Genomic DNA, 139,376 nt, shown 5'->3' on the forward strand with positions numbered 1-139,376 from the left:
GAAATGAAATGCTTCCTGATATCTGGACAGAACCAGTCAGTTGGAACATTGTTCTGATTCGTGCCAATGAAGAATAATAACGTACTGAAGCTATGATGCACATCTTCTGTCTTTCTTGCAATCTATTTGCTTTATTTCTTCTCAGCTGAAGGTGGGTTTTGTTCATTTGTTTGGTTAGTTGGTTGGTTGGATTGGTTTGTTTGAAGGAAAAGTACTTCACAAGAGCGAGGAGGAGCGCTGTGCAGAAGAGCGAGCTCTGCTGGGGTGGTTCCAGCCTGTGCAACAATTTCCTGCAAGCACCGAGGGCCATTACGCACCTTGTCACCAGCTGGAAGGGCTTCCTCTGCTCGGTTTACTTTATTGCCTGAAGAGCAGAGGAATATTTTTTTTATTAAAAGCTAGTCCACCAATGCACTCTGCTGAATGCTGTTTCTGTCCTCGAGAAACAAACAGAAAAAGAACAAATCCCAAGCCACAGATGTTCATATTTATTCTTTAACCTTGGCCTCAGCCTGTAAGTGTTTGAAATTCCAGCCTGGCATAGGCACCCGATTCCTCTCTCTAGGGGCTTGCAGTGTTTGCAGACCCTGTGCATCTGTGGCACCATGTCCACTGACTGCTAGCACCACCCAAACCAGGGCATGAAGCCCTGCAGCTCTAGGAGAGGGGAAAAGATCCCAGGAGATTTATTACCTGTCACTTCTGATACATTTTGGATTCTGCTATATTACAAGGAAGATACATGTGGGCTTGCATTATTGGTGTTTTAGAAAAGAAGGGTAAAATGTAAGCAAATGCACTAAGTAGATATTTCTTGTACTGTATATTTCATCTGGATTAAAAACAAAACAAAACAACAACAACAAAACAAACTACAACAACAAAAAACACACCTCTTGCTATAACTAGACTTATTTTTTTTATGTTAAATATAATGGTATTGTTTTGATGCAATGTGGACATGTAGAAATAACTGGGTGAATGCATAATACAGTTCACAATTGCATACAATTACCATAGTAAATTAGTAATCCATTTTTTTAGAATATAGATTATGCACACTTCATTTTGTGTGTGATTTCATGGAAAATGCGAGGCCTTCATGTCTCATTTCTCATTGTTCACATCATCTTGGCAGTAAAACATTATCAAAGGTACTTATGTTATATGGTAGTTATACCACTCAGTTGTTGACCAACAGATAATCTGAAGATGAAACAGAGCAATATGTACTTTTTATCTTTATTACAGAAGTGCTAGGCTAGATTAAACATAAATTAAGCAATAGAAGCTTTATTGCTGGAAATAAAGTAGTTGTTTTGTTTATTTTAACACAATCTGGATGTCATGATATCCAGATGTTACTACAGGTAAATCTTTAACCATCATATAACCATCACATGAATATAACATCTGGTATTAAACACTTATCTATTTGTAAATCTCCTTTTTAAAAACTAAGAATTAATTATAATGTGCATGCTGTTGGTCATTCATGACTTTGGTAAGAGCTTGGGCCTCTGTGAATAGGATATTCCCCAGGCATAGCCTTAGGTTTCTGAATTTCTGCCATTTGGTGCTGGAAGTCAGCTTTACCTCCACATACTGTGCTGAGTATAGGCTGAAGGACATCTGGCTATCTGGTATTTTGGAAAGCAGATTGCGATAGAGAAGCAGGACACAACTGCAGAATTCAGTTATAATTTCATGCTGGTCATACATTTGTTCTCCTCACTGAGCGTATTTGTGTGGTTTCTTTCTCACCTTTTACACATCTTTATAGACAGTCTTTCTCTCCTTTTTTAGTAGAAATGCCCTTTGCCTTTTTGGATGGCTGTGGAATTACTTATTTTGTCAGGATGGCAGAAGTATTTGTTGCAGTTACTAGTCATATTGGGAAGGAGGTGGAACTGTTCAGTTCAGAACTAGCTGTGATCAGCCCAGCTGAACCGAATTCATTAAACTGTTACCCTAAATTAAAGACTGGGTGGGATGTACTAGGAAGTTGGCTAAACTGTATATGCAAAATTATGCATTAATCTTTTAAGGCACTGTTGATGTAACAGGAGATAAACTTCATGGGAACACTATTCTGTTTAACTTTTCTTTTTTTTTTTTTTTTTTTAACAGAAATATCAATTGTGTTCCCATGAAGTTTTTATTTTCCAATGAAATTTTATGGGATTATGGTTTAATGGATCATTTTACAAATCATTTCCTTCTCTGGAGGAAATAAGAAAAGATTGTTTCAGACTCATCCTCCTTCTGCAAGCTGCTGCTAACCTTACCAAACTTCTGCTGTTTTATCAGGTATTAGACCAAGTCTGTTCAACAAGCACCAGGCAATATTCGAGGCAGATTTACATGCCTGTCTGTCTTGATTCAGTGCCTAGTAAAATTAGAAAGAGGATTATTTTGGGAAATATTGAAACACACTTGAAAGACGTACAGACTGGGGGATGAGAGGCTGGCAAGCAGCAAGTTGGATGCAAGCCAAGTGTGCAGTGACAGCCAGAAGGGCCAGCCGTGTCCTGGGGTGCATCAGGCATGGCTTGGCTAGCTGGGCAAGGGAGGGATTGTCCCTCTCTGATCTGCACTGGTGCAGCCTCACCTCGAGTGCTGTGTGTGGCTTTGGGCATCACAACATAAGAAGGACATACAACTATTTGAGAGTGTCCAAAGGAGGGCTACAAAGATGGTGAAGGGTCTAGAGGGCAAGACGTACGAGGAGTGGCTGAGGTCCCTTGGTTTGCTCAGCCCAGAGCAGAGCAGGCTGAGGGGAGGCCTCATGGCGGCCTGCAGCTCCCTCACGAGGGGAGCGGAGGGGCAGGCGCTGAGCTCTGCTCTCTGGGGACAGCAACAGGACTTTTTTCTCTTGTTTGCAAATTGTCAGATGTAGCACTGCCACTCATATGTGTTTGTTCCTAAATAGTCACTGAGAAATGACCATTACTGGAGCAAGTAGAGCAGAGGGGTTGCCAGGAGGCCTCTGTGCAAGGAAGGAGGTCAGTATTCCCATGTCCAAGCTGCACAGCTGGCTCCAGTTGTTGACTGAATCTTTTAATTTTCACTGTTTCACGTGCTATTTTCATTAAGCAATGAAACTAGTCCAGCCTTGAAATTAGCTTTGAGAAAACTCGTGTAAACAAAGCTTTGGACAGAGGTGCAAGGACAGTGAACAAATGAAGAGGAGAGAAGACAGGGACCAGGAGAAGGCATGGGCCATGGAGGCTATCTCAGCTTTGGCTAAGTGACTGTTGGGTGCCTTGCTGCGTCCCAGGTGAAGGACATCACTGCTGCTGTAACAGGATGAAAAGCAATGGAAATTCAAGTATCAATTGAATTTAAATGAATTTGTGGGAACTAGTAATAATAATAATAAAAAAGCTTGAACAGCTTGTATCCTTTCTCCCACCCAAAAGACAAACATTTCATTGTTTCTTTCAAGTTGACTTTGAAAGTGAGCGTGGATCTGAAGCTGATGAGTTCATCAAGTTCCAGTTCTGGGGAAATGAACCAAGAGTCAGTAAACAACCCCCCACCCTGTATGTTGTCCTACCCGGTGTGAAGAAAGGCAGCTTTGTGCAAAATACAGGTCAATATCAGAGGACTACTTTTGGTATTGGCTCTTTGGATTTTTTTTTCTGCAGTATCAGGGACTATGCAGAATCGTAGTCATAGAATGTAGTGACCATTGGAAATGAAAACACTCATTTAATAAAATATTTGATTTATTACTGATAATAGTTTAGAATAATAAAGCAAATACGTAACTGTTGAATATATAATTATATTCCTTTCCTTCAAGTATATTCCATTAAATCAAGAAAAACCAAAAACAAATAAAAACACAAGGAAAACAAAGGAAATGCAATCCAGTACAGGATCAATGCTGTCATTGTTTTGATTGTGCATGTTGGGAAAATGTTTGTAACATCTTAAAAGGGTAAATAAATGGTGGTGTTACAACAGATATTCCTTAAATGAATAAATATTCCTTAAACGGAAGCACCTCTGTGTTTTTTTTTTTTCTGTTGACAGCAGGTGACTGGCTGCAGGGTCAATACCTTTGGGAGGAGAAGAAGCCGGGGCTGCCCCGCTGGAGGTGCATCTGGGAGAGCAGATGTAAGCAAGGGCAAAACACTACCTGGCATTGAGGGCTGAGAGGAAAAAAGAGAGAACCAGCCCTGTGAACACCAAGATCAGATAAGATAGAGGGTGAGGTGCCAGGATCAGATATCCACACAGCAGGTATCCACAGGGACAGCCCCATGCCAGAGCAGGGGGAAATGGGGAGGAGCGGGAAGCAGGTGTTGTTTTAATTAGTCTTCTGTTTTTCACTATCAAAATCAATTTTAAATGGCCATAAATTAAATTATTTTTCCCCAAGCTGAGTCTGTTTTCCCCTTGACAATGTCTGATAAGTGATTTCCCTCTTCTTAGCTTGATCCAAGAGCTTTTCCACCTTGTTCTCTACATATGATGGATCCCAGACCCTGAGCAGTATTTCTCTTTAGATACTTGCCACTGCAACCTCTTGAGGCTTTTGTGGATCAGCCACTCACAGAAATCACAGAATGTTAGGGATCGGAAGGAACCTTGAAAGATCATCTGGTCCTATCTCCCCACTCTGAGCTTGCCGAAGGCTTAATCTTTGGAGTTATTTCACATGTTCTCCTTCTCCGTTGAACTATTAACAACATTTGTTGACTTTTCAATGTTTTTAATCTGGCTTTGCTTTTTTTTAAAAAAATAAATATTTATTTTACCAGCTCTTCAGGTATATGCAGCAGCTGTCCCAGCTTATTTAACAAGCCACCTCCCTTAATTTCATCAGTTCTTCTGAAGTAATTATTTCTTCCATCTGGCTTGCAAAACCATAATAAGAAACTTCCTATATTTACAGAGTCAATGGACTGTTTGCATATCTAACAAAGTAACTTTTTACGTGTATTTCTCCTTTCTGCTGTGACATTTGTTCTTCCTTTCTCCCTTTGATGTTCTTTTGACTCTTCTCTGCTATATCAGGTTGGGTGTTGGATGTTCTATGCCTGGACATTTATGTTATGGGTTTCATGAAACATGAGAAACGTTTCTGAGTTCTTGAGGCGTAATATGTCTGCCAGTCAGTGATGACACCAAACCTATGTAAAACTAGCAACAGAAACAAGCATGTCACATCTTTATTTACATTATTGTTGTTATTAACAACAATAATAATAAATAATAATAATAACGCACACTTTCTCTAAATAAAATTGCAGATTTTTTTTATTAAAAGAATAACTAAGGCCCCGAGCCACTTGATGACCACTGAAGATAGCCCTGCTTTGACTTGGGGGTTGGACCTCCAGAGACCTCTTCCAGACCAAATCTTTCTAAGTTTTTGGAGTTTTATATACTGATCAAACATTGTCAAATTTAGCAGTGCTGAGCAAAGGCAGTTTCTTCAGTGGGTACTCAGGTCAAGGGAAGAATCATCCATGGCCTGAAAAACAGCTTCTCTTCATAAAAATCCATTATAGGGTTCCACTGGATCCCATTATTTATTTGTTTTCTTAAATACGTTCCAAATTCTAGTGTGAGGTCTATGTAAAGGAGTCTGTAAAGTCTTAAGAGCTTCAGAGACAGAGAATGAGGAATGAATTTTCAGTTATTTTCTATGCTTACCTCTATCCTTGGACTTAAATCTTTCCACAGAACCAGGAGTTCGTGCAGTTTAACAATAATCAGTGTCTGCCAGAGAATTTTGTCTTGAGTTTGTGACAAAATTCAAAAGATGACTTTGGTGGTTTGCAATTTTCAGTAGATGACTTGCAAAGCTTAAATGTACTGTCTTAGTCTCACTACCCTAGTGAAGATACAGCCCAACAGAGCATGAACAGGGGAGACCAGAAAGAGATAAAATGACTTTCTACTGAATTTCTATATGACATCTACTAGGACAAAAATACTCACAAAAGTAGTCTAGAGGGAATTCAAAGCAACTCAGTACCCTGGTTCCAAACTCTTCAGTCTCCCCAAAGTTAACCAACATGTGACTAATATTTGGGAAAGATGTGATGCGTAATTTGCGTGATTTGACTCAGTCCCTGAAACTTTAGATTCACAACGAATTTAAGGAATTAGAGATGTGATGGTTGTCTCAGCAGCAGGTGGGTATGTCTCCCCAAGGGAGGCCAGGCCAGTCAGAAAGGTCTCCATAAGCCCCTCCACTGCTTCTTACTGTGCTCTTCCACTTCTGCATATGCAGTAAAAAAAAGGAAGGAAAACCACTCCGATCCACTAAACACACTTAAAGAATAACTTTGGCTCAGATACCATCCAAAACCAAGAATGTTACATCAGTGACAGAGGGATGGGATGGAAAGATAGCAGCAATTGGAAACACTTTTCATCTCTACCTTCTCTGAGGAAGGTGTCAGGTGTTGCCATCTTGCAGAACCAGGAAGCTATAAAAAAGTTGGGTAACAAATCAAGCATATCATCATGTGTTAAGGAAGTACAAGTAGCAAGGGAATGTATTTGATATTGATTTAGTGAGGGGACAGGTTGGGCTGCTACACCCCTTTAGAGTCTCTGTCTATAAATTCTGGTTCCTGCTTTTACCAGGAGCTCCAAGATGGCTACTACCATGATCTTGTCTTGGATGGTAATGATGGGTCTTCATATGCAGCTGGATGCAGGTAAAGAGTCCCACTTCTCATCAACTTCATGGCTATATTTTACATCAAGCTAATGTTGAGATTTAAAGGGAAAAGAGGATTAAATTTAGTAGCGCGGCTTAGCTCAGTTGAAAACTGAGAGCAGATCAAACCTGTCAGGTGAGAAAATCAATAGTTATGTCCATTATTTTAACAGTTTCTTACTGGAACTGCTTAGTGAATTTCAACTTGTCTTCTCACCCATTTTTTTCTAAAGAGGTTAGTAAAGGAAATTCAGATAAATACATGGTAAAGCAAGTGATAAAATTTTCTTAATCTTTGTATTTGAGTAATGAATTTAAATATGCATTTTCTTGGTGAAATGCATGTTTATTTTAAAGGATGTGAGGTGCTCTTTGAACCATGCATTTTGTATTTGATTAAGTTTGTTGGTATCAATTACACATTGGTAGTGGTGTTTAATAACTGTGCTCTAGACAAACATATAGTGCAGGTTCCTGTTATTATTATTACTGTAATTATTAGAATATAATAGGAATTACTGTAATTGTATGTTATTCTAATTTTCTATAGTCTAATTCCTGCTATTAATGTGATTTGATTTGGTTGCAGAAGCAATGATCTGCACGGCCATTTTCATCCTTTGGGGATCCATACAAATATCAGTGGGTCTCATGGGAGGGAGGATGGTTGTCCCAAAATCACTTGCACTTCCTTTTCCATGTGAGGCTTCCCTGGCTTAGCAGAGTGCCAGGATGCTGCTGTGAGAAACAGGCTGTTCCTTTTCAAGCAGCTGCTGTTGCATTCTTTGTGCGGGAGGAGGGAACAGAAACAGATCAAAAGCCTTTGCAACAGCTGCTATTTTTCCATCCATTCCTCTTTCAGTTGCAAAGTTCTGTCTTTAATTTGACTTTTTGACTTTTTTGACTAATTCGACTTTGGACTGATTAACTGAAAGCAAAAACTTATTTTCCTTTTCTGTGTTACCCCCCAACTCTACACAGTGGAAGGAAATAGTTATTCAGTGCTGGTTCCAGGTTCAGTTCTTTACTTAATTCCTCCATAAATATTTGAGGTGCATTGAATGACACTGAAAAGTGAACTGGAATATTGATGTTCACCTCGAAAATGCTGAGTTGTTGTTTAATCCTTTTATTATCATACAATTCATTTAGATTTAAAGCCTTGCATGTGTGAGGAGCAGTGTGGTGAGAAATTCAGAAAGTTCCCCACTCGCTGGATAAATTACATATCTCCCTGTCAGGATCTTCCTTTACATCCTGTAATCACTTTACGTAAACTGTGTGTTTAAGGGCCAGTGTTACAGGTCTTGTTGTACACGGTATTAGTCGGTGATTTCCAACTATCAGGCTGTCCTGGAGCGGGATTTTTATCCTTGATGGTAGCTGGACCTAATCTTTATAAATCAGCATATCCCTCTGTCAGTGTCACTAGGGTATCCTGTGCATGCAAACTTTCTATGTACATTAATTACCTTAATTCACGTATTGTTCTTTCAACCTTTTTTTTTTTTTTTTTTTTTGGCTGCTTGCAAATCTGCGGTTTGGACACCAGCATCAATACGTCCAACAACAGGTAACTTAAAAGTAATACAAAAATGCACAATGTTCATAGAGTTGACCTTGCTAAATATTCTCTCCAAGCTGATGCTTACATTTGAATGCCTTGCTAATCCATTTGTAGCAAACATAGTCACCCTACCAGTATAGGCAGGTGCCCTTCAGACTGGGCTCCCAGACAATGAAATGTACTCATACAGAATCAGCGTATGCATGCACTTCAGTTTCAGCATATAACTGTATATATACATCACTCTTCTCCAAGAAAGAATGCAAGTAATTGCTAGTTACCTTAAATAAATCAGTGTTTGATCTAAAACCTTAAGATAATAAATGACGTGAAAAACAGCCTGTACAAAGGTATCTGAATGTGTAGAGAAAAGTTATCCAGAGTTTGAACAGACAGATATTTTCACTGACTACAGGTCTGTACACTGGTTTATGGTGACTTGAACTCAGACTGAGCAGGACCTCACTACCGCTGTGAAATTAATTTTGATTGTAGGATTGTTACTGTCTCCTGATCCTATAGCCTATTTTTTTTCTTGCTCTGCTGTGCTGTCATCTTACCAGACTCATCAGCTCAGTATTTTTTTAAAACTGCAGTTTTTACAAAGTAATGTAGTGACAATATGATTAAGGCAATCAGTTTTGTTTCAGGAACTGAAAGTAATAATTAAGTTGACAATTATTAAATTACAAGTATTAAAATGAGTCAAACGTTAAAACAAATATATTCATTTGGTTATATTCATAACCATTTTTAAAGAGCCACACTCACCTGTTTTAAAGCTTTTAAACGTTTCTCTGTTAATTATGCTTTTTCTAAAGGTGAGATTTTAATCTAATATGCAAATCATGCACAAAAAATAGAAAAATTTACTCTGTAATGGGTACTTGCTGAGTTTATTGGTGTTGGCTCGATGAGTTTAATTCCAGATGCATTTTTGGAAATGTTTGTTGATTTTCACTGGTATGCATACCAGTGAGATGAGTAATAATAATAGTATCCAGCCATGTAGATTTTAATAATTAATAATCTGAATTATTTATTAATTAGTTTATCATTAGTAAGTGTTTGAGCTTTCCAAGCTTAAAAATTTCTGCGTTGATTAGCAACAGGTACATAGACATTTTTAGCGCTTAGAGAACTGCATTTTGTGGAGGACTTTCCCAGTTACCCCTGAGTTGTTTCTAAACAGTTGCCAGCAGAAGCCTACACCTTTCTGGAATACACTGCTAAATATTCCTGTACATAAAATGCATGTTCACTTTAACAAGACTATAGAATTATCTAAGACTGTAGCTTAATTTGAATGAAGTGATTTTTGAAAAAAAATAAAATCACTATTCTCCAAGGATGTTTGGAGAGGTGTCAGCTGTGATGCAGGAAGGATAGTGGTGGTCTACGTGCTGTCCCTCTCACAGGGTTTCAGTAACCCCATAAAGCCCTGCCTCAGAACAGCTGAGCTCTCTAGGTCACGTTAAAGGAAGCACTGGAAGGAGATAGCCTGTTAGCCTGTCAGTCCCCTTTCCCACAGGTTGTCCTCGATCTATTGGTGCCACCTGGAGGATTTTCCATAAGGTGTGTTGTGCAAAACCCTGATTGGGGACTGATGCACTGACCTAGAGTTTATGTCACCAGCTGTAGTGAGATATGGATGAAACCAGAAAAGATGCTGGAAGGAGGTGTTTTTTTTTTTTTTTTCTTGCTATGGAGAAAAAGAATTTTTCATAGTCTATTCCCACAAAAGAAGCAGAGCCATCAACTTCTGATCATATCAAGTGAAAAACAGCAGATATCTCAGAGAGGTCCTTTCACTTAACATGCATATGGAACTCTCCAGGCCAGTTGCATGTGAGAAATTTGTGTGGAGTCACAAAGAAATTTGATAATTAATGGGGAAAAAAAAAGTCCTGAAGTCTACAAAATATATATATTAAGAAAAATAATAAATGTTCTGGAGCTTTCTCAGTTTCTCAGACAGAAGTTTCTAGAGACTGGGGACGTATATTACAGAACTTTCAAATTATACTTGCTTTCTTAACCACCCCATAGGGCATCACGTATGTTTCTTTCTTCTCTAGAAGAAACAACAAATACAACTTTCCCATCAGTGGGCTGTTGGGACCATAAGTGTTTCAGCTAGGTCCATGCTGACTGGGGGTTGCTGGTTTCTGTGTAAAGGGGCTGTTCCCTTTCTGAGGGCTTCTGGTAATGGGGTGCTGATTCTGGGATAGCATTTTGGAGAAGTTTTCAATTATGTTTGCTTTTTAAAGCAACCCATAGAGTAACGTTTGTTTTTTCCTTCTCCAAAATTAGGAATAGATACAACTGTTCCAACAACAGTCCAGCCCATTGGAAGTAAGTATCATGTATAGGATGTATCTCTTTTTTTTTTTTTTTTTTTTTTTGGTAATGATAGTAATCACTTTAGATTTTTCTAGTCCTCTTTGTTGTTGAGCAGTAATTTATCTGATGAAGAGGCTTGTGTGCTTGCTGTTTGTTGGAGCTGGGGAGGTGTGAGTGCGCGTAGTTATGTGGAGGGCCTTTATCATAGAACCATTAGGGTTGGAAAAACCCTCCAAGATCCTCTGGTCCAACCACCCCCTAGCACCACTATCACCCACTGAACCCTGTCCCCACGCACCGCGTCCAACCTCTCCTGGAGCACCCCCATGGACGGTGCCACCACCACCTCCCTGGGCAACCCGTCCCAATGCCTGGCTGCTCGTCCTGAGGAGAAATTGCTCCTTGTTCCCAACCTGAGCCTCCCCAGGCACAACCTGAGCCCATTCCCTCTGGTCCTATCACAGTTATCTGTGAGAAGAGGCCGACCCCCAGCTCCCCACACCTTCCTTTCAGGGAGCTGTAGAGAGCAATGAGGTCTCCCCTGAGCGTCCTCTTCTCCGGACTAAACAACCCCAGTGCCCTCAGCCGAACCTCACAGGACCTGTGCAGGGTCATAGAGCAGGCATTGAGCCAGAGCTTCCCCTGCAAGATCCGTTTTGACTGGGGATTATCTGGGGTCTCTTGGGAAAGAGCACAGTGTGCTGACAACTCGCAAGGGATTCATCCTAATTTTGTTCTTCTCTCTTTTTTTCCCTACTGCTGCTGCTGCTTCTCCCCATGTGCAGTCATAGCTGATGGTGAGTCTGCCTGACAGGGCGCTGTGGCCCCATGCACTGCAAAGCACAGGCTCGGAGCTGCCCCAGCCTCGTCACCCACCAGCAGGGAGGCCGGGACGGGGCAGCCAGCCCTATGTGGTGCTGCGGGTGGCTCCCACACACACCTAACGCAGCATCTCGTTACCTTTCCAAGAGCTGGAGCTGAGTCTGACCGACGGGCCCGACCGCTGTGCAGGCAATGTGGAAATCGACTATTTTGGAATGAGCGCAAAAGTGTGTGGCTTCCAGTGGGACATGAACGATGCTCAGGTTGTGTGCAGGCAGCTTGGCTGCGGCTCACCTGTCAGCGTGATGGAGTATTTCTCCTCGAGCGATTCATATCCATGGTACCAGAGGACCGCGGTGGCTTGTGACGGCTCTGAAACCTCTTTGCTGTTTTGCCCTTCTGACTACGTGTCCTCCGAATGCCAACACGGGACTGCTTCTGTCATCTGCTCAGGTAGGATGTTAAGCTGTGGTGGCATTTTCCTGAAGGGACCTGGTGTGGTGTTTGTCTGAGGTTAGTCAAAGCTGGCCAGCCCTTGCTGTGTGCTGTGCGTTTGGTTTGGCGTGTGTGTCCCTGGGGTGAACCCATAATTGCTAACTACTAGTGCCTCACACCCTCTGTTTTTCTCCTTTCAGATTCGGGATTCCGAGTGCAAAATGGTAAGCAGAGATTTCTCTTTGTATCCATGTTATTGGGGGGGTGCTCTGTGTCCATCAAAGCAAAAGACTCAGGTGTGGGCTGCAGTTAAAGAAACCGGGTAACTTCCTTGGTATTCAGAGAGACGTGGCCACTGCCAGTGATCTTTTGGGATGTAACAGCTGCTTAATGTGTCAGAGAAATTGTGTGCTGGTCCACTGTGTAGCCTGGTGGCCATACTCTTGAGCAAGTCCTGGGGCTGTTGGGACCATATTTATTTCACTCAGTCCAGCTTGGTCACAGCTCTGTCTGGGGGTTTCTGGTTTCTGTGTCCCAGAGGCCTTTTGGGGAGGTGTTGACTCGCAGCGAGCTGTTCCTCCTAGTCAAAATGCTCCTCGTTCACCTGCTGCTTTTGTCTGCAGTGCCAGATAGCCCCAGCTCAACTCACATTCTTCTTTTGGTGTTGGGCACATCTGGAGGGGCTGGGGCTGCACAGCTCCTGTTGATGCTTCCCGCTGGTGGTGAGGCCGCAGTGAGGGAGTTTTTCTGTGCAGCTTTCACAGAACTTCTGTGAAAAGGGGTTGTTCCCTTTTATGAAGGCTTCTGGTAATGGGGATGCTAACTGGGACAGCGTTTTGGGGAAGTTTTGAATTATGTTTGCCTTCTCAAGTAACTCATAGAGTATCACGTATGTTTTCTCCTTCTCCAAAATAAGAAATACCTGTTCCAACAGCAATCGAGCCCTATAAAAGTAAGTAGCACATATAAGATTTTTTTTTTTTTTATAATGATACCAATGGCTTTAGATTGCTCTAGTCCTATTTGTTGTTGGGCAGTAATTTGTCTGATGAAGAAGCTCGTGTGCTCACTGTTTGTTGGGACTGGGTATGTGTGAGCGTGTAGTTATTCAGAGGGCCTTTAGCAGAGCCACAGAGCAGGCGGTGACCTGGGGCATCCTTGGTGGCCGCGCTGAGCCAGCTCTGGGGTATGTCCAGGGCCAGTTCCTTGCCAGGCTGGGGGAGATTCCCCCACAGAGCCCAGCAGGACAGCCCAGAGCTCTGCCGTGGTGGATGCACTGGTCTAACAGCCTGCAGGGTCAGATTTGGCAGAGCACAGGATCCAGTGGGGGATTTTTTGGGACTGAAGCTGGCTGGGCTCGGAAAGATTATGCCCATCTCTGCCAGGAGTTCGGGGGCTGCTTGGACACCTCAGGCAGCGTGCATCACTGCCAGAAGGAAAGGGAACTTCTTCCACTCGTGCTGTTGACTGGGGATTGCCTGGGCTCACTTAGGGGAGAGAAAAGTGTGCAGACAACTTCCAAGGGACTTATCCTAATTTTGTTCTTCTCTCTGTTTTTTCCCTGCTGCTGTTGCTGCTTCTCCCCATGTGCAGTCATCGCCGATGGTGAGTCTGCCTGACAGGGCGCTGTGGCCCTGTGCATTGGGATGTGCATACCCACTGCTGCCCCAGGCTTGTCACCCACCAGCAGAGAGCCTGGGAAGGGGCAGCTGGCCCTACGTGGTGCTGTGGGTGGCTTCTGATGCAGTTCGGGGCCGGGTGTGCTTGGGGTGCAGGTGGGAGGGAACCTGTGCCCTCTAGTTCCTCTGGTGGGAATCTGAGAGCTGGAGCTGGAGAGCACAGGCCCATTTGGCCAGTGGTGGGGTCCTGGCCCTCCTTGGCTGTTCCAGGGCATGTGGAAGCCAGGGCTTGTGGAAAAGGATCTCTGGGCTCCTCTAGACCACAGGCACCATTTGCTTTCTCGTGCACGAGGAGGCAGAGGTCTCTGCCTGGAACGAGAGTCCCACACACCTAATGCAGCATCTCGTTGCCTTTCCAAGAGCTGGAGGTGCGTCTGACCGACGGGCCCAACCGCTGTGCAGGCAACGTGGAAATCGACTATTTTGGAATGAACACAAAAGTGTGTGGCTTCCAGTGGGACATGAACGATGCTCAGGTTGTGTGCAGGCAGCTTGGCTGTGGCTCACCTGTCAACGTGATGGAGCATTTCCCCTCGAGAGATTCGTACCCCTGGTACCAGAGGACCGCGGTGGCTTGTGACGGCTCTGAAACCTCTTTGCTGTTTTGCCCTTATGACTACATGTCCTCTGACTGCGATCACGGGGCTGCTTCTGTCATCTGCTCAGGTAGGATGTTACACTGTGGTGGTGTTTTCCTGAAGGGACCTCATGTGGTGTTTTTCTGAGGTTAGTCAGAGCTGGCCAGCCCTTGCTGTTTGCTGTGCATTTGTCGTGTGTGTCCCTGTGGTGAACCTATAATTTCAAGTGCCTCACACTCTCATGTTCTCTATTTTCAGTCCCATGACTAACAGAGCCCCCAGTGAAAGGTAAGCAGAATTTTCTGTTTGTATCCATCTTATCAGCGATGTACCCTGTGTCCTGGCTTCAGGTCTGGGTTGCAGTTAAAGAAACCGGGTAACTTCCTTGGTATTCAGAGAGACGTGGCCACTGCCAGTGATCTTTTGGGATGTAACAGCTGCTTAATGTGTCAGAGAAATTGTGTGCTGGTCCACTGTGTAGCCTGGTGGCCATACTCTTGAGCAAGTCCTGGGGCTGTTGGGACCATATTCATTTCACTCAGTCCAGCTTGGTCAGAACTCTGACTGGGGTTTTCTGGTTTCTTTGCTCTGGAAGCCCCTTTGAGGATGTGTTGACACCCAAAGGGTTATTTCTCTTAGACAAAATGTTCCTCGTTCACCTGCTGCTTTATTCTGCAGTGCCAGATAGCCCCAGCTCGACTCCCACTGTGCCTCAACTTCAGGTACGTTTGGAGGGTTTGGATGCTCTGATTATCTCCTGCCTCTGCTCAGGGTCACAGGCTCACAGAATGGTCATGTATTTGGAAGGGATTTCTAAAGATCATCTTATCTACCCCCCTTGCTAAGGCAAGTTTCCTATAGCTGGTTTCTGAGGACTATGCCTTGGCCTCTTGACTATCTCCAACAACGGAGACTCCAACATCTCTCTTGGCAACCTGTGCCACTGCTCAGTCACCCTCACAGTGCTGTGTTTCCTTGTGTTCTGATGGAACATATACACAGCATCAAAGGCAGTGCCCCGATGGAACGTCTCAAGTTTGTTTTGGGGTGTGTATGGATGAGAGTAGGCAGAGGAACTGCTTGGTCATGACTGTAGTCAATGAGGAGAATGCTACTGCTCACAATTTTAGGGCATATTCTTCTTCATTTAATAATGAAGAAACAACTAGATTACTCCAAAAAAAACTCAGATTATTCCAAAATAATAGTGCAGGTGAGTTCTCATCCAGTGTAGTTAAATGTGTCTGTAGTTGAGCAACAGTTATGCAATTTCTTATCAGTTATTGTTTTCTACCATTTCATGTGCACGGTTATTCTACTAATCATTATTTCAGTTGATCATTTTAGTATAATATTTTAGGATGGCCCATATTTCAAATGATTATTTCTTCACATAGTTAATATTAGATCAATTAAGTGAGACAAAGGTTCTTCATGTTTGCTGGAAGCTGAAATTAAAACTTGAAGATCTGTTTAGAATACATCTATTCTAGACGTATTTGGAATATAATTCAAAAGATTTACACATTTATATTTTCTCTGAATAGCTTCAGCCTGTACTGAAAAAAAATTCCTAGAAATCTATGTTTATTTTCCCCCTAAACTTTCTTAGCTCTTGATTATTCATCTGTTAGGACGCAAGTGATCTATATATAAATACTGTGTTCAGTTTTGGCTTCCCCACTACAAGAAGGATATTGAGTTGCTCAAGTGTGTGCAGACTCTAGCAACAAAGCTGATGAAGGGACTACAGAACAAGACTTATGAGGAGCAACTGAGGGAATTGTGTTGTTTATTCTGGAGGACAGAAGGCTGAGGGGAGACCCAAAAGAAGTTTTCAGTGAGGAGAGTGTCAGTCTCTTTTCTTAGGTGACAAGTGATGGGCTGTGAGGAAATGGCCTCAAGTTGTGCCAGGGGAGGTTTAGGTTGGATATTTGGAAGGATTTTGTCATGGAGAGGGTGACTGAGCATTGGAACATGTTGCCCAGGGAAGTGGTTAATGTACCTTGGATGTATCAGAGTGCAATAAATAGATTAATATTTAAATGACACCTAGAATGCCATTTTCTCCCCATTTTTTATGTGTTGGAAATAACAAGATGAGGAATCAAATGTAACCAGGACCTCTCATCCTTCCTAGAACCGGACTCTTTTGGCATCCTGGAGAACATGAATTCAGCTCCTGCTCCAATTGGTATCTCTCATACTCCATTTATTACTGCTGTCATGGCCCTGACAGCTGCTGTTCCCACTCTTGTTGGTTTCTTTTGAAACACAGTGAAGAAATCAATTCCATATCAGATCACATGAGATTTGGTAAACACCTGCAGGTGATCACATTGGTTGAGTAATTTGATGGATTGAGTAAAGTCCTTGCATTGAGTAATCTTGACAATTCAAGATTAAAGGCTTTCTGTGGTGATGGATAACCTCATGGGAAGAGATGGGCTTGACATAACTCAGCACTGAATGAAGCCGGAAGACCAGCAAAGGTTTGCAGCCAAGTAACAACCTTCAAATTAGTCAGTTGCCACCTACAATATTAGGCTGTTAAATATTAACACTCCATCTTAATCAGCTTCCTCCTCTCAAGATGGATATCTGGCCTCTGCCAGTGAAAAATATAGCCTGGGTTGTGGGGAACCCACATGGCCAGTTCTTGCTCCACACCAAACAAGAGTTTGTTTCTAGTTTCCTCAGATGTAAATTAAGATCAATAGCCCTTCCTTTCCACAGGGGAGTTGTGAGTCCATCAGACAATGCGTGCTGCATGATAACCAGTAACAGGACCTACCTAAGTACCTCTGAACGGCAACAGATGTCAGAAAGGCTCCACAATAAATCATGATGTGATGTGTGTATTTCAATTTACCTTTCAGGCAAGGGTAGGACTATTGAAGCTTCCCTGCAATGTTTTCTGTTGCTACTACAGTCAGTGCTAGTAGGCAAAATATTTGAATACAAGTACTGCTTTAATACTTTGGTAAGATTCCTTTTAAGTCCTGTTCTATCACTTCAGATTTTCTGAGGTGGAGATGAAATTTTGCATGGCATAATCAAATGTTCCAGATGGATAAAATTTTATGCAGCTAAAATACCTAGACAAGCATACATGACTGAAAAAAAAAAAAAAAAAAAGAGAGAGAGAAATGATTCTTCCAATTGCGTATGGATCCTGATATATAATGTCTGGATGTTTTATGACTAGTTCTTCAGGAAGATTCTTGTTGAGAAAATGTAGATTTGAGCTACTTTCAATTATGGCTGATTTTCAATATAAAATATGTAATCACCAAATCAGGAAGGCAGTGTTTCTAGTGTGATATTTCTGTTTTCATTCCTGCAACCATCTTTGCATTTGAACTCAGAAGTTTTCCTGTTTCAATGAGCATCATGTAAAATAAAGAATTTTTTCCAAGCAACATGCTGTGTATATATGGGATTCTTCTGTAAAAACACAGGCACATGACATACCTGGGTTCTGGAAAAATCCAGGAAGACCTTATTTGTCTCCCTGGTCTAGAACTTTATTTGTCACTGGCCCAGATCTTCTGTGAGATAAGCCCTGCGTAACGTCGTGTGTCTGTGACTTACCAGCTAACACAAGTACATCTGTAAAACCCATACAAATCCTTAACATGCTACTACCACAATGGGATAATTATAGCCTAGCACTTCACTCTCAACCAAAGGCAATTCTGGAAACCAACTTGAAAGTCCTTCATTTATTTTTCTTTGTCAATGGATAAGGTCAAATGAAGTCAGTATAACTTTTTTAGGTAACAGCATAGCTGTGCCATATGCAACGGTGGCGATTCATCTGCTGGAAGGAAAGGCAATTAGCAGGTGCAACAAATGAGCATCATTAGGGCTTAATGGGGCTTAATGACCTTCCCAGAATGCAGTGTGGAACAAACGTTTTGGCCATCACAAGAGAGCAAACAGAGCGTTGGTCCAAGAGTGCCAGTTAAGGCGTCTCCTCCTCCTGTTTTCCCAAGCAGCAATAAATTTTGTGGATGGTACACGTTGGACCGAGATACCAGGAGTTCTTTCTCTGCTAGCCCATCAGGGGGCAGCTTCAGAGAATATCTTTGGAGAAAGTGACTCTAAGAAGTGCTGTACTTCCTTGTTCCTTGCCTGCAGGTGCCTGCATGAGCTGGACTGTGCCTCTAGAGACTTTGGCACAAAATAGGATGTGTCAGAGGCAGAGCACAATGCTATTGGCAGTGAGGAGCACCTCATTGGATCCCTTATTGCTGGGCAGCTTTGGTTTGATGCCTCTGGAACATGCGTTTTTGTCTTTTATCACTGCGTCGCATGTGTTTGAGGCTGGCTCTGGGCCATGGCCAAGGCAGATAGAACCAGCCTTTAATGGCTGCTGTTAGGGCAGTCCCTTTTGGGTCGATCGACCTTTGGTACCTTTATTGCAACATTCAGATGCTTAGGAAAGTGAAGAGAGCAAAGCCCTGCCTTTTATTATTCCTAAGGTTAACCTGCTTATGTGTATCTGGGGGAGGAACCTGTACATGGCCAAACTGAGCTTCTGTTACGGCTTTGGAGCGTGTTCAAAACTTCCCTGAGGAAGACACCTAGATCAGCATTCAATGTCTTTTGGCTCACCGCTGAAATAGAGTAATTGCGTGCTGCAGGGGATTTTTTTCCATGGAAGGTTTCTGATGGAGAAGGAGATTGAAAAGGTGGAACTTAGACTGTGAACTGGACTGGTTGAAAATTTGATGATTCACGTGTACTTAATGCTTAGGACCAAAGAATATGGAGTAGATAGAGAGCTATAATAAATTTTTGGTTTTGTTAAGATACAAACCAAGTTGCCCCCATAATTTCCTCCTCTATTAAATACTGCTGGATGAATGGAAAAGATATGAGCATCACTACAGCCTTATTTACACTGACTTATTTGCACTAGGATCTGAAGTTTTCCTCACCATTTCTTAGTTATGTGTTGTTAAGTCTCATAGTAATGTCTTGTGCATCTACATACCAAATCTCAAATTTTAGGTGAAGGGTATAGTTGTTAAAGCTCTCTTAGTAAATACAAATAATGGTTGGTAATAGTTAACATCTACTCTTACACTCTTTTAAATCATTCTTTCATGTCCTGCTAATGCTTATTTGAAAAGGCTTGTGTTAATGTTTATTTGTCTTTCAAAGCTTTTTGTCAGTTCAAGGAAAACTTATTACTGTTCTTAGCTCAGGTTCTTGGTTCAAAACTTCACTAATTTTACTACAAAATGGGGTGGCAGCTACAAAGCGTACAATGGAATAAGTCAGTGGCTCTTGTATTTTTCCCTTTTTGAAAGGATGATTCATGCATCCATATGACAAGACAGAGTGGATTTATAATATTATTGTATTCACACAAACCAGGCAACACCAAAGGCTGCTGCGGCACAATGAAATCCTCAGGATAGAAATATAGACCTTACAGGGGGTGAGATGTATGAGATTCTTGCAAAACCTAACTTGCAAACACAAAGTATAATCCTTTTAGGATATTTGTTTTAAACAATTCTATAGATCTTCACTGTTTTTGGACCACATCTGTTGAGTTTGCAATCAATCTAATAAAACTGAATGTCAATGAAAACCATAACATATTTTAATCGCTTCATTTTAGGGTGCATACCTCACCTTTCCCTGCCTTCTGATTTTTTTTTAGAAAAATAAAGCAATACAAAATTCTTATCTAACAAGGATGTACTTGCAAGGCTCAAGGTGACTGGGTTAGAAAGCTAAAGTCCTATCATCAGGTTGTGAGCATGTGGGCCAGTGAGCGTAACTCAGCTGAGGAATTGCAGTTGGCCGGTGCTTGGCCCTGCGTTACTCTATGGCCAGCTTCTAGGCTCTCTTCTTTAAACTAATGCTTGGCTGCTATTTAGGTAATGCCAAGCACAGGCTGGAGCCCATTAGACCCCATTGCTTGTTCTAACTACCTGAGAGCACTCATGTTTTGTCTTCATACTAACGTACAAAACCTACTGCTTGACATTGGTATGGTCATGCTGAAGTTGTGCTGGGCTTTGTAGAAAGGCATTTAATAGGCTGGCTTGGCCTTTGGAAGTTTTCCAGTGTAGGATCTTGAAGCATGGTGCCCTCCGTATGCACCATCATTGTGAAAAGTATGAACTGAGGGCATCACCTGAGCCACAAGCATTTCAGCAAACATCTTCATAATGGATTTTGAGAAGTATCTTGGAGGTCTGGTTTTGCAGAGAGGTAGGCAAACACTTAACTATGCTCAGAACTTCCAAAACTCTCAGGCGACTATTCATAGCAAAAAAGTTATGCACATAAACAACTGCGAAGTTTTGTTGCTAATTTTAATGTTTAATTTTAATGACCTACGTTGGCTACCAGTTAAACTGTGATTATATAGTGCAACGTATAATGCATCGTTAAGTGTGTAAAATTGACTTCATGGGGTGTGGTGAAATTCGTTAACTTCCTTTCCTTGTCTACAAATTTTTATATAATGCATAGTAATGGGGAGGCAGGGGAGAGGAACAGGTGTATTTATACCTTTAATTTAGTAAGTACAATGCTCCTGTTGCTTCACAGAGTATCACATGTGAGGCACCTACCATATTATAAAAAACACATTTCCACACTGGCAGAAATGACCCGCACAGTTAGGTGTGAAAAAAGAAAGAAAGAAAAAAAGAAGTTGAGCATACTGCACTTTGCGCTCCATCCTGATACAGTGGAAAATAAGAAATAGATACAGCTCGGAAAGCAGGGTCATATTGGACTAAGTATTAGATTGGAGATATGAAGAAAAAAATTTGATTTACTTTTTTTTTCCCGTTGGTGACGATTTTAACTATTAAAAATACACATTCCTAAGTCAAACTTCCACAAGAAGTAAAACCAAACATTTAGGGAAATGTTATTTTGGCACTCGACTTTGATTTGTCATTTAAAGTGGAATTATATTATTGTTAATCTTGCAAAAGATACGCAGTCATATTCAGTTGTCATATTTCTTAACACAATATTTTTCATTGCATTTCTTCATTACACTTATCAAAGTTCAGAACAGATCTAGTTTTCTAACAAGAATTATTTTACTAGATATTGATTTAAAGAATTTATCGTTGTTGGTGGTTGACAGATACGCCCCAGAGCTGAACAAGTGCTTTGGGTCGATATGTTTTTTAGTTTCAGTTCCATTTCCTGCAACAGACGTACCTAATTCTTCCTCATGCAAAGGGTTTATAAGTGACTTATTATAGAATGTGTTAATAAATTCTATTGTTAAAAAGTATTACCAGACGTTAAACTTCCTACAGTCTGTACCAGTCACCTTATCAGCATAGCACCAGGTTTGATTATCTTTCTTGAAGTCTGAAAGACAATGCCTTGGCCATGCAAGTGGTCTTCCTAGCCTTGCAAGGCTCCGTTAACAAGGTCAGGAATTGTGCAAGCTCTTCTTTGGAAGAAATGGATGTTTTGGAGAAGTTAAATTTTGAAAAGATGTTATTGAGAATAGAGCTGTGGAAAATTTAAATAATCATTCTTCTGTTGGGATAAGTCTGTAAATCACCAAGAATTTCACAGCAGGTGATATTGCTGCTTTGGTGACATGAACATAAGAAATCTGCTTATTGATTAGCGATAGCTATAAACAACCTCCTCACATTTCAGTCAGCACTTACCAGAAATGCTAATTGCATGGATTGTGTAAGAAGAGAAATGTTAGCAAGGAGTTTATGTTTTGGCTCAGCCTTACCTCAAGAGACTTTTTTTTTCCTTTTTAATTGAACTTCCCATTGTCCATGATGACCAGCTTTTCTGGTTTGTTTTGGGGATTTTCTAATACACCTCTGTCTATATAGGTGGTAGGGCTTGTTACCCTGGCAAAAATCCAGTTGCCCTGCTGAAGTTCAGTATGTGCAAGGATGAGAGCCTCCCCTGTTCTTCTTCCAGAGTTTGTCTGAAAGCTTTTAAATGCTTGGGTCCTTCAGCTGAGAAAATCAAAACCCAGTAATCTGGACTTTTCCATTATGACCCTTGCTTTTTTTCTGCTTTTTAACCTCTGAAACAAGATAAAATCCACGAGATACAGCTCTGGGCAGCACAATGTAGATATCTGCTGTGCAAGCTACAAGTTAGGAAATCTTGGGGAACACCTACATAAGTTGGGCTGATAATGAAAACCAGCACTGGCCATCACTGTAAACTTATCTCTGGGAATCAAGACTGTTAGTCCTGTTGGCTTCTGTAGGGTCAAAAGAGTTAAGTATTTGTAATTTTTTTTTTTTTCCCCACTAAGAACTACAGGTGTTCCTCCCCACATCTGTATACTTGAAACAGAGATATGATGAGACATGGGACTGAAATTTAGTATGACAAATAACAAAAAGGACTGCTTACTCTATTAGCTTTCGAATTTCCTCAAATACCACATGTAAAAAAAAAAAAAGCACACTTTTTTTTTTTATCCAATAATATTTTCTGCAAATAAAATGTATTATTTTTAAGTAGCTTAATTCATCTTTTTCTTTGCATTTTTATGTTTAATCACAGGATAATTTTTAGATGGTGACAAGTTCTGGCAGGTATATAGGATGAAGGGAATGTCCTTGACAAAGATATCACTTTGTGGTGAGATTATTAGTTTTAAAGAGTTTTTCCAAGTTCTCAAAGTCATTGAAAGTCTTTAGAAGTAAGCTATTGTCATGTTTTGAAAACAAAGGGAAAAATCTGTCTAGTTAAAACAAGACATGGGAACATGGTCTTGAAAGGAGCTGGAATGGTTAAAATCTTCTAGACAAAATGATTTATGTGGGTTAATTTCAGCTTTCTCTAGGAGTTTGCTGCTTAACAGTTTGAATACGCTGTAAAGTAGCATAAAAGTTGAATAACCTGCTGTAGGTGAGTTGGTGCTGGGAAGTAATCACTGTGCAACTACTAAATGAGTGAGGAGTCATTTCACAGGAGAGTTCCTGCTGTGATTTTGGTATGTGCACTATAAAGTAGAGGTACTAAGGGATTATTTTGTACAGAGGATGCTGGCATTCTAGCAGACGTAAATCAAAGCTACCTGTTATTAAATCTGAAGATACAAGTCCTAAGCTAACTTAAAAATGTTGACTGGAAATGTCAGACATTTGCTCTTAGGCTGGAATAGGGTGAGGCCTGGCAAGAACTCTGAAAGCCTAGTTTGTAATAAAGAGCTGTGCTTGCAGATTTAATGTGGATAAATTAAACCACTCCACCTCTAGTCCTCTTCTGTTCTTGAACCTCCTTGACATCATCCATAAATTTTCTATTCATGGTACCACGGAACAGCTGAGGCTGACTGGCACCTCTGGAGATCATCTGGTCCACCTTCCTTCTCTAGGTGGGGTCACCAAAAGCAGGTTGCTCAGGACTGTGCCCAGTCAGATTTGACTATCTGTAAGGATGGAGGAATCCACAGCCTTGCTGGGCAACCTGTGCCAATTGTTGACCCCATGGCACGGAGTCGTGTAGGGAGCAGTTCTTGAAGAGCTGCTGCCTGTGGGCAGCCCCTGCAGGCTCAGTTTGGGAAGGATGGCATCCTGTGGGAGGGACCCCATGGGGAGTAGGGACCATGACAGCATGGCGGAGACAAAGGGTCAGGGACTGACCACAGCCCCCATTCCCCTGCACTGCTCATGAGGAGGTAGGGGAGGGTGGATGGAGGGTAAGGTGTTTTTTGTTCACTTTTAGATCTCACTGTTCTAGTCTGTTAGTAGTAAGCGAAAACTGACATTAATTTCCCTCATGTTGAGTCTGTTTTGCCCATGATGGTAACTGGTGAGTAATCTCCCTGTCACTATCTCACCCCATGAGTTTTTTTTTTCCTTTTTTTTTCATATTTTCTCCACCTGTTCTGTGTAGGAGGGGGAGTAAGAGAGCGGTGTGGTGGAGCTGAGTTAGCCACCGGTGTGAAACAAGCATGGTCACCAGTGCTGAGTGCAGGGGACAATGGATCACCTCTCTCAGCTGGTGGCAACGCTTCTGAATGTGGCACCAACATGCCATTGGCCATCTTTGCTGCAAGGGCACATTGTGGGGTCATGGTCAATTTGCTCCCCAGGACCCCCAGGTTCCTTGCCTGCAAAACCGCTTTCCAGCTGGTTGAGCACCTCGGCCTGTACAAAAATGTTATTTTTCAAGAATTTAGAGGAAGGAAAATGACCCTACAGCCCCTTCCGAATCATGATGTGTGATCACTCCACTGAGCACATGGTATTGTTTTTCCTTTTGTCAGGAACAGCAGAGCTGTGAATAGCAATGTTCATGCTTCCATTTCTTCATTACATGAATACAATCAGTTGTATTTACCATTGTGCTCCAGTTTGTTTGCTCTTCTCAGTGACTGCTTTGACAACTTCTGATTCTGTTTCTGGACCCTGGTCTTTTGTCCTTTCTTCCTCTATTCTAGTGCTGTTAAGCTTTTCAGAAAGAGAATTCCTTATTCCCTTTGTTTCTAGACCCAAGCTGTGCCTTGCTGCAGGAGGAAGGTTGGAGTCTACCATCAGGAATCATGAATTATGTCAGCTATGCGGCTTGATTGGTGTTTGTGTCATAGCCAAAATGGACAGATAAGTATAGCCTGAATGAAGTGCAATGAACAGAATATTAGAGCAACAAATGTCTTATTTTTAGCTGGCCTGTGTTTCTTCTCATCACATGAGGAGAAACTTTTGAAGTGAAATATAGTGACTCCAGCTAACAAATTAGCAGGACAGGCTGTTGTTCCCTAAGCATTCTAAAACTACATGAAGACTTCTCACAAACCAAGCAATGAAACCAGTTCAACAGAACTTTTGGTTTTTCTTCAACCCATATTTCTTTCTCTTTTGATAAACTTCATGATTCAAAAGGTTGAAGGAAGTTTTATTGTCAAATTCAGTTAAGGAGCATAGTGGTAGATTGAGGGAAGACATTGCTAAACCAGAGCAAGCTCAACAGAGGTCCCTGGTTAGGCTTAGTAAGGGTATTTAACAAATAACTGGCATTCATTTATTTTTGATATAAGACTCAATCGCATGTATTATGTGCTCTTTGTTGACAAGCAACAGAGAAGCAAGCATGTAATTTCAAGAGGAAACCATCAGAAATATAAACATATATGAGACCAGAATTCTTTCTTGAAGGATTCATCAGAAAGCCTGGTACGAATTTGATGCCTCACCTTGCAATGCATTACAGTCTGCTTAATTAAGCCATTAGCTACAAGCAGCAAATAAATAAAATTGGAATGGTAGGTGCAAAGAAACACATAGGTTCACCAGTCTGGTTCCAAAGGTAATGCTGTGCCTGTACAAATGTCAAATATATAGTTAAGATAATTTGTATTAGTGACGACAGCACAAATTTTACAGGAACTGGAAACTTTGTTCTACATAGGTTATCTTTCTGTAAAGATCAGGTAGTCATAAAAATATTGGATAAGAAATCAGACATAACTTGGACCATGACTGTTAAACTATATTTCATAATCACCTATTGTTTGGACAGACTGGCCTTGGAAGCCTCACCCTTTCACAGGTGTAGAAGTATAAATTCTGATGCTCTGTGTTATTGGCACCTCTTGGCAAGATGGGTACCAACAAGATCTTGCTTTTCCTCTTAAGTACAGCTCTTCTGGATGCCACCGCAGGTAAACCACTTAAAATTTTTAAAACCAGTATTTTAAAAAAAAAAGTAGAAAAAAGGGGATGTCTTACGCTTCTGCAGTGGTTCCATACATGTAACTCATGTGCTAATATTATCAACTTTGTGCAAAGATTGGATGTAAAATGGGCTACAATTTGATAGCATCATGTTGTCTTATTAAAAATATGATCCATCTAACATTGTGATTAATTATTATTTATATTTAAGTAAATTTATTACAATGAAACCAATATCGTTCCAACTTTTATAGTAGTGTCCTGTAGCATAGATTAAACCAAATTTAGAAAAAAATAAACTACCTTGAAAGTACTAATAAAAGATTTCGCATAAATCTGTGTTCTTCAATATGAAATCAAGAAGAAATGTCATTGGCTATAATGTATACTTGCTTTAAAATAATTCAAGGTTAACCTTCTAGATGCTTATGGATTCACCCAATACTTATTTAACTTTATATAACTTAATCGAAGCACAATAGTAAGACACAGTTGCTATCATGCATGGCATCATGTAGTACCAGGGACATGAATTTTCCTCCCAGTTATGCCACTGAGATGGTCATGCACACAGATGGAAAACCTGGAGACTGTAAAAACCCAGCCTTGCACATTTCCACAACCAAATCATAACACTGATAGTGTTCAGGTAGGTTGTGCTTTCTCAGAAACCAACATTTAGTATCACCAAGGACTTTCTAAATACTATTGATATTTCACAAGGGTGATATCTGGGACTTGCCATTCTCAGCAGACACCTCCTGAGCAGTATTATGCCTGTTAGCATCATGGTTTGCATTAACAAGGGGACTTCAGGCACATTTGCTTCTAATACAGAGGCACAAAAAAAAAAAAAAAAAAAGTGTTATACTCCTTTTAGGGAAACCTGTCTGTTTGCTGAAACCTATCTGTTGTTCTCTGCAGCTATGAATAAAAAAACGTCCTTTGCATCCTTCCAGTATTTAAAACATATTGGTGGGAAAAATATACAGCAGACCCTTTTCCTAAAACACATTTTCAGCAACTCTCCCTCACACCTCTCCTGTCTGTCTTGTCAGAAGATGCATCAGTGTGCTGTTGTAACAGTCGTTGCATGGATTGAGTATGTCTCAGAAAAAAGTTTGTCCAGCTACTTTGTTTTCCTATTGTAAACCCATTGTCTCAACTGAAATTTATAGCCCTAGAAAAAGTAATCTGCATAGTTTTTATTGATTTATTTTAAATTGCTTACAAATTGTATTTCTGTCAGTTTCTACATTAGATTGGACAACTAAATCCCTATCCAAGGCATTAGATTGCACAACCAAATACACAATTATTTATCTGAGAAGTAGATAAAAATGAAAAAGGAGGAATTCTGGAGAAATTCTCTCTTTTGGAAAGAATTCCATGTCCAAATACAAGATCATGTCTCACAGTCTGGAAACTATGAAAGCACATCGATGAATAAGCCAGTACTGGGAACAAGCTTCGTAATGCTCATTCCTCCCAAAGTCTCTAACTTAATTATTGCTTTTCCTTAATCCACAGGAACTACTACCAGCTCTCTGGACACAAATACATTTCCAGGTACGTCTACACTGTGCACTCTTCTCGGGCTGCACTGGTTAGCAGCTCAAGCAGCTTGGCCACACGCATCAGGCTAGTGCATGGTGCTGCCCCTAGGGCTGTCGTGTGCCTTGCCTGCAGGCATGGAGAGTGCAGAGATCCTGGAGAGATTGCACTGCATCGTTATGGATGAGGGATATTCATGGAAAATATTCCTCACTTGAAGTTGTTTCTCCCCAGTGTGGACAAATGTAACCACTCTTTAAACATGGCATTTCTAACAAGAAATTCAGCTTGGTTTATGAGAAAGAGTGATGGTTCATTTGCCGTTTCTATTTTACTCTGTCCCCACACTGAATGCTCATGCTGAGACCTCTACACTCTGCATAGCCAGTGTGACTGGACAGCAGCAATATCTGAGCAAATATCTGGGAGCAAACCCAGACAGTCTCCTTCCTCCCATAGCCCCTCACTTGCTTCTTTCTCTTCCTCCCTTAGCAGACAAAACAGCCACACTGACCCCAGATCCCACAGCTCCAGGTACGTCTGCATCTCCCGTGGCTCCTTTCTGTGCATTCTTCTCGGGTGGCACTGGTTAGCAGCCCAAAAAACTTGGCTGTCTGATGCTGCCCAGTGTCAGGTTTGGATGGGCAGGAGGTGGTGCTGGGTTCTGCATGCACCAGGGCAGGGCATGGTGCTGCCCCTGGGGCTGTTGTGGTCCTCCTTGCCTGCAGGCATGGAGAGCGCAGAGCTCAGGGATGCACCGTGCCCTGTCCCGATTGCTCCTTCATCCAGAAGTGCCTCACTTGCTTCTCTCTCTTCCTCCCTCAACAGGTCGGACAGACAGAATGTCAGTTGGCTTCCAAGGAACTGTTCCTCCAGGTACGTCTGCATTTTCACAGTGTTTTCTGTGCACTCCCTTTGGGTTTGATCAGTTGCTGAGTGCCAGGGTGGGCTTTGACTCTTCCATAGAGTCCCAGAACCATAGCTGGGAGCTGGGGACAGTGTGTCAGCAGCTTTTCCCACATTTTCCTTCTCCCCTGCTTTCCCAGGTGTCTCCCTGAGCTTGGTGAATGGCAGGAACCGGTGTGAGGGGCGCATTGAGCTCTACCAGTATGGGAACCGGGGCACGGTGTGTGATGACGGCTGGGACCTCAGTGATGCCCAAGTTGTGTGCAGGCAGCTGGGATGTGGCTACGCTGTTTCTGCAGTGGGAAGTACCTATTTTGGACAAGGCAGTGGCAGCATTTACCTGGACGATGTGCAGTGCACGGGGAGTGAGTCCTCCCTGTTTGAGTGCAGGAGCTCTGGCTGGGGCGTCCACAACTGTGGGCACAGTGAAGACGCGGGTGTTATCTGCTCAGGTAGTGTTGGTTTTCCTCCATCAATTATAGTGTGGTTTCATAAACTGCCCGTAATTTTCCTGTTGTGGAGAAGGTTCAGAGCCACATTTCCCATTTCTGTTTTGCTCTGTTGCCATGCTGGATGCCCGTGCTGAGATCCCCACGCTCTACACCGCCAGTGTGACAGGGCAGCAGCGACATCCCCAGTGCTGGCAGCAAACTTGGTCACGCGCCTTCCTCCCATAGTCCCTCACTTGATCCTTTCTCTTCTTTCCACTGCAGCTGCAATAAGCATGACGAGACCATATCCCACCACAACTCCAGGTACGTCTGAATCTCCCGTGGCTCCTTTCTGTGCATTCTCAGGCAGCACTGGTTAGCAGCCCAAGCAGCTTGGCTGTCTGACGCTGTCCAGTGCCAGGTTTAAATGGGCAGGAGGTGGTGCTGGGTTCTGCATGCACCAGGGCAGGGCATGGTGCTGCCCCTGGGGCTGTTGTGGACCTCCTTGCCTGCAGGCATGGAGAGCGCAGAGCTCAGGGATGCACCGTGCCCTGTCCCGATTGCTCCTTCATCCAGAAGTGCCTCACTTGCTTCTCTCTCTTCCTCCCTCAACAGGTCGGACAGACGGAATCACAGATGGCTTCCAAGGAACTGTTCCTCCAGGTACGTCTGTGTTTTTGCAGTGTTTTGTGTGCACTCTCTTTGGGTTTCATCAGTTGCTGAGTGCCAGGGTGGGTTTTAACTCTTCCACGGAGTCCCAGTCCCATAGAATATGCAGAGCTGGGAGCGAATAACAAAGCCCATCGAGTCCATCTCCAGCACGTGTGTAGGAGCATTGTGGAAATGCTTCTTCGGCACTCAAAGGCCTGGGGCCATGACCACTTGCCAGGGAGCCTGCAGCAGTGCCTGGCCTGCCTCTCAGCGAAGACCCTGTTCCTAATGTCCAAGCTGAGCCTTCCCTGAGGCAGGTTTCAGGCCTTTCCTCCTGTACTGTCACTGGATGGAAGAGATCAGTGCCTCCCTCACCATTCCCCATCGAGGGGAAGGCATACGCAGCAGCGAGCTCACCCCTCAGGCTCCTCTTTTCTAATCTGAACCAAACAAGTGGCCTCGGCCTCTCCTGGAAATTTCAAGCTCTCTATCCCTTTCCCGATCGCGGTGGTTCTCCTTTAGTATGTGTGCAATCTATTTATATCCTTCTTCTGTCATGGAGCTGCACAGAACTGAGCACAGGACTCGAGGTGCAGCTGCAGCTGTGCTGAGTAGGCTGGGGCAAGCACTCCTTCCAACTGGCTAGCTCAGTGGTGCTTTGTGCACCCCACATGAGGGCTGGGCCTGTGGGCAACCAGGGCCTGTTGCTGGCTTGCATGGAGCTCGTGTCCACCAAAGTCCCCCAATCCCTTTCAAAGAAGCACCAGAGTCACAGAATTGAAGGATGGGAGAGCAGAAAGAGGGAAAGTCAGAGCATAATACCATGGAGGCTGGTGATCCCAGTGGCCTGAAAGTGGTGCAGTGATGAAATGCAATGGTGAGGGCAGGTGCCCGTGTGCCAGCAGCTTTTGTCAGCAGCTTTTCCAACATTTTCCTTCTACCCTGCTTTCCCAGGTGTCTCGCTGAGCTTGGTGAATGGCAGGAACCGGTGTGAGGGGCGCATTGAGCTCTACCAGTATGGGAACCGGGGCACGGTGTGTGACGACGGCTGGGACCTCAGTGATGCCCAGGTTGTGTGCAGGCAGCTGGGATGCGGCTACGCTGTTTCTGCATTTGGAAGTGCCTATTTTGGACAAGGCAGTGGCAACATTTACCTGGACGATGTGCAGTGCACCGGGAGTGAGTCCTCCCTGTTTCAGTGCAGGAGCTCTGGCTGGGGCGTCCACAACTGTGGGCACAGTGAAGACGCAGGTGTTGTCTGCTCAGGTACTGTTGGTTTTCCTCCATCAATTATAGTGTGGTTTCATAAATTGCCCGTAATTTTCCTGTTGTGGAGAAGGTTCAGAGCTACATTTCCCATTTCTGTTTTGCTCTGTTCCCATGCTGGATGCCCATGCTGAGATCCCCACACTCTGCATCGCCACTTGAACCGGGCAGCAGCGACATCCCTAGTTCCAGGAGCAAACCTGGTCACGCTCCTTCCTCCCCAAGTCCCTCACTTGCTTCTTTCTCTTCTTTCCACTGCAGCTGCAATAAGCATGACGAGACCATATCCCACCACAACTCCAGGTACGTCTGCATCTCCTGTGGCTCCTTTCTGTGCATTCTTCTCGGGTGGCACTGGTTAGCAGCCCAAAAAACTTGGCTGTCTGACGCTGCCCAATGTCAGGTTTGGATGGGCAGGAGGTGGTGCTGGGTTCTGCATGCACCAGGGCAGGGCATGGTGCTGCCCCTGGGGCTGTTGTGGTCCTCCTTGCCTGCAGGCATGGAGAGCGCAGAGCTCAGGGATGCACTGTGCCCTGTCCCGATTGCTCCTTCATCCAGAAGTGCCTCACTTGCTTCTCTCTCTTCCTCCCTCAACAGGTCGGACAGACGAAATCACAGTTGGCTTCCAAGGAACTGTTCCTCCAGGTACGTCTGCATTTTCGCAGTGTTTTCTGTGCACTCTTGGGTTTCATCAGTTGCTGAGTGCCAGGGTGGGTTTTTACTCTTCCACGGAGTCCCAGTCCCATAGAATATCCATAGTTGGGAGCGAATAACAAAGCCCATCGAGTCCATCTCCAGCACGTGTGAAGGAGCATTGTGGAAATGCTTCTTCGGTACTCAAAGGCCTGGGGCCATGACCACTTGCCAGGGAGCCTGCAGCAGTGCCTGGCCTGCCTCTCAGCGGAGACCCTGTTCCTAACGTCCAAGCTGAGCCTTCCCTGAGGCAGGTTTCAGGCCTTTCCTCGTGTCCTGTCACTGGATGGAAGAGATCAGTGCCTCCCTCACCATTCCCCATCGAGGGGAAGGCATATGCAGCAGCGGGCTCACCCCTCAGGCTCCTCTTTTCTAATCTGAACCAAACAAGTGGCCTCGGCCTCTCCTGGAAATTTCAAGCTCTCTATCCCTTTCCCGATCGCGGTGGTTCTCCTTTAGTATGTGTGCAATCTATTTATATCCTTCTTCGGTCATGGAGCTGCACAGAACTGAGCACAGGACTCGAGGTGCAGCCACAGCTGTGCTGAGTAGGCTGGGGCAAGCACTCCTTCCAACTGGCTAGCTCAGTGGTGCTTTGTGCACCCCACATGAGGGCTGGGCCTGTGGGCAACCAGGGCCTGTTGCTGGCTTGCATGGAGCTCGTGTCCACCAAAGTCCCCCAATCCCTTTCAAAGAAGCACCAGAGTCACAGAATTGAAGGATGGGAGAGCAGAAAGAGGGAAAGTCAGAGCATAATACTATGGAGGGTGGTGATCCCAGTGGCCTGAAAGTGGTGCAGTGATGAAATGCAATGGTGAGGGCAGGTGCCCATGTGCCAGCAGCTTTTGTCAGCAGCTTTTCCCACATTTTCCTTCTCCCCTGCTTTCCCAGGTGTCTCCCTGAGCTTGGTGAATGGCAGGAACCGGTGTGAGGGGCGCATTGAGCTCTACCAGTATGGGAACCGGGGCACGGTGTGTGACGACGACTGGGACCTCAGTGATGCCCAAGTTGTGTGCAGGCAGCTGGGATGCGGCTACGCTGTTTCTGCAGTGGGAAGTGCCTATTTTGGACAAGGCAGTGGCAGCATTTACCTGGACAATGTGCAGTGCACAGGGAGTGAGTCCTCCCTGTTTCAGTGCAGGAGCTCTGGCTGGGGCGTCCACAACTGTGGCCACAGTGAAGACGCAGGTGTTGTCTGCTCAGGTACTGTTGGTTTTCCTTCATCAGTTATAGTGTGGTTTCATAAATTGCCCGTAATTTTCCTGTTGTGGAGAAGGTTCAGAGCTACATTTCCCATTTCTGTTTTGCTCTGTTGCCATGCTGGATGCCCGTGCTGAGATCCCCACGCTCTACATCACCACTTGAACCAGGCAGCAGCAACACCCGTAGTTCTGGGAGCAAACCTGGTCAGTCTCCTTCCTCCCACAGTCCCTCACTTGATCCTTTCTCTTCTTTCCACTGCAGCTGCAATAAGCATGACGAGACCATATCCCACCACAACTCCAGGTACGTCTGCATCTCCCGTGGCTCCTTTCTGTGCATTCTTCTCGGGCGGCACTGGTTAGCAGCCCAAGCAGCTTGGCTGTCTGACGCTGCCCAGTGTCAGGTTTGGATGGGCAGGAGGTGGTGCTGGGTTCTGCATGCACCAGGGCAGGACATGGTGCTGCCCCTGGGGCTGTTGTGGTCCTCCTTGCCTGCAGGCATGGAGAGCGCAGAGCTCAGGGATGCACCGTGCCCTGTCCCGATTGCTCCTTCATCCAGAAGTGCCTCACTTGCTTCTCTCTCTTCCTCCCTCAACAGGTCGGACAGACGGAATGTCAGTTGGCTTCCAAGGAACTGTTCCTCCAGGTACGTCTGCATTTTCGCAGTGTTTTGTGTGCACTACCTTTGGGTTTCATCAGTTGCTGAGTGCCAGGGTGGGTTTTTACTCTTCCACGGAGTCCCAGTCCTATAGAATATGCAGAGCTGGGAGGGAGTCGCAAGGGCTATCGAGTCCATCTCCAGCACGTGTGAAGGAGCATTGTGGAAATGCTTCTTCGGCACTCAAAGGCCTGGGGCCATGACCACTTGCCAGGGAGCCTGTAGCAGTGCCTGGCCTGCCTCTCAGTGAAAACCCTGTTCCTAACGTCCAAGCTGAGCCTCCGCTGAGGCAGGTTTCAGGCCTTTCCTCGTGTCCTGTCACTGGATGGAAGAGGGAATGGTCTCTCCCTCACCATTCCCCATCGAGGGGAAGGCATACGCAGCAGTGGGCTCACCCCTCAGGATGCTCTTCTCTAAGCTGAAAAAATGAAGTGTTCAAGGCAAGGCTGGATGGGGCTTTGGGGTCTGGTGAAAGGTGTCCCTGGCCATGGCGTGGGAGTTGTAACAAGATGGTCTTTGAGATCCCTTCCAAACCAATCATTTTTGTGATTCTCCCATTCTACAAAAAGCACAGCCCTAATAGCTTGAGGGTGGTGATCCCAGTGGCCTGAAAGTGCTGTAGTGATGAAATGCAATGGTGAGGGCAGGTGCCCGTGTGCCAGCAGCTTTTGTCAGCAGCTTTTCCAACATTTTCCTTCTCCCCTGCTTTCCCAGGTGTCTCGCTGAGCTTGGTGAATGGCAGGAACCGGTGTGAGGGGCGCATTGAGATCTACCAGTATGGGAACCGGGGCACGGTGTGTGACGACGGCTGGGACCTCAGTGATGCCCAGGTTGTGTGCAGGCAGCTGGGATGCGGCTACGCTGTTTCTGCATTTGGAAGTGCCTATTTTGGACAAGGCAGTGGCAGCATTTACCTGGATGATGTGCAGTGCACAGGGAGTGAGTCCTCCCTGTTTGAGTGCAGGAGCTCTGGCTGGGGCGTCCACAACTGTGCGCACAGTGAAGACGCAGGTGTTGTCTGCTCAGGTAGTGTTGGTTTTCCTCCATCAATTATAGTGTGGTTTCATAAATTGCCCGTAATTGTCCTGTTGTGGAGAAGGTTCAGAGCTACATTTCCCATTTCTATTTTGCTCTGTTCCCATGCTGGGTGCCCGTGCTGAGATCCCCATGCTCTGCATCACCAAAGCGACTGGGGAGTATTGGCATCCCTAGACCAGGAGCAAACCCAATCAGTCTCCTTCCTCCCAAAGTCCCTCACTTGCTTCTTTCTCTTTTGTCTTCTACAGCTGCAGTAACCATGACGAGCCCAACTCCCACCACAACTCCAGGTACGTCTGCATCTCCTGTGGCTCCTTTCTGTGCATTCTTCTCAGGCGGCACTGCTTAGCAGCCCGAGCAGCATGGCTTTCGACGCTGCCCAGTGCCAGGTGTGGAGGGTCAGGAGGGCGGTGCTGGGAGCCACACGCACCAGGGCAGGGCATGGTGATGCCCCTGGGGCTGTTGTGGCCCCCCTTGGAATGACTGCAATCTTTTTATATCCTTCTTTCCTGGAGCCCTGAACTGCACACAGAACTCGAGGTGCAGCCACAGCTGTGCCGAGTAGGCTGGGGCAAGCACTCCTTCCAACTGGCTAGCTCAGTGGTGCTTTGTGCACCCCACATGAGGGCTGGGCCTGTGGGCAACCAGGGCCCGTTGCTGGCTCGCGTTGAGCTTGCATCCACCAAACCCCCCCAGTCCCTTTCAGAGAAGCACCAGAGTCCCAGAATAGAAGGATGGGAGAGCGGAGGCAGGGGAAAGCACAGCCTAATAGCGTGGAGGTTGGCAATAGCGGTGGCCTGAAAGTGGTGTGGGGCTGAAATGCAACGGTGAGGGCAGGTAACCTGTGTGCCAGCAGCTTTTGTCAGCAGTTTTCCTTGTTCCCTGCTTTCCCAGGTGGCTCGCTGAGCTTGGTGAACGGCAGGAACCGGTGTGAGGGGCGCATTGAGATCTACCAGAATGGGAACCGGGGCACGGTGTGTGATGACGGCTGGGACCTCAATGATGCCCAGGTTGTGTGCAGGCAGCTGGGATGCGGCTACGCTGTTTCTGCATTTGGAAGTGCCTATTTTGGACAAGGCAGTGGCAGCATTTACCTGGACGATGTGCAGTGCACAGGGAATGAGTCCTCCCTGTTTGAGTGCAGGAGCTCTGGCTGGGGCGTCCACAACTGTGCGCACAGTGAAGACGCAGGCGTTCTCTGCTCAGGTACTGTTGGTTTTCCTCCATCAATCACGTCATGCTTTCATAGATTGCCCCCACATTGCCTGATGTGGAGAAGGTTCAGAGCCACATTTCCCATTTCTGTTTTGCTCTGTTGCCATGCCGGATGCCCGTGTTGAGATCCCCACGCTCTGCATCGCCAGTGTGACAGGGCAGCAGCGACACCCCCAGTGCTGGCAGCAAACTTGGTCACGCGCCTTCCTCCCATAGTCCCTCACTTGCTTCTTTCTCTTCCTTCCTCTGCAGCTGCAATAAGCACGACGACCACCCCAAGTCCCGCACCTCCAGGTACGTCTGCATCTCCCCTGGCTCCTTTCTTCAGGCACGGAGAACTCAGAGCTCAGGGCTGCAGCATGCCCTGTCCAGATTGCACCTGCATCATGAGTGGTGTTCCTCTGGGTTTCGTGCTGGGGCCCATTCTCTCTCCTATCTTAATTGATGATGTGTATGGGAGAATGAAGTGCCCCCTCAGTAGGTTTTAAGTCAACGCCAAGTTGTGAGGAAGTGTCAATCTTGTGGAGGTAGAAAGGCCCTGCAGAGGGAGCTGGTCAGGTTGGATCTCTGGGCAGAGCCCCAGGGGATGAGGTTCAACATGGCTAAGTGTCAGATCCTGCGTATTGGTCACAGCAACCCCGTGCATGGCTACAGTCTTGGGGCAGAGGGGCTGGAAAGCTGTGCAGTGAAAAAGGAGCTGGGGGAGCTGGTCAGTGCTGGCCTGACCACGAGCCGGCAGTGTGCCCAGGTGGGCAAGGCCAGCGGCACCCTGCTCGTGTCAGGGATGGTGCAGCCAGCAGGGCCGGGGAGGTGCTCGCCCCCTGTGCTCTGCGCTGGCTTCAGCTTTGGGCCCCTCACTACAAGGACATCGAGGCCCTGGAGAGCGTCCAGAGGAGGGCCATGAAGCTGGGGAAGGGCCTGGGACAGCAGGCCAGTGGGGAAAGGCTGAGGGCCCTGGGGGTGTTCAGTCTGGAGAGAACAGGCTCAGAGGAGACCGCATTGCTCTCTACAGCTCCCTGAAAGGAAGGTGTGGGGAGCTGGGGTCGGCCTCTTCTCACAGGTATCTAGTGATAGGAGCAGAGGGAATGGGCTCAGGTTCCATGAGGGGAGATTCAAGTTGGAAACGAGGAGCCATTTCTCCTCAGGAAGAGCAGCCAGGCATTGGGACGGGTTGCCCAGGGAGGTGGTGGCGTCCCCGTCCCTGGGGATGTTCAAGGAGAGGTTGGACGTGGTGCTTGGGGACATGGTTTAGTGGGTGATAGTGGTAGTAGGGGGTGGTTGGACCAGAGGATCTTGGAGGGCTTTTCCAAGCTTACTGATTCTCCGATTCGAATAGAGTGGAGGGTGTTGATCCCGGTGGCTTGAAAGTGGTGTGGTGACGAAGTGCAACAGTGAGGGCGGGTGCCCGTGTGCCAGCAGCTTTTCCCACCTTTTCCTTGTTCCCTGCTTTCCCAGGTGTCTCGCTGAGCTTGGTGAATGGCAGTAACCGGTGTGAGGGGCGCATTGAGCTCTACCAGTATGGGAACCGGGGCACGGTGTGTGACGACGACTGGGACCTCAGTGATGCCCAAGTTGTGTGCAGGCAGCTGGGATGCGGCTACGCTGTTTCTGCAGTGGGAAGTGCCTATTTTGGACAAGGCAGTGGCAGCATTTACCTGGACAATGTGCAGTGCACCGGGAGTGAGTCCTCCCTGTTTCAGTGCAGGAGCTCTGGCTGGGGCGTCCACAACTGTGGGCACAGTGAAGACGCAGGTGTTATCTGCTCAGGTACCGTTGGTTTTTGTCCATAAATCACATTGTGTTTTCATAAATTGCCCCTATGTGCCTGACGTGGAGAAGGCTCGGAACTCACTTGTTCTAAGTCCCTCACTTGCATCTCTCTCTTCCTTCCTCTGCAGATGCAGTAACCACGACGAGCCCAACTCCAGGTACGTCTGCATCTCCTGTGGCTCCTTTCTGTGCATTCTTCTCAGGCGGCACTGCTTAGCAGCCCGAGCAGCGTGGCTTTCGACGCTGCCCAGTGCCAGGTGTGGAGGGTCAGGCGGGCGGTGCTGGGAGCCACACGCACCAGGGCAGGGCATGGTGATGCCCCTGGGGCTGTTGTGGCCCCCCTTGGAATGACTGCAATCTTTTTATATCCTTCTTTCCTGGAGCCCTGAACTGCACACAGAACTCGAGGTGCAGCCACAGCTGTGCCGAGTAGGCTGGGGCAAGCACTCCTTCCAACTGGCTAGCTCAGTGGTGCTTTGTGCACCCCACATGAGGGCTGGGCCTGTGGGCAACCAGGGCCCGTTGCTGGCTCGCGTTGAGCTTGCATCCACCAAACCCCCCCAGTCCCTTTCAGAGAAGCACCAGAGTCCCAGAATAGAAGGATGGGAGAGCGGAGGCAGGGGAAAACACAGCCTAATAGCGTGGAGGTTGGCAATAGCGGTGGCCTGAAAGTGGTGTGGGGCTGAAATGCAACGGTGAGGGCAGGTGCCCGTGTGCCAGCAGCTTTTGTCAGCAGTTTTCCTTGTTCCCTGCTTTCCCAGGTGGCTCGCTGAGCTTGGTGAACGGCAGGAACCGGTGTGAGGGGCGCATTGAGATCTACCAGAATGGGAACCGGGGCACGGTGTGTGATGACGGCTGGGACCTCAATGATGCCCAGGTTGTGTGCAGGCAGCTGGGATGCGGCTACGCTGTTTCTGCATTTGGAAGTGCCTATTTTGGACAAGGCAGTGGCAGCATTTACCTGGACGATGTGCAGTGCACAGGGAATGAGTCCTCCCTGTTTGAGTGCAGGAGCTCTGGCTGGGGCGTCCACAACTGTGCGCACAGTGAAGACGCAGGCGTTCTCTGCTCAGGTACTGTTGGTTTTCCTCCATCAATCACGTCATGCTTTCATAGATTGCCCCCACATTGCCTGATGTGGAGAAGGTTCAGAGCCACATTTCCCATTTCTGTTTTGCTCTGTTGCCATGCCGGATGCCCGTGTTGAGATCCCCACGCTCTGCATCGCCAGTGTGACAGGGCAGCAGCGACACCCCCAGTGCTGGCAGCAAACTTGGTCACGCGCCTTCCTCCCATAGTCCCTCACTTGCTTCTTTCTCTTCCTTCCTCTGCAGCTGCAATAAGCACGACGACCACCCCAAGTCCCGCACCTCCAGGTACGTCTGCATCTCCCCTGGCTCCTTTCTTCAGGCACGGAGAACTCAGAGCTCAGGGCTGCAGCATGCCCTGTCCAGATTGCACCTGCATCATGAGTGGTGTTCCTCTGGGTTTCGTGCTGGGGCCCATTCTCTCTCCTATCTTAATTGATGATGTGTATGGGAGAATGAAGTGCCCCCTCAGTAGGTTTTAAGTCAACGCCAAGTTGTGAGGAAGTGTCAATCTTGTGGAGGTAGAAAGGCCCTGCAGAGGGAGCTGGTCAGGTTGGATCTCTGGGCAGAGCCCCAGGGGATGAGGTTCAACATGGCTAAGTGTCAGATCCTGCGTATTGGTCACAGCAACCCCGTGCATGGCTACAGTCTTGGGGCAGAGGGGCTGGAAAGCTGTGCAGTGAAAAAGGAGCTGGGGGAGCTGGTCAGTGCTGGCCTGACCACGAGCCGGCAGTGTGCCCAGGTGGGCAAGGCCAGCGGCACCCTGCTCGTGTCAGGGATGGTGCAGCCAGCAGGGCCGGGGAGGTGCTCGCCCCCTGTGCTCTGCGCTGGCTTCAGCTTTGGGCCCCTCACTACAAGGACATCGAGGCCCTGGAGAGCGTCCAGAGGAGGGCCATGAAGCTGGGGAAGGGCCTGGGACAGCAGGCCAGTGGGGAAAGGCTGAGGGCCCTGGGGGTGTTCAGTCTGGAGAGAACAGGCTCAGAGGAGACCGCATTGCTCTCTACAGCTCCCTGAAAGGAAGGTGTGGGGAGCTGGGGTCGGCCTCTTCTCACAGGTATCTAGTGATAGGAGCAGAGGGAATGGGCTCAGGTTCCATGAGGGGAGATTCAAGTTGGAAACGAGGAGCCATTTCTCCTCAGGAAGAGCAGCCAGGCATTGGGACGGGTTGCCCAGGGAGGTGGTGGCGTCCCCGTCCCTGGGGATGTTCAAGGAGAGGTTGGACGTGGTGCTTGGGGACATGGTTTAGTGGGTGATAGTGGTAGTAGGGGGTGGTTGGACCAGAGGATCTTGGAGGGCTTTTCCAAGCTTACTGATTCTCCGATTCGAATAGAGTGGAGGGTGTTGATCCCGGTGGCTTGAAAGTGGTGTGGTGACGAAGTGCAACAGTGAGGGCGGGTGCCCGTGTGCCAGCAGCTTTTCCCACCTTTTCCTTGTTCCCTGCTTTCCCAGGTGTCTCGCTGAGCTTGGTGAATGGCAGTAACCGGTGTGAGGGGCGCATTGAGCTCTACCAGTATGGGAACCGGGGCACGGTGTGTGACGACGACTGGGACCTCAGTGATGCCCAAGTTGTGTGCAGGCAGCTGGGATGCGGCTACGCTGTTTCTGCAGTGGGAAGTGCCTATTTTGGACAAGGCAGTGGCAGCATTTACCTGGACAATGTGCAGTGCACCGGGAGTGAGTCCTCCCTGTTTCAGTGCAGGAGCTCTGGCTGGGGCGTCCACAACTGTGGGCACAGTGAAGACGCAGGTGTTATCTGCTCAGGTACCGTTGGTTTTTGTCCATAAATCACATTGTGTTTTCATAAATTGCCCCTATGTGCCTGACGTGGAGAAGGCTCGGAACTCACTTGTTCTAAGTCCCTCACTTGCATCTCTCTCTTCCTTCCTCTGCAGATGCAGTAACCACGACGAGCCCAACTCCAGGTACGTCTGCATCTCCTGTGGCTCCTTTCTGTGCATTCTTCTCAGGCGGCACTGCTTAGCAGCCCGAGCAGCGTGGCTTTCGACGCTGCCCAGTGCCAGGTGTGGAGGGTCAGGCGGGCGGTGCTGGGAGCCACACGCACCAGGGCAGGGCATGGTGATGCCCCTGGGGCTGTTGTGGCCCCCCTTGGAATGACTGCAATCTTTTTATATCCTTCTTTCCTGGAGCCCTGAACTGCACACAGAACTCGAGGTGCAGCCACAGCTGTGCCGAGTAGGCTGGGGCAAGCACTCCTTCCAACTGGCTAGCTCAGTGGTGCTTTGTGCACCCCACATGAGGGCTGGGCCTGTGGGCAACCAGGGCCCGTTGCTGGCTCGCGTTGAGCTTGCATCCACCAAACCCCCCCAGTCCCTTTCAGAGAAGCACCAGAGTCCCAGAATAGAAGGATGGGAGAGCGGAGGCAGGGGAAAGCACAGCCTAATAGCGTGGAGGTTGGCAATAGCGGTGGCCTGAAAGTGGTGTGGGGCTGAAATGCAACGGTGAGGGCAGGTAACCTGTGTGCCAGCAGCTTTTGTCAGCAGTTTTCCTTGTTCCCTGCTTTCCCAGGTGGCTCGCTGAGCTTGGTGAACGGCAGGAACCGGTGTGAGGGGCGCATTGAGATCTACCAGAATGGGAACCGGGGCACGGTGTGTGATGACGGCTGGGACCTCAATGATGCCCAGGTTGTGTGCAGGCAGCTGGGATGCGGCTACGCTGTTTCTGCATTTGGAAGTGCCTATTTTGGACAAGGCAGTGGCAGCATTTACCTGGACGATGTGCAGTGCACAGGGAATGAGTCCTCCCTGTTTGAGTGCAGGAGCTCTGGCTGGGGCGTCCACAACTGTGCGCACAGTGAAGACGCAGGCGTTCTCTGCTCAGGTACTGTTGGTTTTCCTCCATCAATCACGTCATGCTTTCATAGATTGCCCCCACATTGCCTGATGTGGAGAAGGTTCAGAGCCACATTTCCCATTTCTGTTTTGCTCTGTTGCCATGCCGGATGCCCGTGTTGAGATCCCCACGCTCTGCATCGCCAGTGTGACAGGGCAGCAGCGACACCCCCAGTGCTGGCAGCAAACTTGGTCACGCGCCTTCCTCCCATAGTCCCTCACTTGCTTCTTTCTCTTCCTTCCTCTGCAGCTGCAATAAGCACGACGACCACCCCAAGTCCCGCACCTCCAGGTACGTCTGCATCTCCCCTGGCTCCTTTCTTCAGGCACGGAGAACTCAGAGCTCAGGGCTGCAGCATGCCCTGTCCAGATTGCACCTGCATCATGAGTGGTGTTCCTCTGGGTTTCGTGCTGGGGCCCATTCTCTCTCCTATCTTAATTGATGATGTGTATGGGAGAATGAAGTGCCCCCTCAGTAGGTTTTAAGTCAACGCCAAGTTGTGAGGAAGTGTCAATCTTGTGGAGGTAGAAAGGCCCTGCAGAGGGAGCTGGTCAGGTTGGATCTCTGGGCAGAGCCCCAGGGGATGAGGTTCAACATGGCTAAGTGTCAGATCCTGCGTATTGGTCACAGCAACCCCGTGCATGGCTACAGTCTTGGGGCAGAGGGGCTGGAAAGCTGTGCAGTGAAAAAGGAGCTGGGGGAGCTGGTCAGTGCTGGCCTGACCACGAGCCGGCAGTGTGCCCAGGTGGGCAAGGCCAGCGGCACCCTGCTCGTGTCAGGGATGGTGCAGCCAGCAGGGCCGGGGAGGTGCTCGCCCCCTGTGCTCTGCGCTGGCTTCAGCTTTGGGCCCCTCACTACAAGGACATCGAGGCCCTGGAGAGCGTCCAGAGGAGGGCCATGAAGCTGGGGAAGGGCCTGGGACAGCAGGCCAGTGGGGAAAGGCTGAGGGCCCTGGGGGTGTTCAGTCTGGAGAGAACAGGCTCAGAGGAGACCGCATTGCTCTCTACAGCTCCCTGAAAGGAAGGTGTGGGGGGCTGGGGTCGGCCTCTTCTCACAGGTGTCTAGTGATAGGAGCAGAGGGAATGGGCTCAGGTTCCATGAGGGGAGATTCAAGTTGGAAACGAGGAGCCATTTCTCCTCAGGAAGAGCAGCCAGGCATTGGGACGGGTTGCCCAGGGAGGTGGTGGCGTCCCCGTCCCTGGGGATGTTCAAGGAGAGGTTGGACGTGGTGCTTGGGGACATGGTTTAGTGGGTGATAGTGGTAGTAGGGGGTGGTTGGACCAGAGGATCTTGGAGGGCTTTTCCAAGCTTACTGATTCTCCGATTCGAATAGAGTGGAGGGTGTTGATCCCGGTGGCTTGAAAGTGGTGTGGTGACGAAGTGCAACAGTGAGGGCGGGTGCCCGTGTGCCAGCAGCTTTTCCCACCTTTTCCTTGTTCCCTGCTTTCCCAGGTGTCTCGCTGAGCTTGGTGAATGGCAGTAACCGGTGTGAGGGGCGCATTGAGCTCTACCAGTATGGGAACCGGGGCACGGTGTGTGACGACGACTGGGACCTCAGTGATGCCCAAGTTGTGTGCAGGCAGCTGGGATGCGGCTACGCTGTTTCTGCAGTGGGAAGTGCCTATTTTGGACAAGGCAGTGGCAGCATTTACCTGGACAATGTGCAGTGCACCGGGAGTGAGTCCTCCCTGTTTCAGTGCAGGAGCTCTGGCTGGGGCGTCCACAACTGTGGGCACAGTGAAGACGCAGGTGTTATCTGCTCAGGTACCGTTGGTTTTTGTCCATAAATCACATTGTGTTTTCATAAATTGCCCCTATGTGCCTGACGTGGAGAAGGCTCGGAACTCACTTGTTCTAAGTCCCTCACTTGCATCTCTCTCTTCCTTCCTCTGCAGATGCAGTAACCACGACGAGCCCAACTCCAGGTACGTCTGCATCTCCTGTGGCTCCTTTCTGTGCATTCTTCTCAGGCGGCACTGCTTAGCAGCCCGAGCAGCGTGGCTTTCGACGCTGCCCAGTGCCAGGTGTGGAGGGTCAGGCGGGCGGTGCTGGGAGCCACACGCACCAGGGCAGGGCATGGTGATGCCCCTGGGGCTGTTGTGGCCCCCCTTGGAATGACTGCAATCTTTTTATATCCTTCTTTCCTGGAGCCCTGAACTGCACACAGAACTCGAGGTGCAGCCACAGCTGTGCCGAGTAGGCTGGGGCAAGCACTCCTTCCAACTGGCTAGCTCAGTGGTGCTTTGTGCACCCCACATGAGGGCTGGGCCTGTGGGCAACCAGGGCCCGTTGCTGGCTCGCGTTGAGCTTGCATCCACCAAACCCCCCCAGTCCCTTTCAGAGAAGCACCAGAGTCCCAGAATAGAAGGATGGGAGAGCGGAGGCAGGGGAAAGCACAGCCTAATAGCGTGGAGGTTGGCAATAGCGGTGGCCTGAAAGTGGTGTGGGGCTGAAATGCAACGGTGAGGGCAGGTAACCTGTGTGCCAGCAGCTTTTGTCAGCAGTTTTCCTTGTTCCCTGCTTTCCCAGGTGGCTCGCTGAGCTTGGTGAACGGCAGGAACCGGTGTGAGGGGCGCATTGAGATCTACCAGAATGGGAACCGGGGCACGGTGTGTGATGACGGCTGGGACCTCAATGATGCCCAGGTTGTGTGCAGGCAGCTGGGATGCGGCTACGCTGTTTCTGCATTTGGAAGTGCCTATTTTGGACAAGGCAGTGGCAGCATTTACCTGGACGATGTGCAGTGCACAGGGAATGAGTCCTCCCTGTTTGAGTGCAGGAGCTCTGGCTGGGGCGTCCACAACTGTGCGCACAGTGAAGACGCAGGCGTTCTCTGCTCAGGTACTGTTGGTTTTCCTCCATCAATCACGTCATGCTTTCATAGATTGCCCCCACATTGCCTGATGTGGAGAAGGTTCAGAGCCACATTTCCCATTTCTGTTTTGCTCTGTTGCCATGCCGGATGCCCGTGTTGAGATCCCCACGCTCTGCATCGCCAGTGTGACAGGGCAGCAGCGACACCCCCAGTGCTGGCAGCAAACTTGGTCACGCGCCTTCCTCCCATAGTCCCTCACTTGCTTCTTTCTCTTCCTTCCTCTGCAGCTGCAATAAGCACGACGACCACCCCAAGTCCCGCACCTCCAGGTACGTCTGCATCTCCCCTGGCTCCTTTCTTCAGGCACGGAGAACTCAGAGCTCAGGGCTGCAGCATGCCCTGTCCAGATTGCACCTGCATCATGAGTGGTGTTCCTCTGGGTTTCGTGCTGGGGCCCATTCTCTCTCCTATCTTAATTGATGATGTGTATGGGAGAATGAAGTGCCCCCTCAGTAGGTTTTAAGTCAACGCCAAGTTGTGAGGAAGTGTCAATCTTGTGGAGGTAGAAAGGCCCTGCAGAGGGAGCTGGTCAGGTTGGATCTCTGGGCAGAGCCCCAGGGGATGAGGTTCAACATGGCTAAGTGTCAGATCCTGCGTATTGGTCACAGCAACCCCGTGCATGGCTACAGTCTTGGGGCAGAGGGGCTGGAAAGCTGTGCAGTGAAAAAGGAGCTGGGGGAGCTGGTCAGTGCTGGCCTGACCACGAGCCGGCAGTGTGCCCAGGTGGGCAAGGCCAGCGGCACCCTGCTCGTGTCAGGGATGGTGCAGCCAGCAGGGCCGGGGAGGTGCTCGCCCCCTGTGCTCTGCGCTGGCTTCAGCTTTGGGCCCCTCACTACAAGGACATCGAGGCCCTGGAGAGCGTCCAGAGGAGGGCCATGAAGCTGGGGAAGGGCCTGGGACAGCAGGCCAGTGGGGAAAGGCTGAGGGCCCTGGGGGTGTTCAGTCTGGAGAGAACAGGCTCAGAGGAGACCGCATTGCTCTCTACAGCTCCCTGAAAGGAAGGTGTGGGGGGCTGGGGTCGGCCTCTTCTCACAGGTGTCTAGTGATAGGAGCAGAGGGAATGGGCTCAGGTTCCATGAGGGGAGATTCAAGTTGGAAACGAGGAGCCATTTCTCCTCAGGAAGAGCAGCCAGGCATTGGGACGGGTTGCCCAGGGAGGTGGTGGCGTCCCCGTCCCTGGGGATGTTCAAGGAGAGGTTGGACGTGGTGCTTGGGGACATGGTTTAGTGGGTGATAGTGGTAGTAGGGGGTGGTTGGACCAGAGGATCTTGGAGGGCTTTTCCAAGCTTACTGATTCTCCGATTCGAATAGAGTGGAGGGTGTTGATCCCGGTGGCTTGAAAGTGGTGTGGTGACGAAGTGCAACAGTGAGGGCGGGTGCCCGTGTGCCAGCAGCTTTTCCCACCTTTTCCTTGTTCCCTGCTTTCCCAGGTGTCTCGCTGAGCTTGGTGAATGGCAGTAACCGGTGTGAGGGGCGCATTGAGCTCTACCAGTATGGGAACCGGGGCACGGTGTGTGACGACGACTGGGACCTCAGTGATGCCCAAGTTGTGTGCAGGCAGCTGGGATGCGGCTACGCTGTTTCTGCAGTGGGAAGTGCCTATTTTGGACAAGGCAGTGGCAGCATTTACCTGGACAATGTGCAGTGCACCGGGAGTGAGTCCTCCCTGTTTCAGTGCAGGAGCTCTGGCTGGGGCGTCCACAACTGTGGGCACAGTGAAGACGCAGGTGTTATCTGCTCAGGTACCGTTGGTTTTTGTCCATAAATCACATTGTGTTTTCATAAATTGCCCCTATGTGCCTGACGTGGAGAAGGCTCGGAACTCACTTGTTCTAAGTCCCTCACTTGCATCTCTCTCTTCCTTCCTCTGCAGATGCAGTAACCACGACGAGCCCAACTCCAGGTACGTCTGCATCTCCTGTGGCTCCTTTCTGTGCATTCTTCTCAGGCGGCACTGCTTAGCAGCCCGAGCAGCGTGGCTTTCGACGCTGCCCAGTGCCAGGTGTGGAGGGTCAGGCGGGCGGTGCTGGGAGCCACACGCACCAGGGCAGGGCATGGTGATGCCCCTGGGGCTGTTGTGGCCCCCCTTGGAATGACTGCAATCTTTTTATATCCTTCTTTCCTGGAGCCCTGAACTGCACACAGAACTCGAGGTGCAGCCACAGCTGTGCCGAGTAGGCTGGGGCAAGCACTCCTTCCAACTGGCTAGCTCAGTGGTGCTTTGTGCACCCCACATGAGGGCTGGGCCTGTGGGCAACCAGGGCCTGTTGCTGGCTTCCATGGAGCTCGTGTCCACCAAACCCCCCCAATCCCTTTCAAAGAAGCCCCAGAGTCACAGAATTGAAGGATGAGAGAGCAGAAAGAGGGAAAGTCAGAGCATAATACCATGGAGGGTGGTGATCCCAGTGGCCTGAAAGTGGTGCAGTGATGAAATGCAATGGTGAGGGCAGGTGCCCATGTGCCAGCAGCTTTTGTCAGCAGCTTTTCCAACATTTTCCTTCTACCCTGCTTTCCCAGGTGTCTCCCTGAGCTTGGTGAATGGCAGTAACCGGTGTGAGGGGCGCATTGAGATCTACCAGTATGGGAACCGGGGCACGGTGTGTGACGATGGCTGGGACCTCAGTGATGCCCAAGTTGTGTGCAGGCAGCTGGGATGCGGCTACGCTGTTTCTGCAGTGGGAAGTGCCTATTTTGGACAAGGCAGTGGCAGCATTTACCTGGACGATGTGCAGTGCACCGGGAGTGAGTCCTCCCTGTTTCAGTGCAGGAGCTCTGGCTGGGGCGTCCACAACTGTGGGCACTATGAAGACGCAGGTGTTATCTGCTCAGGTACCATTGGTTTTCGTCCGTAAATCACATTGTTTTTTCATGAATTGCCACTACTTTGCCTGACATTGATATGGTTCGGAGCTACATTTTCCATTTCTGGTTTACTCTGTTCATATGCTGGATGCCTGTGCTGAGAACCCCACGCTCTGCATTACCAGCACGACTTTGCAGCAGCCAATTCATCATTGCTGGTAGAAAACCTAGTCACGCTTCTTCCTCCCATAGTCCCTCACTTGCTTCTTTCTCTTTCTTCCTCAGGAGATACAAATTCCACGGCGAGCCCATATCCCACCACAACTCCAGGTACATCTGCATTTCCTGTGGCTCCTTTCTGTGCATTCTTCTTAGGCAGCACTGGTTAGCAGCCCAAGCAGCTTAGCGATCTGACGCTGCCCAGTGTCTGGCTTGGATGGGCAGGAGGCACTTCTGGGAGCTGCACGCACCAGGGCAGGGCATGGTGCTGCCCCTGGGGCTGTTATGTGCCTTGCCGGCAAGCATGGAGAGTGGAAATCTTCACAAGAAATTTTACTTTGTTCCTCAAGATGTATGTCTTCAGGGATAATATTCCTTCCTTGTGATTTTGGACTACACTTTTAAATAGCCCAGTTTGGTGGTTGGATAAATACCTCAAACTCTGTTCTTATTTCAGTTTTAATTACTTTATGTGTGTTTGCATTTTTCACTATTTTCCTCTGCATATATTTTGTTTTGTGTTAGTTACTAATGCATAGACTGGAATTGTAGGAATTGCACGCTTTAATTTATTCTATATAATTAATTATTTTTTATTCTTGAATCCCACACACTGCTCTTCTATGACTCAGTTTCTTTTGGGGATAGATTTCAGCCTCTGTTGATTTTGTTTCTGATCTTTTCTTTACCTTATATTATTTGGGCCAGTGTCTCTTTCTGTCTCTTGTACACATATGTCTTAATTCCACCAACTTCGAAGTATCACAGAAGAGTCAGAATACTTTGATAAAGTCACCCTTGTAGTCTCAGTTACGAGAGCATATCCATCCAGTTTCTCTAGAGACTTTACCAGCTGTTGCTATGGCTTGGGTACATAAAATGTATATTTATTTGTTAATAGGCAAATCTGTGTGAATCACATCTGTATCACTTTTGTTTGTTTGTTGGTTTGTTTTTCAGCTAGAAAATATCTTTGTGGTGGATTATTGTCAAGATCCTCCGGAACAATTCAGAGTCCTCTTTATCCTTCAAATTATCCAGATAATGCAAATTGTTTGTGGGAGATACAAGTGATGAATAATTTCCGCATTGCGCTCACGTTTAGAACCATTCAGTAAGTAAATTTCTTGTTGCTTGGGCAATAAATAGGGCCCAAATCTCAACTGAAAGCACAGTTCCCAAGCGTATTTCCAAAACTTATAAAGGAATTTTAAATATTATTTGGAAACGGTGTGAACGCAGTATCTTATTTTATTGTTTGTTCAGCACTTACAAACTGATGTTTACTGAATCTGTTTACCCTATATTCATGTTGCTTCCTCAGCTTGCAAGGTGGATGCCAGAACGATTATATTGAGATCTATGATGGGCCACCCAATACTTCTCCTCTGCTTCAAAGAATTTGTTCTGGTTATAATGTTGCCTACACATCATCCTCAAACCTAATGACCATCAGATTTCACAGTGACTCTAGATATTCAAATAGAGGGTTTTATGCTGAATATCATTCCTTTCCAGCAGATCAGAATACCAGTAAGTTTCCTTCACTTAATAATGTTTTCTTTGCTAAAAGGCTTTTATACCCTGATTTTATTTGCCAGATAATTATTTGTTAACATTGTTGAGCCACTCCCACAAAGATGATATTCCTTCTTTAATTTCATAAATAGTTAATGACTGATCACTTTAATAAAACAATTACTTTTTACTTTAAAAAACCTTCAATTATGTAATTAGTTGTCCTTAGATGTTTTCTATGATGGTCAGTTTAAACCTAGCTTTCTTCTTATCACCTCATTACTTGCAGTTTTTTTTTTTTTTTTTTTTTTTTTTTTTAACCTTGTGGACAAATTTTCATAGAATCATAGAAATATTGGTTAGAAAGACTATCTGGAATTTTTCTACTCCAACTTTTCCAAGCAGAGCTATTACCTACACCATATCAACACCATTTATCTATCGATGAAGGCAAAATTGAAGCCTCAGAAACCTCAGGCTTCTGAGGTTTGTCAGAGACTATTCATATCTAAGTGTAAGGTGTAAAAATAAGTGTTCTGGTTTATAAATTCTCTCCCCTAAATAGTAGTAGCTTTTGCATTTGGTGAAGTTTTAACTTGCAAGCATTATCAATTACCAGAATTCACTAATAATTCATATTTTCTTCACTAGCCCTTGTGTGCTTGCCAACATACATGCACGCAGTTATACAGAAAAGCTATCTCCAGTCACAAGGCTACTCAGAATGGAGCATCAGCTTGTCTGATTCTTCTTGTAGACCAACAATTACATCGACTGAGGTTATATTCAACATTCCATACAACAGATGTGGTACACGTAGACAGGTGGGTGTCAATGTATTCTTGAGAGGTCTCCGGGTCTGGGCATAGAAATTTGATAGACATTTGGAAAACTGTCAAGAATCACAAGGGGCATTGTGGTCCAATGGTATTCAAAATACAGAAAATAATCATGCATTTTGGGAGGCTAGGGTCTGTTAAACATTCCTACTTGTCCTTCCCAAGTATTAGGTAGTCTCTGTATCTATTTCAGAGTGATGTTCCAGAGAAGAAAATGTAGGATAGAGTTGAGTGAACAATCCCATCCAGGATACTTTGGGTTTTTGTGTATGACATATGAGGGAAAACATCTTTACTGTGAAGGTGACAGGGCACTGAAAGAGGTTGCCCAGAGAGGTTGTGGAGTGATCCTGTCCAATGTTCTTTAGGTGACTCTGCTTGAGCAGGTGGGTTGGACTAGATGATCTCCAGACGTCCATTCCAACCTCAACCATTCTGTGATTATGTGATTCTGTGGCATGTTCTTTCTGAATAATACGAGACCTGTCACATACATAAGTTTATACTACGCAGTGTGAACATGACTACATGTATTAATTTTGCTCTTATCTAATGTGTTGAACAGGGCGACAATGAAACGATCACCTATTCCAATGTGATAAGAGCATCTGTTTCTGGTTCCATCATCAAGAGGCAAAAGGACCTTCAGTTGCACATTAACTGCAAAATGCTCCAGAACACCTGGGTGCAAGTAATGTACATTGCTGATGACGTTGTTAATGTCGATGAAACCCAATATGGTAGATACGATGTGAACCTGACATTCTACAATTCCTCATCGTTCCTGTGGCCAGTGCATGACTTTCCTTACTACGTTGACCTGAATCAGGATTTGTACCTTCAAGCTTCTCTTTACAGCTCTGACCCAAACCTGGTGTTGTTCGTGGATACATGTGTGGCATCACCTGATCCTAATAATTTTACAACACTGCACTATGAATTAATCAGAAGTGGGTAAGAACTCTCTTAGGAATTATTTTAAATCTGTGTACACAGTCGTGTCTCTTGTAAGGAATGCAAAACAGACAAAGAGATAGAAGCATAAAAGTGTGACTATTGGAGTCCCGTTTTCTTCTAGGAAGGATAGGCGTATGCTTATTTATTTCCCTCCTGTGCTTGGTAGGATTTGAATCTTTCTGCCTCCTGGGAGGGTGTTGATATTGGTAACCTCAGCAAGGTAGGAGTGTAGTAACCTACCACTAGGCTGGAAGGTTACAGCGTGTATCAGGCTTAAATGTCCCAGTGTCTATTGCCTGCCAAGTGAATGGCTTCCTTTTCACACATAATGTGACTCTGAGAGAGGTTTTCCTCTTGTTGGGATTTCTTTTGATTTTTCTTTTTATTTGTACAAATACATATTCTTTAAGCCTTGTGAGCAGGACACTCTCACAGGAGATGGAGCAAATAGATTCTGGTACTTTTCCAGTTAGTTTTTGTTCATATATTATGGAACTGTGTCAAAGGGAAATGTATTGACTGACATTTAAATCAATAATATCCATCTATAAATACGGATGTTGGGATATCTTGCAGTCTAAAATAAACTGTGAAAACCGTAAGGTTTTTGTTAAGCAAATAGGCACAGTGAAATATTTATGGAGATTAAAAAAGCAATTAATGACAACTTTGAAATATTCTGGGGTAACAACTGTGGGTGAATCATTTCACGGTTGTTAAATTTATCTGGAATGACCAAGATCTAGTTTGGATAATTGCAAAGGCTAGTCACTGATAGGAAGAGAAACTCAGTGACAAGAAAGTTACCATAACAACTTGCTCGGTGAAATGTGGAAATGTTTCACATCTGTCAAGTGTTGGGACAAGTGCTGAGTAAGGTACAGTAGGGACAGGTGTTGAGCACAGTACTCTACAAACACCGAAGGACTAGAGAGCCTATTGCTTGTCTATGATGGTGTGTATCAGAATAAGTTTTGTTCTTCCAGAGTAGAAATAGGCCCTTTCTGCTTCTGCAACAACCTGTAGGTAACGCTGTTAGCAACTACAGAACAGATCCTCACCTGTACCTTAAACACAGAAGGCAGCAGAACTACTAGTTATTTTTCAGCTATTCATGTTTACAAAAACTTTGTTGAGTTATGAAACGTATATATTTTGATAAATCACTGGCACTGCTATATATTTTTGCCTTTTATTTTCTCTTGCTAAAAACATACTTTTGTTAAAAATCCTTTTGAGTTCCCTTATACTCTTGCATATATATATAAGGTTTTATATCTGAACCTGAAGCATATTGCACAGAGATAGTGTAATAGTGTTTCTATTTAAGACAACTAATCTGTTACTTTTATATTTCTCTCTAGGTGTTTCAAAGATTCTACCTATTCTCCTTACTATTCATCAGACAGAAGTGTCAGTCGGTTTGGCTTTAATGCATTTTCATTTGTTGGACGATACCCATCAGTCTTCCTGCAGTGTGAGCTGGTGGTGTGCAGGAGCGATGACTATTCTTCCCGCTGCTATCAAGGCTGTGTTAACAGGTTCAAGAGGAATGCAGGATCTTCGCAGGAAAAAATGAGTGTTATTGTTGGACCTATCCAGCTTCAGGAGGCTCCCGCTGAGAACAGAGATGCTGGTATTGGTAAATAACTTCCACTTGTATTTAACACAGGACTCTCCATGTTGCTGTGCATATCAGTTCAGAAATCTAGTTCTGAAATATGCCTTTGCTGGTTTATTCACAACTCTTCTATACTTACTGTGGGTCATTTTTTTTTCATAATGGATATAAAATTTTTCATAATGTTTACAGACTATTTCCTTTTTATCTTAGATCAACTATTTATTCTGCATGTGTCAAATGGCAATTGATTAAATTCTGGAAGAGAAATGAGATGTAACCCATCTCCCTGCAGGATCTGTATTAGATTTTCAATGCTGTCCCTGCCTGATTTGCACATTTCTTATTTATTAGTGAACAATCTATAGGTCCCCTTGAAAATGTTTCCCAGTGTCCTATAGCTGGTGTTTCTACTGCCAGGAAATAGCATCTTATGGTCTTAAAGTGTAATCATTATAAATTCTTAGTTGCTTTATCATTTCTTGCAGTAATCTTTACTTGTTTGGTACGGCCACAGGATCATTTGTTAAACAATGTGTGATAAAGCAATTTATTTTTTGATCAGATCCACATTGCAGCATTTTATATCAATTTCTCTTTGCTTCACTGACTTTGAGATTAACCAGCTCAGTCAGAAAATGCAAGCCACTCTGTTCGCTCTCTTGTGCACAGATCTGGCCTCTAACACCCAGGAGAGAGGGGAGTCTGAGAGCTCAGCGCCTGCTGCCAGCTCTCCTGTTCCTCTGGCTGTGACCGCCGTGGTGTTGGCAGCTGCTGTCCTCACCGTGGGAGGATTTCTTCTGAAGCGCAAACTGCAGGAACCCACCCCGTACCAGATAATGTGAGAGGTGACCAAACATCTGCTGGTGGAGGGTGCAATTTGAACATTACAGCGCATCTCAGCTGAGCTCCTACTTTGAGAGTCTGTCTCAGGACACTGATTTGGGTGGCTTGAGAAAGAAGTCATTACTTTTGCCAAGCTTATATGCATATAAAGTATATGGTAGTGTCTTACTGATATGAGATACTCTAGAGACTAATCCAAGAAAAATATTTTTTTGGGTAAAAGTATCCCTGTAATCAGCCATAAGCAAAAATATACACTTTGCATGTAAGGAATTGCTCCAGTACAACCTTCCCTGTTTTGAGGGACTTGTTTCTTCATATTTAGGTGTTTCTCTGAGAAAATGTAGACCATTTCTGAGCCTTTGTATAGAATAAGATCAAACCTGCTATGTAAACGTGTAATTAATAAAAACAAAAGAGAAAAAAAAAATTAGAGCAATATTTTGTGTATTTGCAAATGCGCCGCCTGTGTGTTTTAGCAGGGAGCTCAAACATTTTCAGATTGAAGAACATGATTTCTGACAAAGTGAATTTGCCAAGCAATGATACGTGCTCTCATTCTTACGCATTTCTAAACCTGTAGTGGTGGGTGGAAGAGAGAGTGTACGTAAATTACCATCAGGAAGTGTCACCGATCTCCTATCCCTATGTGAAAACACAATAAAAACAGCAATAAGGGAAGAACCTGCTTGGAAGAACTCACTCACCATGGTGGAAAGGTCACTGGTGTTTGATTGAGAAATGCACCTCTTCAGACTTTCCTATTTTCTTTTGAGCTGTGAAAGATGAATGTTGGGAGCAACTTTATGTACTATGCTTGAGGTGGGACAGAGACCAGGTAGTGACCTATACTCCAGTGTAACATCCTGTCCTGATGTGGAGGATATGGGCAGCTCAGTGGGAATAATCACTTCAGCCTGTATTATAAAAAAGGTCATGTTCTAAAGTAAACGTGCTTAGCAAAAGGCCCCTCCGCTAAGAACCCTCCCTCCCACCTCCTGTCCCACCACATTCAGGAGCTCTTCTAGTGGTAAATCCAGTTGATTTGACTCTCACCTATAGATGGTTTTGATCTGCTTGCCTCTTCACCATTAAACCAATGCAAACGGATTTATAATGACACTTTTCATGTGACACAGGCAACAGAGCCCAAGAGGCCATCAAGAAACCCAATAAATTCAACTACGCCACCTCACTGGATCCTAACTCAAGCATTCAGACTGTTGTTCCTTTATGCAGAAGCCTGTGGATACCCTCATTCCATTGTAGATGGTTTTTGGGTAGTCATGAATGAAAGCTGATTAGTTCTCTGTGTCCTTTCAGTGGCTTTCATCTGAACCTCACAAAAGTCAGTATGTCTGCAGAAGTCTCCTGCAGAAATAGGCAGCAGAACAGAAAGTGTTTTCAAAGCTTAATGGATCTTCTTTCACAGACTAATGTGCTGAAAAAAAAAACAAAACAAAACAAAACAAAAAAACATTTCAAGCTGCCAGAAAAGTCCTACAGGTCCTACAGAGAAAATATGCATTATTAAAAGAGACCTAAGAGACCAATGGGAAGGACGAAAACATGCTTTGTGTGGTATTTGCATTAATTAATTCAATTTAATATGAACATTACATTTATCTACTCCTACTGTGCAGATTGCTTGATAATTAAGATCTCTAGAAATATGTAGATCTTTGACATTTGTAGCAAAGAATTAATTAGTGAAGAATGTACTGAGAAATAAGTAATCTGTGTTGTTCCTTTACCTGGACAGCTACATGGTATTTTTTCCATTTGAGCCATCTGGGAATCATTTGTCTTTTTCCCCTTCCTCCCCTGCCTTTTCAGTTATTGCAAGAGTTTGGAGAAGAATTGCTGTCCATCATTTTTTCTTGCTTCACTGATTGCAGTGTTTGATTGGTCAGCCAATATACTGTATTTTTTCTGCTTCTTGCCAAGTTGTCAAAACCAGAAGAATATGAATAGCGAATACGAAATCTTGGGTACATTTCCTCATTCAAGTACAAATGTGGTTATTTGGATAAAGAATAAATATATTTACCCTTCATTTATGTTTGCTTTCAAGGCTTCCAACATTATATTTGGCCTCTTGTGTTTTGCACTTCCTTCTTCCATTCCAATAATGCTGGCCTTTGTGGAAAGACCTTCTCGGTCATTCTGTTGGGCTCCTCAACTTCAGTATGCTTCCTTGATGACTGTCCATGGATGCAATAAATTTGTATATGACAAGAATTGTGCCACAGATTTTGACTCCTGGTAATGCCATCCAAACCATGGTGGCCGTAGAAGCAAGAATCAGATGAAGAACAATATTTTGGCTCTGCAATCTTAGGATGGTCATCAGCCTTTTATCTTAAAATAGTTAAAACAGGAAAAGAGTTAAAATAGAAAATAATTAAAATAGGAAAACAGGAAAGTAGCCACGCTGGCAAAAGAATTATGAGTGAGAAATAAGCATTATTTTATGCTTTGGATTCATTCTGCAAAGAACAGAGAAGTAATTGTCCCTGTGCAAAATTAAACAAGGAATATATTAACAGAAATTCTTAGATCTGAATCTTTTTTTTTTTTTAATTTAATGGTTCAAAAGATAAAAGGAAAATTAAGAATAGATTTAAGTTGCAACCTATGTAATTTACCTAAATATGCATAGAATCCACTGATTTTTCTGCCTAGATTTCACAAAAAGTTGTCTGCTGATCCTGATTCTCTTGACAGCTTCTTGCCATCTAAGTTCCACAGTGAACAGTGTATGAGTTTTGACATTAACTTAATATGTCAGAAAGGAATAGGTTAATGTTGGGGCTGCATGTGCTCACTTCAGCTGCAAAGGTTCTTCAGATGTCTCAAAGATTTGCTTATAAGGCTTGGGTCAGTCTCTCTAATTGTCTGGAGCAAGTTGCCCACAAAGTATCGCACACTATGGCATGAGATCCTCTCTGCTTATGGATGAGGTTCCCAATCATGTAAACTAGCAAGCAAGGTTTCATGCATCTCTGAGGTCTGCTTCTCCTTGTATCAACTCTCTTTCCCCATGTCCTGGACTGGTAGTTCAGCCCATGACCACTAATTGCCCCCTCTCCCTTCTTCGTCTCCACCATGTTGCCTCTCCAAGGGCTTCTAGAGAGCACCAGTGGCTCCCTTCCAGTGGCAACCTTAACCCTCTTGTTGGATCTATTGCTGATGGCAGAAGCATTGATGTTGTGGTGTAGCTAGCAATTTTGATAGACCAAAGTATTTTCATAAGGTGTCTCTTGGTCATCACGTTGCGTTCAGTAACAGCCACTGTTCTCATGGGTTATGTTCAGAGACCCCCCAGTCATGCTTGAACATGGTGTTATCTTACTATTTTTGAAGTATGCCAAAGCTGTAAGGTATTCATGGCTCTCATTCATGGCTAGCTTGTCTTACTAGCTGGAACCAAGTTATGAAGCTCTCTAACTACTTTGCTGGAGGAAGCCCGTTTCAATTTTAAGCTCCCACTACCTTCCGCAGACCTGTCAAGAAATCTTCCCATAAAAGAAAAATATGAGATTCATCAGCCAAAAAGGTATCTTTGGATAAGAGCTCATTTTGTTTGTACAATGAGATGATTGTAACACCTATGGTAGCATAAATATTTCCTTCCAGGCAGTGGAAAATGTTACTCTTGAGATATTATCTTAATGCAGAAACCAGGATGTTACAAAATATTGAATAACAAATCAAACATATTTTTGTTTCAGATCATAGTACCATGATTATTTTATCATCCTCCTGTAGAAAAAGAGACCGATAAAGCTACTCCCCGTTAGAAATAGAGACTATAAATTCTGATGGTCCTTTCTATCAATAACTCTTGATAAGATGGGTACCATTATGATATTGATGAGCCTACTCTTTTTTGGCCCAGCAGTTCTGGAGGCCAGACCAGGTAAAGCACTTAGATTTGTTCCAGGGCACATAGAAAATAAAATATAAAGACTGCTGATTTTATAGATATAACTGGCATAGAAAATAAAATATAACGACTGTTGATTCCATAAATAGAAATGGCATTCATGCTGGTATCAGTTAGGGCAAAAGATTAAAGGTGAAATTAAATTAAATGAGAAATTAACAGTTTTAGTAGAATGAAACTGTGCTTAATCAGTGTAAATGATAATAATGATTTAAAACATTTAATTGAGGGATAGCTCATGTCTTAGTGCCTTGAATCCTTGCTAGAATTATGTCTATGAGTAGGTTATACATGTGTGATTCTTCCAGTTACAGAAATTTGATCTAAGAATTATGGAAGAACAGATTTGTTTTTCACTAAAATGTATAATTATCCCAGAGTATATGTATGCATACATACACTACGAATAAAATATTGCTTGCATTATTTGAATGTTCTTTGACATACAGTTCAGTGAAATATAATGAGCTTAATTTTCATAATCTATCACTGTGGATAAATGAGTGACAGATAAAAATAATCAAAGACATGAAATGATTTTCATTCAACTTTCTTTTTGTCATTGTCTTTTTTCTTACATGATAGTTTCTATCTCCTAAGTGACTTAGATGGCTTTGAGCTAAGTGTAAATCCTAGAATAACTACAGATAATTTTTCTAACATCCTATTTAAGGATCATTATGTTAATTTATGTTGCCATCATCCACCTCATCCAGTTTTCCTCATCTGTCCTCTGCTTGCCATCCTACCCTTGCTATTGTAGTCCTTCTCTCCATTTTGGCATTTCTCAGCCCCCGCCTCTGTCCCCTGGGCACAGTACGTGACTTTTTTCCCAGGTTTGCTGTTCCAATTCTCAAAAGTCCTACAAGTATAGTCTAAAAATGTGCATCTTCAAGTAAGTACTTGAAGAAACAATTTTGATATAAGTCAAGGAGCAGATTTGTAGCTTCTTGCTTTGAACAGGCAGTTAAATGCATACAAATAGGGAAATGTTTGTTTTGGATACTGTCTTGGCAATGAATTAGATGCAGTGAGGAATCCTGGAGCTGGTAATTCTGCAGAATTCTTTTGCTTTGGATGACTTATTCAGAGTTTAATAACAAGCTAAATATCTATTTGGCAGACATGCAAAGCATGACATATGCAGCATGCGTATTTTGATTTCCAAAGTGTAAATACTGTAGATCTTAAGTTACACTAACATTTATGTGGTGATTTACTTAGACTTAGTGGTAAAGTCTGTAATAAATTTCTTCACCAAAAATGAATTTTTAAAATTGGTATTTTCATGCGGTTATGCAGAATGTCTAAATTATGAAAAAGATTAATAAAAAGATTAAACTGAAAAACAGATGGGTTTTATTTGAACGAATGCATTGTAACAGCAGATATCAGGTGTACTCATGCAAGGTTATTGAGTATTTCTTTATTTCCAACTCTGATACAATTTTATAGGTATTTAAGAAAGTAAAAGCCAGTGGTTTCCTAATGAATTTTTTATAATCCCATTGAGTTCATTGTCCAGTCTTTTGAACACTTTGCAGAATTATTCTGGTAAGATTAGTCTTAAAAACTACAGGATTTGTTTGCGATGTGTGGACCTTAGGTCTTTAAAATTCTCTTAAAAAATTTTACAGGAAGACAAATCCCAATTAAATCACATAAATCAAGGAGAAAAGGTAAGAATGGCTATTGTTTTCTCAAAAGTTCTCTAGTTTATTTTTTATTTATTTATTTATTTTTCCTGGAGAATTCGTTTGGTCTTATTCTGACATAATTTAAACAAAGTAGCACATTGTTTGATGTCCTTAATGTTAGACTTCAGTACTGTACAATGTCAAATTACCTGCCTGGTAATTTTTATACAGCACCTCATATGCATTTATTTAGCAGTCCCATGTGCTCAGGTTTAGGAAAAAGTGGTCTTGGATGTCCAAGCTGCATTTTTCTCCCCTTGCTCTCCTTTTGCCATTCGCCTCTAGGTCAGAAAAGGCTCTCTACATCATGCAGTACTGCTATACACGCACACCTCTGAGGCACAGGCTGGGGGCAGAAAACTGTGCTGTACTTCCTAAATTCCTGTAGGATTCAAAGCAAATGGCTACATCTCCTTGTTCTTTACCATAAAACATTTAGATGGCAATGTCAAAAAAGGAAACACCTAACCATGATATATGTTCCTAAAGCACATGTATTTTCTTATGTGAAAAATTTCAGTGTTATTTTACTTAACAGAATTTTACCTACATTTAATTCTGATAGTGAAATTTATTTTCTTTCGTTTCCTCTCCTGATGTGTTTTTCCTATCAAAAATATTAATTTCTTGCTGAAACAGTTTGTGCTGCATCTGTCTAAATTTTCTGTCGAAATCTTGCATGAAATATCACAGGAATATGTGCAGCTGATTTAGAGATCTGGCAGAGAGGAAAAAAAAAAGTGGGGTCCCTGCCTGTATCATCTCTGTCCTCACAGGTGTTTAATACTAAGGTAGAAAAACACCTCCTAGGAATGATGGTAGCCTGGGGAAGGAGAATGGAACTTCTTAAGGTCACTTCCATCTTATTTGTCTGACTCTGTGCTCAATTCCCTCTTTCCAAAGGAATTGGTCTCCGACTGCTGAATGGAAGGCACAGATGCGAAGGTCGTGTTGAGCTTTATTACGAAGGACAGTGGGGGACTGTGTGTGATGATCTCTGGGACCTTTCCGATGCCCAGGTTGTGTGCAGGCAACAGGGATGCGGCCCGGCCATTTCAGCTCCGGGTAGTGCTTATTTTGGCCAAGGCTCAGGCAACATCCTGCTGGACGATCTGCAGTGCCAGGGAAACGAGCCTGCCCTGTGGCATTGTAGACACAGAGGATGGAGGAGACACAACTGCAACCACTACGAAGATGCTGGTGTTGTCTGTTCAGGTACTGTCACTTTTTTTTTTGTATTCCAAATACTTTTTCTATAAATTGCACCCAATATACACATCAGCATAGGGATATGCAGACGTCCTCCTCCCGAGATAACAAAAAGCTTGCTGTGATATCTCTGTTGCTGTATGCATGTTGGGTTCCTTACACTTTAAGTGGCATTTATTTCCTACTTGGCATCTGTAGTTAGGAGGAACCTGTAGAGCAGAGCTGCCAGCCTCACCTGGCCCATGGTGTCTGTGACTTGGAGCAGGTGCCAAGCAGTACCTTTCTCCAGTGTCACCATCTGTAAATACCACTTTCAAGAACAATTTTAAATTGGCTGTTTCCCTCCTCCATTCTCTTCATTGACCTATCAAGATGGAGTATGCCAAAAGAGTAATTTCTCCCACCTTCACTTAATTTCCCAGGAACTGGGTCTGCAGCTTACACAAAGACATATCCACTGCACAAACACAGTCCTCATGTGGGTCGTGTTTTTTGTACTCACAGAAAGGACATCTACAACACCAATATCCTCCACAGTAGGGATGACCAACTCAGCACCAATAACCTTGTCGACAGAGATCACTTCCTTACCACCAGCGACCACACAAGTGGAGACAAGCACCGCCTTGTCGCCCCCCATTCTGGGGACAACTACTGAAGTGACAATGAACTCTGAATTCCCAGAAGGGACCTCCACAGAGCCAGTGCCCTCCACAGCAGTCTGGTTGGCAGAGATCACCTCCGCAGTAGAGACGAGCACAGCAGGTAACCCACCCAGGGTCACTTGCCGAGCCCTGATTGCCCTTCCCACACCTGATGGCACAGAAGGGTCTGCAGGGAGGATGAGAGCAGAGCATGAGGTCAAGCTGGTAGTTTGGGCTGGTGGGTGGGCTACAAGGAGGAGGCAGGACACATGGTGACTGCCATCACCGTGCTGTGTCCCAGGTGCCCACCTGCAGCTGGCCGATGGCAGGCATGACTGTGAGGGTCTTGGGGAGGCCTGGGAGGCTGCATGATGGCTTTTGGGACCAGAGGGTGCGTGGGTGCCATGCTGACAGCTGGGTCGTCTGCATGTCACCGGCTGCATCCTCCTGGACAACGTGTGGTGCTGCAGTGTTGTCATATTTTTCTTCTCCAAATACTTTTTCCATAAACTGCACCCAATATATATGTATGTCAGCATAGGGGTGTGCAGATTTACTCCTCCTGAGATAATGCTAAAAAACCTTGTTGTGATATCTCTATTGCTGCAAACATGCTGTGGTCAATGTCTTTTTAAGTGACATTTGTTTCTTGCGTTGGTCTACGGACTACTGCCTTGCCAGATACAACAGGTAATTCCTGCCCTCCTGGCCTTGCAGCAACACGACCCCACACAGCTCCTGGGCTGCTCATGGGGAGGAGCTGACCTGCTGCAGGAGGGCATCCGTGATGGGGATGGGTCCAAGCCCTGCTGCTACCAGTGACTCCACAGCTCCCAGCTCCAGGGCAGGGCCATCAGGAGGGGAGGCTCCAGCATCTCCTGGCCCATGGTGTCCTATCCTTTAGGGCAGGTGCCACAGCAGTTCCTTTCCCTGCTGTCACCATCTGTAAATGCCCCTTTCAATTTAATAACGATTTTAAATTGACTGTTACCAACCTTCATTCTCTCCACTGACTTCTGTCAAGATGGGGAATGCTGACAGTGTCATTTGTCCTAACTGCACTTCATTCCCCAGGAATGGAGCTTGCAGCTTACACGTAGACATGCCCAACACACAAACGTGATGTTTTTCTTCCATAGCCCCAGAAACGATCTCCACAGAGCCCTCCACAACAGGGTTGGCCACCACAGCACCAGCAGTCTTGTTGGCAGAGATCACCTCTGCAGTAGAGACGAGCACAGCAGGTAACCCACCCAGGGTCACTCGCCGAGCCCCCTGATCGCCCTTCCCACACCTGACGGCACAGGAGGGTCTGCAGGGAGGATGTGAGCAGAGCGTGGGGTCAAGCTGGTAGTTCGGGCTGGTGGGTGGGAGAGGCAGGACATACAGTGACCACCTTCACCGTGCTGTGTCCCAGGTGCCCACCTGCGGCTGGCCGGCGGCCGGCATGGCTGCGAGGGCCGCGTGGAGGTGTGGGATGGACGCAGCTGGGGGACGGTGTGCGACGACTACTGGGACCTGAGTGAGGCGCAGGTGGTGTGCCGCCAGCTGGGCTGTGGCCCTGCCATAGCCGCCCCAGGCAATGCTCACTTCGGTGCCGGCAGTGGCCACATCTTCCTGGACAACTTGTGGTGCCATGGGTACGAGGCCTCCCTGCTGCTCTGCGGACACAATGGATGGGGCGTGCACAACTGCGCCCACAGCGAGGACGCCGGTGTCATCTGTGCAGGTAGGGGAGTGGCTCCACATGGAGCTCCTGGCCTTCTGTCCCTTCCAACCCTGCATCCCCATGGTGGTGCCCTGCACCCTGGGACCCCTTCTCCAGAGCATTACATCTCACTTATGGCTCTTCTTCCTCCACTCTCACAGCTGCCACGACCACCCCAGTGCCTACAGAAGGTAATGCTCTCCCGTGGTTCTTTGAATCTTTTTTATTTGTACACGCACAGTGCTATTTTATTGACATTAATTGCTTGTGTGTAGTGTGCTTTCTTTAGGTCATGATTTCTATACAGTGCTCTTATACCATTTTCCAAAACAATTCTGTTTTAATTGAAGAGCTCCCCATTTGTATTTATAGTAGCAGGTAGTTTATCAGTGAGGTGGCGTGTAATCGGTAATTTTTGCCTTTATTAGAGGTGTTATGATATCCAGCCTTCTATTTTTACATTGGAAAGCAGAATTCAGATAAAGAGCTTGACCACTCACATCAGAAATCAGTGTGGATGTGAATGTGCCCAAAAGCCCATCCAGGAGTGTGCAGCACTGGGCTGTGATGTTGTGCAGGAACATAAAATGGTGGTGGTGGTGGGGAAGGGGTTTCCTTTGCATGTCACATGCTGTAGGGATTAAATTCAGAACTCATGCCCACCTTCCTGTGAGGAAGCTGTTAGGATTATCTCTGTATTTAGCATAAGAAAGCACTCATGCTGGCAGGAATATGAACACTTTTTGCAGCCACTCTCATAGGTGGAGCAAGAAATATTATATCTCCTACTTTGCCCAGCTGCCTGGAGTGCATATTGCAGTCTGAGGGGACATTGTCTATACAGGAAGGTGTTTACATGTTGACTGTCATAACCCCTCCCAGAACCAGAACTGCAGAAAGGAGACACCAGAGCAGCCTGAAGATGGTGATCTGACACCATAGATGTGACAGCATGCGCTATGAAATTAAACCTACAGCAAAACCAAATATTTGTTTTGATTTGGGTAATACTGAAGATGATCTGAGGACAGCAGGAAACCGGCTTTTCAACAGCTGCAGATTAGCCATGTACAACAAAAGTACTATTTTTAAAGGTTACTATAAGTAAATTCTCTTCTACTTCTTTCTGCAGCACCTTATTTTTGTGGTGGCTTAATTTCAAATTCCTCTGGGATGCTGCAGAGTCCAAACTACCCTGGAAATTATCCAAACAATGCTGACTGTGTGTGGGAAATACAAGTAGAGAATAATTTCCGTGTTGCGCTCACATTTAGAGATGTTGCGTAAGTAGAACATTGATTCCCTGGGCAAATAACAGAGTCAAAACTTACTTGAAAAACTTGAAGACTTATTTGAGATAGGCAGCCTCCACAAACTTAAAGATATTTTCAATACCATCTAGCAGCTGGAAGGCTTGAACAAACACTGGGTTAGTGAAGTATTTTCTCCTTGTAGCTACATGCAAAATGAATAAAGCATGTGCTGTTAAAATATTTTATCACGTGTTAGGCAGGTAAATCAGAATTTCTGGAGCATGTTGACAAGGTGCTGATGTTTGTTCCCCAGGCTGCAGAACAGCAGATGCCAGTATGACTACATTGAAGTCTATGATGGGCCTCCACACTCTTCTCCACTTCTTGGGAGAATTTGTGCTGGTTCCTTCCTCACATACACGTCGTCTTCAAACCTAATGAGCATTCACTTTCACAGCGATTCTAGACACACATTTAGAGGGTTCCAGGCCCACTACTCCTCCATCCCAACAGATCACAACATTGGTGAGTTCCCCTTCAGAACAGAAACTCTGTTTCTCAGCAGACAAGCCTGTTTATAGTTTTTGTTTGCAAAATAAATATGTGTGTATTTAAGGACGCAAGGGAAAGGAAGTGATGCATGCGAAATATGCTGGGTTGATATGCGAACAGCCTACCTTCTACATTAAGAAAAAAAGCAGCGTTTAGTTCAATTAAAACCTTCAATCATTAACAAATTGCTGATTTAACTGTTACATCGTATCTTCTTCTACCAGCCCTTACGTGCCTGCCAGACTACATGCATGCGGTGGTTAGCAGGGACTATCTCCAGTCACAAGGCTACTCTGCAGAGACAGTCACCCTGAACGACACTCGCTGTGAGCCAACACTCACAGCACACGAGGTGGTGTTCAACGTTCCCTATGACAGCTGTGGGACAATACGAGAGGTATGAACTGAACTAAACTGGGTAAACTGAACTGAACTGAACTGGGAGAACTGAATTGCAGGGCACACTTTGAAGTGAGACACGAGAGAGCCATTGCGGTCCTCAGTGGTAAGAAGTGATTTGAGACCCATAGGTTTTAATGCCTTTAGCTTTCCTTGCTGTAGGGAATCCCCATCCTTACCAGAAATGAGAGTCTAGGGAGGAAGCTCATGAGTTTAAGTGCCATGCAGGTCTGGAATGATTGTGTATTAAATGATCAGTGTTCTGTATAGAAATGCAATGAGTTGGCTCTGCCTTGAATTTAACAGAGCTTTCCCACACCAATTTCTGTTTAATTAAATACTTTATATCAGCAGGTTTATTTCCATGTGAGCAGAAAAGACCATCATCAAGCTTCTTAGCTCCAAGATGCAGCTTATCTTTAATATGAAACTACATTTTTAATTGCATATTACTATGTCAAAGCTTAGAATATAGAATGCGACAGAAATGCAAATCCTCATTTTAAATTACACCTTAAACAGGAAAGCAATGGTACAATCAACTATTCCACCATGATCAAAGTTACCTCTTCCGAGTATATAATCAAGAGGAAAAAGGATCTTCACTTACACCTCAGTTGCAAGATGTTACAAAACACGTGGATACAAATCATGTATGTTGCTGAAGATACTGCAGACATTAATGAAAATCAGTTTGGAAGATATGCTGTGAACATCACGTTTTATGATTCCTCATCATTCCTGCGGCCAGTGCATGACTCTCCATACTACATTGACCTGAACCAAAATTTGTACCTTCAAGCTTATCTTCACAGCTCTGACCCAAATCTGATGCTGTTTGTGGACACATGTGTGGCATCACCTGATCCTCAGGATTTTAGCACTCTATCCTATGATATAATCAAGAATGGGTAAGAACTTTCTCAAGTCATTAGATGCATAGCTGTTATATCCTTTCTACAATTTATTTTAAGAGAATAGAGCCAATGTGAATTGGTTTGGATCTCATTATCAACAGAAAGTTAAAAGGTTTGTATTTATTTATTTATTTTTACAATATGAGCCTGGGAATAAGAAACAACACCTCTGCTCTGCTCTAGCTTCTTCATGGACTTAATTATACTTTGAGATACTCTGAAAGTTGCACTATTATCCCTTGGTGTTCTCAGCGCCTGGTTATGTTTTAATCCACTGCATTTTTTCAGGAATGTCCACGTGTAAATCCATGGTGACTAATTCTCTTCCTCATTCCTTTTCAGATGTGCTAGAGATTCTTCCTATGCCATATACTACACCCCCAACAGCCACTTCGCTCGGTTCAAATTTAATGCCTTTGAATTCATTAACCGCTACTCATTAGTCTACCTGCGGTGTCAGCTAGTGGTGTGCAGGCTCGGGGACTACTCCTCCCGCTGCTACCACGGCTGCTCGGGAAGGTTCAAGAGAGACACCAGCTCTACCCAGGAGAAAGTAGATGTTGTTGTCGGACCTCTGAAGCTTCGAGAAGAAGGTGCTCAGAGCACCACTGAAGTTGAATAAATTTTTCTCTTATTTACTCTGAGACTACTTAGGTCTTCATGAAAAAATGCCATAGCTCTGTTTGTTTCTGACATCTGTCCCTGAAATCTGCTCATGCTAACTCCACTGTAAACAGGAAGGCATTGTTTGGCTGACTCAAATGTCTATGATATCCTTCTTCTCTCAACACCTTGCAAACTATTTTCACCTGCATGCATGAATAATGGTAACCGCTTTGGTGGCACCAAAACAGAGGGCACATATAAACCCAATAGTGCTATCACTCCATTGAACTAATTAGCTCAATCTGATTGTGTAATGTGATTGCCAGCTCTATTCCTGAGAAACAAGCTCTCAGGCTTCTTCAGAAATGTTTAATTCCCTCAGTTGTCTTCTGCTAATGACGTCTGCATAGTTAAGCTGTCATCCCTGCTAATACAAAGCCTGCTCAAAGAGCAATGAAATTAGAATTTAGCTTAATTCTGGCTGCGATCTAGGGAGCACCCCTTTTAACGCAGCTGCTCTTTGAGCCCAGGCCCTTGGCATGAGACCAAGCCCTTCTGCCTTCCCTCACAAAGCTGGACTGTACCGCACCTCCTCCCCACGCGGTTCCTGCTGTGGCTGGGAATGTGCTCAGGCCGCTTACTGCTGCTGTCGCCGCCCTGGCCATCATCATTTTTGTTCTTCACAGAATCACAGAATCACAGAATTTCTAGGTTGGAAGAGACCTCAAGATCATCGAGTCCAACCTCTGACCTAACACTAACAGTCCCCACTAAACCATATCTCCTAGCCTGTTACAATGCTTCTAAATAACTTTATAATCCTAACACCTCTTAAATGATTGAGAAATAATTTCAACATTTGCACTAACACAAGCTGTTTGGTGCGGTCATTTTATCATTTTTCTCCTCTTAATTATTTCCTCACATCTTCACAAGACTATTTATCTACTGCCTTAAAATTTTGTAAGCTGGAGAAAAAATACAAATGAGGTATTAATAAATATTTCAAGGCTTATTAAAAGTAGGAAGATTAATTTGGGGGGAAGTAATAGGCCATATCGGAAAGGGAAATAGTGATCAATACCAATATTGATCTTAGTATGGCATTTCGTATTGTGGCTATCTACTATTCCAATTATCTTAAGCATTGTTTTAATGCTAAATTTCTCATTGAAACAATAATAGGTCTGTGCTTACTTATAAAATACAGAGATTTTCAAGCTGAAGAAGTCTTTTATATGAGCAGTGTCATTTAAAATCGAATGAAGGAATGTTTACAAAACAATAATTTAATTTTTTGTTTTGAATGAATGTCTCTGTGATTAAAATACTAATGAATGCTTTGCTGTGTTAGAGTGTGGTCTGTTGGATCAAAAACTTGCCAGACACATGCAAATTTACAGAAAATTTCTGGCCTTGGGAAGCCAGAGAACAGATCAGTGATGCCTGATGGAGAAATGCCTTCTCTTTCAGTTTTCTGTTATTCTCTCCCCCGTGTCACACACAAGCACTACACAACCCACTAGGGACTTCAAAGGAACTCCCTATCGGTATGTCCCCCAACCCTGAGTTCCCTCCAAACCATGTGGCTGACATAGTCCCTGAGAATCATCTTCCATCCAAGCAGCCCCCATGCCCACCTGCAACCTGGGCTCTTGCAAATACCTATCTCACTCTTCATTGTATGTGGAAAAAAGCCCACTGCGTGCCCGTGAGGAACACCTGTGCAGGTGTGTATCTTCACGTTGTTGGAGGGAAAGCTTTCCCTCGAGCATTCAGTGTTCTGCCCATCCATTGTATCATGAAACACTCCTACATAGTGCTGTGAAGATGCGGGCAGTATCTCTGTGCCGTGTGAGTGCTGGATGTACCTCTGAGTGCGTGGTTACAAGGTCCTGTAAGGGAGTTGAACTGTATAGGGTGCACCCTTATCACTACCACCACATCTTCCCAGCAGATGCTGCCCAAACTTTAAAACCTCCACTGCAGCCAAGACAATTGCTCCTTGTGCTGCCCAAGGCTCATTACTGAAATGAGCATCACTGTTGGAAAGGTTTTTCAAAACGCCTTCCCCTGACTTTCACTGTTGCTGTTCAAGCCCCTTACTTCTTGCCCTGTCCTTCCTGGCCATGCAAAGTAATTTTCTTACCTTTCTCTTTAGGTGCATTTTTCTGGTGTTTTCCCAATACATTTCCAATTCTCTAGATTAAATACTTCCAAATTCAAAAGACACTGAGCTGTTAAAGGTGTTCTGTTTCCAATATTTAAAGCTGAGCTATATAATCTGATACAAGGGCTTGTCAAATCAATTGGAAGCCTTCACACTGATTTATGGGTTTTTGGATAAATCCTAAACCAGACAAAAACTGTAAATCTCATTAAAGAGATTGAATCTCAATCAGGAGATTTTTCAGGTCTCATCAAGATGTCATATAAGTATCAAAAGAAATCTTGTATTTGCTTCCAAGAAGGAAGAATTTTGTTCATTGTTTAAAACTTTTGGTTGCTGATTGCAATGAAATTCTTATTCTTATTCTTATTCTTATTCTTATTCTTATTCTTATTCTTTTCTTATTCTTATTCTTATTCTTTTCTTATTCCTATTCTTATTATTTTCCCCACAGTTATTTGCTTCGTGATTGTGAGGAGTTTGGCTACTCAGGACTCACCCAGAACATAAAAAACAACATGTTAATATCCATTAAAAGTGCCAAGTAGTGTAGTATGAGCTGAGTCAGGAGAGGATAATTACTGAACTAAAACTAACCTATACACAGCATGAAGGTACAAGTGCTTGTAACTCTGATGAAACTGCAAATTCTTGAACAACTCTCCCAAAGTGGCACTTCTTAAGAAGGTGTTTCATGGAAACAGGATGGAGTCAAAGCAATCTGTTTTCAAATATGCAATTTTTTTGGGGGGGGGAGGGTAAAAAGGCATTTTACAGACTGTGTGAGTTCCTGCCAGCGTGCTGTCCCCAGTGAAATCATGCAATGTATTTGGCCAACACTGGGGTTAAAACAGGTCTTAGAAACAAAATTCTTGTTTGTTTGTTTGTATGCTGAATTTCCTGTGCTTTGCTGTCCTGCTTATCCTTCTATTCTAATTTTGGAGTATGGACCGATAATTCAACTCTGTAGGCCTCCTTCCCAGGAACATATTATAAAAATATTTATAATAGGGTATAAATAAACATTGTTTTGTTTCTGGATCCCATAGCTAACAGATTCATTTTCCAGTTTTTAATAATAAATCCCCATGTTTTGTAGACTGAAACTAAAAAGAGCTAATTTGCTTTTGCAGGGTACGAGTAAGAAACACAGCTTTTCTTGTTTTCACTTCTTTTTTCCCATACCTTGCCACAAAAGCCAGCAGATACTTATTGACATCAGACTGAACTAAGCAGTTAACCTGTTTACAGTTCTAGCTTAGATGTTCTTTAATACCCACACTTGTACCATGTTCTAATTAAATCATTAAACGAATATACGGCAGAGATCACTTTCACCTGTTTTAAATAACAGTCTCACCAACCAAGCTTTTTTTTCATAGATTGCACCAGAATCTAACCTGAGTTGGAGGTCAGGCAGAGAGAGGCTGCAGCTGGGTTTCTGACCTGCCCACTATGCTTAATAAACTCAGGGGAAACAGCAAATACATTTCCTTAGAGAGCTCACCATTGCCCTTTGTCTTCAAAAAGTTCAAGATAAGTATAATTGCTGGCTTTTGCTGTCAAACATCTCTGAGCACAAACATCAGTTTTTGCACATTTTTTGTTAAATGGCTTGTGTTACAAGGAGAACTGATTTTTCCGATTTATTTTTCTTTATTTTGATAGTTTGCTTTTGTTTTCATGTTTGTTTTTAATTTAATTTGTATTTGTTTTGGCAGTTTAAATCTAGCTGGAAAAAAAAAAAAAAAAACAAAAACAAACAAGGAGATACTGAAATTCTCACAGCAGTTTGTGTATTTTGGGAGACTTTCTATCTCAGGCTCAAGAACTCTGACATGAAAAACATATTTTTACAAAGTCTTGCTTAGCTGAGGAAACCCAGCTGGGTCAGTGGGAGTGGCATTTGTTTTCATTTGCTAGAATAACCCTTGGATTACCTCTTTTGCCCTGAACCAATTAGTACCCATCCAAGCAGCTTTTTCCTTTCTCAAATAAATGAATCAGTTACAGGCTGTAAAGTAGAAAGGAATTGCTCTGCCACTGTACTAAAGAACACACTGAGTTTGAATGACTGTAATATTTATTTTTATTTTTTTCCTAATTTCAGAAACTGTAGTTTCCAAGAGAAAGCTTTTCCCTTTCCTCCTCTTTCTGTATGAGGGCTGGGATTTTTTTTTTGTCCTCAGTTGTCATCATGACAACCTGCTGAGAGTAAGGAAGTTTTCTATGGTGATGAGTCACTAATCAGAAGAGATAAAATGTGGTTTTTAAACAGCTGCAGCACATCAGCCCATCTACCAGGCTGGGGATGAAGTCCTTATGTTTTTAGTACATGGCCCATATGGCTTTTTCCCTTTGTGTTTCTTTTGCTTCCCTCCTCTCTCTTCTCAAAGGCAGTGCAAATAACTTCCTAGCACCTATCAAGGTCTTGTTACTCCTTGCTTTACCTCCCTCATCATTTCTGCTTGTTGTTTTTTTACTGTAGGTATTGGGTAAAAATCCATAGAAAACCTGACTTAAAGCATCCACCTTTGGCATTCTTCACCACCTCTCATTGCTCAACCTGGATATGAGCAGAGCTTTTTTGCGTGAGACCTGATGAGAATTGAATTAGGCTGCTGTGAGGGCCCTGTTCTCCCATGCAAAGAGCATGACAATATCAACGTAGCAAAACCACCCTCTCCAAAATGCTGGATCCTGGAGCTTCAGAAAGCTGACTACGAAGCCCCATATACAGGAGAGCAGCCAAGAACCTGTTGCTTCACTTTCTCTTCGAGCTCCTGGGCAGCGTTGTATTTGGAAGCTGCACCCTGTGCATGTAAAGTAAACTCTTGATCTGAGCCATGCCAGCACGAAACAAGTCCCCTTTGTTTCGTAAGAGTTTGTTGGATGTCTCTAAGGCACGTATTGATGAGGAAGACAAGTGCCCTTCTCTCTGCCAAGCCTGCACAGATTAATCTGGGCATCAGGTGAAATGCTTTCCTAAGGCTGGGAAGTAAGAAAGCTGGAAATTTCAGCCCTCAGCCTTCCGTTTCAGTACGAGACTGAAAATTAACAATTTTCAAAGGCCCAATTAATCTGAAAACGCAGGCTAGAACTTGTGCAGTCTGGAGGGATGTCTGGCATTGAGTTTTGAAAAAAAGCATTTTGTTTTCTAGCAGCCAAGGCTGTCCATTGCTCCAATGATGCTTTTAGTTACAGGCACTCTCCTGCCCAGGGCTGCAATGGGGCTCCAGCCACCCAGCTGGGGACACCTGGGTCCAGCAGACATGAGGGGACGGGGTGCACAACAGACACCTGCATCCATTTCAGTTCAGGGGAGAAACTGAGAGGTGAAAGAAACCTGCCATTGTTTTCCACTTGGTATCAGTAATTTTCTCCCTGGTTGCACGCAGCCGGTTCCTCCTGAACCAGTGGCTGCCATTGGGTCTGGTAGGGGGAGGGTTTGGCCAGTGTTTCCATAGAGGAGAAGGGATTGAAATGATAATTAAGGTAACCAAAAAATCAAGCTATTAAAACAAAGTCTTGCCAAAAAAAATCAGGAGGATGTTTTTAAAAGTTAAAAGCATCTCCATTGTATGAAATCATGAATGTACTTAGAAAAAAAAATAAGGCTGATCAAGCTACAGAACACACCCCTTTATATCTACACATTTATAAATTCTGAAACATTTTATCAGCATTATAGGAGCGCAGTTAAAATGAAACCCACGCTGACCATTGTGTGGATGCTACTGCTGCATGGAGGGGGTCTGCAGGCGTCAGGTACTGTGCTCAGTGCTGCTCTGTCCTACCTCCCTATCGCTTGTGTTTTCCTCTAAAATCAATGCTGGCAAAATCTGTAGCTTGCAGCAAAGCCTCCTCAAACTGGTAGACATCTTGCATGTTTAGCGGGCTTGAAGGACTGATGATGCCACCAGGTACTTTTAAGGTTTTGTTAGTGTGATGTAGAAAACGTATTGTATTTTAATGTATTGTAGGAAAAAAAATACAAAAAGAAAACACCATACCTGTTCCTTATAGTAAGGTGCTCGTCCATCAGAGGGTTTCTGTTCACTTTGGCACTATTAATAACAAATGCAGGTAATAATCTGAAAGCAATTCAGAGGCAAGAGGTAACTCGGTGGTCTTCATGCAGCTCTTCAGCTGCAGACTGCATGCAGACTGCATGCACCTTGTGCAAAAGTAATCCCCAAGGGACCACGTGCCTTCAAATTTTCCTTCAGAAGTGAAATACTGAGGCCAGTGACCTTCTGCTATGCTATTCTGAGCACTGCCTTACTTGTTTAATTCATTGTGGTCAGAGGAAACTCGATATGACATGCCAGAGTCCCCACCAGATGGGATTGTGTCAGTATAATGTTAATTTAAAGCAATTGCCATAGGGACACTCAGGTGCATCACCCTTGGAAGATGTCTTAAATTCAGTTCTGAACCCGTAGGAGCTCAAGTCTGGTGAGCCAAAGAGGCTAGAGCATGCTTCCCTTGCTGATGTGCTCCTTGGGAAGCTGTTGTGAAGCATTTCCTCTGATAGACTGAGACTGCAGGTATCCCTGGAAGCACAGCAGCTACTCTAAGGGTTGGTCTGGTTTCCTTTTGTCTCCCAAAGAATTCTCCCTGAGGCTGGTGAATGGGCAGAACAGATGTCAGGGCCGTGTTGAAGTGTTATACAACGGAGTCTGGGGAACAATTTGTGACGACTCCTGGGACAGAAGAGATGCTGACGTGGTGTGCGGTCAGCTCGGGTGCGGCAGAGCCACCGCGGCCGTGGGAGAAGCCCTCTTTGGTGAAGGCACAGGAGAAATCCTCCTGGACGAAGTGCAGTGCCAAGGGAATGAAGCTTTTCTCTGGCAGTGCTCCCATGACGGGTGGTTCGCCAATGACTGCTTTCACCAGGAAGATGCCGGTGTCATCTGCGGAGGTAACTAGATTTATTGACATCCGTGGTCAGTAATGTGCTATAAATATGAGCCAGGCTGAGGTCCTGGTGCTCAGTGAAAGGGAACTGAACTACTAAAATCATTGTCGAGCTGTACAGGATATCCCCTCTGCAATTCAACAAATACTTCTTAAGAGAGTACTGTAACCTACGCATCAGCCTTCACATTCAAAATCTTTTAATAATAAGCTATAAGAAGCAGAATGGTTATGTTTTCTTTTCTGATAGAGTATAGCCTATTCCAAGCCCCATTCAAAGGTTGTCCATCTGGCCATTGCCATTGCTTCTCACCTAAAGGATGAATTCAATTAGTCATTCCTATGAATCATTGAGAAAATAACTAGCAATTTCCATATGTGATGTAGAAAAAGGTCTTTCCTTGGAGATATTATTGTATGTGAAAATACATACTACTGTACATTTAAAAATATAAATTAGCTTATAAAGACAAAATCCCAATGTATTGAGGGTTGGTTTTGTGTTGTCTTTTTTTTTTTTTTTTTCCTAGCCATGTAGGTAAACTACTGCTCACTGTGTTTAGTGCAATTTGTTATAAACTAATCTTTCTCACTTTTTTTTTTTTTTTTTTTTTTTTTTCCCAGCTTCTTTGATGTCTGAAGTTCCCGGTAATTTTCCTGGTAATTGATTTTACTGACAAAGTAAATAATTGCCTAATATAATCATTTAGTATATGTACAGAGTTTATGAAGAGGCGTATTTGCAAGTATATCATACATATCATATCATACATTAATCCCAACCTTTTGTGTTAGGAATATGCTGTATCTTTAAGTTTTTAATGTATTCAGTTTATTTCTTTAAGTTTTTAATGTATAGGTCAAATTTCACAAGTTTGAGTTTAAAAAAAAAAAAAAAAAAAAAAAAAGATTGTTAATATTTCTGGTCAATCTCCTAACTTTTCTTATCAGAAGTTCTTATTTTTGCCTCAAATTTGCAACAGCCCGCTTAAAGCCTGGTGGTGTGGGAGCATCCCTCACAGATAACTCTCTCATTTTTGGCCTTCCAAAGACTTGTCCCTGAGGCTCGTGAATGGGAGGAACCGATGCGAGGGCCGTGTCGAGGTCTATTACCAGGGCAGCTGGGGCACCGTCTGCGATGACTCCTGGGACCTGAGGGATGCTGAGGTCGTCTGCAGCCAGCTGGGGTGCGGCAGGGCTCTTTCTGCCCCTGGAAATGCCAATTTTAGTCAAGGCTCAGGAGAGATCCTTCTGGACGACGTGCGGTGCAATGGGAATGAGGCTTACCTCTGGGAGTGCCCCAGCAGAGGGTGGTTGGTCCACAACTGCGTGCACGTGGAAGATGCCAGCGCCGTTTGCTCAGGTGCGTTTAGCAGCCTTACCTCACCGGGCAGACCCCAAGCTGAATGTAGGCAGAAAAAATCATCCCACTATTTCAAAAACCTGCTGATTTATTCCTCCTCATCAGAACCTCCACTCACCTGCCCGGTGCACAGCTATGGCCAGCCAAAGGGCTGAGCTGCATGGGGTGGGCATCCTGCTGCACTGCTGCCTGCCCCAAGCAAACCAGGCAGGGCCTGCATGTTTGAAGCTATTTTTTCACCTCCTGCAGCAGTCCAGTGTAATAATTGTTTTTTTCTTATTATGCAGCGGTGCTTGTTAATGATTTCCACATCGATGAACTAAAAAAATCTGCTAAATAAGTTGAAAAGTTGTTACGTATGCCCCATAGGTATTTTAGTGTAGGCTAGGTCTTTCAGTGAAAATAGGCTAACGGTCCAACAGAGCTACCAGGGGCAGTAAAACCATTTAGCTAACTGCTTCTGTGTATCACCTGGTATTATTTCCTGCTCCCCCTGATGTGGAGGTTCCTTTGATGCCTGGTTATCTGATAACTGGCACGCAGCAAAGGGAGCCACCCCATGGGAGAAGTGCCAGAGCAGACACAGAGGGCAGGTCCTGCCTGGTGTCTGAGCCACCCCGCGCAGCTTATCTTTGCAAATTTTAACACAAAGTTGTTATTGTGTTAGCGGTGGTACAAACAGTGGCTCACACGGTCACTGAGAGTAACCGCCTGCCTGGACATCGATCGGCTGAACTCTGAACAGCCCGTCCTCACCCTTTACTGGTTAACTGTAATAACGCAACCCATACCGCACCAAAATGTATGTCAGTTACAGGTCTACAAGGAAATTAGTGCCCTGAACTTACACCTTACAAGAAACCCCTGGCCTTGACATAGGATTCACTGCTGTACTTCAAAGAATAGCTTAGACCTTTAGCTTTCCTCTTTTCTCTGCTGCTACCTGAGCTTCCTCATTAGCCTAAGTCTTCGGAAAGCCCCAAGCAACCATCAAAAAAAGAAACAATGGCCATCACTGCTTCTTCAAATTCTGAGAATATTTCTACCTTCTAGTAACATTTCTAGTAACATCTGTAGTACTCCAAACAAATCAAATCAAATACCTTGTTTTTAGTTTGATTACCTTGGAGTTCTTCCCTAGTGATTACATCGTCTCATTTATAACTTTTTTTTTTTTTTTATCCCTAACAACTTTATAAATTTATAATTCATATTTTCCTTATAATTATAAGCTAATATATCTCGGAACTGGTCTAGCTTCTGTTATTGGCCTGTGTAATAGTACTGACAAAAGGAACATTATTATGTGTATTACTGTTTTTTTAATGTGCAATTTCTCATATTTCATCAATAGATTCAATTATTACTGCAGTGACTGAAAATTCCACCTAAAAATGAACTGTGTTTTTTTTTTTTTTTCTCATCTGCAGCTTCCACAGGATCTGAAACGACAGGTAAGCTTCTTAAATTTGTGTCATTACCTTTAATATCAACAAGTTTTGATGTTTTAGAACTGAATTTGTAGAGCTAAAAACGCCGATGGATGTTAATCAAAAAGCCTGGACGTTGCTCTTTTCATGTTGGAAGGGACTTCCCTTTAAAATAACACAACACTGTAGCCCAGGTACCAAACAGATGCTCAGCATTTTTGTTCTGTTAGAGTAAAACATGGAACAAAGTCAAGATCTTCCCCAACTTATACCCATGTAAATGTTAGGTCTGGATGAATGAGGCATGGCTTTGTACGTGCAGAGTTACGTGAAATTTCCCAACTGCAGTTTATTCAGAACATCAGCGCTGTGGATCCTGTGTTGCAGAGACTGAACTATTCAGGATTCACTGTCTTCAGATAGGGTAGGTAGTAGCTTAAGGAGCATGGTTTTACCCCAGGGACTCTGAAAAGCAGGAGTTTCTAGGTAGGTTGAAAATGTGTGTGCATGGCTAACTAGTGAAATAATCATGGCATGGAAATCTGTCTGTCCTCTAACCTGCCGTGTTCCACCTTAATTCCTCCTTAGCAAAAAATAATAATAATAATAATATCCCAGGTTCAGTGAAATTCTCTTTTTTCTTTCAAAGAAATGTCAGTGAGGTTGGTGAATGGATGGAACCAGTGTGAAGGGCGTGTTGAAATACTTTACAGAGGAACCTGGGGGACCATTTGTGAGGATTCCTGGGATATAAATGATGCAGACGTTGTCTGTAACCAGCAGGCTTGTGGACATGCTGTATCATCTTCAGGAAATATCGCCTTTACTCACGGCCCGAGATATATTGTCATGGATGATGTGCAGTGCAGAGGGGATGAGAACTACCTGTGGCAGTGTTCTCACAGGGGGTGGTATAGAAAGAAGTGTGACAGCCGGCACGATGCCAGTGTCATTTGCTCAGGTACACAGTGATATATTTGCTTTATCAAAAAGAGTCACAATAAGAAGTACTCTAATTTAATTCAAATTTAATTTAAATTTTGCTTTTAAGTTTATTTAACTTTTAAACTTTAAAACTAAGCTTTGGTTTTAAGTTTAAATTTTGTCAAATTGAAAATTGCTCCCCTGAACTAGAAAACCCTTTTCTCAGAAGAATTTTGGTTCTGTTGCAAGTACTAAGGCTCTTTCCTACACAGAGAATTTCCCTCTTTCCTAATTTGATCTAAATCAGTTATTGCAAACTTCTGCACAGATAAGCTGTGAAAACTTTTAGAGTATTTTAATCAGTGTCACTCAGAGTACATCCAGTATTTTTGTACAACAATCATATTATTTTAATAATCTGCATTAACCAATCCTATTTGCTTGCTACCAGACTAGAGAGTAGCACCAAAACCCAATCCCAAGGCACATTCTGCCCTTACAGCACTAACAGACTTTCACACAGGAGACTTCTCATGAGCTCAGGTCCTAATCCCACATGCCTTTCCTTGACAAAGCTTCTACTGAATGTCTGCAGACTATTTATTTGAGTTTGATACTAAGGACCAAATCCAGAGGTTTAGAGCTGTGATTCTTCTGCAGTCTGGGGGGCAGGAAGCAAGGAGGAGAAGGAACCAGGGCTCTGTCAGATCCCTCTGAGGAAGGATGTACTTAGACTTCCGGTGGTCTTGGGTACTCAGCCAGTTGTAACCCTGACAAATTTTTCTACATCTGTCAAATAGTAACAAAAGTTTCGAAGTCTTATCCTGTTCTCCACTGATTTTCAAGTTGTTAGTAAGGAAAGTCAGTTTATAATCTCATGTCTTATCATTTTTATCATCTTCGAACACACGTATTGCAAACAGCTGAATTAACTAGATGTTGAATGCTTTCTGAAATAAAAGTAGACTTTGTAAAGAAGTGTTATGTTCTACAAATTTAGTTAATTTTATAAACACTGATGGCTAAAATGTTCTTTTTCTCTGTTTTCTTCTCTCACAGCTTCTACAGGAACTGAAATACCCGGTAATTTAAATTTCATATTCGATCATTTCTATTTGGAATTTTCTATAGCAAAAGCAACTTCTTGTTAATTATTAAAAACGTAAATCTCATTTAGTTTATTCAGTAGTTTATACATGAAAATAGCTTCTTAAAATGTAGTGTATTTTGACCATAATGAAAGTAGCAATACTGATCTACATAGTTTTTATGAACATAACCATGGGTTTTTAATCTTTAAAGAGAATTCATAACTGAAGCTGAAATGTATAGCTGTTTGTTGTAGAGTACCGAAATGATGGGACATTCTGAGTTTCACTGGATTCACTGGACTAGGTTGCTTTAAGTCTAAGGTCCTTTAAAATAAAAGCTATTAGATAAATCAGTATTTCAATAATTCCATCTGTTGGATGGACCTACATCACACTCTTAAAAGATAAACTTTTTCCATGTTCTAATAAAACTCAGAAACCCTTAAGTGATATTAAAATTCAGGGAGAAGAGATAATTTAGTTATTATAAAGCCTTAGTCCCATCGTGTTGCTTTGGCTTGATGAACCTTGCTTCTCGGTCACCCCATGTCTATGATTAAAACCTTGATTTTCCTTCTACTGAGTACAATGCTTTGCTGTGGATATATTGATAAAGAAATACCCACTAGTGCTTAGCTAACATAGGTCATTTATTTCATTAATATTAATTTCACAGCTTCTATTAAAATGAGAAGGAAAATCTTATTTAGGCAGCTGTGAACACTTGCCAAGCCTTGACTCAAAGCATGAGCCAGGAAGCTGCAGGTGTCTGTGAACTGCCACACGATGACACTGGGCCTGCTGGAAATAACCAGCATTTTCCTCACCTTCCCTGGAGATGAAAGGCCAGGAGAGAATCCAGTAGCCAGCGTAACATACTGAACCAGCTCCAGAACTACTCCGGGATTATAATTTATCACCTTGGCAGCCTGCACTCTTATCTCCTCTCTCTTCTCTTTCACAGAAGTGTCCTTGAGGCTGATAAATGGTAGAGACAGGTGTGAAGGTCGTGTGGAAGTCTACTACAAAGGAAGCTGGGGGACGGTCTGTGATGACTTCTGGGACATAAATGATGCACAGGTCGTGTGCAGGCAGCTAGGATGTGGAGAAGCTCTCTCTGCACTGGGAAATGCCCACTTCTCTCCAGGACTAGGGGACATTCTCCTGGATGATGTGCAGTGCCTTGGAAGTGAATCGTACCTGTGGGAATGCTCTCATAGAGGATGGTCAACACATAACTGCGGGCACAGAGAAGATGCTGGTGTGCGTTGCTCAGGTACGTTTGGGATGTTTTTATTTATGAAATTAAAACTGTGAATTGCGTAAATTGCAAATCTCATCATCGGCCTCAGGCAAGGGCTATAGCAACAAAGCCAGCAGAGCTATAGGAGTGTGACAAACGAAAAGCACAGTGAGGGCAGAAGTTGAGAGCCTGAATGCCTCTCTCCTTTCTCCTCTGCATGCTTCAGAGGTGGTTACAGGGAGTGAGGACTGGTGAGAGGAAGGGCAGCATGTCTGCTGGTCTGGGATGCTCAGGAGACATTGATGGGAGGGCAGAAAGGGGGCACAGCATATCTCACACAGGGTACCAGAGGAGGAAGTGTTTGGTGGCTTGGCAGGCACATCACACTTTGGGCTTCATGGGCATGGCTCTCCCATAAGTATTCTAAAGCGATTGGATGCCAGCAGGTACAGCACAGATACACAGATATTAGAGCATGTTCAAACTGAACCCTTCCCAGGATGCCTCTCTAGAACATCATTTTTAACTGGTTTATTTTTTTCATCTCAGAAGCCATTCCTAAAGGATTAACTCTTGCTTTGACTTTTCAATGCAAATTGAAGTGTTTGCCTTGATTATAATAGGTTATAAAAAGATAAATTAGTTTTAGAACAAATTAAGTAATATAAGAGAGAGACTCTCACCAAATGTTGCAAAGTTTGTTTCATCTTTGTTCTGCTGAAATACAACTGAAGATACTAACCTTAAAATTTTCATATTTATTCCTAATCCACAGCTTCTAGGGGAGACAGAACTCCTGGTAAGTCTTATCATTTCTTTAACTGATCATTCTAAAAACTGGGTATTTACTGTTAACGCATTTTGCTTTTGTTTGATGGAAAGTCTTGGGGAAAAAATAACATTTATTTGAGGAGGAAGGACAAATTCCATACTTTAGTTTTTCAGAAGTTGTAGATGGTTATGTATGGCTCAAATGTTGGGAAAACACCTTAAAACAGTATAAGGTGTGTAATGCATAACTTGTTACTGATTGGAAATCAGACTCCCCTAGCCTACCTCACCACTCAACAAACCACAATGCAAGGAGGGAAAATCTTGGGCACACTTTAAGAAATTCATCATGGCAGAAGAGCAAAGTGTCAGTCACATGTGCCTGCTTAGCTTCTCTAGGAGTTGTTCTCAGGGAATTCAGGCTTCCTTAATTCATTCTGGTGCTCCAAAGATTCACTGACCTTCTACAGAGCAAATGGCCACTAACACCATTTTTACAAAAATCTGGTCTCTGTATCTCCTTGTTTAATTATGGTGCAAGTGTGGTGAGTATGGTGAGAGCATCAGAGGGAGGTTTTCCTGCTCCAAAAGGCACAATAGCTTTTTCTCTAGTCATTTTGTAACACAATCCCACACCTGGCACAAGTGTGAGGTTAGAATTAGGGCTGTGTGTAATTTGCTTCTGCTCTGTCTTTGCTAGAAATGTCTCTGCGGCTGGAGAATGGTGATAATCGATGTGAGGGGCGTGTCGAAATTTTTTACAAAGGACAATGGGGAACAGTCTGCGATGATTTCTGGGATATCAATGATGCTCAGGTCGTTTGCAGACAGCTTGGGTGTGGCGAGCCCATGTCGGCACCAGGAGCTGCCCAGTTTGGGGAAGGCTCTGGAGTTATTTTCCTGGATGATGTACAGTGCAGAGGCAATGAATTTTACCTATGGGAATGCTCCCACAACGGTTGGTCAATACATAACTGTGGCCACAATGAAGATGCCAGCGTTGTCTGCTCAGGTACTTTCTGCTTTGTTTTATTCATTTCAAGAATTTCCCATAAGATACATCTTGAAGTATAGTTGAAAAATCATTAGCAGTTGAGCCCATGTTGAAAAATCATTTCTTTCTTCACTTTTGTGGACTAATAGAGACCTAAACAAATATGAATCTCATAGCTATTTGCCAGATCATTTGATCATTTTTCTCTTTGCTCATTCTTACAGGGCCTGCAGCATAAGCAGAATGGATAAAGATTTGCATTGCCTTTAACGCTTATAAATTTCTGAGGCATCTAAAGAAATCTCAGCAGGCACTTTCACCTTACAGATCTGCAAAGTCTCCATGAGAACGGGATTTCTCAATGTGGACTAATGAGGAAAGCTTCTTTCCAATCACTTTTATCTGTTGCAAACTCAAAGTCTCAGTGATTGCATCCGCTACCTGCCTGACACTCCCAAAGCTGACTCTTGTGACTTCTGTTTTCAGCCTTTAGTTCACATAGCAGAATATAAGCTGTTTCTACTCCTTCTGCTCTATAAAGTCCACTACAATTTGATGTACCCAGTAAGAAAACTTTGAGACAAACAAAGTTTGAGACAAACAAAGTTTGTCTCAAAAGAGATTTGACACAGGAGATTTGACACAGGAGATTTGTTCAGTCTGGAGTCAGAAAAGGATGACGACCTTCCTCCATTGTAGAGATCTACTTGGCACACCCATGTCCACAACAGTCTCCTCTCTTGGAGAGGACAGAGAAGTAGTGCTTGTGGTGTTCTCCCACCACTCCATGCCTCTGATTCCTGTATCTGAAGAGATAAAAATGGCTCCATTGCCATCCATCGCAGGCTGCTGGCCTCAGCCACGGAACCAGAACAGTTCTGGGTTGAGACTGAGGATCCTCTGGAGATGTGAAGTTTGAACACTGCTACCCTTACATACTTTTCACTTTAGCTGATGGTGCTGTTTACTCATGCCAAACACTCTTTAGAAAACGATATATTTGTATAATCCATCTAACAATAAATCTTTCCTCCAGTAATCTCACCCCATTCTGTTGGAAATGCATTGTTCTTGTGCTCTAATTCTCTTTTCATGCTTGCAAACAGTCAGACATTCAAATAAACACAAAGCCTGATTACAACCTGATCTAGTAGAAACATTTCCAGCGACAGAGAATCAACACAGATCACTCTAATACATGGACTGAAGATAGTCAGATGTATTTTCTTTACATACCTAAGGTGAACGTATTAAATGATGTGACTATAAGATATAATCAGTTAGTAATAAATGCTTTCATTGCACAATATTGATTATTACTCATCCTTTTTTTCCATACCAAGACTCTGACTGCATTCGTTGTCCAAATGTCACAGTTAAACAGGACACCTGCTTTTCCACATCACGCCTGTGGAAAGCAGAGTCACCCCTTGCCAGCCTCTCACAACCAACCCCCACCCAACGTGGTTCTCTTTAACAGATGGGGCGGGAGAAGTTTTCACTCCAACATGTCCCACTGAAACACTCCTTGTTGGTCACTTAATAGGTGCTACACCAACTGCAACTTTGTTTGGATAGCTTTACATGTGAATGACTGCATTGTCAAATTAAAAAAGAAAAAAACAATCAGTGTACAAACAAAAGCAACCTACGCTTTTCTTTTACGTCCAGTTTTTCCTTTTACTTCCCAGCCACTGATGACTCATGCAGGAAAGTTTTGCTAATTAATTGATGTAGTTAGACTGATTAATTCTTATTATTTATTTTTCTAGTAATTCATTTTTGCTCTTTTGTTAACAGTTCATTTCATTATCTGTCATTAGTAGCTAATAAAGAAAAGGTAGGGCAACATCAGTTCTATTTATCATTATTATATCCAGTAAATATGTATCAAAATTTGATGCTGCTTTGTGCCTGCACCTGGTATGTTTAATAACAGCTATCTTATGAATCAAGACCCAGAGGAATGTCACATGAATTTCCTGAGGAAAATCAAAATGCAAAACCTGTTCTCTTGGGTCCCTTGGGTGTCAATGGGGCAGGAGCCATCTGAGGGCCCTGTTGTGATCCTTTACCAGAGCTCTAATGTGGCATAAAAACGTGGATAAAAAATTCTGGAGTTTTATGCAGACACAACTCCAGTGCTTCCTGCAGAGAAGCAGATGCGAATTTTTCCTCAATTATTCCATGATTTGAACTTTGATGACTTTAATTTGGGAATTGATTGGGCTGGGGTTTGACCATTTATGTGCTGGATTTTGCATTGTCTCTGTTCAGCTTTTTAATCAGTGGTGTATTGATTATTCATACTTAGAGGTGTCTATGAATCAAATCATCAGAAATCATTCAGATCCCTCCAAACTCTCAGGAAATAAAACTCTCAAAATAAATGTAGCTTTCATAAATTGATCTTATTTCTAGAGTAAAACAGCTTTTGACTTATTTAGGATTTGGCTGGACCGTCACCTATCCATGTACCTTGTTACAATGATTTTACACACTATCAAAACCTAAGTAAAAGAAGCTTAAAGGCAGTCCCAGTCACACCTCACCCCTGGCACTCCCATTACACCAGAAGATCACTTCTATTTTTGTAGCAAGAACTATTCAAAAGGCACTGGTGATACGCTATGTGATCTCTACCTATGGCACCTGCTGAAATCAAAGGGATATGCTTTGAAATGGAGAAAGAAGCTGAGAAAATGTCTTAATTAAGATTATACCATTGTCCTTGTAAACATCAAAAGCAGGAAAAGCTGCAAGAACATAGCACACGCCAAGGTAAGCAACCTGTGTTGACATGGAGCATTAGCCAATTAAATTATCTGGGTAACAGGATGAAATGAACTGTGGTACTGTATGCAGAGCCAAAATAATTGATACCCATTTACATTGGCAGAGCCTTCATTTCTGACAAAGATTTTCCCTCACAGGACTCACGGGGGTGGACTGGGGCTTACAGGGACTAGGTGGTGACATCTTTATTCCAAGACAGTATGTCTACAAGAATCAGAAGCTGTACCAGCACTCAGTACTCAGTTTTGTCCACAGAAGATGACTTCATGTGTAAAGTTTCCACTTTGGTTTACCAAGATATTCACTATAAATGTGGGAAACCCCTTTGAAGGTTTTATGGTCAGGGATGTGATCTATTTCAGCTTGGCTTTGCCTTTTTTTCTATACATTCTTCAGTCTGCAAAATGCAATTCAGAACCTGCTGAAGTTGATTTTGGTGGAAAGGCTGGCAGAGAGGAAACATGAAAAAAGAATTGAAAGAATATACATTTTAATTATAATTGAGAATATGTCTGGATAGCTAAGCAACAGATGTTAGGATACCACACACTACCATATGGTAGCTTCATACAGACAGAATGGGTAACAGCAGCAGTGAAAATGTGATATCATGGGCCTCATTAGGAGCAAGCAAGCAGGCACGTACTCAGGGTCTTGAAACTTCTTTGCCTTTCTTGAAATTTATTGCATTTCCAGATGTAAATCGTAACAGAAAGCTGCACAACACCTGTTCATCATCCCTTGTCACACACCTATCCACTAGATAGGTGTGTACACAGGAGTAAGGACTGCTGTTATCAGGTAATTTCTGCTACCTCTGAGGGAAGCAGATGCAGGGACTGAGGCTGAGAAATCGGAAAAAAGACAGTCTCTGGTTCCCTTGCTCAGTTACTTTTCCTACTGCATCTTTCCCCGACTTGTATTTTTAGGGTGATAAATCCTTTCAGTGCCATCAGGATTCCAGGAAAACTTCACATGTCAGAAATGAGTAAAATCTGTAAACCCTGAGGTGTGAGAGACACTGCTTAAGACAGAGGACAACGTCAATTTGCGAGTGGATAGCCATACATAATGTGCACATTTAGGGTCAAAGTTCAGAGAAGGTTCTTTATTCTCAACGTGATCAGAACATGGAACTGCTTCCTAATGGGATAAAAGGTGCAAAAAACATTTTCAGTTAAACATGCAACTGAAAGACAGTAAAAACCATTACAATAGGAGTAAACCAGCATGATATGATGAGTGATTACTCCTTCTGAGGAGTGTACAACCTCTCATTGTACAGAGCAGGCCCTATCATGGCATCAGGGACTGGTTTGGAAAACCAAACCAGCCAACAAACTTTTCTGCTCATGGAAGGAACTTCCCATGTTTCAGAAGCTTCTGGGGAGAGGCGTTGACCCAAACAAGGAGACTGTGCAGATTTTCCAAGCCACGACGCCTGCAGAGAGCTTGAAAAGCTCCTGACATGTAAAGCTTCTGCCCACTGCTCCTCAGTCCAGGCTGTACTGGGGCCCTGTCTCTTCCAGACAAGCCTGTGCCTCCTTATCATCATCATCATCATCACCATCATCATCATCATCATCATCATCGTCATCGTCATCCTCATCATCACCGTTGTCACCGTCATCATCATCATCATTCCCTCTTGCTGTGTCCCTTGCTATTGTCTTGGGCATGCTTCTTGTGAACACACTATTTCATTGTTATATTAATTTCAAGGTTTTTCTCAATGCAGAAAAATAAGGAATTTTTATTTACATGTGTCTTGAAAGTCTCAAAAGTTATTTGGAAGTTCATAATTCTTTCTTTGCTTTTAGAAACAGAAGGTAAAACCAATGAAACAGCCTGTTGGGAATGTGATGGTTTCAGCAGAAAAACAAGATTTGTTGCATAAGAAATGTTCTCAAAAGCATAGTAAGTATATTTACAGTTAGCAGGAATCTTTCATTACGTCTCTCCTCAGAGCAATGTGCAGTGAACCATAAACAAGCTCTGCACACTTATCTGTAATATGCTGTCTTCTTCAAATGCAGCCTGAAGCAACACTGGGCCACGGGCTTACATCAGCCAAATCCCCAGGCTGACTGAAGTCAAGGATGAGTATATGGCAAGTATTACGGCAGCTTTCAAGTGGTAATCTTGTGGGGCATTTCAGTAAATTCTTCCAGTTGCACACTTCATTAGTGAGTAATCCACAGTGGACAATTGACTGAAAAAGTTATTAATGTGACCCAAAACAAAAATAGACCTGTGCACCATTTTTTGGCTTCACACACAGGTGTTTTCTTTATCAGGGAAGAAGAAATACAAATAAGAATTTGTACAAGAAATACATGTCTAGGAGAAATTCAACTGGTGATAATTTATTCCCTCGAAGATATTTCAAAGAAATTCCTTGCAAACTTTAGTTATGAGAGCTATCAAATGTCATGGTTTACAGCCTCGATAAGTGATAGTGTGTAAAGAGCTGCAAGGGGAGAGGGTCCTGAGGCCTCCACCTAAACAGGCCAGTTCTCCTGAGCACCATTAGGCCAAGAAATATCCTCTGACATTGGTAGAAGACAGCTGAGGAATGGAAACAAGTGTCCTGCTCTTTGTAGCTGTCTCATGCACAATCTGTTTTGCTGTCTGCTTACTTTTTAAGGTATTTGCTAAAATTGAGACCTCTTTATGGACCCTACAAAAGAACTGTGCGTTACACCATCTATCTTATCCAGTAACTTGCTCACTCCTGAAGGACAGTGCCTCACTGCCCTCCAGTGGTAATAGCCTCCAGAACAGCTTTACATTTTCTGATTGCTTTTAGCCCCTCAAACTGTCCACCAGATCCACTACAGTATTCCATGAAAATTGAATGTAGTTTGACAAAGCTGAAAAAAAGCTTTGAACAGAGAGGGGTAGTTTCGCCAGGGCAGCAAAGCTCCAGCACTGTGAGGAAAGCTTAACGCCCACCTTCCAGCACAAAGCTATTTCACTATATCACAGAAAACAAATACTCTTTGTTTTCAGAGTGAATTTTGAGAGATTTCTTTAAGAAGATTTTCTCAGAAACAGCACTGCTATGACAAGACCACAAAGGTCAGCCCCCACTGTCATCACTGCTTCTTCCTGCCACACGGGATTAGTTTGCTTGCTTAGCTTTGGACTGAAGGCTCGCCACTTCCTTAAAATGGCACCTTCAATGTCAGTGACAAGGGCTGCAGTGTTTAATGTGGAGGCTGCTTGTTCCTTGTCACCTGTAACTATGGATTAGCTGTACAAACCTGCTGCCCTCGCTAGCGTTTGTACCTACCTCCATTACTTCTTACATACATAAAATAGCCTGCAGTAAGATCCAGCTTCTCTGAGCAAGAGCAGGGATGTGGAGTCCTCAGCCCCAGGCACGTCTGCTGGGACCAGTGGCTTCTTTGTGACCTTTCTTTCAGCATTCCTTCATAAGGAATGCTGAAAAGGCAAATCTTGATGCTTCTTCATAGCTGAGATACTTTAATTCAGTCATGCATCTAACACAGGCTAGACAGCTAATAGTCTGCGTTCCCCGTATCTTCCCGTCCTCTTAACTAGGCTCCACACTGTCTGGCCTGAGTCACCAGAATGAAGCATTAGCTGTTTCTACAGGACTCTACATTTCCTAGGGAGAAGATTACTGAAAGTCCAGCATCAGCCAAACTCTGAATTTGTTCATTGTAGGATGAATATGAAGAGCTCTGAAACAGCATGTGTGTATTAGACTTCTGTGTCTTCTATATGATAATGTTCAAATCCAAATCTTTTCATCCAGACTTGAGTAAAATCTCTCATAAAGAATTGAGATAAAGAATTTGTTTTGGGAATAAAAACTTCATGAGATTTCAGTTGGAGTTTTGGACTGTTTCTGAAATTTCCTTTTCATTCAGAACTGAGAAATGTCTGTATAAAATAGTTTAATTGCTGTTAGGAAAGAAAACTGGTATATACTGTACTGTTCAGGTACAGCGTACAGTTATTTGGATAGAAATATTGATAAGGATCTACCATAAACCCACTTAGTCTCTTCAGGAAATGGCAGCAGAATTAAAATAATCCACACACGCGGAAATGGGATTTTAAATACTTGACATGACTGGTTTTGCTCAAGAAGGTAGTGGGAAAGTAAGAACATGGACATCTAGATAGATACAATGCATCACAGTGTGCTGAGAAAATAAGAAAAGCATTCACAGAACAAAGGAATCAATTGATGTTCATTTTCAAATCATCTAATAACCTCTAGCTTTGCTTTTTCCCTCTCTCTAGCTGAGGCCCACCTTCTCCTTGCCAGTACTGAGTAAGACAGAGCTGAAGGCATCCTTTGGGATATCAGCAGCCACAGGGTATTGACCCCACCACCTCGTGCCAGGGAGAAAACTGTGTTGCTGGAGGGATCCTGCTGGATTCATGGTTTTGCTAGAGGCAAATCTTTTCCAGTTGTGTAGCATGGCCTTTCTAGGTGGGAACCCTTTTTCCATGCAAGCCACCTAATCTGAAAAGTTAGCATGAAACCAAATGGCAAACTATTATCTTCAGCAAGTCCTGGTGTAAATTTCCTATTCACAATGATTTATTTTTATTTTTATTTTTTTAATGTTTTCACTTACTCCTCTACTAATTTGTATTTCTACTAGCACTAGAATATCTTCTGCCTCTTATCCCATGGTCTCATATCTCTTACTAGTAGTATAAAAACCTACTAGTAGTTTCTCCCCTTTACCTGAAAATTATTTTGTGCCTCGATTCTTTTGTGTAGTGTCTCACAGACCCAAAACCATGTCTCCTAAGTCCTCGCACACAAAGGCTGCACTTCCTTTGGCTCTGTGCAGTCAGCTTACGAGGGATGTAACACAGAGAACTGCCAGACAGCATGTTTCCTTGTCCTTTGAAGGGGAAAATCTCAGACTAATTTGGGAGTAAATTGTCAGTGGAGTCTACTGGTCTTCCCCACAGCAGGGCATGGCAGCTGGTCATGCCTCTCTTTAAATACAGATTCTTTGACTTTCACAGCTTTAGCTTATTTTAACACCTTCTGTCCCTATCCTGCTCTCCTTGGTTGCTGTATTTCAGCAATTGCCCTGCTGCTGTACCCCCAAAACAGTTTGTCCCTCTCAACCATGCCTTGGCCGATATCTCTACAGCTGATTCATTGCTCTGTAGGCTGCAAGTGAGAAAGAACTGACTGCAGTTCCAGAGCATACTGTTGGGATCTAATCTTAGGTTAAAGAGGACACAAAGAGATATGGAAAAGTGTAGAAACTCCTTTTTAGAGGGATAATACTTACAAAACACAGATCATTTGGTTGAGGCTTTCTTTTTTAGGATACTGATCTTTTGACACAATTATCACATCAATTTAATCTGTTTTAGCATAGTTGTATGTTGGAAACTAAATTAACTGATGATACAAAAAAAAAAAAAAAAGGTAAATTTTCCTTACAAAACAGCCTAATCTCCAAAAATAAATCATTGCTTCCTGGAAAAAAACACATCAATACATGGCTGCAAAGGTGTCAGTAGAGTGGGAAGATTTCAGTAGCCAGTCCGGAACAGCAGTGTGATCTGGATCTGCTTATCCGGATGTCTGGATATACCCTGTGAAATGAAAATACTTGGTAAATCACTTCCTTGGCATGGATCTGGAATTTCAGGGAGATCAAATTACACAGCACACACCTTTGGTCTAGACCAGAACCCCTTTAGTATAAATTCTGAATCTTCCCTGGTTTAGAACAGACAACCACAAAGAAAATGGACCTTCAAGTGAGTCTCACTTGGATGCTTCTGTTAAGTGCTTCTCTCCTATGTGAACCAGGTACAGTGAGTATGTTTTTTTGTGCTTGCAGGGAAATGTTAAAGACAAAATTCAGTACTCATACAGACTGACTTGTTGGGAAGTGGTGGCTGGGTTCCCTTAGAAATTGCTGACAAGCTTTATATCATGTAATTGTTGGTTTAATTTGTCTTCTAATTCTAACATTCAGATCAAATTCATAGGTTAGATTTTAAAATGGGGTATGTTAAAGAGTATTTTCTTTGTTTCTCTTCTGTGAGGGGAATTGCTAGGGGAAGTTGTTTTCCAAACATTCTTCTTCAAATATTTTAGTTTTGAACTAAAATTCTTCTACACTATACATTTAAGAATGTAGACCAAGAGAGCAAAATAAAATAAAACAAAGAGCAGCCTGTCAGACGCAGGTGGAAATACATGTTACAATTGCAAGTCTCTGCTGAGACTTGGGATTGACTCAGTGCTATTGTCCTTCAAACTTCAAACAAAAATAACCCCAAACCTTCCTTGCAGTCTTGCTAGTTTGAATGAGATACTTTGATCTTTAATAATCGGCTTGGGCACCATGAATAAAGGCTTATCAATCATAAGAGAGAATTTCATAGAATGTAGATTTGGGGTTGGCTATATTGAATTATTTATAGACAAGAGAAAAGGCAGCCCAGAGGTGAGCTCAGCATCAAAGAGGACTAAGCCGCATTTCCAGAAGGTGGTCAAATCCCAACACTTCAGCAAACCTTTAATGTCTCTTCAGTAAATTCGCTTTTGTCTTCAATTTGACCCGATGTAGGCTGGATTAACTTGACTGGAAAAGTCACTTAGGGTCCTGTCTTGCAAACCCAAAACTTTAGGATCACTGATCTATTCACAAGAGTAAGAGTCTGTGAAAGCAAGTGGCTGAAAACCAAATGCAGTTAGGAAAAAAAAATAATAATAAAGGCCCCAAATGAAATTTCTCCTGATTTTAGTGATTGAATCAGGTACAGCTCTTCAGAGCTTGCTAATTCCAAAAGAACAAGGATATTTAACAGCTGCCATTTGAAAACATTGCTTTGACTTCTGGCAGCCTAAATAATTTTTTCTTTAATTGAATATACGTAGGGCCAGATTTTCAAAGGTATTTATGTGACTGAATCTACAGATTACCAAAACCACATGATCAGCCCAAATGTTTGTATCCTCTTTTGGAGGACAATTTTGGCCTGTGAACATCTCTTAATGGGTTTAAAGAAGACTGTTCCTATTCTATCATGTTCTTGGTGTACATCTCTGCATGATCACATTGAAATCTGGAGAAACACTAAAATGCTGGGGCTTGGGTTTTTCTTCCTTGGCATGGGACCTGCGAGAGTTTTCCTGCTTCTTTGTGGAAAAGAAGAGTGGAAGACTACCACTTACTTACTCTTTGCACTTTCACTGTACAAGAGGAAGCAAAGGATTGCCTATGAGTATATGGATACCTGTTATTCACTACACCTGACAGAACTAGCCAGAAATACGCAGACTGTAAATGGAAGAGCTGCCCTACAAATATTTAATGCCACACTTTGGTTTAGTCAAACCTACATTTTGAAATGCTTTGAGCAGTGTGTAGTGTATTCTTCAGTGCTGAGTTAGATGAAGCCTGGGCTCTCTGACCACACCTGAGCAGGTATTTGCAAAGAGAGCACTTTAAGCTAACTCGCTGGGCTGTCAGCCAAAGCAACTGTCACAGTCTGTACAAATGCTCCACAATCTCACCTGCTATTATGGCAAAAACATGGCAAAGATGAGTAACCTTTTCTACTGCCCCAGTAAAATCTGGCAAAGCTCAGCTCCCAGTCGCCTGTGTCTTCACAGGAGCTACATGAGGACTTGTGGGGTTGGATTACTTTGCTCTTGTGCTGCCATGAAATAAGGTTCTCTATGATCATCTTCCACTGAACTACGAGAGAATGAGCATGTCCTTCCAGGCACAGGGAGGAACAGCAGGATTATTCTTGCTTTGAAAACACCCCACATAAGAGTACTAACTGTCCATCTCTGCGTCAAGACAGAAAACCATAAAACATATCTAGAACTATGTCAGTGCTAATAATGTGCTTTCTTATCTGATACAGCAAGTGGTTTCTGGTGGCAGCCCACAGGAGGTGGAGATCCAAACTCAGCATGGAACAGATTCTTAGAATGGATGAGAAACACATTTGGACCTAAAGGTAAGAGAGTGAGACATACTCCAGAGTGTGAACACACCCAGTCAGCAATACCCTAACATGACAGCTCCTGCATGAAGCAGAGCTGAGTGAACTGGGCTGAATTAACAGCACTGATCCTGGCTCCATGCCCCATGCTTTTTGTGCACTGTAGGTGTTCCCCAGTGAGCCCCAGGCACTGGGGACACAGAAACACTGCACAGCCCATCCCTGCAGAGAGGCGGATGCAGCCTCAGATGTGAGAAGTTTACATTTTCTGTAATAAACAGATTGAGATGTTTGCCTGCCAATATTTGCTTTCATTTTAGAAGATCCGCCGCAATTGCGACTGGCATCTGGTGGGGACAGATGTGCCGGAAGGGTTGAAGTTTACCACAAAGGCGAATGGGGGACAGTCTGTGATGATTACTTCAATATGAACAGTGCCAATGTTGTATGCAGACAACTTGGTTGTGGCCGTGCTGATTCTGTCTATGGATGGTCTTACTTTGGCCCTGGCAAAGGAAACATCCTCCTGGATGATGTGCAGTGTACAGGAACTGAATCTTACCTTTGGGACTGTCCGCACGCTGGCTGGAACAAAAATGACTGCGGACACAATGAAGATGTCAGTGTCATCTGTTCAGGTAAAAAAATATATAAATCTGTACTTAGAAAACTTTCTTTGGATTTTTCTGTCAACTGTAAAAATGAGGAACATTCAGAAATCAGACTGGAGCTGAACTGTGTGCAAGCAGAGGCTCCTTGTACTTAGGCTGAACCAAGTGATCAAGGAACACAAGGATGTTCTGTACAAAATACCAAGACCAGCAGCAACAAGCACTGAGTATGAATATGCTGAAAAGAAAATAGTCCAAGACACTTTAGTCAGCATCTTATTGTAGGCTCTTCCCAAAATAAGGCAGGCAAACAGTTAACTGGAGGTAGAAGTACTTCCAGAAGATGTGAACCAAGACATGTCTAAATTGAAAAAGTGTTTTAATTTTTTTGTCATAAACATAGCTGAAATCAACAATCGCATAGGTAGAAGCAACCTATTTTGAAGCAATAAAAATAACTCCACAGTAAATATCAATTTTTTGCTTTGTTCTGTGTTCACAGATGCAGTATCCCCCACGACTGCACCACCGGGTAAGGCAGCGTTTTTGAGACATAAATCCATTAGCACTTCACAGTATCCTTAAATGCTCAGAGACTAATTTTTAACTTGAAAAATCATATGATTAGCGTTCCTTGGCAGACAGTATCCTAGAACGGTGCATGTTCCTAATTTTTCCTCATTACTAGTTATTCATCTATCCCAAAATTATTTCTGTTGTTTGGATTGCCCTTAGGAATTGTATTTGCCTTTCATCTGCAGGGAAAGTTAACATTCCAGCCAGACCCAGTACACTGCTAACAATTAGGAAAACATAAAACAAGTCTTTACACTCCAGGTATAAGCTTGTGACTCTTGTTTTTTCACCACCGTGTGCCTGAAATAATGGAATAATGGAAATAGGAAATCTTAAAATATAGGTGCCACCCATGTTTCTCATGATTTTTTTTTTTTTTTTTTTAAGTGTTGAGTTAATCATTAATGAACTTTGTGGTGCACAAAGAAGTGGTCACTAAAATGCAGTTCTCAACCATTTGCCCAAAAGTGAAAGGCTGGTTCCCTAAATAATTTCTCCTCAAGACCTTTATCAGCAAAACCACATTGTAGTAGCACTGATCTATTGCCACATATTCTAAGCATCTACATCTGCCTTAACGGTACCACTGGCATATATCTCAGAAGTTCATTTAGAACTGTCACTAATTGACAGCAATCACACTACCAGGTGTAGTGCATTAGCCCACTGCTACATGAAACCTGACATTTAAGTTGTTTTACCAGTGTCTCAGTTCTCATGACCATTATCATAGTTCCCTAATAATTTATTTCCTCTATCTTCCAACATCCTTAGAGAATCCCCAAACTACAAGTTCATCACCAACAATTACCACAGACAGCACCGTAACCTCTACCACAGAACTGCCGACTTGTACTGGCAAAGGCAAGGGAAAAACTCAAGCTGTAAATGGCACCTGCAAAAATTTGGGGTAATATGCAATTTGAGAAGCATACAGGAGGAACACTTGGAATTCAGTAAAAATATTTCATTATCTAACCCTGTATGTAAGTAGCCTTGGAGGAGCCAATGGCCAACACCATCTTCATTTTCACAGGAAAATGTGTTTGGAAGGGAAACAAGTACATGATTAAGTCTACCTACAATATAATTATCAAGACTGTATGATGAGATCTGTACAATTGGATCATCTGAGGCACTCTTATCTGGATATTTTCTTCACCTTCAATTCTTTCAATAGTTTGACCTAATATTTCCAGGTTCTGAAGTTAGTGAATAGGTGGAATGGCAATCAGGTGTGCTCATACCATGACAAGAGGTATACCAGTTTCATCAGTCTCCCAAATTCACTTTTAATTACTACTACATCAATTTATTATTACTAATTAGAAGATGCTCTTCTGAACCAATTACCAAAAGTTAAAATCTGGTTAACTAACTTCCCTTTCCACAAAGCCCAAAGTACTAATGATTTCACTGAGCCCTGAAATGTTTTTTATTTTACCTGGTCGTGATTCCGTCTAGTAACATATTCCCTCACCCCTGCCCATCTCTGCAGCTTCCTCCTCTGCACCCAGCCCAGACACAACAGGGACAGAGACACTGTCTGCTACAGTGACCGTGACAACCCTCGAGGAAGGTGAGGAGCACTTGTCTGCTAGCACTCACTCAGGAAATGCCAAAAAAATAAAAAAATAAAAAAAAGTGAAAATCTCTTTCTTTATTTCCCTAACAATGGCTACTTTGCATCTTTCCAAATGCCTGTTGCACCTCTAGCAGTAAAAGAACACAGACAGAAATAGCACAGGTATCTTCTATCTTTAGAGTTAAAGGTTAAGTGAAGGTGAGAGACTTTTTTCAGTAACAATAAAGGGCTACACATTGACTTGCTTCCCTGCTAAGCCCCAACCTGCTTACTTTCATCAAGGTTTCAGACCACGCGTTCACTCCTAATTGCTGCCTCTCTCTTCTTCTCCCTCTTTCCTCGACTTGCTCTTGGCCTCAGATCCATCTTCCACACCCACTGTTCTTGCAGAGGAAAGCACCACATTGGCCCCTGAAATCCCAACCACAGTTTTTGAAGGTAAGAATGGCCATTTTGCAAGTTATATCTAAAATAAACACTCTGATAATTGTTTTTTTTGTTTGTTTGTTTGTTTGTTTTCAACTGGATTAAGAAGATGTGACCATATGAATCTGTAAAATAGTCACAGTAGCCAATGAAAATTAAATATTGCTGTGAAGGAGCAACCCTCACTTTAACATCTTCACTTAAAAAATATGAAACTGTCAGATACAGTAGAAATATATGCATTTAATTATTAATTTCCCTGAGCTTGTAGCTATAAATACTACAGGTATAGTTTTGTAAAGCAGAAATGTCCAGATCATTGTGATTTTGTGTGTCCAAGTTTCATAAAACCTCCAGAACCATTAAGGAGCACAGCCAAACATTTGAATTCACCTCCTGAGTTGGACCTCTGCCTTTCCAGCTGTTTAGCACACTGATAGCACAGCTTTTAATCGAGCCTGAGATCTAGAGTCCCTAAGTCTTCAAAGCACACATCTGCCTTTAATTGCTGCTGGCAGACATTTAATTTCGCATCCTTCTGATAGCCTCCTTTGCTTGCACAGGTTCCTCCTTTGCTTCCACTGCCATTACAGAAGAAGACAGGACATCAGAAACCCTGACCACACCAAAGGAAGGTAACGGGCATTTTCACCGCCTGCAGCATGTTAGAAAAATGCTGAATTAATACCTGGATGCAAGTTTTGGTTATGAGGGGAGATCAGAGGACATGCCAAGAAATATTGCACAATCAGCATCTCTCAGTGCCACCAATGCTTGTCTCTGAATCCCATTTGCTTGGTGCCAACCCCTGGCTTTCTGGCAGCATGGGCAGGCTGCCACCAGCACTCAGACCACAACTCCAATAAGGAGCTGCAAATGTTACTTGCAAATCTCACTTCAAGTGAAGCTGAATGGTGCAGAATTTAAATGAGAGAATCAGAATGAAATAATGATTTTTATATATATATATATTATTTTTTTAGAAGCATGATTTGGGATAAAGCCATTTAGTCTGTGTTTCTCACCATTTATAACAACATTTATCTGGATTCTTAACAGTTTATAAACCTCTAGTTATGGTCTTACCAGATTCAGCCTCTTCCAACGTTTGGCCCAGCATTTCACAGGCTGAGCCCTGCAAGCTGGGTGCAAGAGCTGGCTCTGCCACCAGCCTCCCCTCTCCACCACACCTCTTACCAGCTTGTGGTGATGCTCTGCAATTCAGGGACACCCTGCAGGGAACTGCAGAAAAAACAGTCTGAACAGACTCTCCCTCTCCTCCCCAATGACTGTGACAACTTTGGGAGAAAGACTTTCAGTCAGATAAGGCAGAAATGGCTGTAATAATTTTTTTCCTACAGAGAGACAAAATACCTTTGTTATTTCACATTTTGGACTTCATAATGAAGTAGATAAAACACTCTGTGTTGCCGCACTGGGAAGCTATATACTGTTATATATATATATATATGTTACTGCCAAGTTACAACACCCATTTCTGTTTTTGCTTATCACACTCCTTTTGCTTTCCTCACTCCCAGTGAGAAAAGTCTGAAACTTTCCTGACACTTGTAATGCAAAGTTTTAACATGAAGACCCATTTCGGAGCCATATGTGTGGATTTGGATGACAGATAATATACAGACACCCTTTTCTACAAAGTCTGAAACCAATTAAATTCATCAACAGCTGAGTTCAGCCATTCTGCCTTACCTGAATGCTCTCTTTCTCTCCTTTCCTCATTTCTTCCTTCTTGTCACGACCTCCGAAAACACGACAGAAGCATCAACAGCACCAACCCCACCTACAACAGGCAGTGCTACCTCGGTTCCAGAAATCCCTTCCACAGCTCCTGAAGGTAAAAACAAGCACTATGCTGTAAAATCTAAGAATAGCATTTAAGTTCCTGTTTAAATTAGATTACATAAGCTAACTCATAACACCAAACTTCAGCTCCAGTTTCTATCATGGATTGATGTTTCACTCCACTAATGAATTCCTTAAATTTAACAGTCCCTTCAACACCCACATATTCCTCCTTTGCAACCCCTTCAGGTGATTCCATCTAGTAACATATTCCCTCACCCCTGCCCATCTCTGCAGCTTCCTCGTCTGCACCCAGCCCAGACGCAACAGGGACAGAGACACTGTCTGCTACAGTGACCGTGACAACCCTCGAGGAAGGTGAGGAGCACTTGTCTGCTAGCACTCACTCAGGAAATGCCAAAAAAAATGAAAAGAAAAAAAAAAAGTAAAAATCTCTTTCTTTATTTCCCTAACAATGGCTACTTTGCATCTTTCCAAATGACCATTGCACCTCTAGCAGTAAAAGAACACAGACAGAAATAGCACAGGTATCTTCTATCTTTAGAGTTACAGGTTAAGTGAAGGTGAGAGACTTTTTTCAGTAACAATAAAGGGCTACACATTGACTTCCTTCGCTGCTAAGCCCCAACCTGCTTACTTTCATCAAGATTTCAGACCACGCGTTCACTCCTAATTGCTGCCTCTCTCTTCTTCTCCCTCTTTCTTTGACTTGCTCTTGGCCTCAGATCCATCTTCTGCACCTGCTGTTCTCGCAGCGGAAAATACCACATTGGCCCCTGAAATCCCAACCACAGTTTTTGAAGGTAAGAATGGCCATTTTGTAAGTTATATCTAAAACAAACACTCTTTAATGATCCCCATGTTTATACCTGTGTATTCCTTCTGTGCATACACTTCAGTGAATGATGAGACTGAGGCAGTATCTATAGCAAGAATCCTGAGTAAATTCAGCTTGTAAAACCAGCGGTGTAGTTGGATGGTGTAGTACCAAGATCAGTTTTGAGTCTAGGTGAGCTCAGGTAAAGACATATTGCATGGAAAATATGTGCACTGAAGTTTTCATAAAGAGGGATAAGAACATGCTATTTCATTCTCAAGTAGCCAAGAAGCTTAAAAATCCCAAGCTTTAATATTTATTTATCATAGTATTATGTGATGCTGTATAGGGACTCGGACTGAAGTACAAGGGACAATTCCAAGTTTGTTCACTGAAAAAAAACCTTCTTGTACTTTCACATATTTCTACAAAAATGATGAATCCTGATTGTTTTAACTAAAAAATGATTTCTGGTTTATATTCACATTTTGTCACTGTTGCTCATAGTTCCTACTGTTGTTTTTTTTTTTTTCCCCTCAAAGCTTCAACTGATGATTCTACCACAGAACTGGATGACTTAATCACATCTGCCCCAGTCACAGAGACCAGCGAGCCAGCCACAACTCCAGCATTACCCTCTACAACAAATGAAGGTAAGGAACAGTCAGACACAAGCTGTCTGCCTTACATGGTTCAGGAGCAAAAGCGTCTCCTAGATGCAAGAGGATGCAGCTAGGAGACAATCCCATGCAAACCAGGATTGCTTGTCCCATTCTTATACTCCCCCTCAGCATCTGTTAGAGGTCCCTCTTGGGGATGGGAAATTGACTTATGTGGGGCTTTGGTCCCCATATAAATGCTGATCACACTGCAATGTGTGTGTGTGTCCCACCTTTTCTCCATTCTCTTTGTTGGGGCAAATCTTATTCTGGCATCTGTTTTTTTTAAGATGCTTTGTAAGCTTTTGAAGAATGAGCTGTTTTAATGAGTCTATGAAATAATTTATTAAGTTTTACAAACCTTAAATCCAGAGTTTCACCAGACAGGGCCATTTTGCATCAGCCATCAGCTGAGGGGGGGCCTCTCTACCCACTACGTCTGATGAAGAAGAAATTGATAGCAACAGTAGGCTTTAAACTCCTAAGCAAATCTCCATCGGGGAAGATGAATATGTACACTTTGCCTCTGGGCTTGACAGATGTTTCCAAGACACAGGAAAAATGTGTAGAACGCTACATTTGATGTTCTTTTGTTGATAGAAATCTTCTGTAGTGCCTACAGTTGCTGTTTTAGCTCTCTGCAGATTCCAGGGGGAAATTCATGGCAATCCTCTTTAGAGTCCTCTTCTGAATATTGAAAGACACTTCCCATATAAACTAAATTCAGCTCTTTAAACTTAGAGCTCATGATTTTCAAGCCTATTACATTTCTTAAATCCAAGTTCTCCCTGTTACCTCTTTCTTAAATGTACAGTCACCAAATGAGCAGCTGAGGGCTCATTAGTGCCAAGGAGGATAAGTAGACCTAGTGTATCACTCTGAGAGCAAGCTGAGATTGGACTCAGTGCAGTGCCAACACTGTTGACTTCCAGTCTTTCCATGGCCCTCCTGTGCCAGCTAAGAGGATGATTTTGCCTTTGTGCCTCGGTTTTCTCTTTGCAATGAGCAGTGCATTGCATCTGTCTGTGCTGAAGTTCAACTTGCTGATTTTTGACATTTACTCCGTTTATGAAGATCATTTTGAATTCTCATCCTGTCCTCCAGAGAGCGCACAAATCTTGCCTTTCCTTCTGTCACTCTATCTGTCCTGTTCCAAAGTGTCAGTGCTAATGGCTGAGGGTTTCATTACAGTACAGTAGCTGTGGCTGGCTATTTAACACCCATACCATCTGTTAGCTCAAGATGCTGCATAACATGACAAACAATTACTGAGACAACTGATAATTCTTCTCTTCATAACCTTTTATAGAGCTTCTTTTCTTCTACAGTTTTATCTGTGTTCTCAAAAGATAAGAGCTGTGTCTCAATACCAGTGGCAGCAGGTCTAGGAAATGTAGTACAAATCTGCTTAATGCTCCACCCATCAACCTTATTTTTAACAATACATTCATGTTCAAGATCTAGGGTCTATCCACCCTATTTTCTACAAATGTTAATTGTCTTAGATATTAACAGACAAATCTTTAGTACAGCAAAGGAGAAATTTAAGTCAGTGTTTCTCTACCTTTTTGCTGCCAGTCATTCCAATTTCAAAAGGATAGAAAAGAAAACTTTCTTGCTTTAAAGAATATTTTACAGTGCTTTGACCAGATTTTGCAGCCTGCCTTACATGTTCAGACTGGGACCTATTCCAGATGAATGAAAAGAAGTTTGCAGTTAGCACACAGCAGTGAAACTGAGAAATGAACGTGGTCCCTCAGGATTTACTTTTATCTTCTTGGCTTTCAGAAGTTGAACGTGAATTTCTTCTTAAATGACTGATCAGTTGACTACAATACAGGTTTAAGGAACCTAATATGAGGTGTATATACGGTTTTCCAAGAATACCTTCATTACTACTTTTAAGTGCTATGCTTATGTCTATTCAACCATGCATTTGAGCAAACAATTTCATCCTATTTATGCACACTGTGTGCAACAAGGAAGCTGTTTAATGGTTAAAGTGAAAAAGTGCCCTCTTTAGCTGTAACTATCAATCTCATTACTTTTACTTGCACCAACCATAGATAAACGGCTCTTTGGGTTAATGGCTCAGGGAAACTGAGTGCTTACTATTTCTTTTGATTATATTTTACACTTACCTAAGCATTAAACACTGACTTTGAAGAGAAGCAAATATCTAATGCTTTCTTTTATTCATTTGCTGAAAGCAGAAAGTTGCCTTTCATCTATCTAGACACACCCACAAGAATGCATTAACAATTCTTTGGGCTGCTACTTAATCGGTCTTTTATTTCGGATTGACATTCATATTTCAGATTAGTGAAATACTTCATTTACTTAGTAAGTCTAATTCAGAGGTTGCCTCCCCCTCAGTATAACTATTTTTAATATCAGCTGAATCACAATGAATTTATTACTGCCTGTAATCTAAGTCAAGATCTAGATATATATTTTTTAATCTGCCTTTTCCTCACTCCTCGCTCCTAGCCCTAGATAGCTAATGAAGTCCAGTTCTTAAACTTATGTAACACCTTTCACTATCGCTAGTGACTGCTCAACACCTGGTTCAACAAATTAATTAGTTATCTTTTGTCTCAATTATTTTCTTATCCCTGAAATCATATTTGGCAGTCTCATAGAAGTTCAGACCTTGATCTTGGGAAGCGAGCCAAGAATATTGCTGCTGACATTTCTTTACAGCCAACTTTTGCAGAAGGAAATGATAAGCATGGTACTCAGATGGAAGGAGCTTTGATCATGGTCAGCAAAAAGGAATTAAGGGCAAAGAGAGTCCTTGGAAACATGGCACTCATTCTGAATGGATGTGCATTAGTTGGTTACAAATGACTGCCAGGTGACAGCAAAATGTCCCGAAATGAAAACCTTGTAATCACAGACCTACCAAGAAGTAAGACAGCTGTGTGTACTTGGTACAGTTTATGATGGCAACAAACTCAGAGGAACTCAATTATGTTGTCGGCAGAGTCTCTGATTTCTTTCTCTGAAAGAAAAATACACTCCAGACCCATAAAACTAATTTGGAACTTCAGATCTCTAAAAGCCTTTCCCTCTGAAAGTGAGATAAATGTGTGGGTTATTCCATAAGTACCCAGCTCTCAGAAATGAGCCTGATCTGTAGAAATAGCTCTGCTACTATTCCTGGGAAATGATGCTGTGCCAACCATCTGTTATGCCAGAGTGAAAAGAAGCTGAATCAGGCATTATTTAAAGAAGATGGGGGGAAAATGTAAAAAGAAACAAAAAAAAAAAAAAAAAAAAAAAAAGGAAAGAAAAAACCACATAGCCTTCAGGTTGCAAGGTATCTCAGGAAAAGCTTGGCTCTGGGTAGTTGTGTTAATTGTTTAGACAGAACTACTATATAGGTGAGAAAGATGGTAAAGAAAAAGTAGAAATCCTTCTACTTTGCTAGTCGTAGGGATGAGGATCATTTTCCCCAGAGATCAGCATGTTGTGGAAGATGACTTTGTCCATGCCCGTCAGATATTGCATATAGTATCAACCAGTGGAAAAACAGGTTCAAGAATTTATAACATCAGTCCTAAAAGAGCGCTGAGGTTCAGGGGAGGATCTTCTGTGGCAGCAGATTACTCTGTGGGCTACCCGCTCCTGTCTTCACCGCGGTGCTGGCTGGCCTGAAGATGGGCTTTGGCACAGCCTAGGATAAATGGCAGCGCCGTGCGGTGTTCTTCCTCCACAGCAGCTGCTTCAGCTCAGTCCCTGCGACTCGCAGACGGCGACAGCAGGTGCTCGGGCCGCGTCGAGCTCTATTACAACGGCAGCTGGGGCACGGTGTGCGACGACGGCTGGGACCTAGCGGACGCCAAGGTCGTGTGCCGGCAGCTGGGCTGTGGGGAAGCTCTGCTGGCCGTGCCCGAGGCCCAGTTTGGGCAGGGCTCCGGGAACATCCTCCTTGATGAAGTGCAGTGCGGAGGGGGCGAAAGCAGCCTGTGGGAGTGCTCTCACAGAGGGATAGCAGTACACAACTGTCAGCCGAAAGAAGATGCCAGCGTCATTTGCGCAGGTACACGGGCACGTGTCAGTGCTGATTTCCCATGTGAAAGATGACAAGTAGTAAATCAAGTTTCCTCTTCTTGGATTTGGCAGGAAGTTATTCTTAGCAACTTTCTATAGGAGTCTTTCAAGTCAGTTCCCAGTTTTCCAGCAATTCTGTTCTGACTGGAGACATGCGCAGCTGGAGAGCCCAGAAAGCGTACTGGGAACCTGGGGAAATGGCACTGGGAGGAAGCAAGAGGAGTGAGGAGGAAGAAAAGATAAAGAATTTGCTGTAAATTCTCTCCAAAAGAACTGGTTGCCAGTTTGTGCTATTCAATTCCTGGCAAGAAAATGGCCATATGCCTACTGGACTTCACAAGAGAGATACTCTGACACTATTTACTTTAATATTATTATAAAACAAGTGGCCTTGGCAGTCCTACCCTACCTCCCTCTAGCAGAAGTTGAGTCCAAGCTGTGCAAGTGTCTGATTTCTAGCCGTGCTCTGACAAAACAGAAGTGAGACCATTTCTGAAATTTTTCTCCCGCTCTAATTTTATTAAAGAGAGAGTTTTTCAGTAAAGACCTCAAGTGGAGTTAAACAACCCAGAAAGATGTGTGTCTCTTGGGTGAGGATGTCCCACACCTAAACTAAAGTGTCCCACACAACTGAATATTACATCTGCAGGATAACTGCAACCATTAACACCCAGACCCAGTCATAGCTGACATTTTAAAAAGGGTTTGTTCTTCTCCCTTTTGTGATGATGCTCCCACAGATGAAGGGGTTGCTCCATGTCACTACTGCTTTCCTTTATTGTAACTGAAGAATGTCATATTACATTCCATTGTAACTGAAGAATGTTATCAAACATCCTCTGTAGCAAGACCAGAAATTCATTCTTCTGTTTCCTTTTCCAGAGCCAGTTACTCCCACAGGCCCGACAGAGCCCGTCCCATCTGGTGAGTTCTCCCTAGGCAGATCTTTCAAAGTTTTCATGTCTGACATACTGCATATGGTTACTTGGCTGTCACTACGTGGTAAATGCATCTGCCAGTTTTTGAGGCTGCTGAGTGACCATGAATTCCCTTCTCCTTTTCCAAGAGATGTCCCTGAGACTGGTGAATGGAGACAATGAGTGCTCAGGGCGCCTTGAAATCTTTCACAACGGGCGATGGGGAACTGTCTGTGATGATGACTGGGATATAAGGAATGCCAGGGTTGTGTGCAGAGAGATGGGCTGTGGTGATGCTCTCTCAGCCAAAATTAACGCCTTTTTTGGGGAAGGCACAGGAGATATTCTCCTGGACAATGTGAAATGCACAGGGAATGAGTCCTCCCTGGAGCAGTGCTCCCACAGGGGGCTGGGCACACACGACTGCTTCCACAAGGAAGATGCTGGTGTTATCTGTGCAGGTACACACCTTCTCCATTTTATTTTATGTGAATCAAGTTTCCTAAGACATGCATGAAAGTGTGCATGGATGAAAAGAGGAGCCCGGTGCAAGGTTGGAGCTGTGAATGGGCATCCCTGGCTGTGGCCCCATGGGCATGAGTCAGACCGGTCCCCCTGAGCTGCAGGTGACCTGGAGCCATCCTCTCCTTCCCACAAGGGGTTCCTCTACTGGAGGGTCATGCAAGCAGAAAGGGAAGAGCAGAGCTATAGATGTTTCTTTCCAGAGATGCCCACGGGTAGGTGTTGGCAGCCCGACCTGGAACTTGTCTCTGGAACAAAGACTATTTGGGCCTAAAATTGCTTGTTTCAGACTTGCAGCTTTGTAAATATATTTTCTTCTAATTCTTTCTTTCCTGGGAATGCACTCCTATTTCATGATTTCATACTCACATTTAAAGAGACGGTATCTGCATCACGTGAACTTATGGAGAAAACAGAGCTCACACTGAGCTTATGTCCTGCTAGCTGAGGATGCAGAAGGAAATTGTTTTGGTGGAGAATCTGACACTGCATGAACATGATGTGTCTGGTACTAGACATCAGTGTAAGCTGGCAGGCCACTGAATCATTTTGGACTTAGATATTTCTGTCTAAGATAGACTGAGGTCCTCTAGGGAAATGACATTCATGCTGTGCTGTTGTATTGCACTACAGTGATATAACAAATAACAGTAGCCTCGAGACTTACAGTGCTGAAGAAATGAATAAGGCTTCTACTACCACTCTGAAAAGGCACATAGTTTGACCCTGATTTTATTTTTGGTAAATATTCTCCTCTCCCCTTTTACTGCTACCACACATTGCTCTTAATTGATGGTTACTGAGAAACACTTGTAATGAATCTCTGATGTGCTGCACACAAGCTGCAAGCAACAGAAGCCTTTAAGAAGGAGAAATCAAGTTCAGATTCTCAGCCCACACTCCTAATCCACTCAGCCCTGCTCAGCCCTCTGTAGTTTGCAAGCTGAAAATGATTTCTCCTTGGATGTATCAAGAGGCTTTACTGCTTCCTAGCTAACCATCCCAAGCTAGATGTAACTTATTTTATTTGAAAGCAGTCCTGGCTGGCACACCTCCCAGGCTTTTGTTGGCCCTGATAAACACTGCAGTGTTGGGGCTGCTCCCCTGCAAACAGCAATTCATACCACATTTCAGCCTGCGTGAGGAGTCAGGACAGAAACACTGCCTGTCCCTCCCAAATCTGCATCACTGCTCCTCTCCTGGCAAAGGTCTGCAGTGTGGGTGGCAGAAATGGAGGCAGGAACACCAACCTGCAGGCTTCTCCAGGTTGTGGTTTGGGGAAGAGCCCTGACCGTACTGCTGCTTGTCTGAACCCTTAACTGAAAACATTGATCTGCCTTTCTTTTTTTATTTTATTTTTTATTTTTATTTTTATTTTTTATTTTCTCTCCCAACAGTCCCTCTGGAGCCTACCACACCTGGCACAACAGGTAGGGAGCACTGCACTGCCAGCTTATTCACCTCAGGCTTAGTCAAACATTATTTCTCCCATCATGGAGTGCTGATTCCCTGTAAGCTCAACACTGCTTGGTGGTGAGAAAGCCCTTACACACTGTTAGCTCCCAGAAGCTCACAGCACGCAGGTGAGTGGGCACACAAACTCCTGATGCTGTCGCAGTGGTTGTGATGAGCTGGGAGAGGTGTCCCACAACACTGAGCTCTTTGACCTCTGTAGGGGTACACATACCCCATGCATGACTTTCACCTACCCTGAAGGGCAGTGAAAAGGCCACAAGCTGTGTTAAACAGATAACAAATTATGGGATAATGTAAACATCTATAATGTAGCTGGAATGGGGGTCTGATTAAACCAGGCCTACTGGCACCTTAATGTTAATTTTGCTTTGGTTTGACAGTCTTTGGTTTGCTCACACAGTAATGGAAAGACTACTAAAGCCTGGCTTTTGCTTTCTCTTTGGCAGCCCCAGCTGAGACCACTGTGGCCGAAACACCAGGTATTTATTCCTGATCATAGACCCTACAGCTGAGCGTGGCTGTGCCCCGGCTGCAGCAGCCTCCCCCAGCAGTGTGCAGCCACCCTCCAAAGGGGGACGCGAGTTCCTCCCACCTGTCAGACCTGTGGCAGTTCCTAATCAGCACTTGTGCTCTCTTGCATGCCTCTCCAGCCCCTGCTGAAACCACCACGCCTCCAGTACCAGGTACTGAACGCTTTATTCTGTCTGGAATTGGTGCCAGGATGAAGCCTGGCAGAACGCTGCTGATTCCCTCCACAGCAGTGGCCTTTGGTTTGCTCACACAGTAATGGAAAAACTACTAAAGCCTGGCTTCTGCTTTCTCTTTGGCAGCCCCAACTGAGACCACTGTGGCTGAAACACCAGGTATTTATCCCTGCTCATAGACCCTACAGCTGAGCATGGTTGTGCCCTGGCTACAGCAGCCTCCCCTGGGGTTGCACACAGCCACCCTTGAAACAGGAGCCTGTGGCTCCGCTGTGGCGTGGGTTCATCCTGCCTGTCTGGCCTCTGGCAGCTCCTAACTGGCACTTGTGTTCTCTTCCTTGCCTCACCAGTCCCTGATGAAACCACCACGCCTCCAGTACCAGGTACTGACCACTTTATTCTGTGTGGAATTGGTGCCAGGATGAAGCCTGGCAGAACGCTGCTGATTCCCTCCACAAGCAGCAGCCTTTTCTTTCCTCGTGCAGTAATGGGAAAATGGCTGAAGCCTGGCTTTTGCTTTCTCTTTGGCAGTTCCGACCGAGTCCCCAGCAGCAGAAACATCAGGTACTTGTTGGTGCTCGTTTCCAGCAGCCCGGTGAGCAGCGGCGCTGCCTGGCCGTGCAGCGTGGACAGAGCTCCTGGAGCTGAGGGCCAGGCACTGCAAATGGGTGGAGGAAAACTGAGGCACAGGGATGGTGCTTGGGGACCATGGAGTGTCCTCAGGCAAAAAATGTTAGGAATCCTTGGCCTACCTCATGTGGGTACACGTTTATTATTTCTCATGCGAATGATGAATTTATTTAGGATTCAGACAATGTTTTCTTTCATATTTTCTTTTCTCATGGTAACAATCTCATCAACTCCATCAGTCCTTCAAATTCCTATAGACAGAGGCATTACCACTTGTAAATTGTGCAGTGTTATTCCAGTTTAAGTGCTTAGTCAGCTGATTGTGGTCTGACAATGCTTCCCACCTCATGCCTAGAAAGTCAGCCTCGTGCACTTGCCAAAGTTGCATCCCCACTGGAAACTGAGTCAGTGAGAATTTCTGATATTTTCAGTGGTATTTGTTTTGAATCTTAGATAGAGTTTTTGACAATGGGATTTAACTTTTGAAGAAAGTTGAATTTCAGGTTCTGCTCAGACATTGCAAATATCATGCCTCAAATGCTCAGAGGGCAGACTAAGGTCTTGTTTTTAAGTCTGGCCCTATCAGCCTCACATTGCTAAAAGACTGCATCAGTAAATTAACTCTGTTTTTCTGGTGACATACAAAAAACTGAACTTCTGATAAAAAGTCTTCATTTGAGCATGGAGTCATCTGCCTAAACAAATGAATAAGCAGAATTAAATCTTGTTCCTGTTATTGCTAGTAATATGTCATCATTCAAGCCTGCATGCTTTTCTTAACATGACTTTTTTGTCCATGACAGCTCTGTTCTTCAGCTCTGTTGATATTAATATTTTCTAGTCTGACTGCATTCAGCTGATTACAGTGGATATTAACTGATTACATACAAGCGCATATTTTCATCATTCACTCTCACTTATTTTCTTTTTTTTTTTTTTTTTTTCATTAAAAGCTCCTCCAAAATCAAGGCCAGCACCTATAAGCCAAGGTAGGGCCTTCTCCTTTCTTCCTCTTTTTAATTCTTTTCCCTCACCAGTGCCCTGCACTCTGGGCAAGATGCAAGCTGGAGAGGGCTGGCAGCTTATGGCAGGCAGCATCTAAGACGTAGAGCAGGGGCTTGCCCGAGCAGGACAAGCTGGTCTACGTCTGCAACATTTATGGAAAAAAAGACATTTGAAACACCTGCCCATGGATTGCCAGGCTGCTGGCCAGGTGTGGCAGCAGGGACCTCGAAAGCAAAGCAGCAGCTCAGGGGTTGTCGTGGCGAGCTCACTGTGTCCTGCAGAATTGCTGACGTGTGTGACCTCAGGGTTAGCTGTAGGAGGGAGTGATAAGCTATGGCACCAGCGAAGAAAGAGAGGAATTCATTTTCTCTCCACTCAGCTGTTTTCTCCAGCTTAGTCAGCAAAGCCCACATCTGCAGTTGTGAAGCACACTGGTATTTAATGCATGCTGCATATTAATGTATACTAAAATCTGGTTTATTAACATTAAATTTCTTATCTTCCAGCAACCCTCACCTGTCTGCCTAATTACATGCGGGCCATCATCAGGAGATCCTACCTCAGCTCCCGAGGGTACCTCGCAGGGAGCGTCCACCTGCAAGACCCCAGGTGCAGGCCTGTGATCACCGACTCCTACGTCACCTTCCGCATACCGTACAACGGCTGTGGCACGAGGAGGCTGGTGAGAAAGTCTAGCCTTGAAATTATCACATGCCAAGATGGTGTCAAAGTTATTTATGAACAAAACTTTCCCTCAGCTCTGAGGCCAAGGTTGGCCAGCAGGGCCAGGCCCTGCTATCCCTCAGCTCCCCCAGCTTCCCAGTGGCATTCAGGAAAATGGTTCTGCACTTCTTTGCACCTCTAAACTCACTAATATTTTAACAGATAACGCGTGAAGCCATCACTTATTCCAACACAGTGGAAGGATCCATGTCTGGCAACCTCTACAGCAGAAATAGGAACTCGCTGCTGAACCTCGCCTGCAGAATATACAGCAACCCCGGTTTCAATGCTCTACCCAGCATTAGAGAGTCTCCGTACCAGCAAACTCCATCTGGACGATTTGTTGTCAGGTTTACCTTTTATGATTCACCGTCTTTTTCCAATGTAGTGAGGGCTCCACCATACTACGTTCTGCCAAGCCGGGATTTGTTTGTTCGTGCTACCCTCTACGGCGCAGAGCCGAATCTGATGCTGTTTGCAGACACGTGTGTGGTCTCTCCAAATCCTTATGACTTTACAACTGTGGCATCTGATATAATAAGAAATGGGTAAGGAAAATATCTCAACAACTATTTCCAAATAATTTCTTGCATGTGAATGACGTGATAAGGTCAATAACAAATACATGTAACACAAATCCACAGTTCTGTAGCACTTTTGAGTTACCCATTAGCAAGAATGTCTTGTTAGACATTGGAACGGGCTGCCCAGAGAAGGAGTCACCATCCCTGGAGGTCTTTAAAAGACGTTTAGATGTTGAACTTAGGGATATGGTTTAGAGGAGGACTGTTAGTGTTAGGTTAGAGGTTGGACTCGATGATCTTGAGGTCTCTTCCAACCTAGAAATTCTGTGATTCTGTGAAGAAGCAGCTAGATTTTAAATGAACTACCTATTAGGATGGACACTTTTGTTTAGTGGCATTTTACATTTAATTCACTGTTATATTCTGCCAGGGAAGAGAAATCAGTATAAATTTTAAGAAGGTATTTCACAAATTATATTTTAAAACATATTAATTTAGACAAGGATAAACCTCCTCATATAAGTGGTTTTGTTTGTTTTGGGATATGGGTATGGTCCTTTACAGTTCTTAGAAAGTTTAAGGTTGAAATAAAAAATGACTTTGGAAAGATAATAGGGCTGCACAGGTCTTGCTCATATATTTAAAATCTCATCCAATGTTTTACATTTATATGTCTACATATGTGTGTGGTATTTATATATGTAGCATTACATATTATATACCAAGTTACATATATAAATTCCATATAACTCCATCTGTGTTCAGGAGTTCTGGGCTGTGAATTGTGATTAACTTCACAGTTTAAAAATTCTGAATGCAAATTGCTTCTAAATGATAAAACAAATGACACAGTAACAATGTCACAATTTTTATATGATAATTGTATTTTTGTTTTTCCTTTTTTCTTTTCTCAGGTGTGTAAGAGACCCAACTTATAGGAGCTACTATTCACCAGACAGGAGGATTGTCCAGTTCAAATTCAGAGCCCCCAGCTTTATCGGCAGATACTCATCCGTTTACCTGCAGTGCAAAATGTCAGTGTGCAACAGATACAATTATTCCTCCCGATGCTACCAGGGCTGCATAAGGAGAAACAAAAGAAGCACAAGTGACAGCGATGAAGACGTCGTTGTTGTGGTCTCCAGATTACAGTAGCACCAATAATGCTTCTTCTAATTATAATATCATGTTGATCACTTACATACACGATCAGTGTGTTGCACACCTGCTAATAAATTCTAAAAGTAAATTTTAATAGGGGGCGTAAATCTAAAGGTATTGTAATCTTAACTGTACTTGTGTTTCTTAATTTCAGATATTTTTATCTATATTCCAGATCTGTAAAAGCCTAAGCTTCAGTAAAAACTCTCCCTGACAAAGTGTAATTGGATCAGCTGGCTGATTTTTCTCATCAAAGCTGTTTTCCTCTTACTGTTCTTACAGTTCTCCACATTTTACTGAATAGCTCAAATACTTAGCATGCAGGAATGATTAACCTGCCTTACAGATGTAAGCAGCTGTGCTGCTTTCTGAGCTCAAGAAGAGACCTAAATCAGAGGATAAGAATCCCTTGCAACCAATAATGCCTAAACAATTATTGTAAATAGGAATTCTGAAATAATTGGAAAAAAAATATTGTACATGTCCTGAGATACAATCCCTGCAGTACCTATAAACTATTAAAATCTTCCATATGTTAGTTTTTATTACTGGAGACTAGAACTATAGCACATCTATTTTTTTTTTCATTACAAGCATTTGCTTCATCATTTTCCTTTCAATATCTGTTCAAATTAAATCACTTTGAGCCAAAAAAAAAAAGTGTTTTTGTGATTCTGTGATTCAGTATGTTAAATTGTGTTATTTGGAATGTCTTAGTGAAACAAACAAAAAACAACAACAAAAAAAAAAAAACAAAAAACAAAAAACTATAATTTTCAGTTCAGAATAGAGAAAAATATCATGACAGTTGACTGCAGATTGTACAGTAGCCCAGCAGTCAATTGAGGGAAAGAGATGGATTAAATTTTGATAATCTGGTGATAATCTTTTGAGCATCTAAACTCAGAGTGTGAAAAGGATCTTCAAGAACAATAATCAGTTTCTACATGGTGAATATATACAGATTACCCAATATATACTATATACAGGTTACCCAAACTCATAATGAGATGCTCAGTAGGGAATAAAGATGCCTAGTGTTTAGAGTCTGAAATACAAGACCTAAAGAAAGAAAGAAAGAAAGAAAGAAAGAAAGAAAGAAGGAAGGAAAGAAAGAAGGAAGGAAAGAAAGAAAGAAAGAAGGAAAGAAAGAGAGAAAGAAAGAAAGAAGGAAAGAAATAAAGAAAGAGACAACTTTTTGTGTTTCAGCCCTTAAAAAAAATAAAAATAAAAATAAAATAAAAAAGGATTACAATCATTCTGAAACTCAGCTTCTCCATGAATAACTTAGGCAGCTCTCAGACAACAAACTCCTGCAGGTCTCACACCAAGTCCCTGCTCTGACCAGATCTCTGACCTGGTGGCTCAGCCCCTGCCTGTGTAGTGCCAAGTGGGCTCACAGCCAAAGCCCTAACCCTGTGGGACTGTAATGCCCTTGTAAAAAAATGGCCAGAACTCTAGTCCTGAGCCAGAATATTTCCTAATTGCACGTAATTCACACCAAAATCCATTGCACTTGTAACCTTGCTGTTCTGCTTCACACAGGTAATGACTTAAAGTGCTTGAAATCACATTTTCCTGGCTATTGCAGGGAAATCTCAGCTGCAGGCAGTGAGGGAAAGTGCCTGTAAATAACAGATCCACAACAGCTGAATGCTTGTTCCTTTGTTCCAAAATGCACACTAATTTGTTCTAAGGATCAGCTATTTTAAAATACTTTCCATACAGTCATCCTGTTCTCATTTTAAAGGACTTTGACGGCCATTTTCTTTTGAGGTGGAAGAGGGAACTCAAAGCGTGCCATTAATATTTCAGCATCACCTGGTATGTGAGCACATCACACTGTCTGAACACGGTGTGTGAACACAGGGGATTGGAAAATGGTTTGAAGGCTCAGATCTGGTGCACGAGCTGCAGTGCTCGGAGCCATCCCTGCAAGCACCAGAGCCCCACTCAGCCCTCCAGATCCACAGGGCTCAGGGGTCCAGTCCCTCCAGAGCAAACACAGAGCAGGAGAATTTCCTCATCGTTGGTACACAAGTAATACCAGCAGTTAGCCTACCAACCCATACCTACCAGCTTGCCAGAGCATCATAGCCACGGACGTATCGTGTATTTTTTCTTGGAGTTGATAGACAAAGTGATGACTGGCTGGGCGTTGTACCCCAGTTCACAAATTAAATGCATAAAAAGTGGATGTTAGCATTTGAAAATTGCTTGCACATATGCGTGTGGGTTTAAGAAATGAAAGGCTATACAGAGTAAATGCAAATGTAGTATTTCTGGAAACAAAAGAGAATTCAAATACTATTGCAGTGCCTTTATGCACGTATTCAATGTCTCACATTTAAAGACAATGTAAATACCCTGTCCTGAGGAAGAAAGGGTTGCATTCAAAGTCCTTAAAGGATAAAAATATAGACAGGATTGTTTTAAATAAGGTACATGTCTGAGACTAGAAAGGTAGCATCATTACAGAGGCATCATATTTCCATATCAATCTGTGTAGAAAAGAAACAAATTTGTTTGTATACAAACAATTTGTTATAAAAGAGAAGTACCTGGATGTGCTTCAAAAAGGTCTGCACCACAACTCTTCTTGACTTAGGAAACTTGAAAGAACCCCTGTTTGCACAGCTGTGGAACACCAGCCCTCTGCATTGGAAAGAGTCTCACAGCTCGGCTCCCATTTTCCGTGGCTATTCCCACCCCACATGGGTACCAAGGCTAGGGGAAGGGCACATCTGTGGCACTGGCAGTAGCACAGCCTGTGGAAGCTTTAAACACGGGCTATCTGCTGCTGCAGTAGGAAATACTCCATATTTAAGGAGCTTTGGTCCTTCAAGAAAGGCAGACAAAGTAGTGTATATATATTGGAGCAGACATTCATTAGGCTCGTGCTCAGAGGAACTGGGGATCTTGGAACGTTTTCGTGCCTTCTGCTGTGGGACTGCAAAAGTTTTACTTACAATGTGGCCGCAGTGCAATGCTGCTCTTTTAAATCTGTGGGTAACATTAACGTTGTCTTGTTCACCCATGAATGCTTCAGCAATGGGAAATTATTACTCAGGACAACTCCGCTATGACAGTCCCACTTTATAACCCAAGGAATCTTCAGCAGGAACACTGAATGCTCTGCCCATGCAACCCAAAAGGACGGGTGTCAAAATAGAGGTGGGAACCACGGAGCTCCCTCTGCCCCACGCTGTGAGATGGACACGTTGGTCCCCAAAGGGACAGTCTGTCAGTCCCCCCCAAACATTTCTGTTCGGGTCAGACTAATGACAACACACCCGCACAGAGGCTCAGCGAATCAACAGAGAACCGTGCTTTGAACCCATGAGACACAGAGCTGATGAAAGCATGGTTAAACTTCTACGCAATACACGTTAAAAAAAATGGGCACACCTGCTACTTTCTCATTTCTATCTGTTAAAAGGAAACAGTAACTGAGAGATTAAGACCTCCCTCCACGATACCATGCAATACAAGATGATTATGAAATCGCAGGAGGTATAAAAGTTAGAAATCCCGACCCTCCCCAGCTGCCATCAAAATGCGGGCGCTCAGACGCTTCTTCCTTCTGCCTCTCTTAGCTGCTCTAACTCTTGCTGAAGACAACTCAATAGAATTCTTGGGTATGAAAATAAAACATTTTTCTTCTTCTGTGAATCTTTATTAGTTTCTGTACAAGCTATTCTGTAGGCAACTGAAGGGGAAAATGTAAAACATACCTGTATAAGAGTATCAGAATAAAATGATTGCAATATATGACTGCCTATGACATTTTTTTTACTTAAGAACTTGAAGAGATTTTACTCTGGAATGGAAATTTGCATGTGTAAGTTAATATTGTATTGGAGAAACAGGACTAAATTGACTTGTGGGAAAACTGCTGCTTTTTAAAAGAGTTTGGGGCATTTTTTCCCCATGTTCAATGAGATGCAATAGGCAGTCATTCGTTGCTTCATTTGGGATTTCAGATCCGCAATTTGCATGTGTAACAGTGGGCAGCAACTGTGGGATAATGAAAAAAAATAGCTGGGCTACAGGAACCGTCCAGAGGGAAGTAGAGTGAGGGCAGGGCAAAACTGACCTCGTAATGCTCTTCCAGCTGGCGTTTCATTTGTGACCAGAAAGGTCTCTCCTAGACCTTTCTTTTCCCTCTGGAGTTCAGCAGAAAGCCTGACCTCTCTAGCTGGGATGGCATACATGGTCTAGGAGGTTTTTCCTGCTGTTTGAGACCACTATTTTTAGATAATGCTAAGGCAGAAAAGAAAACTTAAGCTCAAACGGGATAATAACCTTTCTCTAAAGGTTCCTATACAATGCCCATTACTGTAAGTACTTCATAACTAATTAACATTCGTTAAGTAATGTTAGATATAGAAACTCAGCTTGTTTGTTCGTTTTCATGTTCACCCAGCCCCGAATCCTAAACGCAGTAATAGTCAGAGGGGATGCTCAGGCAAGACTATGGAGACAAGCCTGCAGTAATAGCTCCCCATAACGCTCTCCCTGTCACCAACAAATTTGGGTCAGGATATCCTGAACCAGACAGGGAGAGCTATATGTGTGTTTAACTGTTATCAAGGTATTTTTCTTTCATGGTTTTGAGCTGTTTTGATGTTTTAACATGCACATCACCCTGCAGCAAAGATCCACATGCAAAGAGCCAGCTTCTTTTGTTTCTTTCAAAATCACAGGTTATTGGTTTCGTTTCAGTCCACTGAGTTCTTGTATTGGAAGAGAACTATTGGCATGAATGTATGGACCTCTAGCACTTCCTTTCCTCCTCATTTCTCTCTTTTCTGACCTAAATTGCTTTAGTCCATTTACTTATTATTTATCTGGAAATTATTCTAAACTTTTGATCATCTTTGATCAAAAATGATGATTCATTTAAAGCTTTTCCTGTTTAGCAGTACCATTTGGAGATGGAGGGTTAGAACCATAGGCAGCACTAAATACACAGTAGTCTCGCACATTAACCTTCAGAAACTCAAATCTGATTATTATATTATTATTTTATTATTCCCTCTCTGAGTGCTTTGACGTAAAGGGCTGAAACTCAGAAATCGATACAGTGATCTTCAGGAAAAGAGTGTAGGTGGAAGGTTTGAGGTTTGAGATGCTTGTGGTGACCAGCCTTGCAGAAGGGAGTTGTTGAGGTGTCCTCTGTCACTTGGAGTTCCCAGTTTTGCCACTGGCTTCACCTGTGATCTGTGTTTCCCTAACTTTCTTGTCTTCTACTAATGAAAATAAGGATAAGAAAAACTTTCCAATGTTCTTTGATACTTCAGGTTTCACAAACTGGTGCAATAGAAACAAAAAACCCAAATGGTAGAATTCTTTGCATGCTTGCTCTGTGGTGGGCTGTCCTGGGGTCATGGCATGGAGGAGGGTGAGACCTTACTGCAGGAGGGCCAGCCTTGCAAGCTCTTTGTTGGTGCTCTTCTTCCACAGGTGCACCTCACTGTGGTGCCTCACTCACCGACCTCAACAAACCTTTAAAGATCAACCTAAATTCAAATGCAAACTGTGTCTGGCAAATTCAGAGAAACGAAAATCAAACGATTAGGCTCATCTTCTCCTATTTTAAGTAAGTATTCCCTCCATACATTTTGGTATGTTTTCAATGAATTTGAACATAAAAATGTTGAAAATGCATAATAAAATTTAAATAAACTAGTATGGCTAAGCTGAATTTCTTACTAATTTCAATTTAAGGTATTGCTGCCTCCAAATATTTCTCTGTATTTGCTTAAGTAAAATGCTATACTGAATCTGTGTTGTGGACTGCAAAGAGTCTGCATATTTCTCAGTGAATTGAGGTAGTTCCCACCATGTTTTTCGTTGTTGTTTTGTTTTTTAATAGATTTTCTCCATCTTCAAGCTGTGAAACAGAAAGTATTAATGTATACGATGGTCCTTCCTCTAATTCACCTCTTCTTGGACAAGTATGTAACAACACTGATGCAGTCCCAATGTTTGAATCATCTTCAAACAGTTTAACTTTTCTCATAAAAACAAACTCTGTGGCTTTCGCACGAAACTTCTTTGTCTTCTATTACTTCTTTTCACCGGAAACAAGTAAGTCAGAACTTAATGCAATAAAATCAATACCATTTGAATTGTACTATTAAAGGAGGATTAGTAAAGCAAAGTTTGGGATGACAATTAGAGGCTATTCACAGAATTTTTAATTAATCACTCAGCCCTTAGGGAATGGTTTGGGTAAAATCAGCAGAAGGAAGGAGGCAACAAAACGATAACACATTTGCTGGAGAGCCTAAAAGAGGCAGATTTACTCAGAAAAAATATAATTGCAAAGAAGGCATTATGGGACTCTAATTTTACTTAAAGGCATCTACTAAATTTGTTCAGTTTGCAGATGACATAGCATTTGCCCAGAAAAAGAATAAGGCCGTCTTGTTGTAATTCCATCCGAGGACTTGTGACACAAGTCAGTGATGGTCTTCATTCGACGCATCCCATTTTTGTCCAAGCTGTTCTTATTCTTAAGAAGGAAAGAAAAAGCCTTAGCTTGTGACTAGTTCGTTCCTTTGCTTCTGTTGACCTGAGTGGCATGGTATTAAACTCTCAAAGACTTATATGTGAGAGAGAAATTCCCACCTCATAGTTTATGCTGCTCCAACATTTAATTAACTTTGCTGCTGAAGAAAAAAAAAATCCCTAAAATATATAGAAACGGTATATTTAGCACCTTTAATAATTTCCAAAGGAATGGAATCCTGAAGAAATGCTCCTGCTAGTGATACAGCTTTAGTTTTTGAGTTTATTTTTTATTGTTATGTATACTGTTGTGTTACCAATGTGTCTTTTCTTCTTTTCAGCACATTGTGGGGGAAGCCTAACAGGTCCCAACGGGACATTTATCAGTCCCAACTACCCATCGTCTTACCCTCCATTTACGTACTGCGTCTGGAACATACAAACTGCAAAAAAATCGAAGATAAACTTAGAGTTTAAGGATTTGTTGTGAGTAAATGCCCTACACTCAACTGTTCTTTTGGCATTTTGTTTAGAAGCATTGCTTTAAATGCAGCAAGCAGAAGTGCTTTTAGAAATCTGTAGACGTGTAAAACCAATATGATTTACTGACTGTACTCAGTGAAACACAGAAAGCTTTTCAGGTGTCTCACTGTGAGGTGTCCACAAGCTAGCCTGAATTTAAATCCAAAAAGTATCAAGCTTTTGCTTTGCTTTTGCTACATAAGGAACATGCATAAAACAAACATAAAAAAGACAAAAGCCTTCCTTTTCCTCTGGTGATACACATAAGAGGCATCAGAGATCCACTTTAAAAAGTGGATCACACTTCAAAAGCTCTTCTTTATTGTAATGTGATTTTTTTTCCCTTAATATATTTGAAGGTGTGGTTATTTTTATTAAGTAATTTACCTTCAATATATAGTAGCAGAACTACAAAAATGTAGCTATCTCTGTTGAGAGCACTAGCAAAAATTCTATTTCAATGAGAGTAGAATCATGCACTTAATTATTTATTACCTAAGAGTTTTCCACGTTTCATTTATTTTTTAATAACATTGATTTGTGTGTTCTTTTATTCTCCACTCTTCTATTTTAATTGAGTGGGACTCGTCAGCTGCTATCGGTACTGAATCCTTTATCCGATATGAGCTATGTTCTCTACACTCATGTTTTCTATCATTATTTTTTCTCTGTCTACAGCCTGGAGCTGGATCAAAACTGCCAATTTGACTTTCTGGCAGTCTATGATGGCCTCACCACGAACACTGGCTTAATTGGAAAAGTATGTGGTGTTTCTCGGCCCACCTTTCAATCTTCTTCAAACGGCATGACGGTTGTGTTGTCTACAGACTACGCCAACTCCTACAGAGGATTTTCTGCTCGGTATACCAGCATTCTGCCGGATCCCCCAGAGCCTGACAGTAAGTGTATTTGCTTCTCACTTCCACATATGAACCTTCCCTTTTGTAAAAAAATACAGAGATCTGACAAAAGTGACTGAGGATTTAAGCCTTCATAGTGGTAGCCACTCTTTAAGTACAAAAAAAAGCCACCACACATTAGTCTCACTTATAGAACATAAGTTATTTTGTGACCTATCTGCAAAACAAAGCTTGTTTTTCGGTCTTTTTAGTCCTTTTTCTGGCCGGCTCCACTGAAACTCTGAGGGTTTTTTTGTGTGGACACAACAGAATTGTTACCCTCCTGAAGATGTGAAGATAAAATTTTCTGACTGGTTCCTTTAAACATGTTTGTTCCCCCAGGTACTCAGTCAAATGGAGGTTGGGTGTGTTTTAATTTCCTTTGCCCTTGAGCTGGACAGTTTTCCTTATCTGTTCTCTATGCCTGCAGACCCTTCTTCGCTTTAAGTGAGGTGGAAAGGGCTGCCTCTAAAACCTTGATTTCAGTTTCCTCATCTGCCATCCTGCACTGGCATTTTGATTCATTTTTCCCTTGTATAATTTTTGAGAGTCAAGCATGAAATTTTGTATTACTTTAAACGTGCACGAGCCATTTCAGATTTGGGCTCTGACAGCTCAAGAGCCACGCAACAGGCTCAAGGACAGGCCTTGATCCAGAGCAGGTGAGAAACGACCACAGCAGAGATTGTGATAACTTATTTTATATTTCTCTTTCAATGGCAGCATCGCTTACATGCTCTTCAGACAGACTGGAAATTGTGCTGAGCAAGGATTACCTGGACTCCCTTGGCTACAACGAAACTCACTTGTACCTGAACGACCCAACCTGCAGGCCAGTGTCCACAGATCCCGTGATCTTTTCCTTCCCATTAAGCAGCTGTGGAACAATTAAAAAGGTAAAGGGGGAAAAAAGTTCTGTGAATAAGCCAGCAATAGCTCGGGAATGACGAGAGCTTGTCAGAACAGTTTATTTTGCTTCATTTCCTCTACATCCAGATCATCCAAAGAAACACAAGGCTAGGTATGAAACTCCAACATCCCCTGCAAGTGACACAAGTCACAAGGAGACGGAAAAGGCCCAATGATGGCAAGGTTCCTAGGAGCTTGTTAAGAGCATCGTTTAGATAAGGGTGACTGAAATGAAGCTTTGATAATTCCCACACTCTGTGCAATATTCCTTAACCTGCTGCATGGGTCTGTTCAGCATTTGGGACACGTAGGTAGGAGGGCTGACTATGATTTTTTTGGCTGCAACATGTTTCATGCAGCTTCCTAACACACTTGCTTTCCACTGCAGTGCCCACGTAATCACAGCTACTTCATACTGTTCCTTTTACAGGATGAAGGTCACCGCATCACTTACACCAACATCGTAACTCTCTCTGAAACCGACACAATTATCACACGCAAGAAGATGGTACAGATTGTTGCAAAGTGCATAATGGAAAACAACTCAACTGTAGAAGTCATTTACGTAACAGAAAATAATCTAATCAAGAACACGACCTCTGTGGGAAGATACAACGTTAGCATGTCTTTCTACGACTCAGATTCATTCTCCAACCCCGTGCTTCAGTCCCCCTATTACGTAGAGCTGAACCAAACTCTTTTTGCTCAAGTCAGTCTTCATTCCACCGACCCAGATCTTCTGGTGTTTGTCGATACCTGCGTAGCATCTCCACAACCTGATTTTGGATCAGTAACATATGACTTAATCAGAAGCGGGTAAGACTTTACAATTGTCGCATACTACGTGAGAAAATGTAACCTCCACATCAAATGTCATTCTTTTGTCTCTTCTCCGCTTGTCTTCAGGAGACCATAGATGGAAGCTAAATTTCATAGAAATATAAAGGCATTACATGCCAGGAAAGAAGCTTACCACATTGCAGTGTGAGGGGAGCATCACTATATGCCCACGTTAAAAAAAAATAGCCCTAGTTAAATGCTTTGGTTGCAGCTAAGAAAATTTAAATGAATGTTTTATGTATGCAGACCACTTTAACATATCTGTAAATTCTGTTGCAGTTGTAATAAAGATGACACTGTGGTAACCTACCCACCCATTGAGCACTACGGAAGGTTCAAATTTAACGCCTTCAGGTTCCTGCGGAGCTTTTCATCAGTTTATCTCCAGTGTGACATTTTGATTTGTGACAGTACCATAAACTCTCGCTGTACTGAAGGCTGTATCTCCAGGCGGAAAAGAGATGCTTCTTCATACACTTGGAAAGCCAAGACTGTAGTGGGTCCTATCCGCCTGAAGAGAGGTCTCAGGGCTGCCGATCACTCAGGTAAGAGGGGTACATAAACTGAGAATCTGATTAAGCTCTCTTCCTTGGTGTAAATCCAAGCACAAACCTTCACCTGAGAAAAGTGTGTTAGGCCATATGCTTTACCATTAGTCAGGCTCTTAATACTAATACATGAAACGTTTATTAACCTCTCAACTTTAGCAGCACTTTAAACATATTCCCATTTATTTTAATGGGTGAAAAAATTTGCAACCACATGCTAGAAACAGGACACATTTACAAATGAAAAAGTTTTAGTGCAAACAGATCACATTCAAAGTATTATAAAACATATTAATTCCCATAGTGTCCTTTTCATGATTTACAGAAAAATAACCAGCTTTACCAAGGACCATCTAGTCAACTCTTAGAAGGTACAGGGTTAGAATTGCAAGTTCCTTTTTTGCCCAGCATTGCTTCAGCAATGTATCCCATACCCATTTCCAAAGATAATGATAACACTGATGGGCAAGAACTTGACAGCAGTGATACAAAAGTATTTAACAACACTGTGATGCTATTATGCATTATCATTTTATTATAAAATTTTACAGCTCCTCTTCAGTACAAGTTCAGTATTTGCAAATCAGTATGGTCAACCCCTCAGAAAAAATATCTGAAAAATGCCGAACCTTCACTGAAATGACACAGTATTCAGAAAACTTTAAACATGCCACTTTCTTTTTTTCTCTCTACACAGGAACCCTCACTAAAACAGATGCTGAAGAAACCTCAAACCTTCAAGGAAAGAGTTTCTACATTCTTTCATTTGTGGCTTTGATTTCAAATGTTATTATTGTGGCAGCTACAATACTAAAATATTACAGACGCCAGCCAGCATATGGCTACCAGAAAATCCAGAGTTCATATTAACTACTTTAGGATGCAGTGAATTTGTGCCAACTTCTGTTCAGATTTGTCACTCAAAGAGGGGAGAGGGAAAAAAAAAAAACACAAAAAAAAACAAGCCAACAAACATACTCAATAAACTAACAGCCCCAGAATGCAACAATGCTTGGAAACACTTCAACCTTTTTAATTATAAAAAGAGAATCACCTCGACTGTATCTCAAATTGAGTTGAAAGAATGCTGGTGTCTACATCAGGGTGTTACTGTTTAGAAAGCATCCAAAAGTAACTTTAGAAGTAATTTTATACCTCTGAAGTATGAGAATTTAGGTCCCTCTTCAAAAAAAATCTTTTTGTATTTTCAAATCACTTTGAAACAGTACTTGGCATGAGTTATGTTGAGGGACATCTATGAGATACTTGTTCTATACAAGTTGTCCTGTCTTTGCAATCTACTTTTGTGGGTTGCTGATTGTCTTCAAAATACATCAGTTTTCTTAGAGTAGAAGAAAAATTTAGGTAAGCTAGGTAAAGAGCCTGGATTGTACGTGCCTACTACATGCCTCCACCTGTTCACTCAACACTTGCTTCTCCATCTATAGCTTTTGCTCAAAGCATTTTAAGACACCAAATGCAACCACTCTGTGTTCAATTTAGGAGTCCACTGTTAAGTCCCTGTACAGTCAAAGTTAAACGGTGCACCCCAGATTTCAAAGAACAATTATCAAAATGGAGTATGAAGACAAACCTCTGAGACATACTTGTACCTCCTCAAATGACAGCAGATCTGATTCAAAGAGATTACAGTAAACATGACACAGTAAGACTACTTCTTTGGCCTAAGATTGCTGAAACACAGCAGAGCCTAACCCAGCACGTTCTGTTTTGCATAGGTCCATTCCTGGGGAAGGACCATGAATGAAATACTTTCTTCAGATAGCAAAACATGGATAAATACAAGTCTGCTCTGTATACATCTATTACAATTGTTCCTGCATGGCTCAATTCATTTATAAAGGAAAAAGCCTAACATCCCCATTTTAGACATCACTTATGGAGCCTATATTGCTAATTTTGGTGCCTGTACAGCCAGGAGAGCTTTCAAACCCAGGTTAAGGATTCTACCTCTCTACACCTGATTTCTTGCAGAGTTTAAATGAAGCAATACAAGTATTACCATTCCTTTCACAGCTGGAGTCATAAACCACTTCAAGGGGAGTCCCATTAGAACAATCCAAAGCCACAAGGAAACCACGTTGCTTTCCAGGGGTAACACATTACACACAAGACAGAAGAAAATTGAATTAATTACATGTACTTAAAGAGAGAAGCTGTAACTCGGTTTATTTAGAGTGTTCCTCTCTATTGTTCAAACTGAAAGTGGGAAACTGTGTTTTACAAGGCTTTTAGCAATGCTCTTTAAATAAATAAGCCACAAAGGGCATACAAAATTCTTATTTAGGAAAACCACACATTCTTATGATCTTTCATAAAGCTAACAACTGTGTACAATAGTGGATAGAATTACAGTAACAAAATGCAAGTTAACAACACTGAGGTTCTTTATGGTTATAACTCCATAAATACTTAGCTTTGTAAAGAGTAATTGCCCTTAAAAATACTTATATTGGAGTTCTACGTCTATATACATTTATCTTTCTCCATTAGAGAACCCCTCACTAGAATCATAGTGTGCTTGTGAAATTTTGTTTTGCTTTGAGTTCTGAACCAAGTCCATTAACAGAACCATTTTATTATCTATGTGCGTCTGAAGAGCCTGGATTTGGCGATCAATATAGTCCATTAGTTTTTTCTCCATCAGATCCATATTTTTTGAGATGATCTTTTCCAAATAGGAGCAAATAGGCTGCTGTTCTACTCTGTAAAAAGAGCAAGTTAAGAATCAGTATTTCTTAACAAGGGGCAAAATAGCAATCTGTGTACTTGAACTTCATTTAAGTCTAACATCTCATTTTGTAGACAATGGGTTTTGGATAAGCAAAAATAAGCAAGATATCCTTTTGGATAAGGTTTTTAGCATAAGCAAAATATCTTTCCTGTCTGCTACGTTTTAAATGTGAGATTTTTTTTTTAATAAACAAGAAGATATACAGTCACCACCTTTCTACCTTATTTTTTAAAAAGGCTCAGTCATACATTAGAAGGTGCAGTTATAAATAACAAACTCCATATAGCTTAGCAGTATGAACAAAGTTCAAACAGCATCAGCATGACAGGTTTAATTCTTTCCAAGTACAGTGTTTCCAGAGTTACATACACTATGCATTATTTATTTTCACATCAGTAATCGTTAAAAGCACTGTACTTTCCCAGGCCCCGGAGATATTCGAGCATTATTAGAACTCTGCATCCTAGGCAACACTCCTACATTTCACCATTTCTTCTACTGTTCTTTGGGTATCTATCAAACTGGCTGCACTGCTAGAATGAAGTTTGCACTGTACATGCAAAGAAGCGAGGAGGTATAGGAAAGACTGATGGCATGAGATACACCGAGCACAGCAGAGAGATCATGGCACAATATGAAAACAAGGACGGGATGACAATTTAGGAGACAGAAGCAGTTGAAGTGAAAATGCATTAACAGAGGAGAAAAACATACTAAATGCATGTAACTGAACAGAACGACCACACAGTTTTTAAACCATAAAAGGTGGAAGGCAGGAGAAAGGAAAGATGCACAAAGAAGACAAAAACAATTTAGTAAATCAAATGATTTTGTGGTTTCTTTTAGAAAAAATCTTATCTTTGAGCAGCTCATCTGAAGAACTGTAGTCATGTTTGTCACCACAGTCTTCAAAATCACATATTTTAAGACTCGCTATTGCTGTTAATGAGAATAAAATGTGTTTTTTTTAAAAAAAAAAAAAACAAAAACAAAAAACTTGTTCATACAAACTATTACTACACTAGGCATATCAAACTTAACTTACCGAACAGCCTGAATGCCTTCCTCTTTAGTCACCGTATTTTTACTGAGATGCCTATCACCGTCTTTTAGCCGAAGATGATTAACCTGGCTACAGATGTTTTGAAGAAAAGGAAGAAGCACCTGTGGACTAGCTACATTTTGGTTTGTTTGCTCCTGCATAAGCAAAGATCCCATGACTTTAAGATCGTTTCTGAAGTCAACTGTATTTTGCTGGGTAGTAAGTCCTCCAGAATCAGAAACGTTCTCTCTTTCAGGTACCTGCGTGTTCTGATCAAGATTTATTTTCGAATCTTCACATACTGTTTCGCTTGTTAAAGGATTTTTGACAGATAAAGATTCACTGTCTGATTGATCCTGTGACATCTGAACAGTTGCACCATGTAATCCATCTACTGGATTCTCATCTCCAAAGTCTGAATTTTTCCCAAAGATCCAACTAAGTTTGTCGCCAAGAGGTGAACTGTTCTGATGGCAAGAAAAAAAACAATAGACTTAAATATTAAAATAGACTGAAAATTATACCATAACAACTAGTATATACATCAAAACTCTAGTAATTACAGCATTCTAACAGTATAATACAATGACTTTAAAAATATTTGTGAATTATATTCCTAGGGAAAAGCAGAGGGAAATAATTAAACCAGGATTAAGGTAGCGGGAAGTCTAGGTAAAAAACCTTATTCACCAAATCTGTTTGGAACATGCTTGACCATTATGGAAGGCAAAGTCATAGATTGATACTATTCATGCTTATGGAACAGGACAATAACTTACTTTCTGCTGATATCGGACCATGTCCATGAGTTGCTGAGCACCAGGAGACAACTTAGATCCCATAGATTCCATTATAGTCTGGACTCTGTCTAGATCTATGCTCGATCCTAGTGAAGGAAAATCAGTTGCTAGTTTTGCAGACACTGTTTTCACTTCTACAATTATTTTACTGATGAGTACCCTTTGTTTCTCACCAATGGAGAGCAGCTATCACAAGAAGGAGAAAAAGTATTTTGGTTAGGGGAAAAAAAATATGTTTTCTTTGTATGAATATGCTGAACTCTTTTCCAGGGAAATAAAGTGGATTTCTCCTTGCTATTACTCTTAGGAGAATTCTGACTGGAACAGAAGGAGGTTGTACGATCCTAAGATCAACAAGCTCCTCATTTTCAAAGTACTTAAGACAAGCAGTAGCTGCACAGATTTTCCTAAGATTATTTACCTGCATCACAGAGTTATTATTACTAGCATACAGTAGCACAGAGTTTACAATTCTAATTATATAGCAACTATAGTTTACCTGTAATTTATCTGGTTTATGTTTTCTTTTTCTCTAATAGGATATTTTGATCATATATATTAGGTCTTCTTAAAAAGAGTATCATGATCCCAAATTAAGAGACCTATGAAGACTATGCATCATGTAACTGATTTTACATTTTATATGAACTGATTACTGCATAAAAATATCTGCAATTGAGTAAGAGCAATGCAATTTAGTCAATTAAATGATTAAAGAGACAATGAAAATTAAACAACTATGTTGAACTCCCTACCTTAATTCTACAGGAGGCTGCCGGGCATTCCAGTTTCAGATACTTTTTGTATAAAGTAACCTTTTCAGTTTCACTACAAAAATAAAATAAGCCAGTTGTAACATCACTAATATAAAGTTACTTTTAATTTCATTGAAATATACAGTAGCAGTAGACATTCAGATAAGAAACATGACTGGCTCAAACAAGTTTCTACTGTGGTACAGCAGTTTTAATGCTTATATTCAACTTGTATTGAAGCCGATCAGACAGGTGTGTAAGAAGCGATTTGTATGTGTACGTACATTATCTGCTAGAGCAGCTTTTGGGGTTCAGTACGTTATTCACACATCCTCCCTGAGGCTCTGAGTCGGTTGTTTTTAATTAGTTAATTAAGCAGATGTGCCACGTAACGACTTAAAAACAAAAGAGAAAAGACATTGTTTTTAACTCCCCCGGTGAAGCACGGAAGGCAACATCGACGGGGAAAACAAATCCTTTTATTTTTCTATCTTTCTCTCTTGTTCTTGAAGCCTGAGGTGACTGCATACCAGAGGCGAGACCTCCTGGCAAGCACCTGCTAGGAGAGCCCCGCTAAGGTTAAACGGGACAGAAAGAGATCACGTACCCTTGTTGCGGTCTCACCCAGCAGCACTTCGGAGTAGGATTTTATAGCGACTGAAGCGTTTCGGTGGCTGCAGAGCCACAAAACCACGTTCCCCCTCTCTCCCCCCCCCCCAACCCCTTTCCTCGCCCCCCAGCACCGCTGAGGCGCCGCCCGCGGCCCGAAGATGGCGGCGGGGCGGGAGCCCGCTCACTCACCCCCCCGGCCCCGCGGCGCCCAGGCTCTCTCCGCGGCCGGTGCCGCAGTACTCCTCGCCCGCGTACACCTCCATGTTGCGGGCCTCGCTCACCACACCGACCGCGGCCACCTCCTCGGCGCCGGGCGGCCGGCATTGCAGCTGCAGCACGCAGCCCGCTTCGCCCCCACCGCCTCCCGCCGCCACCACCACCACAGCCTCGCTGCCGCCGGGGGAAGCGCCGCACGGCCCCGCCGCCTCGCCTCGCCGCACGCACAGCACCCGGGCTAACTCGCCCGGCGGCGAGCAGGGCCACGAGCACCCCACGGCCACGCCGGGAGGCTCCCCGGGGCCGCCGGGGTGCGGAGCAGCCGCCCCGCAGCCGCTCGCCATCGCCCCGCCGGGACGGGGAGGGATGGAGGGGGAGGAGGGCGCCCTAACATGGCGGCGGCCGCGCGCATGCGCTGGGGGTGGGCGCTGTGTGAGGCGGCGGCAAGAGGGCGGCGATGTCAGGGCGACCCTCATCAAGGCAATTAATCCCTCGGGCACCGAGCCCACGGCTCGGATCCGGGGTCTGTGGTGAGGGGCTCGGCTCCAGGCTCCTCTCGCCCCCCGGGGGTCTGTGGCGAGCAAAAGCCCCCTGCTGTGGACACCGGGGGGCTCGGTGCTCCGTGTGGGCAAGCGCGCCCGTGGTCCCTGTCAGTAAAAATAAATAAATAAACAAACAAACAACCTGAAACCGCTCTTCCGGACACATAAAAAAAGCCCTAAAAGCGTGCCGGTGGTACAGAACTTGATAAAATGGGAAAATTTGGAGTACCGCAGCCCCGTTTCCTGAGCTGTGTGCTAGTAGTGTGTCACGGAGGAAGGGAATATAAATTAAAGATTGGGTTCATTTAATTTTCAGTAAGGTCCCGGCTTCTGGAGTCGGGGAAAGTTTCTCTTGATGCTATGGTACAGATGTACCCAGTGAGTGTGGGTATCGAGTCTCCCAGTCTGCCTGGTGCTTTGGCTGAAGCAAATTAATTAGCTGCGTTAAATAGGAAGATGGACTTGAACAAGCTTTACACAAGACAATATTACAAACACTGTTGGCATCTCTGCTTTTTTAAAAAATATATATATAAAATAATTAAGCCATTCCTTTATGTGCATTACCACTGGAAAAAATAATGGATTTGTTCTATTTTAATTTAAAATGAATTAATTAAAATTAATTAATACAAATGCTTTAGCTTGAATACTGTGTTGTGTACTATGTTGCCTCCTATTTGAGTTTCTAAATGTGCATGATACTTCTGAAGTGCATTGCAAATTCATCCAGCTTTAGAAGCATTTGTTTTCTGCTTTGGATGATGATGTGGCTGCATGATGCCTCAGAAGATTATTCTGATCCCAGAAAAGTGATGAGGTCCTAAAAATTACAGACTTTGGGTGAGGAAAATTATCCTTAATGCAGATGGGGCTGGCTAAAATCCTTGTGTGATATATGTTTGTGGGATTTCCACATGTTCGTATGCACTGCATTTCTGATATTTTTAAAGTAAAGATAAAATAATGAAAAATAAAGAGCAAGATGAAATTTCAGAGAATAGATTTTACTGATCTGACAGTGGCCAGTATAAATATCCACTGGTAGCAACGTTTTATGTTCCTCATCTCATATAATCTCCAACTGTATCTCAGGTGATATCAGCCTAAATCTTTTGGAATGAACCAGTTTGGTCCTGACACAATTTATCTGCCCGTTTCCAATCAGTATTTCAGAGTGTGCTGCTTTTTATTTGCATTAAGCTGCCTAACCAGTTTTCTCGCGAGCCTAATGGATGAAATTTTACTTCCCGTTTCCCTGGCAGAGGTGAGGTATCGGAGTGCTTTTTCGATTGTTTACCTTCAGAGCAGAGCGTTCTCGTTCTTCTAGTTCTCCCGTGCCGGGCAGCTGAGAGCCAAGTGCACCGTGCCTCCTCGCATACCATAGTGCTTTCTCCAGGAAATCTGGTCATGCTAAAACACAGCCTGTTTTTGTTCACCGTTGGACTAACATTAACAGGAAACTCTTTTGGGATAAAAGGTACGCTTTTTGGTTTTGTTATGTGTTCAGACAGTTTCTCTAAGTCTTCTTGTAGTGCCTGGTTCTGATGGTAAATATGCACAACTCTCAAAACCAGTCACAGCTCTCCCTGGGCTATAGGCTGTTAGCAGATCTCCTAACCAAGAAAACTTCAGTTTAGGAAGAAAAAAGAAAAAAGAAAAAAGAAAAAAAGAAAAAAAAAAGCACTGTAGTTTGAAAATTATAGTTTAGTTCTTTGTGTTTGTTTGTTTGTTTGTTTCCCCCCATGATGTAGTAGGTGTTTAAAAACATTATCTTCTATACAGGACACGGTTGTGACAATTGTAGCTGCTGTTACTGATGAATAGTAAAGAGTCTAGAAAAAGATTTGGATCTTCAGTAATGTGAGGGAACTCCCTTGAGTTTTATTTCCTCATTAACTCCTGTACATTTATGATTTGGCTTCATATTTTAGACTTAGATTTAATGCCTGAAATATTTCTTAGAAGGTGATGTTCTGGTGACTGTACTAGTGCTTTCCTGCCTTCAGGTGTCAAAACTTAAACTCTTAGGACCACATTTCCACTGTTAGTTCCACATATACTTAACTCACGGAACAGATTTTACCATTTAGTTAATCGAGTTATTTCTGATGAAAATAAAAGTAAATACGGAGTGCCAAAGTTACTTGCAGACCTGTTTGTTAATAGCAACTTCCATGCTTTGATTGTAATGACAGTATTTAATGTTGATCATAGGCTGCCTGAACCCAGTTTTCAAAAATCCTGATGTTATCTGATAGGCAGAGATCATCATTACGCTGAGGAATCCTCCTCCTCACTTTGAATGGGTGATTCATGAGTGCTCTGTGGCTTCTTTGCAGTTATGAAATTCTTTCACAGAAACCTGGGAAGCTGAGGTCAACTTTGTACTGCTATAAATGAGAAGAAATCTCTTTGTTTCCTTATAAAAGAACAATTTAAGAAGTAGGAAGCTACTTTGGTTGTTATAACCCATGTTATGTTATTGTTGACTCTGTAACCTGTTTAAAAACAATGGTTATGTCTCTGTTGACGAAAGTGAAATCAGACTGATGAGCAGACAAGGAAAAGGAAAGGAGAAAAAAAAAGTCAGTAGAGATTGTTGTTTTCTGTAAAACCATTTAGCTGAAACCAGATACTCAGCAGATTTCTTATCTTTAACTTCCTTAGTTAGGAAGTTATCTCCAGAGTTATCAGAGTTATGGAGATAACTCTGATATAATGTAAAAGGTTCCAAACATTTTGCAAAGAATGCAGGAGAAACATGAGTGTTGCTGAACAAACATCCATCAGCCATTTCTAGAGAGCCCTGCTATCTACTCACATATCAGCACATTGTTCCTGATAGCAGTGAGGTGATTTCACAAAACTCAGAGAAACTTAACGGATTGTGAGATGTCAAAATCTCTTGCACAGTTAATTTTAACCGGCCATCTACCTCAAAAATCACTAGGAGGGGGGCAGGTGGGTGGACAGAGAAGACAGTTACTGAAACTTTCCGTGTTGCTTCAGGTTAAAAGTATAGGTCATGGAAGAAAGAGGAGTTTCAGAAATGATAGACAAACATAAAAAGTTAACAGTCTGGGTTAAAATATGTGAGAATTGTTTAAGTAACTTGATAGCTTCTCTTTATGTACTCTAGAAGAGTCCAGCTTTAAGCAGAAGTTTCCATGAAAGGAAACTTTGGCCATGAAAGAAAATGTTGATTTCTGTGATTTTCTCAGCATAATCCAAGAACTCTGGCAGAGACAGAACCTACCAAACTGAGCGTGGACAGTTGGGTCCCGTACTGCTGGAATTACTCTTTCTTCATCTATGACCTGAGCAGAATTATTTTTCAGTGATCACCACTGTGCACAATATATTTATTAATCATCCTTTCTGGTTCCTTAGAAATTTCAAACTTTATTTTTAGGGGTATCTTCTGAAGAGATGTCCAGAGTTTCAACATTTGAAACAATTATTCCTCAACGTCTGACAGGCAAAGAGAAACATCACACATTTTTTCATGAGGTTTGTTGTTCTGTCCAGTGTTTTTTCTTCTGATATTGCTGTTTTTCACAATATTGTCCTATAATGCACACACACACACACACTGTGTATGTTATATATTGATTATTTTGTGAAGAAATGTGCTATTTCTTCAGATTCTTAAGTGTTTTCAAGTAGTTTTGAGTAAATTTGTTTCCACAAAGGGCTGTAACTGCAACTCTAAGTTAAAGCCTTTCAAACTTCTAGTCCTGTTAACAGCCTTGTTAGAGAGAAATAAGAACAAGGAGAATATTTCTATTTCCTCCAAGTGTGATTAGCTGTTGAACTACTGTCTGTGCTGTATGTGTTCTTTTGCTCATCGTACCTTGTCTTCGAATAACCAGAAGATTTCAGCCATGTATTGGCTAAAGGGCAGATGCTCACCTTGTACAAGAGGTTCCATAAAGTCGTACAGGCAAATGAATGAGTTAAGAGAGAAAGGTCTGAGCCTTAATTCTTTGGTTCTAAGGTCATTTACCCTTTGCACTGGATACAGAGTTTAATTACCGAAGTAACTGATAATAAAATGCCATGAGTCATCTTTGTGCAAAGTGATTAACAAAGGAAGAATTTGTGAGTCGTTCATCCGGCTACAGGTGATTTACATAAGGAGTGTCATAAAACTTTATGTGATAGTTTAGCAAAAAAAATACATGGGCTGTGCCCTCCTTGGGAACCTGAATCTGGCCAACCTTCATCCAAGCTATGTCTACTTCCTCTTCACTAGTGTCTCTGGAGTATCTGTTTCTGAGCCTATAAAACTATCATGGTTGCCTAGGTTTAGGTATACCGATTCTTCTTATTTTTTTGTTGTTTTAATACCATAAGCTTTAGTTTTTCATTTTTCTATAGACTGCATATCTTTTACATTCCCTGTACAAGTCTCTAATGGCAGATATACATAATTTCTTGTGTAGTTTTTGTACTTTTTCATTATGTCTTCCATATGAAAATTCATAGCTTAATAGAATTTAAACTTTCCATAGGAAAGAATGTAGAGTGTGTTGCTGAAACTTTGTTATATACAGAGCATGAGGATTAGGAGTGCGTGTTCTGTGAATCTGGTAAATACTTCAAAGATGTATAGTAGTTGGATCTCTGTTATCAAAGAAAACATGGAACTGACACGCCCAAATAGAAAATAATATAGTTAAGTGATAACTTTTGTTCTGTTTTCAGGAGCATTCAGATGACAATCTTTCTTACTCAATTAAAACAAGAAATGGAACGTACCTCCTAACACTGAAGAAAAATAAGTATGTGATAGTGTTCTGAGTAAGCGATCCATCTTGGAATTTTGTTGCATATAGACAAGTATTTTTAGATTGTAAAAATATTTTTAATATTTTAAAATTTTTATTCTAGCGCAGAAATTAGATTAATTTTATATTAGCACCACAACCAGTAAGTTTCAGAAAATCCTTATGGAAAATTCAACAGTAGCTCTTTACTGGCAAGGAGGGGAGGGTTGTTAGTGTTGTATTTAGAAAAAAATATCTGTTGTTGTTCCTCATTCCAGAATCAAAAATAATCCAGGCCCTCCTATGACATAGTCTGCTCAGGTCATAATCTATGGATGTTTTAGTTAAAATATTTCAAAATGACTTATTTTCCAAATAGTGCAGTTCATTTTTAAGATAGTTTGTTTCATGTCTGTGAATTTTAATAATAATGTAGCATGAGTATGCTGCTAACAATGTAATACTTACTAGGATTCCTGATTTATTTCTTGCTTTATAGACTCTTAAAAGAGCAGTAGTTTATTTTTGTTTCCAGAGACCTTGTTAGCAAAGATTTTATGCTATATACGTACAGAAAAAATGGGACACTGGAGGCAACACAATCAAAAATCAAGGTATTGTACATAATAAAATTTCCCTTTTGCATAAGAGTTTCCTCAAATCAGGAATAACAACTTTTATGAACTGAAGGTCATATTAACAAATTGTTAGAGCTGAGGACAGCAACAAGAGTGTACATGCATCTAAATGTGTTTCCAAAGCGAACGTGAATGTACAAGACCATTCACTCCAAATTTTTTGTGTCTGTATCCTACAAGATTGAAAATTGTTTACATTTTTGGCATTGGAGGGGAAAATGCAAGTGATGCACATAAAGTGCATACACAGAAGAAAAATATACCTGCTAGGAAAGAGAGATTTTCAGGTTTTCATATTTGTGGCATTTATGTTTAACAATTCCCTGAGATATAGAACATCAGGTTCTGTGTTCTATGAGGGAGTGGCCTTGTCCTCATATGATTATACAGCATCACTTTTGTAAGGTGTGAAAGGAGACACCAAGTGATTATGCCAAGGCTAAATTTGAGCTACGCAAGTAGGTCACCTTTGCATAATATGCAATTAAAGGTACAATGGCAGCATCAAAGCTCTATAGTTTTGAGCAAGCCTTAAGAATGCTTTTACATTTAAGTTTCTACTTGCAACTGCATATTGGCTTAGTGAGACTGCTTTGCACATGGGAGAGCTTCTCAGATCAGCCTGTGAGAGGATTCTGTCTAAGAACACAATGAGCAATATAGATACAAAGATCTTATTAAAAGATGGTGATGGGTTAAACGAAAAAGCTGGTTGTTTTCTAGAACCAAGGGAACAAATGCTATTGTAGTTACTCGCATCAAATAATATTTTTACTCCAAGAACTTTGGGATTATTTTAGAATAGGGAAGGCTTTAAATATGCAAAAGCCAGCTTTAATGTCATGCAAATAATAGGGTTAGTAACAAAATAAGTTTGCATTTGAATGCAGCTGGCCTATTTTGTTATTAATTATGTGGTTTTGTTGCATTTCAGGCACACTGTTATTATCATGGCACTGTTGAAGGAATGGCTGACTCAATGCTTGCTCTTAGCACATGCGATGGCCTGAGGTATTACTTCTTGCTTTTTACTTCAAGATAATTAATTGTGCAGTATCACCAATTTAAAAACAAACAAAAAACTGTTGATATTCATTATACACCTGGAAAGGAAACACAATCCTATCTTGCAAATGTGTTTTTACATTTTGCCTCTTGATGAAGCTGAAACTCTATGGAGGTTTTATACTTTCCCTCCTCTGTGACAGATACTGTTGATAGGCTGCATTTCGAATTTAGCTTTCAGAATAATGAAAGTGTTTCAAATACAATAAAATTACATTTATCTGAGAAACACGAAGGTGGCAGATTAATGCATAATAGTTTTAGGTATTCTCCTGACAGTATCGGTCTATATAAGCTGGCAAAATGAGATGGCATGCACAGCAGATCAGGCAGATACTCAGAATGCGCCTGGAGCATGTCAGTGCTTTCTGCCTTCAATGAGTTTGGCTCATCACCTGGATTTAGATACAGTTGTCAGTCCTAGCAGCCTTGTTCAGCTTGGTATCTTTTTGACAAGCAGGAAGAGGCAATGGAACAAAGTTCACCTACATATCTTTCATGTGTATAGTATCAAAGCGAGATGCCACTCACAATAAATAAAGATATTCCATGGCATTCCTTTAAATGAAGAATAAAATTATCAAACTACTGGTATTTCAGGTAGTACTGGATTTCAGTAAGCAGAACAGAGATGTCATTTTGGCTGTTCAACAAATTTATGCAAACTAAAATAATCATTTATGTCAAAATAGTGGTACGAAGAGTTACAGTTTTTAAGTATTCACCTGTTGTTCATTCACCTAGTCATATCCGTGAAGGAAAAATAATTTTCCATTCTTTTGTGATTGGTAGAGGAATTATCTACATTGGTGGCAAATGGTATGGAATAGAGCCACTCAACTCATCCAGCACATTTGAACACATGTTTTACCGGTTAGAAGATATGGAGCATATCCCTTTCCGATGTGGTATGCAGAATGACAGCCTGCATCATGAGATGAAGATGTTTGTGAAGCAGTCTGTGAAATATGAGCTTTCATCAAACAGTACCTCGAGTGGGGACAAACTTTTGAGGGTAAATGCATTTCTGTTTCTCTCCTGTGGGCTACAGTCCAAGCAATCTCCTCAGTCTGTTCCAGATGTCAATGGTCTATGGAGCTCTTGCTTTAGCATGGTGCTTTTGGTTTAGCAGGCCACCTTGTTGCTCTCATTTTCATGGATCCCAAGTTGGTAGGAGTAGGGTTAAGGAAATCCTGAAACAGAAGGATATCACAACGCCAATTTAACATAGCTTGAAGCAGTCATTTAGCAGAAAAGCAGAGCTCAAACCAAGACCATTGTGGGTGTGTGAAAGCTGCCATTCAGCTCATGCATCTTGGTGTCTGACCAAAAGCAGGTTACTTGTACACAGATATTGATCTGGAAATCTAAAGCAAATTGGCGTTTGAGGACACATTATAAGATGTATCATTACTTTATAAAAGCATTAAATGAAAATCATGAGAAAAATAATTTTAAATGCCTTGAATTTATTACTCATAATGTTAACTTATTGTGCTTTTTAATTTGCAGAAGAAGCGAGCTGTCCTGCCACAGGAAAGCTATGTGGAATTATTTATGGTTGTGGATAATAACAGGGTAATGACTTCATCCAATGCTAAATACTTTTTGTTAGATTATTTTTTTTTTCTCTGACTTTTGCATATGGCATCTTACAGTTTTTGCTGAAGAATTCGGATCCTGCTGTGGTGCAAAAGGAAACGGTTGAGCTGATTAATTATGTTGATGGGGTAGGTCAGTTCAGTCACCTATACTTGGTAGTTTCTACTTTACTGTAGTTTTCCAAAGTAAGGTAGTAAAGTAAATCTGTACAGTTATGTTCTGAAATTGTATTTGGAAGCTATACAGCATTTTGTAACATTTGAGACATGTCATGAATCTATGCACAAGTCTTGTAGAGTTGCAGCCCAGATGTTTTTAAACATTTGTGTGCTCCCTGACTTTGGCTCAGTAGCAGTAAAAATCTTTCATAATTCAGTTGAACTGGATTGATGGACAGTATTTATTTATTTATTTATTTATTTATTTTTCTTCAGATGTATAGAGCATTAAACATCCAAATTGTTCTTGTTGGATTAGAGATATGGACAGTTACAAACCCCATATCTGTAATGGATGGTTCAGCTGGAGACGTACTGGGTAGATTCGTTTCTTGGAGACAGAAAGATCTTCTAAAACGATCAAGAAATGATGTTAGTCATCTCATAATGTAAGTTTTCATTTGGAGGAAATGCCACTCCTGCAGCACTGCTGGTGTTGCTAATGATTTTGATTTTGTGCATGAATGAAAATATAATGAGTAAAATTCACTCAACTTCCAAACTGTTTTGACCTGAAAAACAGATGAAGAAACTATAATGAATTCTTCATAGTTAATCAACTCAAAATCACTGACAAAATCACTGACAAAATCACTGACACAGCAGGCTTAGGTGATTGATCATTGTTTTCAATCTATGTTATTGCCATGTTCACTATTAATTACAGTGAAACCATGATAAGGTGACAACTTTCTGCTTGACTTCAATAAGACCAAATTTTGCTTTGCAGTATTTGTTTCAGACTTATCAGTGTCTTTTAGTAGTGATCATGAACTTTCAGGCCCTCTTTCAAAAGTACCTTCAAACTGTGTTTGTTGCAGAGGGAGAGGCTCTTACGGTGGATCCATTGGAATGGCTTTTGTAGGTACCGTCTGCTCACATGTCCAGGGAGGGTCAATCAGCACTGTAAGTACGTAATGTTGTGCTTAGTAGAAGAAACTAGCACAGGAGCTGCTATTGTACATGTGCTGCTAGTGAGACGAAGGCATTGTGCATTTACACAACGCAGAGTTGTATTTATTGCTAGACATTGATTCCACAGAGGCACACCTTCAGAACACGCTAACAGATAATGTCCACTTTGTGAACTCACCCAGGTGTTGAAGACTGGGCTTGGAGTGGACTGGTTTTATCCACAGGGTTTCTTATGTAAAGATTTGTGCGCATTTTTATGCTTATATACAAATACGTATATTTCCCAATTTCTGTCTTCTTCATGTTACAATCCACTTGTCTGATTTAGTCCTGAAATCATTTTTTAATCACATTTATGTAATTCATCTAGTTCAAGGTTGTATAAGAAAAGTCCATCCTCATAACGTTAAGGTTCATAAGCACAGTATTTTGGGGATAGGAATGCAACTACAACACATGTGCATTGTTACGCTCTTTGTATGGATAGATGCTGAACATAATGCACATATTTTCAAGCGTCCAGAATACTCCACGAGACTGTAAATGGGGAAAAAAATAATAATAATAATAAATAAATGGCAAAACTAGCGAGAAAATTGTTTTTCTCCTTTACCCTTGGGGGTAGATCCAGTATTTCCTGAGGTTCCGTTCCTTATCATAGGGATGCCATAACATAATGGACAATCTTAGAAGCAGATTCTGTTCTTTAATAGTATGTTTGTCTTTGAACACCCCACTAAAATCAATATCACAACTGATTAACTGTGCTACTATTCAGAGTATGATCCTAGAAAGAGTGGCAGAACTTGGCCCTACCTGAAAATACCCAACTTATCTGTTCTTGCCGCTTTTGTTCTGCAATAAAATTTGATATTGTCTTCATGGCCTCTAAGAAACTTGCGGCCTGGATAACTCAGTAGATAGAAACATAGTAATTTCTTTAGATTCATAATTTTTAACACAGATTCTCTTCATTAGTTGGATCATAGCAATTTGTTACGTCATGCTACAGTAGTTGCACATGAATTGGGTCATAACCTTGGAATGAAACATGATGATGAAAGGTGTCCTGCATCCTACATTATGTACAGCACAGATAAGTAAGATTTCCATTTATTTTAATAAACTTTTTTTTTTTTTTTAATTTTTATTTAATCTGCAGTGGCTAGATAAGCTGAGAAACTTCCATGAATCCTAAAGAACTTTTGTGAATGGAAAGTTTAATTACAGAGATGAATTCTTTGACTTAGGACTTTTATAATTTCAAATTAGTTAAAACATTACCTGTTTTCTGACCTAGTCATTCTTTGTTTGTAGCATTCATTAAAACTTACTTGGATTTTATTAATTGCTCATTTTAATAATAGCATATTGCTGTTGGGTTTTTTACCCTGCTGAGAATCCTCTGCGTATATTCACCATGTTTGTGCAAACATGCCCCCTTTGCATAGATTCTCTTAAATGTTAGTTTAAACAAAATGTCTCATCCTATATTTGTTTCAGTTTATTTGTTCTTTGGCTCAGCTTTATCTAATAATAATCATAAAATTATTTTATCTATTCACGCTTATATTAGTAAATCAGCATAACTGAACACTGTACCAAACTACTATGAGAAGATGCATTCCTGAGTTTTTTGGGAATCTCAGTTAAGGTGAATGTCCTGGAAAGTGTATTTTATTCAGACATTTTTGGACTCAGAACAGCAAAGGAATTTCAAAGGCCTGTTTTATAGAGAACATCAGAATATCTAATCTGATGGTCTCTTGCTTCTGAAAGTATTTGCAGTTATGTTATATGTATTATATTTTTATTTCCAGAAGTACTGTACTCCAATACAAAATAAAGAGGAAATATCTCAAGATCTCCTAACATTCTGAAATGTGGTATTTATTATAGATTGACAATGTTCTAATGGTTTGAGTTGAATTGTCTTTTTGCAAGCAAAATGTTTGTAATAAAAAATAATATTATGCTTTCCAGGGGATCCAGGAATTTCAGCACCTGCAGCGCTGATGATTTTGAGAACTTTATTCTAAATGGAGGAGGAAACTGCCTTAGAAACCCCCCCAAAACAAGCAATGTTTACAAAGAACCTGTCTGTGGTAATAATGTGGTTGATAACAATGAAGAATGTGACTGTGGTAAACCACAGGTAAAGAAATTCAGCTGGATACTTGTGTATTATACTTGTTGTATTATACTGTCCTTTTGTTGCACCTGATTTGAACTAGTATCTGAGGAGTTTTCCATATAAGTTTATATTTTTGCAAGCTGTATAAAGATAAATTCTAGAAAAAGCCTAAAATCATACTTTAATTTAGATATGAATTCAGTTAAATGTTACTGGACTTCACAGAACTTTGAGTCAATGCCTAAGAAAGAAATTTCAGTGCACAACATGTGGAAATGCCATCATTTTTTGTGCTGACATTAGCAACATAGAGACTTCTGTTATGTAAATGAGACTACTAGTCTGTATAGCACTTACAGGTTTCCTAACTGTAACTCTTAAACTTATCCCACAACAACATTGCTGTTGTTGGTCATATTTACATTGTGACAATGCCCCTCAAAGAATGGGATATATTTACTGCTTCTTTGGAAAATAAAGGTCTCTCTGTCTACACTTAGCTTAAATTAGGCTATAGTGAGGTGGGGATCAGTCTCTTCTCCCAAGCAACTATTGACAGGACAAAAGGAAATGGCCTCAAGTTGTGCCAGGGGAGGTTTAGATTGGATATTAGGAAAAATTTATTCACTGAGTGTAAACATATCCTATATTCTTGAGCCACAACCTGTCAAAATAGATGTTTTTTTTCTGATGTCTTGTTGTAAAAAAATGCAGCTAAACTGTATGCTGCTTTATGTTGGAGGATATCAACCTCAGAACATGAAAGAGAGTATGAAAGTATTTAATGCTTGGTTCATCCATGCACTTGGTTTGACCATGTACTTTCCTTGCTATACAGCAAAGTAAAAACATTGTGTCCCCTTGTTCATGTCTGTTCTTCAGGAATGTACTAACCCTTGCTGTGATGCTGCAACCTGCAAACTCACATCTGGATCACAATGTGCTCAAGGACTGTGCTGCAAAAATTGTAAGGTAGGCTATATTTGATTAAGCTAAATTGATGCTAATTATTAGGTTGGATTTTGGGGGTTGGGGTGGTGGTGGTAGTGTTAAAAAGGTTATCAGGAAATTCCCATCTGTCATTGGTTCATGACTGAATTTCTGCTGTTGCAAAATACTGAGGTGGCATTCTTCTCTGGTTCTAGTTTAAAGTGGCAGGAACAGAATGCAGATCGAAGATGGACTTCTGTGATCTACCTGAATACTGCAATGGAAGCTATGCCTACTGTCCAGATGATGTTTATATCATGAATGGTTACCCATGCAATGACATGAAAGCATATTGCTACTATGGAGTATGCCAGAGTTTTGATTCACAATGTGAAGCTATATATGGAAAAGGTACATTTATAATTGAACATAAAAGGCTTGTAGTCTTCTACAAGACATTTCATAGTTTTTGTTTTCTTGCTCATATTTTTAAGACAGTGTGGTGGCTTACTAAGATTCACTGTTTTTCGC

At 42.7% G+C, this 139,376-nt stretch overlaps 10 protein-coding genes across 17 annotated transcripts in view; 9 read left to right on the top strand and 1 right to left on the bottom strand.

Moving 5' to 3' along the window:
* Positions 1–11,541: 11,541 nt before the first annotated feature.
* LOC101795976 (T-cell differentiation antigen CD6) lies at positions 11,542–17,534 on the top strand. The gene is made up of 7 exons (XM_072039888.1): positions 11,542–11,873; positions 12,056–12,079; positions 12,772–12,807; positions 13,449–14,200; positions 14,371–14,400; positions 14,791–14,834; positions 16,253–17,534. The coding sequence occupies exons 1-4, from the start codon at positions 11,636–11,638 to the stop codon at positions 13,472–13,474; spliced, it is 324 nt and encodes a 107-aa protein (XP_071895989.1). The 5' UTR covers positions 11,542–11,635; the 3' UTR covers positions 13,475–14,200; positions 14,371–14,400; positions 14,791–14,834; positions 16,253–17,534.
* Positions 17,535–25,704: 8,170 nt separating this feature from the next.
* Positions 25,705–34,351, top strand: LOC140002835 (scavenger receptor cysteine-rich domain-containing protein DMBT1-like). The gene is made up of 14 exons (XM_072040228.1): positions 25,705–25,765; positions 27,309–27,347; positions 28,161–28,208; positions 28,379–28,690; positions 28,952–28,993; positions 29,285–29,332; positions 30,275–30,586; positions 30,848–30,889; positions 31,184–31,231; positions 32,171–32,482; positions 32,744–32,785; positions 33,080–33,127; positions 33,854–34,165; positions 34,239–34,351. Exons 1-14 carry the CDS (start codon positions 25,705–25,707, stop codon positions 34,349–34,351), a joined length of 1,779 nt encoding a protein of 592 aa, XP_071896329.1.
* Positions 34,352–34,413: 62 nt separating this feature from the next.
* LOC140002836 (scavenger receptor cysteine-rich domain-containing group B protein-like) lies at positions 34,414–35,782 on the top strand. The gene is made up of 4 exons (XM_072040230.1): positions 34,414–34,467; positions 35,072–35,383; positions 35,645–35,686; positions 35,721–35,782. Exons 1-4 carry the CDS (start codon positions 34,437–34,439, stop codon positions 35,780–35,782), a joined length of 447 nt encoding a protein of 148 aa, XP_071896331.1. The 5' UTR covers positions 34,414–34,436.
* On the top strand, positions 35,779–53,208 carry DMBT1 (deleted in malignant brain tumors 1). The gene is made up of 23 exons (XM_072040231.1): positions 35,779–35,843; positions 36,777–37,159; positions 37,291–37,320; positions 37,924–38,235; positions 38,497–38,695; positions 39,629–40,011; positions 40,143–40,172; positions 40,777–41,088; positions 41,350–41,548; positions 42,482–42,864; positions 42,996–43,025; positions 43,630–43,941; positions 44,203–44,401; positions 45,335–45,717; positions 45,849–45,878; positions 46,493–46,804; positions 47,063–47,107; positions 47,957–48,110; positions 48,321–48,529; positions 49,166–49,338; positions 49,919–50,307; positions 51,675–51,952; positions 52,604–53,208. Exons 1-23 carry the CDS (start codon positions 35,779–35,781, stop codon positions 52,774–52,776), a joined length of 4,983 nt encoding a protein of 1,660 aa, XP_071896332.1. The 3' UTR covers positions 52,777–53,208.
* A 10,737-nt stretch (positions 53,209–63,945) lies between these two features.
* On the top strand, positions 63,946–65,727 carry LOC140002837 (scavenger receptor cysteine-rich domain-containing protein DMBT1-like). Its single transcript, XM_072040232.1, has 3 exons — positions 63,946–64,186; positions 64,711–65,099; positions 65,448–65,727. Exons 1-3 carry the CDS (start codon positions 64,037–64,039, stop codon positions 65,725–65,727), a joined length of 819 nt encoding a protein of 272 aa, XP_071896333.1. The 5' UTR covers positions 63,946–64,036.
* Positions 65,728–70,365: 4,638 nt separating this feature from the next.
* On the top strand, positions 70,366–82,142 carry LOC113843971 (scavenger receptor cysteine-rich domain-containing protein DMBT1-like). Its single transcript, XM_027460190.3, has 10 exons — positions 70,366–71,649; positions 72,494–72,805; positions 73,426–73,461; positions 73,853–74,164; positions 75,595–75,618; positions 77,578–77,601; positions 78,574–78,885; positions 79,628–79,651; positions 80,324–80,635; positions 80,842–82,142. The coding sequence occupies exons 1-10, from the start codon at positions 71,475–71,477 to the stop codon at positions 80,853–80,855; spliced, it is 1,545 nt and encodes a 514-aa protein (XP_027315991.3). The 5' UTR covers positions 70,366–71,474; the 3' UTR covers positions 80,856–82,142.
* A 6,932-nt stretch (positions 82,143–89,074) lies between these two features.
* On the top strand, positions 89,075–110,348 carry LOC101795471 (scavenger receptor cysteine-rich domain-containing protein DMBT1). Of its 5 annotated transcripts, none has more exons than XM_072039879.1 (23): positions 89,075–89,240; positions 91,316–91,411; positions 91,717–92,034; positions 92,510–92,539; positions 94,082–94,162; positions 94,529–94,606; positions 95,158–95,229; positions 96,375–96,452; positions 96,698–96,778; positions 97,147–97,224; positions 97,781–97,891; positions 101,622–101,942; positions 102,836–102,877; positions 104,790–104,822; positions 105,315–105,347; positions 105,519–105,551; positions 105,699–105,731; positions 105,923–105,955; positions 106,104–106,136; positions 107,156–107,191; positions 107,714–107,889; positions 108,093–108,478; positions 109,369–110,348. In XM_072039879.1, exons 1-23 carry the CDS (start codon positions 89,177–89,179, stop codon positions 109,607–109,609), a joined length of 2,487 nt encoding a protein of 828 aa, XP_071895980.1. In that variant the 5' UTR covers positions 89,075–89,176; the 3' UTR covers positions 109,610–110,348. The 5 variants fall into 5 exon arrangements, with proteins under 5 accessions (XP_071895980.1, XP_038037393.2, XP_071895981.1 ...); XM_038181465.2 differs by having other exon boundaries at positions 89,076–89,240; positions 101,619–101,942; positions 109,369–110,346; XM_072039882.1 differs by lacking the exon at positions 101,622–101,942 and having other exon boundaries at positions 89,077–89,240; positions 109,369–110,344.
* A 2,823-nt stretch (positions 110,349–113,171) lies between these two features.
* On the top strand, positions 113,172–120,813 carry LOC113843994 (CUB and zona pellucida-like domain-containing protein 1). The gene is made up of 9 exons (XM_072040233.1): positions 113,172–113,253; positions 115,037–115,217; positions 115,494–115,708; positions 116,473–116,617; positions 117,332–117,552; positions 118,276–118,448; positions 118,892–119,277; positions 119,581–119,846; positions 120,547–120,813. Exons 1-9 carry the CDS (start codon positions 113,172–113,174, stop codon positions 120,717–120,719), a joined length of 1,842 nt encoding a protein of 613 aa, XP_071896334.1. The 3' UTR covers positions 120,720–120,813.
* A 1,200-nt stretch (positions 120,814–122,013) lies between these two features.
* Positions 122,014–126,421, bottom strand: C6H10orf88 (chromosome 6 C10orf88 homolog). The gene is made up of 5 exons (XM_027460195.3): positions 126,003–126,421; positions 125,202–125,274; positions 124,426–124,632; positions 123,650–124,113; positions 122,014–122,575 (listed from the first exon to the last, which is right to left on the bottom strand). The coding sequence occupies exons 1-5, from the start codon at positions 126,371–126,373 to the stop codon at positions 122,347–122,349; spliced, it is 1,344 nt and encodes a 447-aa protein (XP_027315996.1). The 5' UTR covers positions 126,374–126,421; the 3' UTR covers positions 122,014–122,346.
* Positions 126,422–126,560: 139 nt separating this feature from the next.
* Positions 126,561–139,376, top strand: part of LOC101795287 (disintegrin and metalloproteinase domain-containing protein 9) — a 16,867-nt gene continuing 4,051 nt past the window's right edge. The window contains exons 1-14 of one of the 4 annotated variants that reach the window (XM_013103066.5): positions 126,561–128,051; positions 129,987–130,084; positions 131,282–131,358; positions 131,879–131,957; positions 132,916–132,992; positions 133,839–134,061; positions 134,559–134,624; positions 134,705–134,776; positions 135,083–135,255; positions 135,688–135,772; positions 136,760–136,881; positions 137,765–137,936; positions 138,798–138,887; positions 139,061–139,256. In XM_013103066.5, the coding sequence (XP_012958520.1) occupies positions 127,982–128,051; positions 129,987–130,084; positions 131,282–131,358; positions 131,879–131,957; positions 132,916–132,992; positions 133,839–134,061; positions 134,559–134,624; positions 134,705–134,776; positions 135,083–135,255; positions 135,688–135,772; positions 136,760–136,881; positions 137,765–137,936; positions 138,798–138,887; positions 139,061–139,256 (1,600 nt within the window). In that variant the 5' untranslated portion in view covers positions 126,561–127,981. Of the gene's footprint in view, positions 128,052–129,986; positions 130,085–131,279; positions 131,359–131,842; positions 131,958–132,915; positions 132,993–133,838; positions 134,062–134,558; positions 134,625–134,704; positions 134,777–135,082; positions 135,256–135,687; positions 135,773–136,759; positions 136,882–137,764; positions 137,937–138,797; positions 138,888–139,060; positions 139,257–139,376 lie in introns of those variants that run through there. The other 3 variants (XM_038181473.2, XM_072039885.1, XM_072039884.1) reach the window with 3 other exon arrangements.

Source organism: Anas platyrhynchos, chromosome 6 (genome assembly GCF_047663525.1).
Source record: "Anas platyrhynchos isolate ZD024472 breed Pekin duck chromosome 6, IASCAAS_PekinDuck_T2T, whole genome shotgun sequence".
Classification (NCBI taxonomy): Eukaryota; Metazoa; Chordata; class Aves; order Anseriformes; family Anatidae; genus Anas; species Anas platyrhynchos.

Coding starts and splice junctions, on each gene's coding strand:
- LOC140002837 (XM_072040232.1), top strand. CDS start 64,037: ATGCATGCGGTGGTTAGCAGGGACTATCTCCAGTCACAAGGCTACTCT. Junction 64,187..64,710: donor GCTGTGGGACAATACGAGAG/GTATGAACTGAA, acceptor CACCTTAAACAG/GAAAGCAATGGTACAATCAA. Junction 65,100..65,447: donor TATGATATAATCAAGAATGG/GTAAGAACTTTC, acceptor ATTCCTTTTCAG/ATGTGCTAGAGATTCTTCCT.
- LOC101795471 (XM_038181465.2), top strand. CDS start 89,177: ATGGACCTTCAAGTGAGTCTCACTTGGATGCTTCTGTTAAGTGCTTCT. Junction 92,035..92,509: donor TGTCAGTGTCATCTGTTCAG/GTAAAAAAATAT, acceptor CTGTGTTCACAG/ATGCAGTATCCCCCACGACT. Junction 107,890..108,092: donor GCTGTGGCACGAGGAGGCTG/GTGAGAAAGTCT, acceptor ATATTTTAACAG/ATAACGCGTGAAGCCATCAC.
- C6H10orf88 (XM_027460195.3), bottom strand. CDS start 126,373: ATGGCGAGCGGCTGCGGGGCGGCTGCTCCGCACCCCGGCGGCCCCGGG. Junction 124,114..124,425: donor TGGTCCGATATCAGCAGAAA/GTAAGTTATTGT, acceptor TCTTGCCATCAG/AACAGTTCACCTCTTGGCGA. Junction 122,576..123,649: donor GAAGGCATTCAGGCTGTTCG/GTAAGTTAAGTT, acceptor CTCTTTTTACAG/AGTAGAACAGCAGCCTATTT.
- LOC101795976 (XM_072039888.1), top strand. CDS start 11,636: ATGAGCGCAAAAGTGTGTGGCTTCCAGTGGGACATGAACGATGCTCAG. Junction 11,874..12,055: donor TGCTTCTGTCATCTGCTCAG/GTAGGATGTTAA, acceptor TTCTCCTTTCAG/ATTCGGGATTCCGAGTGCAA. Junction 12,080..12,771: donor GGGATTCCGAGTGCAAAATG/GTAAGCAGAGAT, acceptor CTCCAAAATAAG/AAATACCTGTTCCAACAGCA.
- LOC113843971 (XM_027460190.3), top strand. CDS start 71,475: ATGTACTTAGAAAAAAAAATAAGGCTGATCAAGCTACAGAACACACCC. Junction 78,886..79,627: donor TGCTGGTGTGCGTTGCTCAG/GTACGTTTGGGA, acceptor CCTAATCCACAG/CTTCTAGGGGAGACAGAACT. Junction 79,652..80,323: donor TAGGGGAGACAGAACTCCTG/GTAAGTCTTATC, acceptor TGTCTTTGCTAG/AAATGTCTCTGCGGCTGGAG.
- LOC140002835 (XM_072040228.1), top strand. CDS start 25,705: ATGGGTACCAACAAGATCTTGCTTTTCCTCTTAAGTACAGCTCTTCTG. Junction 29,333..30,274: donor CCAAGGAACTGTTCCTCCAG/GTACGTCTGTGT, acceptor CTGCTTTCCCAG/GTGTCTCGCTGAGCTTGGTG. Junction 30,587..30,847: donor CGCAGGTGTTGTCTGCTCAG/GTACTGTTGGTT, acceptor TTTCCACTGCAG/CTGCAATAAGCATGACGAGA.
- DMBT1 (XM_072040231.1), top strand. CDS start 35,779: ATGAGTGGTGTTCCTCTGGGTTTCGTGCTGGGGCCCATTCTCTCTCCT. Junction 37,321..37,923: donor CACGACGAGCCCAACTCCAG/GTACGTCTGCAT, acceptor CTGCTTTCCCAG/GTGGCTCGCTGAGCTTGGTG. Junction 44,402..45,334: donor CCTATCTTAATTGATGATGT/GTATGGGAGAAT, acceptor GTGGTGACGAAG/TGCAACAGTGAGGGCGGGTG.
- LOC140002836 (XM_072040230.1), top strand. CDS start 34,437: ATGACGAGCCCAACTCCCACCACAACTCCAG. Junction 35,384..35,644: donor CGCAGGCGTTCTCTGCTCAG/GTACTGTTGGTT, acceptor CTTCCTCTGCAG/CTGCAATAAGCACGACGACC. Junction 35,687..35,720: donor CCCAAGTCCCGCACCTCCAG/GTACGTCTGCAT, acceptor TCCTTTCTTCAG/GCACGGAGAACTCAGAGCTC.
- LOC113843994 (XM_072040233.1), top strand. CDS start 113,172: ATGCGGGCGCTCAGACGCTTCTTCCTTCTGCCTCTCTTAGCTGCTCTA. Junction 115,709..116,472: donor CTTCTTTTCACCGGAAACAA/GTAAGTCAGAAC, acceptor TCTTCTTTTCAG/CACATTGTGGGGGAAGCCTA. Junction 117,553..118,275: donor GGATCCCCCAGAGCCTGACA/GTAAGTGTATTT, acceptor TTTCAATGGCAG/CATCGCTTACATGCTCTTCA.